The following is a 144,179-nucleotide window of genomic DNA, read 5'->3' on the forward strand; positions in this document are numbered from 1 at the left end:
CCTTCTTCCATTGAAGTGGCACTATGGCAGCACTATAACTCCCAGGAGGCATCGAACCGGCCATCAGTGCATGATGACATCAGTGCTTGTCGAACGTGTGATTCTGACTTTTAAAAGGTTGTGTGGGTGATGAATCCCTTGGATTCACTATAGAAACACCTTGTGTGGTTATTTCATTATGTCTATTATGAATCCAGTGGCCACAATTGGTGACCCTGACGAGCCCAATAATGTAATTTTGGACAAACACGGACTCTGCAGCTGTTGCTGTGAAGCTACCACCTTTCTGGATGCCTGAGCCTAAACTGTGGTTCCAACAGGCCGAAGCACATTTCACCTTAGCAAAGACGAAATGGATACCACTCATTATTACCATCTTGTCAATGTTCTGGACCAGGCCATCACTAAGAGAGTCGACAACTTCCTACGGGATCCACTAAATACCACCAAATATGATGCTTTAAAAGCAATTTATTACATGTATATGGCATGTCCCATAGGGTAAGGGCAGCCAAACTATTACATTTCGATGGGTTGGGAGACTGCACCCCTTCAGAACTAATGGATGAAATGCTGTTCCTGGCAGTTGGAGAAAAGCCCAATATGTTATTCAAGCAGCTCTTAGAGTGAATGCCAGATGATATTAGGCTCTTGTTATCCAAGTGTTCATTTGAAGACACAAGGGCGGAGGCAGACATTCTATGGCTGGCTAAAAAGCACAGCAAGGAAAGACAAGTCTGCACAACCAACCCCTTCAATATTGACCATGTGTTACACTCTAGTGCTCTTCTCACATCACTCCCTAAAGGACAAGCAAGCAGCCCGTGGCATTGGGGAGTAAATGCCCCTAAGTGCCTTCCACCCTGCCTGTTTGCTGGAAATGGCCAGGTCAACAGCAAATGCTGCGGCAGTCAGCAAGAAACCTGCAAACCTACTGTATAGGACCAATTGTCGCATCAAAAATTTCTGGTCGACATGGGTTCAGAAGTTAGTGTATTTCCACCCACCAGTTTTGACACCTGCCATCCTATCGCAGACCTGCAACTATGAGCAGTTAGCTGTTCCAACATTCTGACCTTTGGCACCAGGAAGATGAATGTCAAGTTCAAGAATTCTCTCTATTCTTGGCCATTTATCATAGCAGCAGTATCCTGAACTTTGCTTGGTCCAGATTTTCTTCAGGTGCATTCATTCCTTCTCAACTTAAAAGAACATTGGCTAATAGATGGAACCACTTTTCAGACTATTCCTCTGGTAGACGCCTATACTCCTGCTCTGCACCTTCAAACATTAATGAAACCAGTAGACAAATTCTCCAAACTGATGGAAGATTTCCCTGAGATTACTACTCTACAATTTTCTGCCTCCATTGCAAATCACATTGTTACTCACCGCATTTATACTTTCCATGCTAAAGCATGCCGCTTGCCTCGAGAGAAGCTGCGTTTAACTAAGGATGAGTTTGCCAAGATGGAGGAACTAGGTATAATTGGTAGGTCTGACAGTCCCTGGGCATCTCCATTATATATGGTCTTGAAACACAATGGAGCTTGGCGATCTTGTGGAGATTACAGGCAGTTTAACGACACCACCATTGCGGATCAATATCCAATACCTCATATTCAGGAGTTCTCAGCTAATATGCACGGAGCGAAGATCTTTTCCAAAATAGACGATGTGTGGCCACCACCAAGTTCCAGTAGAGACAGAAGACATCCCAAAAACAGCAATAATTACCCCTTTTTGATTGTTTGAATTTTTATAAATGCCATTCAGATTAAAGAAGACCACCCAATCTTTTCGACGGGTGATGTATGCTTTATGACGTGGTATAACCAATGTCTTAATTTACCTCAATGATATTTTAGTGGCCAGTGGGACAAAGGAAGAACATTTGGACCATCTTGGTACACTTTTTATTAGTCTTCAAAAGTTTGGACTGACCAGCAATTTGGATAAATGCATTTTTGGACAAGAAATTATTGATTTCTTGGGGCATAGGAATACTCAGGAAGGCGCGACTCCACTGCCATCCACTGTTGAGGCCATTACCAAGTACTCCAGACCCGCTACAGTTAAAAGCCTGCAGGAATTCTTGGGAATGGTAAAATTTTTCTGCTGGTTACTTCCGGGACCAGATCATATCATGAAGCCACTTTATGATTTACTGTCCGAAAACACCAGCACCATCCAATGGACCAAAGATGGAAACAAATACCTTCTTGAAGATGAAAGATCTGCTGACTCATGCCACTTTGCTCAGATACCCAGTTTTAAATGCAACCACTGCCCTTTCTACAGGCACACCCAGTCTGGACGTTGGAGGTGCACTTCATCAATATGTCAACCGGCAATGGAAACAGTTAAGCAGAGAGAAAAAATTCAGTGCTTTTGATAAGGAACTTTTGGCCATTTACTCGTCTATTTGACATATCAGTTATTTTTTTTGGAGGGCAGAGATTTTACAATGTCCACTGACCACAAGTCCTTAACATTTGCATTTTCCAAGGTTGTAGAGCTATGGTCAGCGTGACAACAATGGCAATTAATAATTCAGTTCACAACTTTTCACAAAAATGCTATATATTTCTGGAAAAGACAATGTAGTAGCTGATGCACTTTCTCGGTCTGCTCCACTCAAATTTTCATCTGTAAATCAAGGTATTGACTACACAGCTTTGGCCGCAGCCCAAGATCAGTGCAGTTGGCTGTTCTAGGAAGGTCATGTGGTTTTGCAAGCAGAGAGAGTCAAACAGGCTCATCTCTGAGAGAGAGAGAAAGAGAGAGAATTCAGTTCTACATTCCCAGCAGCAGCTGGGACTGGAACATGACAAGCTGGCAAGCTTGGGGACGAACCCCATTTTGAAGACAGGTTGTGAGTTATTAGTTCAGCCTGGTTAAAACCCTTGTGGTCCATACAAGAGGAGATGGCTGGCTGTATAATATTTAACTTGAAGTAAGGGAAACAGAAAAGGAACTCTGATGACCGAACGAACGAGGTTATCATCTGGAAAACCCTGATGGGGCAAGTTTCTTCGGCAAGACACTGAAGTGGCTAATTGAAAGGAATCAGTTTGTGTCCAACGAGAATCAAATCTCTCTCTGAAATCTGACAAGAAGCTTCCTGAGTGGTAACCATTTACCTTTCAAGCACCAAAGCCTGGTAAAGATACATCAATGTTAAATTCTGTGAATGTATAAGAATTGTCTGCAACCAGTGAACTCGGAGGAATGAGAAGTGAAATTGGACTGTGAATCAAAAAACTTTTCTGAAGTTATACACTCATTACATACACGTGCACTTAGAATTAGAATGGGTGTTAAGTTAGGTTAGTTCAGTCAATAGTGATAAGTTAAAGTTTGATCCTGTTTTCATGTTTACAGATAATTAAAAGCAACTGTTTAAGCAACTGCTAGGTTTTGGGTTTCCTCTGGGCCCATAAGACTGGGCATTAGAACAACTCCAAAGGAGGACCTCCAAGCTTCATCTATGGAGCTCATCTATGCCGCACAGTTATTGGTTCCAGGGGAGTTCATCCCCTACCATTCCAACTCCAACATTGATTGTAAGGAATTAATGATCAGACTAAGGGAGTCCATAGGTAAACTGTCAAATGGAAAACACTTTTTTAGTGCCTGAAGACCTCAAAAACTACAAATGTGTCTTTGTCTAAAGGGGAACACTTGGTCAACCTTTACTGATGCCGTACAAAGGACGTTATAGGATATATAGACAAACTAGATTGACCTGTATTTGGACATTGGAGAGAAGCCACAGTCTTTCACTATTGTCAGGCTTAAACCAGCTCACGTAGACAAGTCTTTGCCACTGCAGCAGCCAACAGTACATCACAGAGGTCGACCACCTAAAAGACAGACAAACCTTTTTGCCAGTTCTGTCTGGGGGTGGGGGGTGGGGGGAAGGGCAGATGTAGCAGTGCTATGGCAGCACTACAACTCCCAGGCACCATCGAACAGGCCATGTGACATCAGCGCATGTCAAGCACATGATTCCAGGTTTTAAATAGTTGCACAGGTGATGAAGAGTAAATCCGTATGATTCACTCTAGAAACACCTTGTATGGGTATTTCATTGAGCCTACAGTGATTCAAGTGACCACAACATCTATGTGAGATGCTACCTCGAGAAGGCAGCAAACATCAAGAATCCAATATTAACATAGTCAGAATCTTGTCTTGCCGCTACCTGCAAGCCCAGCAATTCTAGGTTTTTCAACCTCTCAATGCTACCCCAATCCTAACCTTAAATGTCCAGGACTGCCAAATTACCTGTCTACACTATTGAAACTTTTGTTTTTAAACATGAACCACAACTGTGAATACTTATTTATCTATTCTTTTATATTATCTCTCGTTTTGTCTTGGCATATTGAGGTAATTTAATTTAAACTATTGTAGTTAATGCATATTATATACCCTTATGAGAGAATACGAATCAGAATTTATTGTCATGAACGTGTCAGGAAAATTGGTGTTTGCAGCAGCTTCAGGAGTGGATGAAAAGTAAGGCAGTGTCTTCAGTTTGTTGATTATTCAGGAATCTGATGGCAGCGGGGAAGAAGCTATCCTTGTGCCGTTGAGTGCTCATCTTTAGACCCCTGTACATTTTTTCCTGTTGGTAGCAGAGTGAAGAGGGCATGGCCTGGGTGGTGGGGACCTTTGACGATAGAGGCTGCTATTTTTAACTCACAGCCTCATGTCGATGTCCTCTTTGGAGTGAAGTCTGGTGCCTGTAAAGTTGCAGACTAAGTTACCAACCCTCTGGTGTGTATTCTTGTCATCAGACTTGGCACCTGCATACCAGGCAGTGATGCAACCAGCCAGAATGCTCTCCACAGTATACCTGTAGAGATTTAACAGAGTCTTTGGTGACATGCCGAATCTCCATAGACACCTCACAAAGTATAGCCACTGGTGAGCCTTCTTTGTGATTGCATCAGTGAGAAGGCTCCAAGACAGATCCTCGGAGATGTTGACATCAAGTAATTTGAAGTTCTTGACCCTCTCTACTACTGAGTCCTCAATAAGGACTGGGTCATATTTCCCTAACTTCCTCCTGATGTCCACGATCATCTCCTTGGTTTTGCTGATGTTGAACGGAAGGTTGTTGTCATTACAATATTCAATGAGCTGATCTGTCTTCCTCCTGTACGCTTCCTCATTGCTGTTTGAGATTCTGCCGACAACTGTGGTATCATTAGAAAACTTGTACATAGCATTGAAATTGTGCCTGTGTATAATGAGTAGAGCAGTGGGCTAAGCAAGCATCCTTGGGGTCTGTCTGTGTTGATAAATCATGAGGAGGAGAATGTTTCCAATTTGTTCTGACTGCCATCTTCCATTGATAGAGTCAAGGATCCAGTGGCAGATGGGTGGTACAGAGGCCTAGAGCTTGCAGCTTCTTGACCACCACTGAGGGAATAATGGTTTTGAAGGCCGAGCTGTAGTCTATGAAGAGCAGCCCTATGTATGAATTGTTGTTTTCAAGGTGATCCAGAGCTGAGTTGAGAACCAACAATATTGCATCTGCCGTGGAGTGATTGCGACGATAGGTGAATTGCAGTGGGTCCAGATCTTTAGTATCCTGCACTGGGCAGGACATGTTGCGAGAACGCCTGACAGGAGACTGCCCAAGGACATCTTGTATGGCCAACTGTGCTATTTCTGGCCCTGACCAGCCTCTCAAAGCATTTCATCACAGTTGAAGTTAGTGCTATTGGGCAGCAGTCAGTGAGGCAGCAAGTCTCAATGTGAATGCAGCAAGTAAAGATTTTGCTGCATCGATACATTTTATTTACAGGGAAGTAAAAACAAAATCTCATCGTCTCATCATTGTGGAAAGATCTTTTACATTTTAGTATTGTTCATTCTATTCATTCAGTGTCACTGGTTCTGTACATAGTACAACACATCAGACCTGAAGTTAGTGGGTCTACCTCCAAACGAGGGCTGATGGCGGGCTCCTCAACCTCAAGACTGAGAGCAAAAACAAAAGTCTGGGACATTGTGGCGCACGAGCTATAATTTGCTGATGACTGTGCACTGGTTGCCCACTCTCTCAAAGATTTACAGGAGTTCGCCAGTCACTTTTGGACAATTAGCCTGAAAAAAAAAAATGGAGGTTTTGTACCAATAGCCCCTGGCTCAAGCAACTGTCCTCACTGATGACACTCGTCTCAATGCTGTCCACAAGTTTTGCTCCCTGAGTAGCACAATAACATCCTGAGCTTCTCTAGATGTAGAGATTGGGCCAAGTACCTGAAAGACCTGCTTTGCCTTTGGCCAGCTGAAAGATTGAGTTTGGTCACAGAGCATCAGGTTGGCCGCCAAGTGTAAGGTGTACAGGGCCATTGCCATATCAGCCTTGCTATATGGATGGGAGACGTGGTGCCCATATCAGAGCCACTTACATCAGCTCGACTATCCACACCTACATTCTCTAATAAAGATCACCTGGCGAGACAAAGATTCCAATACTGAGGCCCTTTCTTGATCCTGAATGCTAGCAGCTTCAACCTTGGTGATGTCAGTCCAACTGCACTGGGCAGGACATGTTGCGAGAACGCCTGACAGGAGACTGCCCAAGGACATCTTGTATGGCCAACTGTCCAGTGGTGCTGGAAAACGAGGAGGCCAGCGGCTACAGAACAAGGGTGTTCTTCACAGGAGCCTCAAGAGAGCTGACATTGGCCTATGGGGTGGGGGGGGGGGTGGAATCTGGCACAAGATGGCTCACAGTGGAGGGGTGTCATCAGAAAATGTGTGGATGCTGCTGAGAACAAGCTCAAAAAGGTAATAGAGGAAAGGCACAGGAAGCACCACAACAGAACTTCTGCCCTTATTGCCCCTCCAGGCTTCACCTGCCAAGAATGTGACAAGCAGTGACTTTCAAGGATCGGCCTGTACTGCCATTCCTGGGTGCACATATCAAACCCCACAAACTGACTGAAAGAAATGAGTATCATCATATGGGATACATAGGCAGAATACATTCAGCGTATGGTTCTATACCTAGTAGTTTTAGCCCATCTATTTTTTGTACATAGTACCATTGTCACTCATGTGACCCCTGGGGTGTTACTACCTTCCATTATTTGAAGAGCTTCCTACTCAGCCCCTCAAAGTTTAATGACAGAGGGAATTTTTAATTTGAGCCTTCCCCACAGAGCCTTGCTGGAATTTGAAGAATTATGTGCAGTTTTGGTCACTTAACGACAGGAAAGATATCAAAAAAGATTGAAAGGGTGCAGAGAAGATTTGCAAGGATGTTGCCCCGATTTCAGGATCTGATTTACAGGGAAATGTTAAATGGAACAAGACTTTATCTCCTGGACCATCGAAGAATGAGGAGAGATTGATTGAGGTATTTAAAATTATGAGGGGTACAGACAAAGTAGGTAGGATTTTTCCACTGAGGTTATGTAAAATACAATCGAGAGGACATGGTTTAGGGTGAAAGGAAAAAGTTTAGGGCGAACACGAGATGGAAATTCTTCACAGAGTGGTCAGATTGTGGAATGAGCTGCCAGCTCAAGTGGTGAATGCAGGCTCAATTTTAATATTTAAGAAGAACTTGGACTGAGACATAGATGGGAGAGGAATGGAGGGCTATGGACTGAGTGCAGCCCAGTGGAACTAGATATAAAAATAGATTGGCACAGACTAGAAGGGCCAAAGGACCTGTTTCTCTGCTGTAATATTCTATGGTTCTAAATTCAGTCACATTAAAGAATATGTTTTGATAATGATCCTCCAGCAGAACTAGATGTCCAAAACAGCCCAAAATTAGAGAGCCTCTGTTATGAGAGTTAATGAGACAGTAAGCTCAGGATCACACAGACTCTATGGGAGTGTTCTGAAAATTGGTCTGTACTTGGTTCCTAAATGCAAAGAAAACCACATTGTGAGTGCTGAATACAACATCCCAAGTTGAAAGGTGTACTGTAAGCAAAATTTGCTTCAGATAGGAAAAAGCTCAGCATCTTGACCAATGTAAAAGGTGGAGAAGAAAGGGCATACCAAGGTGCATTAGGAAGGAGAGTGGATATTGCTGAAGATGAAATCATGTACCCCAAGTATTCAATAGAGTTGAAATGGGAAAAGTGGACATCATTTGTCACTCAGTAAGACCAACATTCATAACCAGCTGAAATACAGTCCAGAATTTCCTTACATCTGAATGGTTAAACCTTGTGGATCATTTACGAAGTGCTGTCTAAAGTAATTCATTCTAATTAAGTTAAAAATAATAATTGAAGGAAGTAATGCAGCAACTAAGTTACAGGATTTGTCACCCAGAAAATTGAACTAACAATCTTGAGACCCAAGTTCATATTTTACAATGGCAGCAGTGGAATTTAAATTCAGGCAATTATCTGGAATTTAAAAAAAACATATTGTATTGAAATTGCTGTAAAATTACTTCATTGCCTTTTAATTTACAAATTTCTAAGTGAAAACAGCTGCCTTCCTTTGCCCAGTCTGGCCTCTATGTAGCTCCATTCCAATGTGGTTATCAAATAATTATTTCTAAAATTGTCCAACAAGCCATTCATTTATTCTGTGTTGAAGCACAAAAAGAACAAAACTCACTACAACTCTTGCAGCTTTTATTACATCTGCATGGTCTTGCAACATCTTTCTTATAAGAGGGAGATCTGACTTGATTGGATCTGTCCCACAGACCAGTGTGCCCTGACGTACGTCACTCAGATTAAAATAAAATACTGTAGACAATCTGCCTGACACCTCTATAACAATTCCTGGGAAAGCCTCATCTATCCCAGAGGTAATTAGGTACCTTGTTAACATTGGTGTGGCACCGTTCTTCACTTTTTTGATATTTGAAAATACTTACATTTAGTGAATGCAATTAGATGAATTGGATTTGTCTTGCTTTTTGTGAATACAATACACTTGCACATGGTGCTAACTAGATGCCAGTGTTGTACTGAAATGTTCTCCATGTCCTGGAGTATAGCATTCTGCACTGCATCTGGGTTGTTGATTGATCCCAGAGCCTCTTCTCGATCCAGTGCTCTCAGATATTTCTAGCTATCGCATGCCTTGAATCAAATTTGCTGAGAATTGCATTGAACGTTCAGAGAGCAATGCCAGTGCCTCTTCTTAGAGCTGATGGCTTAACGCAATCAGCATAGAGGTTAGTGCAATACTAGTTACAGTGCAAGATAACGTAGTGCAGTTAGTGTAGCAGTTGCGCAATGCTGTTACAGCACCAGTGACCCGACTCCGAATCCTGTGCTGTATGCAAGGAGTTCACACTTTCTCCCTGTGTCTGCATGGGTTTCTTCCAGGTGCTCCATTTTCCTTCCACTATTCAAAGCGTACTGGGGTGTAAGCCTATTGGGTGTAATTAGGTGGCATGGGCTCACCTTAACAAATTCTTTGTCCTTTCTCTTTCTGCAATGCTGGTTTGCAGTTGATGCATTTTGACTCCCAAGGAAATCAGTTTACAATTGTCCAGCTCTCATAATTTAGGTTCCAGATAACACGTATTCTTTTGCTTTCGCAGATATTTAAAAATTGAATATTTAAAGGAGTTCCACAATTAAATATGATTTGATATTTTGTGTCAAAACTGCACACAATACTCCAAATTTGGCCTCACCAATGTTTTATAGAATTTTACAATAACATCCCAACTCCTATACTCCAAACTTTAATTTATGAAAGCCAATGTGCCCAAAGCTCTCTTTACATCCCTATCCACCTGTGATGCCACTTTCAGGAAATTATGTACCTGTATTCCCAGGTCCTCTGTTCTTCTGCACTCCTCAGTGCCCTACCATTTACTATAATGTCCTTTCTTGATTTGTCCTTCCAAAATACAACACCTCACACTTGTCTGCATTAAATTCCATCTGCCACTTTTCAGCTCATTTTTCTAGCAGGTTCATATTCCTCCGCAAGCTTTGAATACATTCTTCACTGTCCACAATGCCTCCAATCTTGGTGTAAACTGCAAACTCGCTGATCCAATTTACCACATTATCATCCAGATCATTGATAGAGATAACAGAAAACAATGGTCCCCAAGGCCCACAACTAGTCACAGGCTTTCAATCTGAGAAGCAATCTTCCACCACTACTCTCCGGCTTCTCCCATCCAGCCATTGTCGAATCCAGTTCACTACTTCAGCATGAATACTTAGCGTCTGAACCTTCATAACTAACTTCCCTTGTGGGACCTTGTCAAAAGCCTTACTAAAATCCATGTAGACAACTTTCCCAGCTACCTCCTCAGAAATCTCTACAAGATTGGTTAAACATGGCCTAACGTGCATAAAGCCATATTGGGGACTATCCCTAATTATACCATGGCTATCAAAATAACTGTATATCAAATCTCTTAGAACATCTTCCAATAACTCACCAACATATAATTTCCAAGGTTTCATTTGAAGCCTTTTAAAAAAACAAAATAAAGTTAGATACACTCTAATCCTGTGGCACCACGTCAGTGGCTAAGGAGATTTTAAATATTTCTTTCAAAGCCCCTGCAATTTCTACACTAGCCTCCCTCAAGGTCTAAGGGAATATCTGGTCAGGACCTGGGGATTTATCCACTCTTATATGCTTTAGGACAGCAAGCACCTCCTCTTCTTTAATCTGTATTGGTTCCATGACCTCTCTGCCTGTTTTCCTTACTTTCCATGACTCTGTGGCTGTTTCCTGAGTGAATACTGATGAAAACAAAAAACATTTAAAATTTTCCCCATCTCTTTTGGCTCCACAGAAAGCCAACCACTCTAATCTTCAAAGGGACCAATTTTGTCCCATCCTATCCTTTTGCTGTTAGTATAACTGTCCCGCATCAGACTTGTCAGCCACAAACGAGCCTGCAGCTGACGTGGACATTTACCCCCTCCATAAATCTTCGTCTGCGAAGCCAAGCCAAAGAAAGAACTGTTAGCACCCTTATGAATTTCCTTCACATTGTCTGCTAAAGCAAATTCATGTCTTTTTTATTGCCTTTCTGATTTCTTTCTTGAGGAGTTTCTTGCATTTTTTTGGTACAATTCAAATGCCTCATTTGCTCCATGTTGCTTATACCTGCTATACACCTCTCTCTTCTTCTGAACCAGATCCCCAATATCCTTCGAAAAACAATGTTCCCTATTGCCTGCTAACCTTCACTTTAATCCTGACTGGAAAGCACAAACTCTGTACTCTCAAAATTTCACCTTTGAAGGTCTTCCACATACCTCGCACGTCCTTTCTGGAAAACAACCAATCTATGCATTCTAGATCCTTCCTCATTTCCTCAAAAATCAGTCTTTATCCAATAATGGAATCTTAACCAGAGGCCAAAACCTATCATTCTCAATAATTAACTTGAAACCAATGACATTATGATTACTGGACCCAAAATGTTTCCTACACATGCTTCTGTCACCTGTCCTGTCTTGTTCCCCAAAAGGAGATCCAGTATTGCACTCTCACTAGTTGGTAGCTCTATATATCGATTAGGAAACTGTCCTGAACACATTAACAAACTCCAAGCCATCCAGCCCTTATACAGTACCAGGTCCCAGTCAATATGTGAAAAATTAAAATCCCCAACTATCTATCACAATCTTACGTTTCCTGCAGCTGTCTGCTATTGTTCCACAGATTTGCTTCTCCAATTCTCGTTGACTATTGGGAGGTCTATAATATAACCCCATGAGCATGGACATGTCTTTCCCCTTCCTCAGCTCCACCCATATAGACTTAGTAGACAAGACCTGACGAGCAACGTCTCTCCTCCCCCTTTCATCATTCCCCATTCTATCATGTTTAGACATTTAAACAATGGAAGCCCGGAACACTGAGCTACCAGACCTACCACTCCTGCAACCAAGTTTCACTAATGGTCACATTGTTACAAATTGATGTCCCAATCCACACTCTAAGCTCATCTTCATTTCCTCAATACTTCTTGCATTGAAATAGATACATCTTAAAAAAAAAATTACACCATGTATAACCCATCGACTTCTAAGTGTGCATGCAATTTCCAAATAATCTTTTCCCTCCTCCACTTCTCTAGCAGTCTTGTTCAGAACCACCTGAAAATCTAGTCTGAACTCACCACAGCAGCACTAGAAAACCTTTTAGCAAGTATATTAGACCCCCCCCCCCCACCCCAAGCGCAGATGCAAATGCAAACCATCCCGTCGGAACAGGTCCCACCTTCCCTGGAAGAAAGCCCAATGGTCCAGCAACCTGAGGCCCTCCCTCCATTATGTCTTTAGCCATGTGTTAAGCTGCATTATCCTCCTATTGCTAACAACACTAGCATGTGGCATGGGTAGCAATCCTGCATCCCGGGAGGTTCTCTACTTCAACCTAGCACCTAACTCCCTGAATTCGGTTTGTAAGACCTCATCACTTTTCTACCCACATCATTGTTCCCTATATGAACCATGACATTTGGCTGCTCACCCTCCCTCCTCAGAATGCTGTGAACTCTATCTAAGGTATCTCAAACTCTGGCTCTAGGGAAGCACATACCATCCGGGATACTCGATCGCTTCCATAGAACCTCTTATTTGTCCCCCTAACTATGGAATCCCCTATCACTACAGGTCACCTCTTTTCCTCCTTTTGCTTCTTAGCGACAGGACCAGACTCCATGTCAGAGACCTGATCGCTGTGGCTTGCCCCTGGTAGGTAATCTCCCCAACAGTATCCAAAATGGTATTGAAGTGGACGGCCACAGGAGTGCCCTGCACTGCCTGCCTATTCCCTTTCCCTCTCATGACTGTCACCCATCAACCCTCCTCCTGTGATAATGTTTTTGTAACTCCTGCTTCTCACTCCCCTCTGACTCCCGAATGATCCACAGTTCATCCAATGCCAGCTCCAATTTCTCAACTTGGCTTGTCAGGAGCTGCAGCTGGATGCACTTCTCGCAGATGAATTTGGCGGGGATACTGCTGGCTTCCCTGATGACCCACATTCTGCAAGAGGAGCATTCGCCAGCCTTATGTGCCATGCCCACAATTTATGACTAGAGGAACAAAATATATGATCGATAAAACCTGCCTTTACCTGTGCCTACCAGCTGTATCCTTATTGTTCTGTGGAAAGGGTAGCCCTTTCTTACTTCAACTCCTACTATTCTCGCCTCTTACCTATTCTTACTGAACCCTGTTGAGCCAAAGCCTTACCATTCCGAATCAGCTATCTCTGATGAAGAGCACTCCCTCAATGAACGCTCTGCTGCACGCTCCCTCACTTTTAGTGATACTCAGCTTCTTCCTTTTGATGTTCATCTTCAAACAATTCCTTTGGAACTGTAACTTCCAAATGAAAGGATATGTCGAATTTTGGTTTAAATCTCACTTGAAAGATGGGGCCTCTTGGGAATAATATGAAGGAAAATCAGATGGAATTATACCCTCAGGTTTTGTGAGTAGGGTCTGAATGTACAATGTTCTGACTCAGAGGTGAGAATGTCAAGTCACGTTTATTGTCACCCGATTGCTCTGGTCCTCGGTGCAAAACCTGCAGACACACAACCAGACATTACACACATAGAAACAATACATATCGAGCAGTTCCTTTCGTCGTTCAGCATTTTCACTGCCCGTGGGAAGGTGGTGTTTCTCAGCCTGGTGGTGCTGGCCCTGAGACTCCTGTATCTCTTTACCGACGTGATCGGCTGCAAGATGCTGTTCACAGGGTGGAAGGGGTCCTCAGTTATTTTGCATGCCCAACATAAGAATGTAATCTAAGGGCAAGATTATAAATCAAACTATAGAAATATCTACAGGATTTCTCCCCAAAATTACCAAGCTCCAATTCTAATCAGGTTGCTTTATTTTAGACTTGTCCAGAAAGAGAAATATATTACTTATATCTGTTAAGTTGAATCATTGTACTATTTTAAATGTCGATGTTTGTTCAATTTCTCTCATTTTACTTCTGCACCAACATTTGTTTTATGATAAAAGAGGAATGGAAATGTTCGAAACCTTGACTGGCTAATGTGGTTTCCAGAAGAGTGTTGTCAAAGAATCTGCTTAACAACTATGATTAAAAAAGTCAGATCCTCTGATTACACACTACTGCAATGTTTATTTTTAACTGGTATGCTATAGAAAGATTCCTCTAGTAAGATGTTAATGTGCCAATAAAATAGACAGATAATTAGCGGCCTGAAGAAAAAAAATCATCCAACTAGATCATAAAACAATCTACAACGCCGTACAGGCCCTTTGGCCCACCGTGCTGTGCCGACCTAATAACCTACTCTAACAACGGCCTAGAATTTCCCTACTGTATAACCCTCCATCCTTCTCATGTCTAATAATCTCTTAAAAGGTTCATTGTATCCGCCTTCACCACCACTGCCAGTGCACCCATCACTCTCTGAAAAACTTACGTCCCTCCTTTACTTATTCCCAAGCACCTTAAAGCTGTGCCTTTTTGTGTTAGCCATTTCAGCCTGAGAGAACTCCTTTAGCCAACTACACAACCAATGCCTCTTGTCATCTTGCACACCTCTATCTGGTTACCCCCTCACCCTCCTTCTGTCCATGGGGCAGAGACCAAATTCACTCAACTTATTATCATAATGCATGTTCTCCAATCCATGCAACATCCTTCTAAGTCCCTCCCCCACCTCCCCCCTCCCCTGCACCCTCTCTTTCCTGTAATAATGTGACTAGTACTGAACACAATATTCCAAGTGGATTCTAGGCAAGCTCATGAACTCAATCCCATGGTTAATGAAGGCTAACACATCTTAACATCACAATCAACCTGTGTAGCAGTCTTGCATGTCCTATGAACATGGGTCCGAGGATCTCTCAGTTTGTTCTTACTGCTCAGAGTACTCCGATGAACATTGTTTTCCTCCTCAAATTTCACTAACAAAAGTGAACCACCTCACACTTTTCTAGGTTCAATCCCATCTGGCACTTCTCTGTCCAGCTCTACAACCACATTTACAATGTCCCTTTGCAAACTTTATCAATCCTCCAGACTACCCACCCCACCACCACCCACTTTTGTGTCTTCCACAAACCCACCCTTCCACTTCCTCATCCAGGATATTTTATACAAAATCACAAAGAGGAGGAGTCCCAAAACAGATCCCTGCGGAACATCACAGGTCATCTATCTACAACCGCCCTCTCTCCGCAAGTCAAATCTGTACCCACAAAGCAAGGCCTTCTTGAATGCCATGCCGCCTTACTTTCTGAATGAACAACACACATGCTGTAAATCTCTTCAGAGTGACCATCATTATCTCATCAAAACCTCACAGCTCAATTTATTGGAGATGTAAATTTGGGCCCCATGGATGTTACAGGTAGGTGGGCATTTCTAATGTAATAATGTAATGCGCTCCTTCTCTTTAGACAAGACTTTCACAAGCTCTCATTTCATAAGTTTCTCAAGCTCCTTCCCCAATTTGGGCAGCCAAGAACCATGATTCTCAGGAGTCACTGATGTTGGATTTTTTTTTCCCGTGGAGAGTTATAGGCAGATTAATGAATCTTTTCCTCTGTCAACCCAATGACCTCTTCCCAGAGCTCAGAAACGATTGTCTTCGAAGAGTTGCATTCAGAATAGGTTTGACGGGTCAAAGAGAATGAAGACTGGACACGTGTTAGTATTCAACAGCAGTCTTTATTTACACACAGGTGAATTCACAAAAGGGCGCACATACATACATACACAGCAATAATACACAAAGAGCTACACATCAAGTGCAAGTAAATAATTGCTAAATAATCACAACTCATAATTGTGAAACCAACCTACAGTGCCCACCACCTACAGAGTACACAAATAAATGAGGGTTAAACTTAGTGCCTACCACCCTCAGGCATGGTATATTAAATAACTAAATAAGTTCATACACATGAACCTAATCTCCAGTGTCGCCGCAGTTCGGGATCTGGGAAGGCCATTCACAGTCAGCCTTCTGGAGCTGCCCATGATCTGCAGATTGGAGCTCAACAATGATCACAACTACTGAGTACCTGGTCTCCGTGTCGTTGCGGCTCAGAATCCAGGATGGGCATATCACAGTTGGCCCTCTGGAACTGCCTGTGGCCCACAGCTAGAGTTCAACAATGGTCTCAATGAAGCAGCAAAGAGAAAGAGCGACTCCACATGCTGGGCTTTTTCAATGCAAAGCCTGTCCTCGAGACCTGCAAGGATCAATCATTTATCAGCCTCAAGGGCAAATCACACATCACCCTCACAGGTGGGCAGATCTAACCCCAACACTGGAGGTCACTTTGATTTCTTGCCTGCTGGAGAGGGTTCTCGTTTGCTGAACATAACTGAATGTGTGAGATTAGGACCTAAATGTTCAGAATGTTGGCTTGCGAAAGCACACCGACATTGGTTCACTTATCCTTCAGGGGAATTTGGACAGACATCATTGATGGTATTTTTTCAGTGCCTTGAGGAAGGACCCTGTCATACATAGTCCAAATCAAAGAAACATGGAGGAGGGCTCTGCTGCCCAGTGGATAATGTCATTGTGCTGGGTGTGAAGTTTTAAAAGTCAAATATAAGGAAAATGTTTCAAAAGGGATTTGAGAAACAAGTTTTTTTTTAAAAAAAGATACTGACTAGATGAACTCCCTGCCAGAGATGATGGTGGAGTCAGAAACAATAATCTCTAAAACTAGATAGTAGACAAGAAAATATGCAGATACCTTAAACAGGCTGGTGATAAAAGGAAACTGATCTAAAGCAGGCAAATGGGATTAGCAATATAGAAAGGCATACAGGTCAGTATGTGGGGTGCACTGTTAGCCAGAATCAGACACACACAAGGTAACGACTGTACAACAGGCTTTAATCCACAAAGACTTCCACAGAGCCAGGCTGGCTGTGGCTGCAGCAACTCTGAGTGAAGCCTCAGGAGGCCGGCCGGCGCAGGCTTATATCCCGGAGGGTGATCGACACCCGACCGGGTGGGGATCGATCACTTCAGGCCGACTGATCGCCAGCCAGCCAGCCAGGTGATGTCCTGTCCCCTCACACTCCCGCAGGCACAGAGGTGGCCCCCTGCAGTAGGCCGGACCACAGTAGGGAGCAGGTTTCTGTGTTGGACTTTGGTTCCAAAAAAAAACATTGAGCATGTCCAGATTGAAGATGAGGGGTATTTTAAGATCTAGGAAGGTGAGGATTGTTACACCTTCACATTTAGTGCAAGAAGGCTGGCTTCAAAATCTTTGGGAGGCAGGCACTTGATTTAAATAGCTCTCCTCTCGATTGTACCAATGCAATCTCTTTGGCTTTAAAAAAAACATAACATTTAAACCACACCCGCAGCAAAGACCACAACCTCCAACGCACTTTGCCTACACCTGAGCAGCAGACTCTCCACACCAACCCTGGTGTTTAAAGGGGAGTTTAAAACATTCATGGCCATCGGGAAGGACAATTGGGAGGGCCTTTTGGGAATTCCTCCCCTCTCTCTTGAAGACGGAGCATTTTCCGGAGGACGAGTTCTACCCTCTGTCCTGCTTTCCCAAAAGTGGAGACATAAACCGACAGCAAACAAGCCTATCTGTCAAGAACATTGGTTTACATTTATCCGCCCCCAGAAGTTATAGACAGCGAGAACAACTCTCTGGGTGACCTGGGGAATGACTGGGGACAGGGTCTCCAAGTCTCCTTGTTGACCAACCTGGGACGACAGACGAGGATTGAGAGCAAGACGGGGAACAGTCTCTTAACTAAAGTTCACGCCCTGAAGCAAACAGGTCGCCGAGAAAGGAGAACTTTTAAGTTGTCCTCAATTCTAAAACAGTAGGGGGTTGCAAACTGGGACGGCTCGGAGCCCCTTACACACTGGGATCTACATTGTGCTCCCGACTGGAAACTGGACGCTGAAGGGGAGACCAATATTACACCGAAAGTCAAAACACTTACTTTAAAAGACACGGTGCTCGAGAATGATTTAAATTCATGGGCAAACACATAAACCTGCTGCAATAAACGTCACGTAAAGTCATCCTTCAATTTGGCTTTCGACCACGTGAAGGAAATCTCATTAAAGGAACATCCTTGAACACAAAGGATTAAAGAATTGCAGATTCTTACCTGGAGCCAAGTTCGTCTTGAAAAGTCCCAACATCAAGGGTTAACGATCATGCGACAAAATGTATCATTTATAAACTGAGCAAAAGGCAACAAAGGAAACACCCCACACCGTTCAGTTCTGTTAAAGTGACACTTCTCCCATCACGATCCAAGCTTATCCTGAGTCACACGTTTGACTGAATTGCCAATTCATAAACAGAGGTACACACATAAAAGGCAGGGATCTGTGGAAAATAAATGTAGCTTTTTCACCCTGTCCCTTCCTTCCCTCAATAAATCTCTTGATCATTTTCAGTCCCACTACATTGGGGCAGTGCCACTGTATTGAGTTTCAGCTCCAGTGCATAGATTAACCAGACTGTCAGGCCATCCAATTATAGCAAACTTTAGGGTATTTTGGTCCTTGTATATTTTAAACCATCCCATGCCTAATCCATTCAACAGAGAGCACAATTAGTCTCATTTGTTGGTTGATGAGGTTTGCTTCATTACATTGACTGCACCTTTCGATGTTTAATGGTAATATAATGGTCAATCTTGTAAACTGTTATTTTCTTTCATAATTGACAATTTCTGTCAGTGAAAATTCATCTTTCAGTCGATTGGAGCAATGCGCCACCTCGTGTTCCTACTTTAAATGGCAATGACTTGAGAAGACCACGAGTGTCTGTCCCAGTGCAGACTTGTTAGAAGGACAAAACACGAGGCTTGACGAATTTGTTGCAATTAATAAATTACCTTACAAAATGAAATATTTATATTTAACCAACTGTCAAATCTGGACCAGTGGTTTTGTGTTAATATCACATTTAAATTTGAAATGATTAGATTTCTCACGTTAGTTCAGAAGATGCGGCAGAAATATGCAAGAAAGGCTTTATGTTGCCACAAAATTCCGCATTCTTGGGCTGGATCACGACCTCTGACTTGTGTGATAAGAAGTTAGAAATATCAGGCATTGCAAGAGAATATTCGGCTGCTCTGGCTTTCAGATTATTGAGCTTGTGAAAATGACCAGAATTGGGAAGTCATTAAATATATATTCATGATTAATAATCTTAATTTGAGACAGAAATTATAACGAGAGAGCAAAACCAGCTCTGTTTAAGTTTACTGCTTGGATCTTACTTTTTTAATATTTAGACATATGGCATAGTACAGGCTTCGCTGAATTGACCTACAACCAGGGCACGTTTTGAACGGTGGTAGGAAACCCGAGAAAACTCTTGCTGACAAGGGGAGAAGGTACAAATTCCTTACAGGCAGCGTTGGATTCAAACCCTGTATCAGTGTCATGCTAATTGCTGACTTGCCACCCTTTTATATTCAATTAAGTCAAGTTGCCTGATTTGCAAATACTTGCTGCAAGCACTAGATAGAAAATGTTGAAAAAAAAGCCATTAAGACCCATTAAGAAAAAAATGGAATAAAAAAGTAATTATTAATAATTTAGAATTTCAGTTGATTTGGATGATATTTATCCTTGCTGCATCTACCTTGTAAAGGTGAATTTAATATGGTCATAATATCTAGAATTCAGGAGATCTTCACATTAACAGTTGTCACGGCAATTCTTGATACATCTCTGGTAATGTCATATTGTTAGACATAATCATTCTAATCTCTTGATGACATTGGTCTTGGCAATATTTGATAATCTTGGTTCAGAAATCCAACAGAAATTAAGGCAAACTCAAATTCAAGAAATTTAAGGGATGGTGTGGTTGGGATTTACATTTTGATCTCTCTTCTTGTAGGTAACCCCACCAATGCTCATTTCTTGCCCGTTCATAATTACGCTTGAATTGAAATCCATGTAAAATCATTTTAGGAGGCCCGAATTGGAACACTGGATTTTGTCTCAATACTTTCCCACAAAGAATGGAAACACTCCCAGGAGACTCCAGTAGAATTTAGATATTAATAGTCCAAGAGGAAATAAAATGGGAGCAGGCTCATGTGGAATATAATTATCAGTATTGTACTGTTAGATTCAATGGTTTGTCATACCATGGGGCAAACTGAGCTCTTGCCCTAGCGTCTCTGCTCACTTGCACTTGAAGGTTGACTAGTCTGATCCTTGGGAGTTTGTGGAGGTTTGGTATTACATCGAAACACTTGGCAAATTACTCTAATAGACATTTTTTTAAATATTTGCAAGTTAGGAATTTTGTTCAGCCTAAATTGGACACGTTTCCTCAAATTTCAAATTCAAACATTCTGGATTTACTTTTTGATTTACAATTTGTTCATAGTGGATTGATATCACATATTTATATTGACTATTGGATTTAAGATTAACCTCATGGCTAAGATTAAAAATGATTGGGAGAGCAATCTTAATCTAACTTTTTTCAGATGCGGATTGGTATTCCGCTCTTAGTTTGCTCGATGAATCTTCATTTTGTGCAAGGCAATTAAAGGTGATGCACAGAATACATAAGCCTAAACTTAAATGATCCTTTTTCTATTTGGGTATTGATCCATTTTGTGAAGAGTAAATCATTCCAAGTTGAATTGGGCATTAATTAAGTGGAAGGTTGGCATTACTTTTTCATAAGCTTGTTCCATAGCGTAAAAAAAATCAAGTTGAGCAGGTTGATGATGTCATAACATGTGCAAAGTAAAATAGGAAATTGACAATGAAGTGGAGGTGAATCAGGAAGTAGTTGGTCATCCTGACGGATGCAAGCTCACCTCGAAATATATCAAAAGAGTAAACAGACATTCAAAAAATCTAATTTATTTAAATTATATCAAGCTTCAATGTTTTGTTTCAATCCAAACTCTATGCTTTACCAACATTTGCGCACACCTCCAATTTCCCTTGAACTGAGTCTTGCCAGCCTTTTCAGAAATTAGTAAATAGGGGGTGGTTTTACAGTCATAGCTCAACCAGACCAGCAAAGGTGGCAGATTTACTTCAAGCACAAAATGAAATATTTGCCTGCCACCAGAATAATATGCATAAAAGGGTCACCTTTTGGATTGGACTCACATTTTCATCTTGGCACCTATGAAATAAATTCAGGGTCAACAAGAAGTTGGCAGATGCTGGTGATCTAGCACAGTCCACAGAAAATGCTGGGGGACCTCAGCAAGTCATGCAGCGTCCATGGAAGGCAATAGGCAGTTAATGTTTCGGGCCTGAATATTTGGGCATATGCCTGATTTTCATCATACCTGAAGAAGGGTGCAGGCCCAAAACATCGACTGCCTATTCCATTCCATAGATGATGCATAACCTGTGTGTTCCTCCCAGCACCATTGTGCACTGAAATAAATTCTCTCTTTTATTTGATGACAGTAGATTTTCTGACAAAGATTTTTCACTCAATTGTGCATAACTTGGTGCCACATCACAACAGTTCAGTTGTTTGGAAGAAAAGTCATTAATAATAGTATGCTTTGGGATACATTGGGGAATGACATATATCTGATACTTAGGGCTAATAGCTTCTGCAGTCACTTTGACAGGCAGCTGTGTAGCCAGTATCGTATAATTTTCAGCTTAAAGGAGTCTGAAATGGCTTGCAGCTGTCTAACCCTTCAGAGATTAATTCACCATATTGTGAGTGACAGTGTTCAAGGATCAAGTGTTGTTGACCGGTAATACAAAAGAAGTACCTTTATTCTTATATTTCAATGGGATTAGTTAAAAATATGAAGATTTTAAACATCATTTGTGCTCAGGTGAATGCTTGCATTTTGTTTTATAGCTAAAATCTCTTTCCAACCAATTTCAGTTTGCCACCGATCAATATTTTAAGTGCTGTACATGGTAACTGGAAGTGTTTTTACAATTTTGATGTACCACATTCTTTTCCCTCATGTGCCAGAGAGTGAGAAAATAGGCCCCATGGGTAAGTGGACATATCATTTCCTCAAGTAAAAACTAATGGCTCCTTGGATTTTAGAACCACCAAATGAGCAGCAAAGGTTGTTAATTACTTTGCCTTGCTGTGGGACAAAACACATGATTATGGTGACCAGCTGCCATCAAGAACGATTCCAATGATGCCATTTGTCAAGCATTTATTACGAGTTTAAGTTCAAATTTATTTGTCATCCAAATGTACCAGCACCACCTGACAAAACTGCTTTCTCTGGTCCACGGTGCGGAACACATGCACAGACATAGCACAAATACAGACAAATGATACATATACCCAATTAAAATAAATATTCTTAATAAGTAGTAGAGTACCAGAGAGTTGTTTAGAAGTAATTCAGCATCCTCACTCCTTGTGGGAAGAAGCTGTTTACGATGGTTCTGATACTTTTGTTTCTTTTACCAATGGGAGTAGCTGGAAGATGCTGTGAGGGGGGGCAGTAGAGGTGGTGTTAGTCACCAACAATAATACTATTACTATCTATTTTAATTAACAAATGGATATAAATCAATCAACCAATGGATATAAATCCAGTAATCATAGTCCTGTTACAATTCCATTACAAAACCCAATGATACCAGAAATATCCAGTCATGGTCACAGCAAGAAAACAGGATAGATATCCTGTCATATCCATGAGACACCCATTTGGACAAACACTACTTTCCCATCAACTCTAACCCTCCCCTCCAGTGTCTCCGATGTAGAGAAAGGCTTCAATGGGAGCACTGGATACAACACTTGAGCCCACACCTCCTTCCTCACCACCATTCAGGACTCCAAACAGTCCTTCCAAGTGAAGCAACTTGTGAATCTGGTGCTCCCATTGTGACCTTCTCTACACTGGAGAGGCTAGACTGGGAGAATGCTCCACGGAGCACCGTCACTCTGTCCGCATTAATGATGGGGATCTCCCAGTGACCAAATGTTTCAATTCTGCGCCCCACTCCTGTGCCAACATGTCTGTCCATGGCCTCAAGCACTGCTAAACCAGGGCAACCTGTAAATTGGAGGAGCAACACCTAATATTTTGTCTGGGCCCTCTCCAGCCAGATGGCATTAACATCGACTTGTAGAGTTTCTGAGAGACCACTCCCTATTCTCTCTCTCTGACCTATCCCTCTCTCTCTCTTATCTTCCTGCTCTCCACCCCCATTCCTCTCCATTCACAGAGGGAAACCCTGTTTACTCGTGTGACCTCTCTCTCTTATCCACCTCCTGTCTAGGAGATTGTGCTCCTCCCCCACCACTTTGTTTGGGCACCTGCCTACATTTAGCTCAAACCTTGATGAAGGGCTCAAGCCTGAAATGTTGGCTGTGTATCTTTATGATTTCTATATAAAGTGGACTGTGTGACCTGCTGAGGTCATTAAGTTTTTACTTCAATCATGGTGTCTGCAGAGTTTTGTGTTTTACTCCATTTAATTTTAATAATCCGGGGAAATTCACATTGGCCATTTCACTTGCTGACTCAACTAAACTTGGCATCTTTGGTACATGGGAGAAAACCAGAGGACCCAGAGGAAGCCCAAGCCATAACAGGGAGACTGTTCAAACTCCTCAGAGTGCCCCCAAGGTCTTGATCAAAACGGAGTCTTGGAAATACATGTTAGCAACTCCACTTGTGGTGTGGCTGAGCTGCTTATCATTATCTTTGAGCTGAGTTTGCTCAAATTAAAGCACAAATATAAAACATAAAAATTCTTTTAATGTAGATATAATGCACTTAGCTTCAAAACTATTATTGACTTCAAGGATACACACTGTCATTTAGCCTTTATTCTTCTCTTCTTGTGAGCTGTAATGGAGTGTGGTGGCAAGTATGGTAGAGGAATAGATTGCTATCCCATAGGTGAGAGACCCTTAACTTCTTCATCAGCACCAAAACGAAGGAGTTGATTGTTGACTTCAGGAAAGAAAAGCCAGCGGGATTCAATCCAGTGATTATTAGGAGATCAGAGGTGGAGAGGGTGAGCAAATTTAGCTTCTTAGGAGTCACTATCTTGGAGGATCTTTCCTGGACCCTATACACAAATGGCATCTTGAAGAAAACACGTCAGTGCCTCTACTTCCTCAGGAGTTTGTGGAGTTTTGGTATGAAACCCTTGTAAATTTCTACAGAAGTGTGGTCGAAGGTGTGCTGACCGGCTGGAACACCAATATCCAGAGCATAAAGCCCTCCAAAATGTAGTGGACATAGCCCAGGACATTACAGGCAAGACCCTCCCCACCATTGAGTACATCTACTGGGAAAACTGCATTCGGAGGACAGCAGCAAACCTCAAAGACCCACACCACCCAGCACAAGCTCTGTTCTCACTGCTACCATCGTGAAAGAGGTATAGGAGCCACAAGATTCACACCACCAGGTTCAGGTACAGCTTCTACCCCTCTACCATCAGAATTCTCAACCACTAAGTCAATCAGAGACTCTTGTGCACTTCATTGATTTTCTTTGCTCTCTCTGTATTGCCCAGTCACTTTGTTTACATTCATTGTCTGTTTACAGTTCTTTTATTTGCTTATATGTTTACGCTGTATACAGTTTATTTTTTGCACTACCAAATTAGTAGTAATTTTGTTGCGCCCAGAGGAATAATGAATTTCAGGGTTGTAAGTGATGTCTAGTATGTACCCTGACAATAAATCTGAAATCTGATCAAAGTTCATGATTCAAATCCAGGGGGTTAGGAATTCTGACAATCCCCCTCCCCCCCCCCCCTCACCTCCCTGAAAAACTGCGTTTATCCATGGAAGCCTAAGTGAAAGTACAGATGATTGTTTTAACATGACATGATACTGGGGAGCAGCCAATGTAATGGAATCCAACAAAGGTCATAGAAACAAGGAATGCTGCAAATATTCATCAGGTTGGGGCAGCATTCTGGGGAGAGAAAGAGAGTTTCTATTTCATGCTAAAACCATTGCAGTGAACTGGGATTCACTGTATTATGTGGTACTGATAGCTAGCCCCCCCTCCCAGTTCCGCCTCCCATTTGCTCACTTATAACCCTGGTTTCCCGCCTAAACCCAGAACCCTTCTGAAGACTACTGTGAGACCCTATCCTTGGTTCCTCTTTGGCTTGGCTTCGCGGACGAAGATTTATGGAGGGGTATGTCCACGTCTGCTGCAGGCTCGTTGGTGACTGACAAGTCCGATGCGGGACAGGCAGGCACGGTTGCAGCATTTGCAAGGGAAAATTGGTTGGTTGGGGTTGGGCGTTGGGTTTTTCTTTGTCTTTTGTCAGTGAGGTGGGCTCTACGGTCTTCTTCAAAGGAGGTTGCTGCCCGCCGAACTGTGAGGCACCAAGATGCACGGTTGGAGGCGATATCAGCCCACTGGCGGTGGTCAATGTGGCAGGCACCAAGAGATTTCTTTAAGCAGTCCTTGAACCTCTTTGGTGCACCTCTGTCTCGGTGGCCAGTGGAGAGCTTGCCATAGAACACGATCTTGGGAAGGCGATGGTCCTCCATTCTGGAGATGTGACCCACCCAGCGCAGTTGGGTCTTCAGCAGCATGGATTCGATGCTTGCGGACTCTGCCAGCTCGAGTACTTCGATGTTGGTGATGAAGTCATTCCAATGAATGTTGAGGATGGAGCGGAGACAGCGCTGATGGAAGCGTTCTATCCTTGGTTGTATGCTAATAAAAGCACTTGTTCTCCCTCCAGTCATGAGAGCTTTTATTCATGCTACAACCATCTGACAAAGTTAGAGATCCCATTGATTAGAAGCAAGTGCAAAGGCTGAGAAATGGGAAGGCATTGAGAGAACACACTTTTCTGGCTCTGGCAGTACAAAGACATACAAATTGTAACGTTATGGTTTTTTTTCATTTTGACTGAGAGTTAATTTTGCTTCAGTGCTTATTGTGGCAAAGTTACAGATCTTTACAACTGATAAAGATTTTTTATGTTAAGAACAATGAGCTCATAATATTTCAAAATAAACAGGTAGTGAGTGTGGTATTGCTATAAGGAAATGTATTTGGGAATATATCCTGTGGACTCACCTCTGTTGTCCATCTCTGAATTCTTAGCTCTACCTCTGTGGGACAAGTTTAATAGTTTGAATCAATAGGCAGAGAAATAATCCAGTCATGAATTCTTTCTGTTCCAAATTGTGAGTGAAGAATTCTTAAATGTAAAATTCAATCTGATATCTCGTTGGGAAAAAAATGATTATTTTTCAATATATTGAACATCATCGACTGATAAATGAAAATCCTTCAGATAAGGGCAGTAAGGAAACAGAATCGTTACAGGGCTGGTTGCAGCAGCCACTCTGGCTCCAATCAAAGGTGCAATCTCTCATTCTGTTAATCTTGTCCATGATCGGAAAACACTGTTAAATGAAATGAACACTAAAACCTGTAGGTCGACCAAGCCAGAGGACCAGATTATCAGGTACTGTGTAAATCTGACTTAATGAAGGCAGCAAGCCCCAACCAAGCTGATGCCTACATCTGAGACTCAGGGAAGAGGCCGTTGGAAATGGCGGGCAAGGAAGCAGAAGTGCGTCAAGCATGACAGCAGTGATGGAAGATTCAAAGTGGATCCATACAGGCTGGTGTTCCTGATGATGTTACTTGCAAGTGTAAGATCTCTGGAAAATAAACTGGAATACTGGATGAGGTAAACCACTGCTATGCTGTGATTGGCTGCTGAGGGCTGGACTCACCTCCTGAGACTGAGCCTATTTGCATGCTCTCCATTTCACTCTGCCTTGATCAGTCAATGAGGTTGACGGCTATTCCAGACTATCGTTAATAAAAGCCAATTAGTATCACAAATTTAGTCGTTTGTGATTATTGATGGTGCATCACTGGGTTACCTGCAACTGCATCCGAACAAGAGTGAAATGAAGGACTGCTGCAGTCTGGTACTTAAGGAAATGCGACTTCAGGACTCCACTCCAGACTTAGCCATCAGCTGGCAATATGTTTGTTTTGATCACTTAAATGATTGATGAGTACTAATATTGTGTGTTTTTGCGTGTGCACAAGGTCCGGAGAGATGCTGTTTCATCCAGTTGTACGTGTACAGTGAGATGATAATAACCGTTAAAATAAATTATTGGATTGAATGCAATTGAATCATTTTCTGGTTTTTTTTTAATTCAAAAAATATTTAGACATACAGCATGGTAATAGACCCTATCTGCCTGTGTTGCTCAATTACTCCCAATGAATCTAAAATCCTGATTCATTTTTGAACAATGGGAGGAAATCGGAGTGCCCAGAGGAAACCCATGCAGACATGGGGAGAGCATACAAACTCATGACAGACAACGCCAGATTTGAACCCTGGTTTCTGGTTGCGCTGTAGTAATCACTACGTTAAATCCGTCAGATATTTATGATTGAAGCAAAAATAAAAATCTTACCATGTAATTTTGCAATTATGTTTGAAAATTTCATTACCTGTGATCTGCTTTTTGAAGTGTTCATGTGTAATATGAAATGATTTAATGCTGCGTGGGTGGATGTTCACATTGTGGGCAGATTTAATGCAAATATTTAGGATGTTCAATTATTAAGTTCGTCATGATGAATGAGGGATTGTTTTTTGAAAGTAAATGCATGCCTGTGAAATCCAACTGATGACTAAGCTCCATTAGAATAACATTTCTTGATCTGAATTCTCTTCAGCAAACTCATGTGTGTTGTCTGTGCTCTTCCTAGTCTTCTCAGTATTTGAAAAAAAAAACAAATCGTCATTGTTGAGCTAATGGAGGAATGTGCTCCTATGACTCAATGAGAGTTCATTTGTCCTCTAATGGATCTCTCCAAACCCTCTTCTCCCTTTCCCAGGGCCTTCAAGGCCACTATGAGGCAGATGGCTTGCAATACATCTTCAAGCACGCAAGTTATCTCTGCATATTCAGCCAGCTCCATCGGCTTGCTGATGGCATCCGAGGACGAAGCTGTTAACTAATTTTTGAACCTAAGCTTAAACATGTTTTAAATATAACCAGCCAAGGACCACTATCAAAACAACGTCCTGCAGTAGATCCATTCAGAGTCAAGTAGAGAACAAAAAGTTTTGAGTGGTTGTCAAAAAGGGAGAAAGTACCCACACTTAACAGTAACATAATAGATAAAGGAGGAGAAGGAATATAAAGGAAAACATTTCAACTCATAGATTTTATGGATTGTCATGCATTGTCAAAAATGTTTGTGAAATCAAATTCAGCAATAACTTTAAAAATCAAACTGGATGTCCAATAAATTCTATAAGACTTAAGAGGAAATGGGACAAATCACAGTAAAATTCTTGGTTCCAGGAATTCAAGCAACTGGCAGGCTCAAGCAAGCAACAAAAAAAAAGTTAAAAATTTAAAATTTAGCAGTGCTTTATAGTCATGCTTTGGTCATTGCAGTTATTTGAATAAAGTTGTGCGATACAACAAGAGCGTCGCGCAGGACGAAGGGGTGGTTGATGCTGTTCACCAACGCTGCTCGCCCGTGGTGAGGTATCTCCTTATCTCTGCTTAGTAAGAGTTGCTCTGATCAGAGGCTTTATCGGATAGTGTTCATCATTTGGCCGGCTCTGTGGAAGAAGAATGTAGTAGCGGTTAAATGTTTTCGAAGAATCAACTGAAAATAAATTAAAATGCTTTCAGGTTTATATGTTCCTGCAAGTGAAGTTCGTTGATTTTTTGTTTTTTTAAACAGTCTTTTAAACCGTTTATTCTTAATGCAGGTGTATTAGTTAAGGCATTGTAAAAGTAAGTCTCAAACAATCAGAAAGTACGTAAATTCGACATTTACCAATCCCCATAGGTGCTGGATACCAAAGGTATTACTGCAGTAGGATTTCAATTCCGTTAATTAAAAAAAAAAAAATTAGAGGCCATCTGGCCCACGAACCTCTGCCACTCAAATACACCAATTAACCTACAAACCCTGTATATTATTTTTGGAGTTATTTAAAACAACTTGAATAATTAAATTCAATTATACTTCAGGGTCCAATTTTGATTTGCTTATAAAGTCGTACATAACAGAAGGAGTCCCTTTGGCCTATTTGTATCTGCCAACGTGAGCCCCACGGTTAGTGCAACACTATTAAAGCACCGAATCCGGCGCTGTCTGTCAGGAGTTTGTAATGAGCGACACAGTTGGCATAATGATTAGTGCAATGCTGTAACACAGCATCAGTGACCCACGATCGAATCCTGCACTGTTTGTAAGGAGTTTGTTCGTTCTCTCCTTTGACTGTGAGTTTGCTCCAAGTTAGGGAAGAAACTGGAGCACCTGGAGCAAACTCACAGTCAAAGGAGAGAACGAACAAACTCATTTCATTATTCAGTTCCAGTGATACCTCCACATTTATAAGTAATGTCAGTTGTAATTCAAGGAAAAATAAAATTGAATAAGTGAACTGAGGAACCAATCTCTTGTGAGCCTGACATTCCTTTCTTTGAGTCCAACTGTGTCCTTTTTTTTTGTGCCACATTTGCCAGTTAGCTTCTCAGTAATTTGGCATTTAGCTGTCACATAGTTCTTTGAAGGTACCGGGGGAATAGGGTGGTGTCAACATTTTTCAAAGCATTGATACATGCTAACTTGAAGTATATAACATCAAAACAGTTTGCTGGAAATTTTCTGAGTAAACTAATCAGATCTACCTTCTGACAGTGCAACATCCACTCATTTATTTTGTACATTTTCTCCTGATTCCATTATTAAGAGGCTTAGTTGCCTTACTGACTTCTTTTCCTACGTGCTGGCTTGCAGTATGAAAATCCTCATTAATGTTCGAATTACTACAAAGTTAATCGCAATGGTTTTAAGGGCTTAGACCTACCACCTGTTTCATCTTCACAGACTTTTCTTTGTTTCCTCTGTAATCTCTCTCTCACAGCCTGATGTGTTGGTTCACGATTCCCATCAGAAATATCGTTTTGTACTTTTGGAACCATTTCAGATTTAGCACTGACACTTGAAAGGGGAATCAAGAGTTTATTTGGAAGAGTTTTTTCTCCAAAGTTTTGGTTGACGGAAGGAAATAATGCTTGCTGCTGGACATATTTTGAAGGTATCTTGTTTTCTAGTGATGCACTTTCAGCCTGTTTTATTTTCTCCAAGTTCTCTAGCTGCTTGTGGTTCCTCAGCTTTCTCGATTGGCATCCCACACAGATCACCCCACTGCTGGCCAGTATTTCACCAGCCATCTTTGCTTCAGTTGGAATATCTCTGAGCTTTTCAAGTTGGGATCTCTTGACATCTGCAGAGAGCACTAATGGAGGCAGCTTATGTGGTCTTTTAGCAGCGAGTGCTTTCCATTTATCATCATTTCCTTGATATGATGTTGATGCTCCTGCCTTGCATTGCCCCTCACAGCGGTGGTCGATGCTATGCGTCGCTGAGTGATTAGAACGAAGTGAGGCCTTTGTGTCTGTAGTTTTGCTGAGGTCGAGGAGGTGTAGCATTCTGAAGGAATTTTTGTGCTTGGATTCTGACAGTCCCTTCGTTGTGTCCCTTAAAAACATTCAATTCTCTGTGGTTATCATTTTAAAACAATGCAACTTATGCAAACACATTCCCATTTTTTGTCTTTGACCACATGAAAAAAAGGGGGATAAAATAATGCTTTGATTAATGTAAACCCACAATTTTTGAACAAATGTTCTTTGAATTTTACATCTGAAATGCTGTCGTTACTTCATCTTGAAATATATCGTCCACATTATATTTTTACCATGGGATATGGATGATTTTTTTATACCTCCCAAATTCTTAAGTCATGAATAACATACAAACAAATTAAATTAAGAAAAAGCAATCCCACTACAACTTTACTTATTTATGTCGAACATACAATTTGTATTGATTCAGCAGAAATTATTCGACAGCCTGCTCCAAGCCTGCTTACAGGAACTCAGCACAAGATCACCATAGACTTGCTTTCATTCCTAAATCTCTCCAGCATCTTCTTCCTCTTGTTTCAGACAAATAATGCTTGGTTGGTTGATTCGATTCATAATCTTTATTTTTAACCAACTGATAAGTTCACTCGAAAGGAGAATGTCTTGAAAGATTTTCTTTATAAATCTTGGAATTAGCAGAAAATGTGCTTATTAACTTCATATTAGATGTGCTTTTATGTAATCCGGTGGAAGAATGTAAAATAAAGGCAGGTCATCCAAATTATATTTCTTAAAAAAGCTAGCCACTGTAAATTGTCCCTCTGGCAGGGTTTGGCAGAAGGTGGGCTGAATAAGTGACTGCTAAAATCAATAGAAAAATAGATTGCTTCAAGAGCCAGGTTCGGACTTGAATGGCTGAAATTGTCTCCTCCTTTGTTGCGTGAAAATTAAGTAATTTCGCAAATACTGGAAATTTGAAATGGAGAAAAAACCCAGAAAATGCTGGAAATACTTTGGACATCAAGCAGCAACTGTGGAAAGAAAAACATTTTACTGAAATGCAGTTCTGCATGACTTCCTGGACTTCTGTTTCAATTGGAAGGACAAAGTAAGAAAGTGGATAAATTAGGCTGCTCTGTGAAAAGGGGGAGTGTTTTTTCCCATTGTATAACTCAAATATAGACTCGCCAGAATGTGAGAAGTGACAATAATTATTATTTGTAAATGGGCTCAGTGAGAGCAAATGTGGTATCAGAAATATTAGAATGGAGAATGGGTCAAGGTAGAATTAAAAAAAAACAGCCTTGCAGAAGGTTGTGTTGTGATTTACTTTCTCCAATTGTCTTTGTTGAGAGTTTAAAAGCACCAAATGCTTTTGAAATACTTATATCATCTGTCAATCATTTCTGCACAGTCTGAAAACAATTTTATCCTCCAAGTTCAGTGTGGTGCCTTTTATGTTCTGATAAAATCGGAAGATTCACTTCACTTCTTCAGACAAAACATTCTGTTAGTGACAGGCTGGTATATATTATTTATTAATCTATGCCATTTCTACCACAGCTACCTGAGCTGTTGTGTTGAATGTATCCATTTATCCTTCATAAACTAAATCTTACTGTTCAAAGTAGAAAAAGAGCATTTCAGATGAGATCAAGAGCCTCTTATCCAATCATTTGGCCAAAGAGAAGTTTTGTTTCAATGGTAGAAAAAAACTAAAACAAAGCCTATTCACCTACCACCGACTCGACCAGATACCTCCTGCAAGAGTGGCCAGATTTGGCTCCTTTGGCACCAAAAGACAGAAATTTGGCACTTTCTTGAATCGGTTGGCAACAGAATGTGCCAATTGATGGGTTTTTGGTGGTTTTAGAAGATTTTAGGCTCTTTTTGGTTGTGTTGGTGCTTTTTACAACTTAAAAAAAAATTATATAAAGCTGGAGCAAAGTCTGGCAACCTTGCCTCCTGCCCAATCAGTAGATTCTTCTGCAGTGATCACGTTGACTGCATCAGCCACTTCAGAACTCGCAGTGGAAACTTTGATTCACAGGAGCTTTGTCTTAGAAAAAGTTTAATGAAGAGTACAAAAGAGGAAAAGGGTAATCATTTGGAAGAGAAATGGAGATAGCTAAATTACAGATATACCTCACTTTACGAAAGTAACTGCGAAACCTTTAGTCAGCAGAAATGGCATAAAACAGAGACCCATTCACTACTATTGAAGGACATTTTTGGAAAAGCAAAAATTCCTTATAATTTCTTTCAAATAGCGAAGACAAGTTTCTATGAAAAAGCAAATTTTTGTCAAGTGAGAATTGGTAAAGTGGGGTACATCTGCATATCACCTTGAAATATAGTTCATCATGAAAGGACAGAATTGGATATTGGAGGCCAAAGGACTTTTATAGATGTGTATGTTTTAAAATTAAGCTCTATGTTATTAGCCCAGAATTGACCACGACAGGTGAATAAACAGTCTTGCCTGTGATTTTAAAAGTCATTTGATAATTTAATTTTAGATGACTTTGTCCTCAATTGAAATAGTAGACACAAAGTAATTTCACAACAGACATTAAGTATACCCTCTTTAATAACTTACAGAGTCATTTCAAAGGAAGGGAGGAAAAGGAATTCCATGTAATTTTGGACCTGCTTCAGTCAAGTTCAGGGTCCCTTGATGTTGATTAATTGAGCATAACCTCTAATTAGTTGACAGGTTAATTGGCTTCTTTTTACTTTAGAAAGGAAGATTTGCACAATCTCCCTCATAAAGCAATTAAAACTCAATGGTTCTTTCACCATTCTGATGGGAGTAGAGGTGACAGCGTATTAACAAATCTTGAAACAGTTAAAATGAACAACAATGAATAAAAGGCAATAAAATGTGTAACCATAATTTCTACTGGCAATGATCATGGTTAAAAAAAAATCATTTTCATTCAAACTAATTATCTGGCATCAACACATAATTTTAAATATCACTTTGATTTTCCTTTCTCTTTTATTTCCATTTCAAATGAATTACATAAAAATATCTGCGAAGAAAGTGTTCATATATTGTGAACTGGGGAACAAAATTGATTGTGATTCATTGGATTGATTCAACGGAATGAGAAATCTAATACTTTTCTGAATTTGTAATAGTCCAATAGAGAATGAGAAATATCAGAATACCATAACTGAAACTCACCAAAATTCTCTGAAATCCTTAAACCAGCATAGAAATTAATCAAAGGCATGAAATTTGGCCAAATATTCGGATAAAGCGATAAACCGAGTTTGATACAAATAATTAGAGAGGGCAACTTCTTAAAATAATGCAAATTACTGACTTACTAGCCTTCCCAATGGTTCCAGCCTTGGTCTTTGTTTGAGCAACTCTCAACAGGTTTTAACTGTGCATTGTGTAGCTGGAAGCCTGCAGAGAGCTCTCAGCATGACTTTACTATGGATAAGGGATCTATAAATGCCATCATAGGATAATTACATGAAGATTAGGGTCACTGCTTTTAAACAGGACCTTGCAGACAAATGATGTCAACTGAAAGCTCTAGCAGAACTGCCTGAAATCCACAAAGGAGCACAGAATTTCATATTCATTGTTTAAAATGAGGCTCATTTTGGAGGCTTAAACCCAAAGGCATGACTTCATCAAAATATCACGTCAATATTTTTTGCCCTGATCTGCACATTTGAGCACTGAGTTTTTGTTAAAGATGAATGTGGGAAAGACTGGAGGTCAAATAAAATTATGAAGGAAGACGGGCATTACACACATTGATTTTCATAACCTGGACCATCGATATCACCATTGTGAAGAACTTCAATAAAAATTAAAATTAGAAAAAAAGTGATAGACAACTGATCTGATATCACTGTTCTATTCAGATCTTGCCTGTAATTCCCAATAATTTTGCTTTAATACTATGGGAATGAGTGTTAAGTGGGGAGACCAGTTGATAATGTCAATTTAATATTAATTAAGTAAAAATTGTTATCAATTCATGTGAATGAAAATTAAGTTCAAGAACATGCTTCCAAAATGTCTCAAATTTAAGCACGTAACGTGGGTCAAACAAGCTCCAACTATTTATCCTTCACTTGTTGATAATCTGAGTGGAGGGAGATGTGGAAGATAACCAGAGTCTTCTGGAGTGTTCCCTTGCCAAAAGGTGAACCATTGAAGGATTTGATTTTAAAAACTCAATGATGAAGAAACTCAACAGGTGTAGAATTAATTTGACTGTTTAGCATATTTAATGCAATGAGGTGAAATTCTAGGCAGTACATAAAAATGCTGGAGAAGCATAGCAGGCCATGCAGCATGCATAAAAGACAGTCAAAGGCAGGCAATGTTTTGAGCCCGAAACATTGACTGCCTTTTAATTCCTATGGATGTTGTGTGACCTACTTATCCAGCATTTATGTGCATCTGCAGATTTCCTTGTTTCCCTCCAAGAAATCCTCGGCTTTTGTTATTCCAGAGGCCGAAGCCATGCCTATTACATTTCCAACTCCTCTACTGTCTCCTTATCCTGTACTACCAGGATCAGTGCGAGGTCCAGCTCACCAACTTTATTTGTATTTAAATTTAGACATACAGCATGGTAACAAGCCCTTTGGTTCCTTGAACCCATGCTGCCCAATTATACCCAATTAACCTATAACCCCCATATGTTTTGAAGGGTGGGCGGAAACCGGCGTACCCAGAGGAAACCCACGCAGACACGAGGAGGCCGTACGATTAGTGCTGATTCGAACTTCAATCACTGGCGCTGGAACAGCATTATGCTAACCGTGCTGACCTACTACACTAACCATGCTTCCCTTGAATTTATATATTCATATTTCTAAGTGAAGCAAAGACTTGCCTGGACTTTTTTTTTTCAATTTAATGCAATGTATTGGTTGTTCACAAAGTGGTCTTAAGATATAAGATCAGATATAAAACCATAAGGCATAAGACATAACCATAACCATATAACCATATAACCATTTAAGGAGCGGAAACAGGCCATGTTGGCCTTTCGAGTCTGCACCGGTTCACTGATTTTGTGTGTCCTCTTCAGGCAATGGTCCCGGTAGATCACTTCGATGGGGGAGGGGGCGAAGGGAGACTCCATTGATCCTCTCTGCCACTCTTTTTGCAAACAAGGTCTGTCCGAGCATGTCTGGAATATTGCTTGGTAATCAAATGGTTGCAGGATTTTAAAATTAAATACTGTCAACTTCTTTAACAGGCTGTTTAAAGCCTGTACAGAGCACAAACCCTTCTTCCCTCCATCATCTCATCTATACCTCCCAATAAAAACAGCTAAAGGTCTCCTTCCACCCACAGGTCAAACAGTTATGTAACTGATATGAAACACCAACTCTACAAACAACTTCCTGCTTCATGACCTATTACTGATTCAACTACTGAGAATAAGCAGAGGGCTCAAGCCCAAAACATTGGTTATGTATCTCTATCTTCTTTTAAAATTACAACACAAGAGATCATTCAGCCCATCTGCTCCATGTCAGCTTCCAAAAGAACACTAAGATAGGCTATTCAGCCCATTGATTCTGCCTCACCATTTAACCATGAGCTGATTCTTATTCCAACTCAGCCATCCTGCTAAGCCTTCTCCTCATAACCTTCGATGCCCTGGCTCATCAAGAACCTATCCATCTCTGTCTTATAGTAGCAGACGGAGTGACTGCACGGTTAGGTGGGCAGAATTGCCGCCCCAGTTGTCTGACACAAGATGGTGTGGGCCCTCCTTCCCTTCAGAGGAGAAGCCCGTGGCTGGCGACAGGCATTGCCCAGGGGACAGCTCTGCTTCTGTGTTGCATGCTGCTGGACGGGGGATGATGCCGCAAAGCACTGACGTCACTTTCTAATGCCAGTGCAACCCTCACAGGAAGTGGGCAGTCTTCTCGAGGAGTGCAAAAATACAAAATAATGTTCAGCTACTGGTTCACCCTCATGCTGTGTGGACGTCTCTCATTTCGGTAGCGCGGCCGTTAGCAGATGCTACAGTGGTGACCCTGACGGCTCCAATGTCTTTGGAACCCACCTTGAGCGCTACAAAATGCAGGATGATACTAGTGCTACAGTCACAACGGCTGTGACCAACACTGTGGGCATGTACTTGCCGCCCTTCTGGGCAAATCAGCTCAGGAATTGGTTACAATTGGCTGAGTCACAGTTCCAGATCAGAGGCATTATCTCCGAGGATACCAAGTTCTGGAACATCGTCAGCACCTTGGACGCTGCTACCACAGCAAAAGTAGCTTTTTATTGGAAAATCCTCCTATGGTGCTATGGTATGAACAATTCTGCTGTTTCCTCCTCGATTCCCTGGAACTCAGCTGACACGAGCGCACTGACCGCATGCTGCATATGCAAGGCTCGGGCAATAGGAACTCCTCTGAGCTCCTGAATGAAATGGTGGCCTTAGCGGATGGACACATGAACGATTTCTTGTTTGAGGCCCTGTTCCTCTCCAAGCACGTTTCCTCAGCAATATCTGACATGGATTTCAGCGCCCCAAACCTGGTAGCCAAAGAAGCAGACAGATATTTCTGCACTCCTCAACAGACTTCCATACATGTGCAACCGATTTATGCAGTTGGTGCCGCCAGTTCAGCCCCCCGCCCCCCCACCAGGCCCCTCAGCTGTAGCTGTAGCCCAGCCGCAACATAATAAGTGTTCAGACAAACAGAGCGATTACTGATTCTACAACTGCAGATGGGGCTGTAACACCCAGCAGTGCATCCTTCCATGCTCGTACCCCAGCGCCAAGTCAAGTATGGTGGTGGGAAACGGACAGGCCAGCTGCTGATAGTGGCCTCATTGGGTGGCACACATAAAGGCCTAATCTACTTCAGGGACCAGCAAACAAAGATGGATTTCCTAGTCAACACGGGAACAGAGATAAGCGTTATTCAACTGATGTATTTCAAACTCAAACACAATCCCCTCCATTCCGAGTTTTGGCACTCACATGGTCACAGTCCATGGTTTTCCACTGGAAGTATACGATTGTGTTTGTGGGACAAACCCTACTCTGAGCATATTTCCTCTGGGCACACATGCTCCTAGTGGACAGCAACAGATGCTATTTGATCAATGCTACCACATTCCTCACTCTAAGGGAACATTCCTTTCTTCTGTTAGGAATCCATGCTCTGGACCATAACAAATATACCCTCCTATTGGCCAAGTACCTGTCACTGTTAGCACCCATCTTCCATGATGCTAAACAAGCACATGCAATAGAGCACCACATCGAGACCACTGGGCCCCCAGTGTACACATGAGCACAGTGCCTCCTGCAGGATAAAATCCTTCAAGCCAAGACTGAGTTCACTGCCATGGAGGTGTTTGGTATCATCCCCTGCTCAAACAGTGTTTTGGTATCCCCGGTGTACATGGTCCAGAAGAACTCCGGTAGTTGGTATTTGTGTGGCAACTACAGGTGACTCAATGATGCCACCATTCCAAATAGATACCCCATCCCACACCTCAAGGATTTCCAAGGTGGACCTCATCAAAGGGTACTATCAGATTCCAGTGCATCTTAACAATGTCCCGAAAATGGCCATTATTACACTTTTCAGCTTTTTTGAGTTCCTGTAGATGCTAAAGAATGCAGCCAAGACATTTCACCGTCTCATGGACATGGTTGGCAGGGTCCTCCATTTCATCTTTGTCTACCTGGATGACATTCTTGGTGCCAGTAAACACAGGACATAGAAACATAGAAACATAGAAGATAGGAGCAGGAGTAGGTCATTCGGCCCTTCGAGCCTGCTCCGGCATTCAGTGAGATCATGGCTGATCTTAAAGTTCAGTACCCCATCCCCACCTTCTCTCCGTAACCCCTAATTCCCTTATACTGAAGAAATATATCTAATTCCCTCTTAAATATATTCTATGAACCTGCCTCTACTGCTCTCTGTGGCAATGAATTCCACAGATTCACCACCCTCTGGGAAAAGAAATTCCTCCTCATCTCAGTTCTAAATGGTTTGCCTATTATCCTTGAACCATGGCCCTGGGTTCTGAACTCCCCCACCATTGGAAACATCCCTTCCGCATCCATTCTGTCCAGTCCTGCCAGAATTTTATATGTCTCTATGAGATCCCCTCTCAATCTTCTAAACTCCAGCAAGTACAATCCCAAATTGCGCAATCTTTCCTCATAAGTTATTCCTGCCATTCCAGGTATCAGCCTGGTGAATCGCCTTTGCACTCCCTCCATTGCAAGAACATCCTTCCTCAGAGAAGGCGACCAAAACTGCACACAATACTCCAGGTGTGGTCTCACCAAGGCTCTGTACAGCTGCAGTAAGGTATCCTTATTCCTATACTCAAACCCTCTTGATATGAAGGCCAACATATCATTTGCCTTTTTAACTGCCTGCTGTACCTGCATGCTCACCTTCAGTGACTGGTCCACAAGAACCCCTAGGTCTCTCTGCACTTCTCCATCTCCCAATCTATTTGCCTTTTCAACAGGTTGCAGAAGTTTGGACTCATGGGGAACATGGATAATGCCAGTTCAGCCTGGAAATTATTGATTTCCTGGGACAATGTATCACCTGAGAGGGGGCCACACTGCTATCAGATAAGGTGGAAGCCATCCAATGTTTTCCCAGGCCGAGCAAAATCAAAAGCCTACAGTAATTCCTAGGGATGGTGAACTTCTATCATTGTTTCCTCCCGAGAGCGACTACCCTCATGAAACCCCTATTCGACCTCATCAAACTTGGTGCAAGGCACTCCAGTGGACACGCGAAACCATTGAAGCATTCCATGCGACCAAAGTGACACTGGTGGAGGCCACATCTTTGGTCCATCCAGATTCTTCCTCCCCCTGACCCTTACAACAGACATGTCAGACAGAGCGGTCAGGGTGGTGCTAGAGCAGTGGGTCAATGAACAGTGGCACCCCCTGCTTTTTTTTAGCAAACTTCTCTGGACCCCAGGATTCAACTACAATACGTTAGACCGTGAACTGCTGACCCTGTACCTGGCAATATGACATTTTTGGTACATGTTAGAAGGACGGGTTTTCTTCACCTACACAGACCACTAATGACTCACCCATGCACTCAGCAAGGTTTCTGACCCATGGTCGGCGAGGCAACAATGACACCTCTCCTTCATTTCCAAATATACAATGGACATTTGCTATGTTACAGGCAAATCCAACGTGGATATGCTATCCAGACCAGCCATCGGCGCTACCTCAGGAGGGCTCGATGTTGCTCAGCTAGTCAAAGACCAAGCAGAGGATGTGGACGTCCAGGCATACCGGACTGCCATCACCAGCTTGAATGTTAACGATTTCTGTCCTTCACTGGGGAGCCCAAGTTTACAGTGTGACATGTCTATAGGCTTCCCCAGACCCATCCTATCTGCAACCTGGTGACAGCAGGTGTTTGACTAAATATATGGTCTGTCACATCCTTCCATAAGGTCCATGGTCCGCCTGCTGTGTGACAAGTTTGCGTGGTGCCCCCTTTGCCCTGATGTAACACTTGTGGTCTAAGCACCAAAGTGCACAGACACCAAGGCCACTCTCCAGAGCTTCGACCCAGCGCAGCGCTGTTTTGACCATGTGCATGTGGAGATTATTAGCCCGCTTCTTGTTAGACTAGGTAAGTGGCATTTATTCACAGTAATCGATTGTTTTACCCGTTGGCTGGAAGAGATGCCTCTGCCCACATGTGACACAAAGACTTGCGCCAGAGTTTTCTTGTCCATTTTGGGTCACTCACTTTGACGACCTGACCCATATTACGTCAGACAAAGGCATCCAGTTCACATCCTCACTTTGGGCCAACGTAGCCAAGTTCTGCAGCATCCAGTTACACCACACCACGGCCTACCGCCACCTGAAAGCAGCCTTGAAAGCTCGTCTTCAAGGCCCTAATTAGATGGATGAACTCCCATGGGTGCTGTTAGGAATTTGCACAGCGCCAAAAGAAGACCTACCAGTGTCATCAGCCGAAATGGTGTAAGGCTCCCTGCTTACCATCCCAGGGGATATTCACATCAACCCTCCCAGGCCACAACCCAGTGCTCTAGACATCCTCTAGCAATTGAGGGAATAAACAGGTAGACAGAAACTTTTGCCACCTTCCTGACATTGCTCTTCACCCTGCCACATTCCGGTGAGCTTGCAGTCCACTGAATTCGTTTTCATGAAGAGCATGGGACACCCCTACAATGTTAGATGAGCCGAATCGCCTTCCCAGTCATCCGACACAAGATGGCATAGGCCACCTTTCCCTTCTGAGGAGAAATCTGTGATTGGTGACACACATTGCCCGGGGGGACAATGCCGCTTCTGTGTTGTGTGCCACTGGATGGGGAGTGACACCGCGATGCGCTGACATCACTTCCTAAGGCCAGCGCTTCCCTCACAGGAAGTGGACAGTTCCCTCGAGCAGCATGTGGAATTCAATATAAAGTTCAGATACTGGTTCACCTCATGCTGTGTGGACTTCTCTCATTTTGGTAGCACTGCCGTTCGCAGAAGCTACAACCTGGCCACAATTGCTTATGGCAAAAAATTCCACAGGATTACCACTTTCTGTCTAAATAATCTCTTTGCATCTCTATTCTAAGTGGACATAATTCAATTCTGAACTTCTGCCCTCTTATTCTAGACTCACCCACCATGGAAAATAACCTTTCTACATCTACTCTGTCCGAGCCTTTCAACATTTGAAATCTTTCAATGAGATCCTCCCTCATTCTCTAAATTCCAGTGAGTACAAGCCAAGAGCTGCCAAACACTCCTCATGTGATAACCCCTTCATTCCCGGAATCATCCCAGTGAACCACTTCTGAACCCTCTCCAATGTCAGCACATCCTTTCTTAAATGAAGGGCCCAAAAGTACTCAGGATACTTCAAATGAGATCTCACCAGTGCCTTATACATCTGTACATCAAATGCAAATTGGCTGATGGCTCTAATGAACATCCCTATCCAACCTTCAATCATTATTAGTCATCTTATGGCAGCTGTTACTTTAATTCCTCATTTTATGCCATCCTGTAATCTCTATCCTTGGCCTCATTTATTGTTTCAGTGAAGGTCAGCTTCAGATCAAAGATTAGAACCTCATTTTTTGATGAATCAACAATGATTCACCAAATTTCTGATGATGAACATTTTGTTTTTTTTAATCACACTTTACTCCATTTTGTAATGAATCCTGTTTCCTTCTGTCATTCCTTACCTCCTTCCTTTACACCTTAACACTTATTATTTCAGAGTTTTCCACAGTAAAGATGAAAACCATTTTTACTTCTCATATTTTGGATCCTTTATAGTTATTCATTGGTTTTGTTGGGGACTTTATGCTTTAGCATTGGAACTTTATATTTATCACAATAAAAATCCATCTTGAGTAGTGTGTAGATGGCTGATCCACTGATTTGTGACAAAGGAGTGATTTAATATTAATTTCTGAACAAGAAAGCAACTCACCAACTAAACTTGTTTAATTACTTAAATGTCATTGTACAGGACTGAGTTAAATCAGATGACAGAACTCACAACAGACATGCGGTAATTCCATTAGTTTTGTGAGTTCTCTATAAATGTGTTTCAAAGATAACGACACAATTCAGAGAAGGGGAATTGATGTTAATACCTCCAAATGATCAAAGGGACTAAATATGCAAATAAAACATTAACAGAAGGATAATATCCAATCCTGTATGTCATTATATCTCTGTCCATGCAAAGCTGATTAAGAGGGATGAAATGTACATACTTGAATTATTAAATCCATTTCTTCTGCAAACGATGTGCACCAGGTATACCTTTGAAACCATAAATTTAACTCTGAAGAAAGAAGCTTCACTGTGTTCTACTTATGAATGACATCAACAAAAATAGTACAAATCATTTCCACATATAAAATGTCTTCCGTGAAATACATTTCCCCAAGGCAGGTAACAAAACTAGTTAAAATAGATAGCTATTCAGTAGCATCATAAAGTTAAAAAGATGTAGAGGTGTAGCAATGGCATTGTAGATCTTAGAGTCTTGGTAGATTAACTGAGAAAATAACCCAAGGAATGGTAGATGAAATGCAAAGTGATGCATTTTAGGAAGGTAAACATAGTGAATCTCAAGAGAATGTTGTAAAAAACAGACCTAAGGGACAGCTATGCAGTTCTCTCAAAATGGGGACACAGGTCAAAGGGTGGTGAATAGGTGGTGAATACTCTTGCCCTGATTGGACGTGGCACTGAGTACAAGAGTCAGGATGTTGGGGAGGCCACATCTAGAATAGTGTGTGCAGTTCTGGTCACCATACTTTTGGAAGGATGCGATTATGCTTGAGAGGGTGCATAAAAGATTCACAAGTATGTTTGCCAGGCCTCTGAGGGTTTGAGTTACAAGGAGAGGTAAATGCTGAAGGAATATGGAATGAGCTTAGATGAACCATTTAATAAGCATGGATGAAATGGGCTGAAGGGCTGGTCTCCAGGCTGTATGATTTGGTGAGATGAAGTGATGGTCACCAATGGGAAGCAGTTACATTTGGTTTGTACAAAAAGCCAGAATGAGGCGATTACGGATATCTCAAATAATTAGGGTTGCATGGTTAGATAGAGTCTACATTGTAAGATGCAAACTGTGGCAAAGGACATATGCTTCGGATCTTGGGCAGTTCATTTATGCCTCCACATTTTGCACTTGTCATCATTCTGATATAGGCTAATCTTGGTCTCGTATGTCCCTGAGGAGTTTTTCCAGAATTCTGAAAGCTCTTTTAAATTCTTCTTGGCAAACTGCAATCAGGCCATCCTTTCCGTGGTTTACTAGTTTGCATCTTGCAGTGTAGCCTCTGTTTTTTCTGTTCATGAAGTCTTCTGTGGTCAGTAGTTATTGATACATCCTCACTTGCCTCTTGAAGAGTGTTTCTGATCTGTTGGACATATATTTGGGGATTTTTCTTCATTATAATGAGAATTCTCTGGTGATCATTAGTGGAGGTCTTCCTTGGAATCCCTTTGAGATTACTGAGCCTACAAGTATGCTCTTTCTTCTTAATAATGTTCCTTACAGTTGACTTTGATAATTCAAAGGTTTGGGCGATGACTCTTACTGTTTTATTCTTGTTTTTCAGCCTCATGATGGCTTCTTTTGACTTTCATGAGCACAAATCTGGTCCTCGTTTTGAAAAATGGCAACGACAGACTCCAAAGATGATCAAAAGCTGAGAAGCAAGGCCTAACTCTCTTAAACCTGCACCAATAATGCAATTTAACATACCTGAGTACTCACAAAACACCTGTGAAGTCAAATGTCCCAAACATTATGGTGCCCTGAAATGAGGGGACTACGTTAAAGAAAAGTGCTGTAATTTCTACATGGTCAAACCAAAATGTATACAAATAACCTTGAATAAAATCTGGAACATGTGAACTGTCTGATTACAAATTTTAAACTGTGGAGCACATGAGCAAATATAGGGGAGGAAAAGTGTTTTTGTCCCAAACATTATGAAGGACACTGTATGGGTATGTGCCAACATTAGTAAAAATGTTGGTTTGGTCATCGGCCTCCACAACTGTAACAGTTACCCCTTTTGATTCTCAAAGATTGGATCAAGCCACCACAGAGGATCTGTTTCCAAATCTATTATCCAATTGTTTCCACCATACTCTCTGCATCCTGTATCTACATTTTATAGTCAGTATTCTCAGCAGCTTGGAAAGCAAAGATGACCTTTAATTCCTTCTGAAAGCCAGAAATGACCACAGCTTTCTATATTATGAATTGCTTCCCATCATTCCTAACCTTGCAGATTCTACCTGAACGCTTGCTGGGAACGGGGTGGGCCAACCTTCTTTACTCTTCAGGGACTGATGGATTGACCTGGGGTCATGTTTGATGTGGGTGATCAGCATTTGAAGTGAGTGAACCTGGTTTGCCACAGTCCAGGAATTGGTTCCTCTAAACACCAGTGGTGAGGCCATGCTCAAGTGTCAAACTCAAATCCTTCCTTAATGTAAACAGGTGAATGTATCATCAGCCAAAGTGAATTAGCTGCTCAAAGGCATTGCAATTTCTGTCACCATTGTGGTCAAGCAATGCTTATCAGTCTTACAAGCCCCACCATGAAATCAGAACACATTTCTCCAGCTCACTTTCTGTTACTGTGGAATACTTCAGCACTGTCTTTTGTGAAATTGATATCATCTAAAATTATTAGTCGGCACACATAAAAGTTTTTACACAAAGCCCCTGAGGAATACAAGGAAAAGAAGAAAGGTAATTACAGCTAACTGCTGGAATATAGGTGGATTGGAGAGCCAGATTAAGTTTGATAAAAAAAACTTATTGTTGTACTCTCATGCTTTCAAGTTGGATGATCATTGAAATTGCTTTTGAATGTGAGAGCAGAATTCATCATTAAATGGGGTTGATGAGATTAAATTCATTGTAATTGTTGAGCCCATTACCTAAACCTATATCTGTGTTAATGATCTGAAAATGTATATGGAATGTAAGACATTTAAAACCTTATGTTATGCAGGACACAACAGGCAATAACCTCAGGCACAAAAGCAGTACTAATAACCAGTCGTTTGGCCAAGCACCTTCTGAGACGTCCAAAAGCATTCTCCACAACCATTTATGTGAACCTCAGTTTGTGGTTGAATTTGCATTTATGGTGATTGAGCACATGGTTTTGCGTTAACCCCTTTCCTCAGTGGGTAGGCGGTGTCCCCAATCAAATGTGCAGGGATCTCCACTCCATTAGCAAACTTGCATACCCATGGGCAAAGCCAATGCTTCCATTCCTCCTGTGGCAGTCATACAATGCAAGGGTTGGACCTGACCCCCAGTCATCTCATCTTTATGCCTGTACCTATATATATAGATATATATATATATATATATCTATATATATATATATCTATATATATATATAGATATATATATATACATTAATACATATAAGCTTACACACATAGCTCTCTCTCTATACACACACACACACACACACACACACACACACACACACACACACACACACACACATCTTCATACATATATAAACCACTTAAGGCTTTCTTGTACACTAGAGATCTTTTAGTGTACAAATTGCAAGTATCACTGTAGTATGGCATATTCACTTACTTCACGGTGGAATAGATGACTGCCTACATCCTCAACCTTTCTGTAAATGGGCAAGTTGACACAAACTTAGCTCTTCAGATTTGTGTTTTAGGTGTGGTAAAGAAACAGGTACTTTTTTCACTCAACTTGGACTTGCCCTAAGGTTAAAAGTTTTGGCAACAAATTAAATTGTTTTTAGAACATGTATTAAAAGTGAATTTACATTTTGATACGTTATTATTTTTTATTAAGAAATATTAAGTCAATTGCTTTAGGATTGAGATTGACTATGTATCAAATTGAATTTTTACATTTTGGCTTTGGCTGTTTCTAAAAAATTATTTAGCTATTACATGGAAATCTGGTTTGGTTTTAATATGAAAAGACGGCATAATGAAATGGAAACCTATATTCCTTTAGAAACGATAACATACAATTTGAGAGATAAATATTTTTTCTTTATCAAAGTTTGGAGCCCATATTTGAAAATTATTGGTGTTAAAATTTGGTCTCTCGGTCTGCTTTGGTGGGTACTACCACCTCCGGGGAGTTTGGGATTTTTAAAATATAATTAATCACATTATGTTTATATCAAGATATTGTAATTAATGTTGTTATGTGATTTAAAAATTTTAAATAAAATATTTAAAAAAGAACTCGAGCATCATGGGTGCAGCCAGGCCAACATACATACACATCTGGAAGCTGGAAACACAAAAGTACAATGCATTGATTAACATATGGAAAACAGTAATAGGTGAGGACAAATAATTGTAACTCAGGCTATGATCCTTACTCGAAGTTATGGTCAACAACAACTTGAAGAACAATGGAGTGTCACCCTTTTTGATTGTGTCATCATGTGGGGCAATGATGGGAATATGCGTGCCATCAATGGCACCAGCACACATTGGATAGCTACGCCTTTCTGTAAATGCACTGATTGTCTCCTAAAGACGATCTCCACTTGGCAGGTCAATGAAACATTTCTTGAGGATCTCTCTCAATTCACTTGGCGCACCACCGTGCACACAGTGGAGATACCCACACCAAATAGATCACTGATGAATCAATACTCACAAGGGGTTGCATACCACCACAAAGTTATTGCAAGTCTGAGCCGAGGCTCCACTGGTTTTCGGCAGTTGGTGCTTTTTTGCCTCAGTTCTGGCTCGAGGAGCCCCACAATAAATTCAAAAGCCCTCTAAGACATTCTAAGATTCTCACATCACTGTTCCTCCTCTCATTTATCAAGGACATTAGCCCAGAACGTGGACCATTGTGGTCCCTCCCTCCTCCACTTCTTTTGTTATTATATAGCTGTTCAAAATGCCACAAGATAGCCAGGTATTTTCTCTGACAGCTATTCATCTCAGCCTTACTCAAATTCCTCTGTGATTGTCTGCAATATTTTAATTAAATTATTCTACCGAAGAGCATGTAGACAGTCTTGATTAGACTTCATTATTGTTTGTTTGACCTTGCTGATAATGATATTGATAATTCCTGTCTGTGTAGTGATAGAAGCACACATTTTCAGGACAATGATGTCCGCCATTGTAGAGAAGGATAAGATGCCATTTGTGCCCCTCTCGCCTGGTGATCTCTTGCCTGGTGATGAGTGTGAAAGGATGCAGAGAACCGGTTAACAGTGGTCAAGTGTGAATGACAAAAATATATTTAACCAGTTCATTGAATGGCCAATTTACTGGTTAGCCAGTGTGAAAAGGTAGGGTGATATTATAGCATGAGCATTTCATTAAAATTCTCCATAATATTTGTCCTACTATGTCCCTAATGAGAATAACTAGGATCCCTGGGACCTTATGGCTGTTAGGTGTTCAAACGAGTCCAGTTCAAAATTTCATTGATGATCAACTCTGAACGCCCTGCTGCAGTTATTTGTGATTCTCCATTTTCATTTCTAAATTTGCTACTCTCCCATGTGAAAAAAAAGATAGAGGGAAAGAAGTTAAACCCATATTTTCTTTCCTTGTTTAGATGGGGGTTTGCTGAGAGGTGAAAAAATGATAGTCTAGCATATGGTTCAAGTCAATGAATCAAAAGGCTGCATTAGAGTTGTGATAGTACAGATCTATCACCAATGTATATAGTGTATATAGTTACAGTATCTAGACTGTGCTTACAGCGATTGGCTGAGAGCTAAGCCATGCCTACTGTCTGGGCCTTAAAGGGTTGTGTCCCTAGCCAGGTCGGATCTTTCTGGACTGGTCGGCCACCTGTGAAGAGCTCCTGTCTTTTTCTAATTAAAGCCTTGGTTTGGATCAACAAGTCTTTGATTCTTTCGACGAGCTCTACAAGTGTACAAGTCGATCATGACAAGTTTTCAGGCGGCTCCACTGTGAACCAGCACACAGAGTACGTACATGACATCACATACAATCTCGAGATTCTTTTTCCTGTGGGTGAGGCAGAATTACCATTTATTGGTAGTACCAAAAAAAATACCTGTAAACAAATAAAGAAATGTAAACAAACTAACTGAGCAATATAGAGAGGGGAAAAAATCAATAAAGTGCAAAGGTAAGAGTTCTTAAAATGAATTACTAGCCCCTCCCAGTAAATTGGCATTTGGACCGTTTCCACTGATTCACCCCTTACTGGGACACTAATTGCTTTTCTACTGAACACAACTCGTCCTCGGGGATCAGAGTGTTCTACCTTCAACCAGAAACATCACGTGTGATGTCACACGCAATAGCAGAAAGTGACATCGTCATTCATCAGAACAATGGCTAACCTCAGGCAGCTCGTCCTGGTCATCATGGAATTGTGTGGATCTGTCGCTGGACAGTCAGGTCTTATAGGTCTCCTTATATGCAAGTTTATGCAAGCAATGGGGGAGGCTAATGGAGACTGTGCATCTGCTTCCCATAATATTTTATAAATGTCCTAGATAAATATTTCAAGGGATGGGTCAGTAAGGTTTCAGTTGATTTGAAGACTGATAATGTTGAAGGTTGTTATAGGTTACATACATAACAGTGTGGAGCAGCAGAGGGAACTTTGGAGTCCAAATCTATATACCCTCCTCTGATGTGATTGTCCTAATGAGGTGAGGCTGCTGAACAGCAAAAACAACTCAATGTGCCTCTATTATTTATTAATCTTAATTTTAATATATGCATATAAGACGTGTATATAAGACGTGTATCATTTGTATGTATGTGTTATGTCCGTTATGTGTATTTGCATTGTTTTTATATCATGGACCAAAGACTACTTTGTCATCAGGTTGCACTGTTACAAATGGATGGCAAATTAGCTTGAACTTAAATGTGAACCTCTGGCTGAAGAAATTTCTCCTTATCTGTGTTCTAAAGGAATCTGTAGTCTCCATAGGAGGTAAGGATATGCAACCAATATTTTGGGTTGAGCCAATCATCAAGGCTTGAGTTAAATGCAGGCAAGTGGCTAGATAAAAAGTGTGGGAGTGGGAAAGGGAAGAAAGGGCAGGGGGAGGAGTACAGACCAGCAGACAAAAGGTAATAATTGGACATGGATGGGAGGTCAGGTGAAAATTGATCAAGGGAAGGTGCGGCTCTGTGAAGGCAGAGCTTGAGACAGAGGGAAAGGGAAAGAGAGAGTAACAGATCTAGAGGAAATGAGAAAAAAGGAATCATGGAAGGGAAGAGATGGGGAAGGTGGAGGCTAATGGAAACTGAAGAGGTTGATGTTAATGGTTAGATGGTGCTGTGACAGAAGATGAGGTGTTTTTTTCACCAATTTGCAGGTGATCCCAGTCTGGCAGCGCATGAGACCATTGACAGATGTGTCGGCATAGGAATGGGGCCAGGAATTGAAATGTGTGGCCCGCTGTTAGGCAGTCTAAGCAAAGAGGCTTAACAAAGCAATCTCCCATCTGTGTTCAGTCTCTCCAATGTAGAGGAGACCACTTCTTCTGGATGCAGGAGATGACCCCCGCAGATTCACAAGTAATGAACATAAAACAGTTCGTGAAAGTTATTATTGCATAAAACTGCAGTTATTCCTAAAAACTATGGGACTTAAAAAAAGTAAACTATTAGATGCTCTGAACTGGTTCTGTAATTTATACTCGACATTTGCAGGCTCCCAAGAGACTTGAGTCTCAGCAAAATGTCAAATACACCTGCTTCATTTTGAATGCTTACAAGTCAGTTTGACAACAATCAGTGAAAATGTTGTGGGTTTTCAATGAAGGTTAGAGGACAACCTCAAATTATTTTGAGTTTTGAGGCTGTATTTCTAGAACAAGAACACACTTATTATAAAATAACATTAACTAAATATTGACTAGATTTTCTTTGTAACATCAAGATCTTTTAAAGAAACTTTAAAAACACTTATGTAGATGCACGTGGTAGAGGAATCTGTTTATCTGGACTCTTCAAATCCACGTGACCTGGAAGTCCACAGACTTACAAGTTGGAAAAAAAGTAATGACTAGTCTGGGTTCATCTCCAAAGCAATTGGAAATGTTAAGGCTTAATGGGTTGCTCTATTTTTAAAAAAAAAACCCACACATCCCCTTTAAATTCCCACACCCCTCACTTTAAATGAATGTTCACTGGTATGTAATGTTTTCACATTAGGAAAAAGATTCTTATTATCTACCATCTCTACGCTTCTCATAATCTTATTATAAAATTCCATGAGGTCTTATCTCAGCCTCTGATGTTCCTGAGAAAATAACACAAGTTGGTCTGAATTGGCCTACCCATTGTTCGTATCCTCTTATCCAGGCATCATACTGGAAAATTTAAGTGTACCCTAATGGGGGTAAAAAAAAATTGTACACAATATTCCACAATGCTACAACCTTTTGTAAATCTGTGGGCTCATGCTCGACTTCTGTCTAAATTTTGGATGCTGAGTACAATGTGCCATCACTGTTTTGTAGTGCAGTGAACAGTGTCAGCTGGTATAATTTCATAGGTAATCATTTCTTAACTTTGCTATAAAGAGTATACATTTTTTTCTCATATGGTCTTTTTAATGTACTTCCTACTTTTGTGCTAATGCTACCTGAGTAACTTTCTACACTTAGGTATACCATCATGAAATACGAAATTCTGCTGGCACTGTGATTGCAGTAAAAACATACCAACATGCGGAAGAAACTCAGCCGGTCTTGCAGCGTCCACGAAAAAGCAAAGATATATTGCTGAAGTTCCGGGTGCTTATTTCATGAAGAAGCACTCAGGCTCGAAACGGCAGCAGTATATCTTTATCTCCTATGGACACTGGAAGACTGACTGAGATTCTCCAGCATTTTAGTGTGGTTATTTTATAACATCAATCCTTGTTTAATACACCAAATGCTTATTTTAGATTTGAAATTTATACACCATAATTAGAACACTATTTAACAAAAGCAAGATCAGGTACTCTTAGAAAGAAAAACTTAGCTTAACATATTTATCTAGAACCATATTGTACAATATTTGGCATATTCAATTTCTGAGTCAATATCTAATTAGACTTTCTCAGAAAGAAAAACTTAGCTTAACATATTTATCTAGAACCCTATTGTACAATATTTGGTATATTCAATTTCTGAGTCAATATCTAATTAGACTTTCTCTTAGAAAGAAAAACTTTGCTTAACATATTTATCTAGAACCATATTGTACAATATTTGGCATATTCAATTTCTGAGTCAATATCTAATTAGACTTTCTCTTAGAAAGAAAAACTTTGCTTAACATATTTATCTAGAACCATATTGTACAATATTTGGCATATTCAATTTCTGAGTCAATATCTAATTGGACTTTCATGCTACTGTGACTAAAACTAAGCTCAAATGGAATTATAAACTTTTGATCCAATCTTCATAAACCAGAAACTGTGGTTGTTTAATAGGGCTTAATTTATTTAACAGACAGAACTTAAATCATTGAGATAAAACGGAAAGCTGTAATTGTTCTTTGAAGCAATGGACATTACTGTTCCCTATTTCTAGATTATTTTATCCTAAAGGAAGATCAAAATCTCTGAATCATTATTTCTTGAAGTTATATTTTTGATTATCTGTGTCATTATTTTTTTTCTGTGAAATATATCACTGCGAGCTTTTAAAAGAATATTCAAGCAGCATAATTCACCTTGCAATTCACTGACCTCAATTTGTTGAACATGTTGACCGGAAATTGCATGGCATAGGCGGTATCAAGTTTGAATGTTGTCTTCATTGCTCTCCACTCATAGTACGAAAATAATGATTAAAACTCTGGAGATGTTAGAAATCTGAAATAAAAGTATTGAACAGGCCAGGAAGAGAAACAGACAAACATTTTTGGTTTGGTACGTTTTTTAGAACAGTTTGGATGAAGGGTTTTGGACCAGAAGCATAAACTTGTTTTTTTTTCCCCCCACCCACTCCACAGATTCTGCCTGACCTGACAAATTTCCCAATTTCACTTCAGGCATGCCTATTTTCTATTACTATGCCAGATGTGTGAATCCTAATCTGTTTCCTTTTCTAACTGAAAATATCTCACCCCTAGTTCAGGGATGTCATTTTTTAAATTCACTTATGAGGCTTGCACATTGCTGTCTAGTCTAATACATTGTCAATCCTTAACTTCCTTTGTGAAGCTAATAATTGCATAAAATGCTGCTGGAAGAATTCAGCAGGTCATGTAGCATTCATGGAAAGCAATAGGCAAAGCTTTCATGAATGCTGCAAGACTTGCTGAGTTCTTTCAACATTTCGTTATATTGTATATTGTTATCATTCACCAGCACCTTCAGACTTCTTGTTTAACTGATGCAAAACTATTGGATATGCTGGTATTTCAGACAGTCCTTGAACGTATAAAAGGTCACCCCAAAACCAGGGGTCACCTTATAAGCAAGTATAAACTCTGAACCTTAACAGTGAAGTCTTAGGTGCTGCCCTGTGCCAAGTTTAAAATCCGAACCTTAACAATGAAGTCCCCCCACTGGGTCCATCTGCCTGCTGTGACTAGGTCTATATAGGATCAGAATAACCTGTTAAAGGACGCAAAAGTCGTTGATTTGAAAATATGAGTATAAAATTTAAACCATTACTGGGCAATTTGTTTTTAAAATAGTGGTTCTCAACCTTTTACTTTCCACTCACATACCACTTTAAGTATTCCCTATGCCATCGGTGCTCTGTGATTAGTAAGGGATTGCTCCAGTTTAAGTATTCCCTATGCCATCGGTGCTCTGTGATTAGTAAGGGATTGCTTAAGGTGGTATGTGGGTGGAAATAAAAAATTTGAAACCACTCTCTTAATTGTACCTAATTTTATGTGGACAGTTTCATAACTCCAAAGGAAATGGGCCAATGACAATTTTTCTCAAGCAAAATATTTCAGTAACAATTGGGTCCAAAGCAGTGATTCTTAACCTTCCCTTCCTACTCACATACCACCTTAAGCAACCCCTTACAAATCACAGAGCACCAATGGCATAGGGATTACTTAAAGTAGTATGTGAGTGGAAAGAAAAAGGTTGAGAACCACTGCTTTAAAATATTGTGAATTAATATATTAAATGTGCCTAGCAGCATTAATCCACTGGACAGCAGTAAGTGCCAGACTTGGGGTAGTCTTCTACAGCGAGTATAGCTGAAAATCTACATTTTAGGTGGAAATTCAGGGGTCATCTTTTACCCAAGTTGTCTTATACAGCGGCATATAGGGTAATGTTCTGATTTGCTGGAGGGTGTGCAGCAAGGGATTGTATGTACATCTCAACAATGATTTCCATGGTCATGAGCAGCCATTGTGAAGGGGATGGAAGGATATTCTCAATTCGCGGTAGCATGGGGCTTGGGAAACTCATGTCTTTCTAAGTTACGGTGGGTGTGTGTTAGGGAGAAAACCAATGCAAGCTGAATTAGAGCAGAGCAAATGAATCAAACATAAGACTTAATGCTTCACATGACACTAGATGTATAATTGGGAGGGAAAATTGGAGGAGTAAGTGCTGAGAAAGAAACGCAAGAGGGTAATTTCACTTTCTAATGTTTCGGAGTAAGTGGCAAGTAAACAAACTGCAGGAGGAACTCAACAAATTGAGCAACATCTGTGGGAGGAAAGGAATCGTTCACATTTCAGATCCAGATTTTAATATCTTGCATCACCATTTTATTACTCCTCTGTGAAGTCCCTTAAAAGCATGCCAACTCTTTAGAAGTTTCACATTAGATATGATTGATATACCTCTCTGTCATTCTTGATTGACTCATGAGGTGTGCATTCTTCCATTTCCAGTTTTGGCTCCTGAACTAGCTGTCTTGGGATGTGATTGAAGCTGTTATCCTTTTTATTTTTCCTTTTGTTGAAGGTGTGATTAATCTGCTCCTGTGGGGAAGGTAGTTCAGTCAAAGGTGGTGCATGTACTTTTGTGGTGCTACGACCACCATCCTACAGCAGGGGGTGATCTCTGTACCTGCGGGAAGACCACCTTAAGGGGCTGACTACACCTGGCCAGCTGTTAATCAGCCGACCTGAATATAAACCTGAGCCGGCCCCTCCTGAGCCAGTCACGCAGGGAGCCACCAAGGCTTGAACTAGTGTTCAGACTTTTTTTCTGGAATAAAGCCTGTTCCACAGTCTTTTCAGTTTTGTGCCTGTTTGCTGCTACCTCAGTGCACCACAACTTTGAAGAAGTTAGTGGAAGAGGAGAGAAGGTGAGGGTTGAGGTGGAAGTGACAGAATGAAAATTCACCACAGGCTGAAACCATCCTGAAGCAAGGATTTTTTTTTTGTTTTCTGAACTCATTCAGTCCTTGCCCATGAGTTCTTGAGTGTGGAGGCTGGGGATAGGGATGATATTCTCGGTGGAGGTAAAAACATTGGCACAGGATGCAAATGGGGCATTAGTGGATGATGATTATGGATGGCATGGCTAGTGTAGCTGTTAGCACAATGTTATTACAGCACCAATGACTTGGGTTCAAATCCAGCGCTGTCTGTCTCCCCATGAAATGTGTGGATTTTCTTCAGATGCTCCAGTTTTCAGCCACCCTCTTAATGTATGGGGTCGACACATTAATTGGACTTTTTTGGGCATCACAGAAAGGCTTTCGGCATTGCTGTATTGTTAACAAAATCCAATGAGCCAAGGAGCATTATGGTTCCACCCCACACAATGAACAATAGATGGAAATATTTTGCAGGTGGCCTCCAAGTTTTGATGACTGAATATCATTAATGAAACAGTGAGAATCTCAGCAGTGGAGGGACCCACATGGGCTGTGGGCGACATGGTCGGGGGGACCCACACTGGAGACTGGTTCATGGGAACCAGGTATTGGAGCCTGGATTTGATCAGGTGCTGAGGGCAAGAAGAAATCCTGAAGGGCCGTGGATGCTGAAGGCTTCCTGATTGTGATGGAGGTTTGGATCTGAAGCTCAGGTAGCCATTGAATTGATTTTAAGTCGGTGCAGTTACAGAGGCTGTGGGATTTGCACTGGAAGCAAATCCACGGAACTCAGTGACGCTGAAGAGACTCCTTTGCTTTGCTTTCTCCCACGGTAAGATGACACTTTTTTTCTGCTTTACAGCAGGCAAAAAGAAATGTTGTGCAATATGATGTACTGTCCTATCACAGGACACTAAAGGAATCTCGAGTCTTGACCAAAGTGGAAAAAAATAAATGACTTTTTAGAAAGGCCTTTACATTTCATCTCACTTTCTACTTCTACATGCCTATAAACTAGCAAAGCAAGCCAATATTACACTCTCCAGAACTGTAATTTAACAGAATGCCATACGTTACACATCTATACCACCACAAGCAATACTTTAAAAATATCAGCTCTATTGTTTAATTGCGAGTCAATAGTTTAAAAGCAAAATTCACAAGTCCCCAACTGCAGGACATACATAAGTGAAACAAATGTGAATTTAAAGATGAAACTATCAAGTGTCAAATGTTAAAATCTGTCCGATCCCTACATATCATATGCCTTGGTATTGTCATTGAGAAGTTCAGACCGACATTTCATTTGAAAACATTACAGTATCAGTGATAGAAGATCAGGTTCATGAAACATAAATTTTCACCACTTTTAGGGAATTAAACAGTATATTTTTGCAGGAAAAACACTATTTGGTCAGGACCTTCTTTTGCATGTATTAAGTAAAATGTGTGAAAATATACATTAGAGCGTCTGCCAATTCATATTTCATGTAAGCAAAATGTTGCTTTTTCCAGTCTGAAAACATGATTGAGTTCTTTTTTATTTTCTTAGTGACACAAGATTTTGTAAAAAAAAAGGAAATAATTCATAATTTCTAAAGTTACATTTAATAGTGTAAATCTGTTAGCATTGATAAAATGTTGAAGGCTAGTCGTTTCATATGAGTTTATTGCACTGATATGGAGAAACTCTCTCCAGAAATAGACTTGGCATCAAAGGATATTGTTTTAAACTCATTAGCAGAAAAAGAAAATTAGAGCTGCTAAGAAGAGAACACATTTTTTAAAAGAAGGTTGTGATGGCTTGGAATGCATACATTAAAATAATGAATTAGAGCCCAAATATATATACATAAGAATACATATCTGCAGAGAGAAAACATATGTATTGGAATAATTGGAAAGCTTTTACCATGTGCAAACATGGGGCATATGGTTCTCCATCTGCACGATGTAATTGTATGATTCCATGGTTTATTAAATAAGCCTCTATATCAAAACATCTTAGTGATATTCCTGTTCCCATGTAGACATGTCTGGTCTAGCTTGAAGTTTTAGAGACCACAAAGTTCACAGACTGAGTTGATGTACTTAATACCACTCAAGGCAGTAGTTGGTGAATTTTGACTTCCTTCCCTTATTCATTTATTATTTTTCATGTTAGATCATAAGACTCTAAGACATAGGAACAGACATAGGCTATTCAGCCCATCAAGTCACCCTATCAATTTAATCCCGAGCTAATCAATTTTCCCACTGCCTGACCTTTTCCCCATAATCTTTGATGCTCTGGATAATCAAGAACCCATCAATCTCTCCCTTAAATACACCCAATGACCTGGCCTCCACCACAGCCTCTGGAAATATATCCCGCAGATTTACCACTCTCTGGCAAAAGAAGTTCCTCCACATCTGTTCTACGGGATGCCATTCAATCCTGAAGTTGCGCTCTCTTGTCCTAGATGCTCCCATCATGGGAAACAACCTTTGTACATCTACTCTCCTTGTTTTTCAACATTTAAAATGTTTCAATGTGATCCTTACTCATTTCCTAAATTCCAACGAGTACAGGCAAAGGGGTGTCAAACACTCCTCATATGATAATCTTCTCATTCCTGCATTCATCCTTGTGAGCCTCTTCTGAACCCTCTCCAACTTCAGCACATTCTAAATTTTTAGTAAATTTATACACACAGCACGGTAACAGGCCCTTTTGTCCCATGAACCTGTGTTGCCAATTACACCCAGTTGACCTACAACCCCCAGTACATTTTGAAGGGTGGGAGAAAACCAAAGCCGCTGGGGAAAACCAATGCAGACATGGAGAGAACTCACAAAATGTCTAATTTGTAAATATCTAAAAAAGTGTATATTAGAAAGATTAAATTTTGCATGAAGCAAGTAAAGGGTTGGGGGGGGTTAACTACAGATTATCGTCATATCACAGAACAACATGATCACAACAGAGAAGTATAAAATATCTTATATAAGAGAATTTTACGTGCATTATTTGTATAATTTTTGTATTCAATATTATTTTTGGACATAGAATGAGTTATGATTTAATTTTTTAAATTATTATAATTGTAGAATTCAATACCCTGAATGAGATGTTATGTAATAATTGTGGTCATGCTTCTAATTGATACGTGATATGTATAGCAGATAGCAGATGCTTTAAGAATTATTTTCCAGAACTCGATAGACTCAGGATCAGTACCCCATTATTTAAAAAGGGGGGTAGAGAAAAAGCGGGGAATTATAGGCCGGTGAGCCTTACATCAGTAGTGGGCAAAATGATGGAATCCATTATTAAGGATGTAATAGCGGAGCATATGACTAGCAGAGAAGGGATCGGACAGAGTCAACATGGATTTACAAAAGGTAAATCGTGCTTGACAAATCTATTGGAATTCTTTGAGATGGTGACAGGTAAAATAGATGGGGGAGAGCCAGTGGATGTGGTGTACCTGGATTTCCAAAAGGCCTTCAATAAGGTCCCACATACATGTCTACATGCAAAATCAAGGCTCATGGGATTGGGGGCAAGGTATTGATGTGGATTGAGAACTGGCTGGCAGATAGAAGACATAGAGTTGGGATAAATGGCTCATTTTCTGAGTGGCAGGTGGTGACCAGTGGGGTGCCACAGGAATCTGTACTGGGACCCCAGCTGTTCACAATTTACATTAATGATCTAGACGAGGGGATTGGATGTAATATCTCCAAATTTGCAGATGACACTAAGCTAGGAGGGGTTGTGTGCACGGAAGAGGGGGTCAGGAAGCTCCATTGTGATTTGGTTAAATTGATGGTCTGGGCAGATACATGGCAAATGCACTACAATGTGGATAAATGTGAGGTTATCCACTTTGGTAATGCAAACCGGAGGGCAGATTACTATTTGAATGGCAATAGATTAAGAGATGGGGAAGTGCAGACAGACCTAGGGGTACTTGTACACCAGTCTCTGAAGGAGAGCATGCAGGTACAGCAGGCGGTTAAAAAGGCAAATGGTATGTTGGCCTTCATATCAAGAGGGTTTGAGTATAGGAACAAGGATACCTTACTGCAGCTGTACAGGGCCTTAGTGAGACCACACCTGGAGTATTGTGTGCAGTTTTGGTCACCTTATCTAAGGAAGGGTGTTCTTGCAATGGAGGGAGTGCAAAGGCGATTCACCAGGCTGATACCATGAATGGCAGGAATGACTTATGAGGAAAGATTGCACAATTTGGGATTGTACTCGCTGGAGTTTAGAAGATTGAGAGGGAATCTCATAGAGACATATTAAATTCTGCCAGGACTGGACAGAATGGATGCGGAAGGGATGTTTCCAATGGTGGGGGAGTTCAGAACCTGGGGCCATGGTTCAAGGATAATAGGCAAACCATTTAGGACCGAGATGAGGAGGAATTTCTTTACCCAGAGGGTGGTGAATCTGTGGAATTCATTGCCACAGAGGGCAGTAGAGGCAGGTTCATTAAATCTATTTAAGAGGGAATTAGATCTATTTCTTCAGTATAAGGGTATTAAAGGTTATGGAGAGAAGGCGGGGACGGGGTACTGAACTTTAAGATCAGCCATGATGTCGTTGAATGGCGGAGCAGGCTCGAAGGGTCGAATGACCTACTCCTGCTCCTATCTTCTATGTTTCTATGTTTCTATATGATATTATTTGATTTATGTTATCGTTAGTATTCATAGTGTAAAAGGTTTTTGTTAAACTAAAAAAAAATAAAAAAGGAAAGGAAATGAATTCATAGTGGAATGAATTTTTCCCCTTTCTGATCCAGGAACAATGATTTGCAATGAATTACTGCATTGTTAAAGGAGTGGTATTTAATATTAATTCTGAGTCCCAGTGGGAGATTAATACAAGTCCTGAGTTTTATACTGAGAATTTAATGAGCAATTTTAAAATGCAAAAAAAAATTCTTAAAACTTGTCAGGCAAAGGACTAGAAGCCATTTAAGTGATATACTTGGGGAACTTCTGGAGATTAGTAATTTATGGTATACCTCTTCATTTCCTCAATTTACTTGCCGATGTGTGCATTGGTCATGGCATATGCTGTAAATACTGTTAGTTTTGTTTTGATACAATGTTGCCAAACCTTTTTATTGGGAAGTTCTCATCCACGAGGGAAATATATGATTAATAGATTTGATCTGGAGATTATTTTGCTTATCAAAGCACATTTGTAATGAGACTTGTGTAGGAGATCTTTACTAACATTGACTTAGTACATAGAGGACTGATTGAAACATGAAAATTTGCAGACACTGTAATTGTAGTAAAAAGACACCAAAATGGTGGAAGAAATCAACAGGACAGATATTCGAAAAGAATGCTGCATATTATGTATATCAGAGAACTCTCCAATAAATCCATGATGGTCATTTGAGAGGTTTTGAGAGGTTAATTAGGGAGCAAATTCAAGCAGAAATTAGGCCCACTTCAATTCACCCATTGTCACAGCAGGTCAACAGTACCAGTAGATGTTTTTTTGCTGGCCTTCCACTCTGTGCTAGATCACCACAAGAGTACCTACATCAGGCTGTTCATTGTTCATTGACTGCAGCTCGACATTCAACAACATCATACCAGCAAAACTTATAATCAAACTCACAAAGGTGGGACTCTGTTCATCCCTTTGCAACTGGATCCTGAATTTGTTTATCGGCAGACCCCAATCAGTGAGGATCAGCAAGATCACCTCTTCCTCCCTGACCAACAACACAGGTGTACACCAAGGCTAGATGCTTCTTTGCATCCTATGTTCATAATTGCATAATGAAATTCAGTTCCTTTGTGGTCTATAAATTTGCTGATGGCTGACATGACAAGTCAGAATACAGGATGGAGATCACTAATCTGGTTGTTCGGTATCAGAGCAGCAATCTTGGTCTCAATGTCAGCAGGAGCTTATTGTGGATTTTGCAAAGTTGAAGTCAAGGCACCATGCACCTGTGTTCATTGATGGGACTATGATGGAGAAGGTGAGATCCTTTAAGTTTGTGGGAGTCCATATATCAGAGACATTTCCTGGAGTCAGTACATCAAACCAACTATGAAGAAAGAGCATCAGTGCCTCATTTATCTGAGAAGATTTAATATGTAGCCAGATTTCTATCAAAATTGTGGAAAGTATATTGACTGGTTGCATGACAGTTTTACCTTGAATGCTCAGGAATGCAGAAGGCCACAGAAAGTGTAAACTTGGCTAAGTCCATCACAGGCACTGACCTCCCATCCAATGAAGTTGCCTCAAGAAGATAGCCAATATCATAAAGGAGTCCCATCACCTTGGTCACATCCTCTTTAGGCTGAAGGTGCAGATATCTAAAGGTTTTCAGGGTCTTGAACCCTAACCATCAAAAGATCTGTCTTCATGTTTTATCTTATACTAACTGTAAATGTATATATTTATCTATGTATTGTTATTTTTAGTTTTCTCTATTGGTGTATTTAATGTACACTCTCATAGATTGTGTATCTTTTGTATTTGTTTGGCTGCAGAAAGTAAGAATTTGCATCTGTACATCGTACCTATGTACAGCAGAATCCCCATTATCTGGCACGGGGATCGCGGATGCCGTTTATGCAAATTTTCCAGTTGACTGGGACACAATGGGATACAATGACTAAGTAATGCACCTGAATTAAGAATACACAGTTTAACAGACAAAAGACAGTGTAAAATGTAAAGTAATTTGAAAAAAAAAACACGTCGGTATTGTTGTATTTACTTTAATCAAGTAATTCCTGTAGATTACAAATTTCAATTTGAATCCTGGTTGCTGGTCCTTTGTAACAGTATTGCGCTAGCTAGCCGCTACACTAACCATGCTGCCATCATAATTAACCCATCCTCTCCTGTTTACCTTATTTATATTAATAAAGTTAAAGATTCTTATAAGATAAGGATAGGGAGACACTTTTGGAGAGTCGCCCCAACAGCGAGTGGCATCGGCTGGCTCTTCACCCTGAACAATGCCATTTTGATTCGTAAACGGCAATGAAGAAGCATACCGGAGGGAAATAGATCAGCTCATTGAATGGTGTATCGACAACAATCTTGTGCTCAACATCTCCCACAAGGAGATGATTGTGGGCTTCAGGAGGAAGTCATGGGAACATGACCCAGTCCTCACTGAGGGCTCATTAGTGGAGAGGTCAAAAATTTCAAATTCCTGGATGTCATCATCTCCAAGGATCTGTCCTGGAGCCTCCACATTGATGCAATCACAAAGAAGGCTCACCAGCGGTTATACTTTGTGAGGAGTCTGATGAGATTCGGTATGTCACTGAAGATTCTTGTAAACCTACAGTGGAGAGCATTCTGGCTGGTTGCAAAACTGCCTACTATGGAGGCACCAACTCTCAGAACAAGAATAAATGCCAGAGGGTTATTAACTCATCCTGCAACAACACAGGCACCAGACTTCTTTCCTTAAAGACACCCACCACCCAGGCTATGCCCCCTTCACTCGGCTACCATCAGGAAAAAGGTACAGGAGCCTAAAGATGAGCACTCAATGGCACAAGGATGGCTTCTTCCCCACTGCCATCAGATTCCTGAATAATCAATGAACCAAAGACTCTGCCTTTCTTTTCATTCCTTATTATTTTTATTTTTTAAAGTAATGTTGTAAAATGTTTATGATACGAATGTTTCCACTCCTGACGCTGCCGCAAAACAACAAATTTCATGACATGTTCGTGACAATAAATTCTGATTCTACTGTGTTGCCGGGTTTGACTGGAGCACTTCACTGGTTGAATGTTTGCTCCATCTTCACCAAGGGGTGGTAAATTGCTGCAGAGAACACTTACTTTGACAACTTTATACTTTATAACTTTCATTTAAAATTATATTTATTTATTTAAGTATTTATTTCCTTGATTTTATTTTTTCCAATTGTTTGGATTTCTGTTGACTGAATTCCATATAATGGGGATTCTACTGTATATGACAATAAGCTCTCATTACACATTAAAGAACAATGACTTATTTCACAGATCAATGTTATCAAACTTAAGACGTAGTATAATTTTTCCTTACATACTTCTTCAAAAATAAATTAGAAAGAGAAAAGAAAGAAGGAATTAAATCATAAATGCATTTTGTGATACACCAATAAGATCTGAGCAGCTGATTAAAAGTCACTTCACCATAAGTCAAAACAAAAACTTCACACCATATTTCTTCTTCTCTTTGGCTTGGCTTCGCAGATGAAGATTTATGGAGGGGGTAAATGTCCACGACAGCTGCAGGCTTGTTTGTGGCTGACAAGTCCGATGCGATGATGAAAGCCTGAATATATTTTATGGCAGGTCAGTGGTGTTTTCTCATTGAAGGGAATACCCTTCTACCATCAGAATCCTCAATGACAAAGTCAATCAGAGACTCATTTAAGGACCTTTACTTGTGCACTTTATTGATATTCTTTGTTCTCTCTGTATTATGCAGTCATTTTGTTTACATTCTTTATCTGTTTACATGTTGATGCCGTGTACAGTTTATTTTTGCACAAGTGGTAATTCCGCCCTCAGGAAAAAAGGAATCCCAGGCTTGTATGTGAGGTCATGTACGTATTCAGACAATAAATCTGAAATCTGAATTGCAAGAAGTAGCAAAGGGCTGTGAACATTGGTCAGGCCATCACACATAGCTTGTCATCTCCATCAGCTCCATTTGTTACTCCCATTGGCTTGGAACAGCAACAAACACATTAAAAGAGTCATCCCAACCCAGCCACACTCTCTTCAACCCCTGCCTCCAAGAAAAAGATTCAAAAGAATGAGATATTTCACCACCAGATTCGAGGACACTTTCTTTTCCACCATTATCACACTCCTGCACGAACTTCAAAATGGTGAAGTTATGCTGCCTTTGCGACATACTGATGATCTCTCACTGTAACACTGTACTTTAGTACTGTGTCTTACCTATTGCAGCATATATGTCTAACTGATCTGTTTGGAAAGCAACCATTGCAGCTTTGTATGTGTGACGGTGAACTTGAATGTGATTACTTTAATATCTTTGTGTGTTTGAAAGAGAAAAGAGTTGAGAGTCAAATCTCAAAATATTGAAGGGACAACTATCTTAGACTGAGAAAGTAGAGACAGTGATCACAGCATAACCTGTATCTGAACAGAGAAGTAGAAATTCATCCATCTTTCATGTTAAGTGGATGCTATTGAATAAAAGGAGTTTTCTCTCAATGAAATTCTGACCCATTTAAGCCTTAAAGTCTAGATTGTATTTAAGAGCATTTACCCTTCTTCAATGCAGATTCACCGGGCAAATATCTATCCGGCCTTCCTGCCCTTTTTACAAACTACTATATACACATTGGCATAAACACCAAATAAATATCTATGGATTCCTCTGGCATCACTAAGGGGGTGTGAAGGGTGTGGACTGCACTGGGTGACACAATCGGTGTGGTGGGGGGGCAGTGACACCAAAATGACAGTCTATAAAACTTTTGTGCAGTATTTCAGCATAAATTTATTTTTTAAATAAAAGTATCCCTGTAGTTAGTTATAAGAACAAAGAAACATTTTTTTGTAAGCCCAGCTTGCATGTAACAATATACCTACAAGGCTAAAATTCAATGCTAATTTACTTTTTGAACCTTCTAATGTCCTCCGGTCAGAGCTGTCATTATTACCCAATTACGATGACACTTCAAATCACCTGGTTTCATCTACACACGCAACAAGCATGCGCTGTTGTTTTCGTGGATGCTGGTGTTTTTATATTTGTTGCATTTGTCAAATTTTCTGGTGTTTTAGCTACAATATTGTGGTAATTAATATTTATGAACCCATATCAATAACCTTTTTGAGAATGTAGTAATTAAAGAAAAGGAGAAAAATCAAAAAAAGGCTTCCACTCAGTTCCTAATAATGTAATTCGATGTAGAAAGATTTTACAAAAAAAATTGTTGTTAGTGTTCCATATAATCTAAGAGATATTACATTTGAGCAATTTACAACTATATTTATCACACATTATTCTATAATTTTACAACTATATATTGCATATACATTTAGGCATATTAAAGATATAATTTTAATTTTGCTAGATATTTATCTCACTAATATTGCCATTACATTCAGTGATATACAGCAATTATGATTTACTAGTAACATTAGTATAAAAAAACATTTCTAAGGATTCTGTAAGGTCTGGTATGGGAGGAGGTCCATGGAGGAGAGGGAAGGGGGTGGGAGGACACCATTGGGTGACACCAACCCTAGTGATGCCACTGGTGGATCTTGGTATTGACTCAGCTGGTGCATACCCGTGGAGTCCACGGAGCAGAGATAGAGCACTCCCTGTGGGGTCAAACCTCACAGTCTGACTCTGTACAGGCTTTAAATTACTTATTAAAAGAGTCAAGGTTGGCTTATTTTAAAATCCCGTGACTGCGGAGTCTGGGCCTAAGATGGTGGCAGCTCTGTTTGGCAGTGGCCCAGTGTGGTTATAGACGCCTGGAAACAGAGGACTGACTCAGGGCTGCAGAAATGGGGATACCACTCCACCTCCCCGTGAAACAGGGGAGATGACACCATGGGACAGTTACCATGGTGGTGGAGCAGCGAGGGGCCCAGCAGCTGAAGAACACAGATGGTGGCTGTAGGTGACTTGAGGTAAGGAACCCATGTAGGCTGCAGGATGCTGGTGACTGGCTCGAGACTGGCTGGAATGGTACCAGATATCGTAAATGGGATGCGAGTGGGTGCTGAAGGGTTCCTAATCATGTCAGAGGTTTGGATCTGGAGCTGAGGTTGTTGAAAGATCTGGACTGCAGGTTGTGTGGCGGCACAGGCTGTGGGAGCACTGAAGGTAAATCCATGGACACTTGGTGATTCTTGGGGTGGGGGGGGGGGAAATCCCTTTTGCTTCTCTTTGTCTGTAAGGAGTGCCAGGCAATTTGTGCTGATGGTGTATCTTTGTCTGCCTTACAGTAGACTAAAACAAGTGCAATTATTACATCTTTTTTATTACATGACAATAAATAGATCTTTCTTTTGAATATTTTATTTAAATCAACATGTATAAGATAATAACAAACAATAATAAATCACAATATTACAGTGTTAAAAGATATATTCTGAGAATATATAAAAGGAAGAGAAAAAACTAAAAAAGAACAAAACTAAAAAAACCCTAAAATCCTCCCCCTTAATCCAATAATTAATTATAAAATCCATAACATAGCTGCATAATAAATTGGATTGCATCAGATGACACTCAAGGATCCCGAAAATATCATAGTTATTACTCATTCAGCGTAAACTTCACTGGTCAGGAGGATTAAAATATAAATTATAATTTCAATCTCATAATTCTAGCATACAGTCTCCAAATTTGGAGAATTAAGTAAAATTTACCCCTTAAATTATAAGTAATTCTTTCTAAAGGAATACATCTTTGAATCTCTGGTTGGCATCTTTCTAATGTTAATGTAATATCAGATTTCCATGTTACAGCAATACATTTTCTTGCTATTACTAAGGCCAACCTAATGAATTTTAATTGAGAATTTGACAAAAGTAATTTAGGAATAATACTTCAACATTTCCTAACAACAATAATTGAGGATTTAATGGAAAAGTCACACCAGTAGTTAATTGTAAAAACTTACTAATAGAAACCCAAAAAGAATTAACCTTTAAACAAGACATTGTAGAGTGAAAAAGGTTCCAATTTATTTTCTACATCTAAAACATTGATTTGATAAATTCGATCTCCATCTACTCAATTTCTGAGGTGTGATATACAATTGATTTAAAAATTATAATGAAGTCATCTATATCTTACATTAATAGTGTTAGCCATCAGCCTGAAGAAAACTGAGGTCCTCCATCAGCCAGCTCCCCACCATGACTACCAGCCCACCACATCTCCATCGGGCACACAAAACTCAAAACGGTCAACCAGTTTACCTATCTCAGCTGCACCATTTCATCAGATGCAAGGATCGACAATGAGATAGACAACAGACTCGCCAAGGCAAATAGCGCCTTTGGAAGACTACACAAAAGAGTCTGGAAAAACAACCAACTGAAAAACCTCACAAAGTTAAGCGTATACAGAGCCGTTGTCATACCCACACTCCTGTTCGGCTCCGAATCATGGGTCCTCTACCGGCATCACCTACGGCTCCTAGAACGCTTCCACCAGCGTTGTCTCTGCTCCATCCTCAACATCCATTGGAGCGCTTTCATCCCTAACGTCGAAGTACTCGAGATGGCAGAGGTCGACAGCATCGAGTCCACGCTGCTGAAGATCCAGCTGCGCTGGGTGGGTCACGTCTCCAGAATGGAGGACCATCGCCTTCCCAAGATCGTGTTATATGGTGAGCTCTCCACTGGCCACCGTGACAGAGGTGCACCAAAGAAAAGGTACAAGGACTGCCTAAAGAAATCTCTTGGTGCCTGCCACATTGACCACCGCCAGTGGGCTGATATCGCCTCAAACCGTGCATCTTGGCGCCTCACAGTTTGGCGGGCAGCAACCTCCTTTGAAGAAGACCGCAGAGCCCACCTCACTGACAAAAGGCAAAGGAGGAAAAACCCAACACCCAACCCCAACCCACCAATTTTCCCCTGCAGCCGCTGCAACCGTGTCTGCCTGTCCCGCATCGGACTTGTCAGCCACAAACGAGCCTGCAGCTGACGTGGACTTTTACCCCCTCCATAAATCTTCGTCCGCGAAGCCAAGCCAAAGAAAAGAGATTTTGCCAGACTTGTTGATTTATTATTGTGTCTAGATCTTGTTCCCATCTTTCTTTTGAATTAAACAAACCTAATTTAGGTGTTTGTTCTTGTAACAAAATATATGCTCTTGAAATAAATTTTTTTGTCAATCCATCAATTATAATTTTCTCCAAATTTAAAAGATTTTTAAAAACCATATCAGATCCTAATTTCTCTCTTAAATAGGCTCTTAATTGAAAATAACAATATAGCATGTTACGAGGAATATCATATTTGATTTTTACTTGATCAAAATACATCAATCTATTATTACCATAACAATCTCCCAATTTTGAAATTCCTTTATTGTTTCAAATCTTTAAAAAAGATTATCTTTTGAAAAAATTAATAAAGGATTAATTAATGGTGTTTTTAATGAAAGATCATTTCCATCAATTTCCTAACTTAGCTTTATTCCAGATATTAAGCAAATGTTTTAATATTGGACCATCTTCATCTATTGTTATTTTGGCACCCATTTATAAATAAACTCCTCTGGTATAATTTATCTTATTTTGTTTAATTCAATTTCCACCCAGGATGGTTTAAATTTTACAAACAGGGAGACTAAACATCTTAATTGTGCTGCCTCATAGTAATTCTTAAAGTTAAGAAGTTGGAGTCGCCATTGTTCATATTTCCATGTTATCTCTTTTTATGACTTTCTTACCATTTTTTCCTTTCCAAATAAATTTCCTAACTTGTTTATTTAAATGTTGAAAAATTTTTTGAGGTATAGAAATAGGTAAAGTTTGAAATGAATATTGAATTTTTGGAAAAATATTCATTTTATTGCAATTTACTCTTCCAAATTTAGGCAAATTTACCCATTTCATTAAGTATTCATCTATTTTCTTAAATATTGGGTTATAATTTAATTTATATAAATTTTTCAAATTATTATCAATATGTATACATAAATATTTAATCTTATCCGTCCATTTAAATTGAACTTCTTTTTGATATTGTGAATAATCTCTTTGTACCAATTCCATACTTCACTTTTATATCAATTTATTTTATACCCTGAGATTTTCCTATATTCTAACAACTGACTATTAAGTCTTGGTAATGTTAATTGTGGTCAAGTTTAATACACCATCAGCAAATAAACTAATTTTATGTTCAGTCTGATTTATTTCAAACCCTTTCCACTGTCAGTCATCTTGAATTTTTTGTGCAAGTGGCTCTATAGCTAAAACAAACAAAGCTGGTGATAAAGGGTATCCCTGCCTATTGGATCTGGCTAAATTAAAAGATTGAGATATCTGTACATTTGTTATTACTTTAGCTTTAAGATTTCTATATAGTGCCTTAATCCAATTTATAAAGTTTACACCAAAGCCAAATTTACTCAAAACCTTAAATTAAAGAGTCCCATTCTAACCTATTGTAGAGCTCATCGAAAGAATCAAAGACTTGTTGATCAAAACCAAGGCTTTTATTAGCAAAAGACAGGAACTCTTCACAGGTAGCCGACCAGTCCGGAATGATCCGACCTGCCTAGGGACACAACCCTTTAAGGCCCAGACAGTAGGCATTGCTTAGCTCTCAGCCAATCGCTGTAAGCACAGTCTAGATACTCTAACTATATACACTATATACATTGGTGATAGATCTGTACTATCACACCTATCAAAACCCTTTTCTGTATCTAAAGCTACTATAACACTCAATTTTTTTTTCTTTTGCATTAAATGGATTACACTTAATAACCTTACTATATTTTCTGAAGTTTGTCTATTTTTAACAAACCACGCCTGGTCCATATTTATCAATTCAGGAAATATCCATTAATCATATTAACTAATATTTTTGCTATAATTTTATAATCAACGTTCAATAAAGATATAGGTTTATATGAAGCTGGTTTTAATGGATCGCTATCTTTTTTAGGCATATTTAATTATTGTGGTGGAAAATGTTTCTCGAAGATAATGCTGTTCAAAAGTTTGTTCTATTACTTTAATAAATAATTGAATCAATAAATCTTTAAATTCTTAATAAAATTCAACTTATTTTGTAAACTATTAAGTGCATCATAAACCTCTTTTTAAGTAACCATCTTTATCTTCAGTTCAATTTAGTAATATGAATTGTGACAAATATTCATCTATAGCCTCCTCATCATATATATAACATTTAATAAAATTCCTTAAATACATCATTTTTTTGTGGTTTATATGTTATTCTGTTGTATTGCATTAATTGTTCAAGAAGATTATTATGCTTTTAATTGCCAAGATTTGTGATCGTTCCTTTAATTCATTATATTTCTGCTTAGACCGTAGTATAATTTTCTCTGTTCTCTATATTAACATTGTATTATATTGTAATTTTTTATTAACTAAACTTCTATATTTATTCTCAGATGATGATGTTTGAATTTCCTTTCCATTGATGTTATTTCCTTTTTCAATAAATCTATGTCCTTTTGAAGTTTTGAAGAATACCATGATTTTTCCTGTTAAATAAGCTTTCAACGCATCCCAAATTATAAGCATATCTTCTATTGAATGCAATCTGGTATCACAGAACAATTGTATTTGTTGTCTTACTAAAATAAAAATTGGCCTTTTCATTAATAAAGAATTTAATCTCCACCTATAGACGAAGGGTTGCTTTTAATCATCTTTGGAGTCTGTTGTTGCCATTTTTAAACATGAGGACCAGAGTTGAGCCAAGGAAAGTCAAAGAAGCTATTTTTTTTTTTCTTTGGCTTGGCTTCGCGGACGAAGATTTATGGAGGGGGTAAAAAGTCCACGTCAGCTGCAGGCTCGTTTGTGGCTGACCAGTCCGATGCGGGACAGGCAGACACGATTGCAGCGGTTGCAAGGGAAAATTGGTTGGTTGGGGTTGGGTGTTGGGTTTTTCCTCCTTTGCCTTTTGTCAGTGAGGTGGGCTCTGCGGTCTTCTTCAAAGGAGGCTGCTGCCCGCCAAACTGTGAGGCGCCAAGATGCACGGTTTGAGGCGTTATCAGCCCACTGGCGGTGGTCAATGTGGCAGGCACCAAGAGATTTCTTTAGGCAGTCCTTGTACCTTTTCTTTGGTGCACCTCTGTCACGGTGGCCAGTGGAGAGCTCGCCATATAATACGATCTTGGGAAGGCGATGGTCCTCCATTCTGGAGACGTGACCCATCCAGCGCAGCTGGATCTTCAGCAGCGTGGACTCGATGCTGTCGACCTCTGCCATCTCGAGTACCTCGACGTTAGGGGTGTGAGCGCTCCAATGGATGTTGAGGATGGAGCGGAGACAACGCTGGTGGAAGCGTTCTAGGAGCCGTAGGTGGTGCCGGTAGAGGACCCATGATTCGGAAAGAAGCTATAATCAGGCTGAAAAGCCATAATAAAACAGTAAGAGACATTAGCTAAACCTCAAATGTTTGGAGGATAATTAAGAAGGAAGATCATTCTGTGAGCTCGGTAATCGCAAAGGGACTGGGATTCCAATGAAGATCTCCACTGCTGCTGACAAGTGAATTCCCATCATCATGAAGAAAAATCCCCAAACGCCTGTTGACAGATTAGAAACACTCTTCAGGAGCCAAACTTTATGAACAGAAATACAGAGGCTACAGAGCAAGATGCAAATCATGACAAATGTGGCATGCCTTGGATCTTGGGCTGCTCCTTTATGCCTCCACACTTTGCTCTTGCCGTCTCTTTGTTAAAGGTTAGTCTTGATGCCTTCTGTCTACAAGATCTTTTTTCCAAAATTTGACAGACTCTTTTAAATACTTCTTTGCCAACTGTAGCCTGTTTCTATGGCTAACTAGTGATTTGTATCTTGCAGTGTAGCCACTGCATTCTGTTCATGAAATCTTCTGCAGACAGTTGTCATTGACTTATCTAAACTTGCTCCTGAAGAGTGCCTCTTTCAGCCAACCCATTTAGCTGTGGGTACTCTGGACTGCTAGTGCTGTGGTTTAAATCCCACGTTGTTGCAAAGTGTCTGAATTTCTCACTGGTGAACTGAATGCCATTGTCCGACAGTATGGGGGATCCCATGCATTGAAAAGTGTCTTTTTAACTTGATAATGACTGGCAATGAGGTGACGTTGGGTAAAAGGTCTATCTCAAACCATCCAGAGTATGAATCGACAAGAACCAAAGACTGTTGACCATGCCATTTGAAGATGTCTGTCGCCATGGTTGACCAGGGGAAGCCCAGCACCATGTGAAGCTGCAGCGGCTCTTTCAGTTGGTGCGGTCTGGTGCTATTGCACACCAAGCAAGCTTGTACCCCCTGTCTATGTTCTCACTCATCCCTGGTCAAAATACTATGTCTCTAGCCCTGTGTTTAGTTGCCTCTGCCCCTGGGTGCCCTCTGTGCAGGATGTTGGGATAAATGTTTTGCAGTGAACTCGGAACTACTGCCCTCAGTCCTTTCATTGTGATTCCATCATGGATGTGTAATTAGTCCCGGAATGGGAAGTAGGGTTGCATTTCAGGTGGAAGGCTGCATTGCTTGTCGGGCCACCTGCCCTTGATAAAAGTGCTCAGGAGCCTCAAAGTTGTATCTTCAGCCATGTGCTGTCTCCATTCATCCAACTAGGAGGAGGAGATGTGATTTACTGTCATTATATCAAGCATGTCCTCTTCCTCTTCCTCAGCTTGCTGGATTGTGCATTTTCTGGGAGCACGAGATCGCGCATCGGCACTGTGCCTTTCTTTTCAGCACTTGTAAACTAAAGTCACACTGTATTTCTGAAGCCTGAGCATCATTCTCTGAAATCGTGCAGGGGCCACATGGATTGGCTTTTTCAGAATTGTGACCAGAGGTAAGTGGTCTGTTTCTATGGTCACTGGTCTACCATAAATGTAGTTGTTAAATTACGAGCAGGCGAAAACTACTTCCAACAGCTCCTTCTCTATTTGAGCATATCTGGTCCCCGTGGTGGTGAGCGACCTGGATGCGTAGGCCACTGGTTTCCCATCCTGCACCCAGATTATACTGTGATGCATCACAGGTTAGCATGACTGGTCTGTATATATCGTAGTGTGATAGAACAGGTGGGCACAATGTATGCCTTTTTAATGCGTGGAATGCGTTTTATTGTTGCTCCTGCCAGGGCCAAACCACATCTTTATGCATCAACTGCCTTAGTGGGACGGTAAGATCACTAATGTTCGGCATGAACTTGCTCAGGTAGTTGACCATGCCCAAGGAACATTGTAGCATTGTCATGTCTGTTGGTATCGGCATTTCACTCATTGCTTTAGTCTTTGAAGGATCCGCCTTCAGGCCTTCTCCTGTGAAAACATGGCCCATGTTAATGACCTGGTTCAGCTGAAACCTGCACTTATGGGGATTGAGCTTAAGATCAACCTTCCGGGGTTTGTCAAGTATCTTTTTTAAAATTTGCATCGTGTTCTTCCAAGTTTTTGCCACCTACGAGTATGTCATCAGCAATGATGGCACAGGGATACCCCACAAAGATTTGCTCTATTGATCTTTGAAATACTTTGCTGGCTGAATTGATTCCAAATGGCATTCGCAGGAATCTGTGTCAGCTGAAACTCGCGCTGAAATTGGACAGCAGTGATGACTTGTAATCGTTTGATTTGCCAGAAGGAATTCTTTGCACTTAAAACTGAAAAAACGGTTGCGTTGGCCATCTGCATGGAACTTCCTCCACGGTACGCATTGGATGGTGTTGTCGTTTTAAAGCTGTATTGAGGTCTCTTGGGTTGATGCAGATACGGCATGCCAGATGAACCATGGACCTCACTTCTGAGTTGAGCCGCATAGAGTATGTCACTGGCAGTTTTCACATTTCTTTTGTAAAAAGGTCACTGTACTCAGAAAAGATTCTGTGTGTCAGATCATCTTCAGCCGGACTTATCTGGTACACCTCTCTGCTGAACAAAACAAGACTATTGTCCTTGCTTGAGCTCAGGCCCAGCAGAGGCAGGAGATGAAAAAAGTTAGTATGCATTGTGCCGTCGGTTCTACTTTTGCTGCCCCTGTATGCTACTAGACTTGTGGATTTGGAGTATGTAATGACCTGTTCTGATTTCGTCAGTAGGTTGAATGTTCTTCGTGACATGACGTTGCACTTGGGTCCAGTGTCAATTTTCATGTCTATTGCTTTACCATTGATCTTCATTGTTAGAAATGATTTGTTTTCCTCTGATTCTTGCTGGGTCTCCTGCCATCTGCAGAATCAATCCATCAATGTAATACTCGACATCCGAGTTGGTTTGTCTCTACTCAGGTTCCAACTGGTTAATCATCTTTCTGTATCTGGGTCTCAGGGTTAGTTGCTACCAGGCTCTACAGCATCTGCTGAAATGGTTCAATTTCCGGCATGCTCTGCATTGCTGGCCAAACGCTGGGCACATCACTCGTCTTGCCACATGGTCACCGCCACAGTTACCACATTCCATCCTGGGTGAGAGCGCAGCAAGGCTTGGTTGCCTTCATCTTCTTCTGGCTTCCAGCTACTGTCTGTTCGTAGGTCCTACCTGGAGTGCATCTATGCTCATGCCTTGTTGCTGTGGAAGGGCTAACTTTCTGCTGTTCTCTTCCATGGTTTCGTAAGCCAGACATGTGGAGATGGATTTTGTGAACGGTAGTTCTTTAACACGCAGCAGTGCCTTTCTCATGCTTTTGTTGTAGATGCTGCAGACCATCCTGTCTTTAATTAACTCATCACAGAGCATTCCGAAGTCATAGGAATTTGGCATGATTTTTTAGGTCGCTGACATACAATTGAATTGACTCACCAGGCCTCTAGTTTCTCTAGTTTCCTTTCCATCATTAAGTTCTTTTGTGGATTGCACATTTCTCAAAACTTTCTTTTTAAACACTCGGGGTCCTCTCTCGACTCAGCCGGGCTGATAACAATACCGCCTTCAAGTACCTAATTTGCATATACAAATGACCTTTCCCATTTGATGTCCTCAGAGCCCGCTAAATTTAGTAAAATGTATGCTTTGACTCGGGCAGACTTATCACTATGCGCTGGCGCAATTAAAATGTATTCTTGTTCAAATATGTGCTAATTCTCAGCCACATTGCCTTCTGAATCTGTCTGCCATTATGGTGCAGTCATAAATGTGTTCCAAACGTGGTGGTGGTTACTCACCTTTCACTTGAGGCTTCAGGTTCAGACTTTTGACACCATGTTTGTTGATGCATTGAATAACTAGACAACACAAAACGGCAACCTCTGACAAATGCTTTACTGCTCAATTCAACAATACAATACAATGTATACAGGAGCCCCTGGAAATGGCATCTGCCACCAACCAAGCTCTGTCTCCTTTTTCAACTAGCGTGCTTCGGGGGGGACTCACATTTGCACAATAGCATCTTTGCGAGTACGGGGTGCGGATAGTCAATAGAAGTGCTGTCTACAGGCCTCAACCTCTTTGAGCCAGATCCCCATAACCTTCAATTGTCACATTAGACAGAAGTAGGAAGGGGTTGATATCAGTTGCGTACAGCTCAAAGAGGAGCTTGTGTCATGGTACAACCTCCAAAAGGACTGGCAGCCTTTTAAAACATTAATGATTGTTCACAACTAATACTGCAATACCACATACAGTATGTAATCACTTACTATATTCAACTCTCATTGAAGAGACAGGTGAATAAGTTCAAGGAATGATGGGTTTGAGTTTGATATTTTAAAAAGTTACTTTCTATCCAAAGTATTCATGGTTGTAAAAAAAAAATTCAATGTTTCACATCAAAACTGACATCTCTATTGGAACCATACAGTGTGCTGAGAGGTAGAAATTCCAGGCCAGGGCAATTGCCAAATTAAGACCAAAGACTGATAGAATTTTGTTAACCAGAGTCATTCAAGGATATACATGAAGACAATTAAATGAAGTTGGGTCACAGATCCAACTCAATCTCATTCAATGGTGGAAGTAATTTGTCAAGTCAAGTGAAGTTTATTGTCATCTGATTGAACAAGTACAACCTGATGAAACAGCATTCTCAGTTCCTCAGTGAAAAATATGCAGACATACAACCAGACATAACACACAGGCAGATAAACAATACAGATACTCCCTGACTTACAACTGTAATTGGGACCAAAGTATTGGTCATATCTCGAAATAGATGTGTTAGAAATTTGCCCATGCGTGTTGAGTACTGAATTCTTAAAGCAAACTTTTTAATCAAATGTTGTATTTGACAAACTATTAAAGGGATACAGGGCATGTAAGAGCCAAAATGTGAATACTTTGTTAGTTGACATCCTGAGATCCATAGGCTGGGTGTGGCTATCTTGATTGCTGTGTGCACGCACGAGTCTTGGTTGGCATATTGGAGATTGGTTGGCACATGCACGAGAGTTAAGCATCCTGATGATATTGAATTCGTGCTCTTAACTCTCACGTGTGCTGCAACCAAACTCCAATATGCCAACCAAGACTCGCGCGTGCACACAGCAATTAAGATGGCCGAGCCCAGCCTATGGACCACAGGATGCCTGAGCCCAGCCTATGGACCACAGGATGCCGACTAACAAAGTAAGTATGCACACTTGGCTTTTGCATGCCCTGTATCCCTGTTATAATTTGTCAAATACAACATAAACTGTTAATTTTATATTTTTTCTTATATTAAAAAAAATTAATGGTACCTACAGATGGATGCAAGTCTCAAATCAGGGAGTACCTGTACCTATGCAGGACTCGTATTCATTTATACTAATAAATAAATAAATATTGTTTCATAAATATGAGTGTCTCAGTTGGTTAGGGTGAGCAGTTCCTTTGGTCGTTCAGTGTCCTCACTGTCCGTGGGAAGAAGCTGCTCCTCAGCCTGGTGGTGCTGGCCTCGGATATTCCTGTATCTCTTTGCCAGTGGAAGCAGCTGAAAAAAGTTGTGTGCAGGTCGGAAGGGATCTTCAATGATTTTGCGCGCCCTCTTCAGACAATGATTCAGGTAGATCACATCGATGGGGGGTTGGGAATGGGGGGGGGGGTGGAGGAAGAGTTCAGTGATTCTGTTATGAGGTTAAAATAGACAACTCTTCTGTTGATGCTTTCTAGTTCTGTTGAAAGGTTAATGGTTTTATTCTCTGGTACATCCATGCTTGCTGAGCAGTTCCAACACTCTCTGTTTATATTTATCCATGAACCATAACTTGCCTGACCTTTTTTCCCAAAAGCGACATTGAAAGATTAATTTAGTTCTTGCTTCCAGCATAATGTCCCATAGGTGGCACCCAAGCTCCATTGCTCGAATTTGAGTTGGCTTAATACTGCAGGAAAATTGCTGGATTAAAGCAATACACAGTTCATTTTTTTAAAAAAGCATACCCCCAAGGCAATCAACATAAATGGGCTATTTACACACAAAGCCTTTATTTCTTCTCATAAAAGGTTACTGGAGTCTCACCAACAGACAGGCAGAAAATCCCGCAGAATTGCCACAGTTATTAAATAAATGTCTTGCAACCCATTGAAGCTGAGGTTCATTTTGGTTCCATGCTCATCCTTTGGTTGTAATACTTGTTATGCTATAACGTACACTTCTGGAGAAATGGCAAATGTGACATGATCCTTGTCTTTCGTATGCTGAAGTCCAAAGCATTATATAACATGAAGAGAATTAAAATTAATAAAAAGAAAACACAGGCTGGGAATCTGAAATAAAAATAGAAAATGCTGGAAAAATTCAGTAGGTCAGCTAGAATTTGTGGAAAGAGAAATGCTGCAAGACCATCACACTGAGCACGACCTTCCCACCCCCCTACCCTACCCTCCCCCCAGGTCTGCGCATTTAGCTACTGCTGTTCCCCCTGTTGACCCATGACTGTCCAGCTAAACACAACTCGAACCACATCATCAAGTTTGCAGATGACACAACCATGGTGATCCTGATCAGTAAGAATGATGAGTCAGCGTACAGAGATGAGGTGCAGTCACTAACAGACTGGGGCAGAGGCAACAATCTGTAACTGAACGTTAAAAAAAAACAAAAGGAATGGTTGTCGACTTCAGGATGGCCCAGGGGGACCACGCTGCACTGATCATTGATGGCTCAACCGTTGAGACCGTCAAGAGTCTTGACCGTCAAGTGCACTTGGCGGAGGATCTCACCTGGTCCATAAACACCAGCTCAATAGGCAAGAAAGCCAGCAGTGCCTCTGCTTCCTGCAAAGGCTGAGGAAAGTTCATCTCCCACCCTCTATCCTCACTACATTCTGTTGAGGATGTATCGAGAGCATCCTGTGCACTGGATCACCACCTGTTTTGGAAGATGTACCTCCTCAGACCGCAAGACCCTGCAGAAGATAAAGATGTCAGCGGTAAAGATCATTGGGGGCCCCCTTCCTACCATGAAGGATATCTGCAGCACATGATGCAGTTGAAAGGCCATAAACATTGCTCCACACGTCCCTTATGCAAAATGTTCTCCCTTCTGCCATCTGTTAGGAGGTACTGCAGCACTTGGGCCCTAACATCCAGATTGGGCAACAGCTTTTTTCCCCCAAGCCATCAGACTCCTGAACCCCCAGAACATTTGTGAATATGGTACTGAGGATGGTTACTGTATACGCCTTAATATTTTAAATTTTTAATGTGTTTAACTTCTATTCCAACTTATTTATGTAAATACGCTTCACGATCCTGGAGAAATGCTATCTCACCTTTATCATGCGAGTATGGTATGAACAATAAAGGTGACTTGACTTGTTTCAATTGGAGACTTCATCAGAAGTGATAAAAGTGAGTCCAGAACAAATGAGTCCAGAACAGGTGGAGAGGTCCAATGGGTGGATAAACAGGGAATGTCCATGATACCAAGTAGGACTGAATGATGATGGTGTTGGCTGAAAGAGGAGGGAAATGCTCATTAGTTGCATCTGTTCTGTCTGAAGGAGGTGTAAACAGGAAGTGATGACTGATTACAGTTGCCATGACACTGGTAAATATAATCATCAACTTGAGTTGTTGTGTGGTAAAACAATTGAAATTCTGAATTCACACCCAACATTCTTCAGATTTATTCACTTGTGCTTTAATGGACTTAGAATCAAGGGCAAATGGTAAAATATGTGGATGCACGGTGCTGGTTTTGTACAATGATCTGAGCTGCCTGTTGTCTTTGAATGTCATTCTCCATCACACCCCTGATTAGGTTTTCCCCTTTGTTGTCTTACACTGTTATCTCATTGTTGTCTCCTTTCAGATGAATGTCTTTCTAGATTGTGTCAGGAATAGCTGGGTTCTCATGAAAATCAAAATGCTGGAGACATTGGTGACTTGCAGATGCTGGAATCTGAACCTAAACGCAATCTGCCAGAGGAACTCAGCAGGTCAAACAGCATCGTGATTGGGGGGGTTGGGGGGGGTGATGATACTCATAGAACTATAGAACACTACAGCCCAGAAAAGATGCCATTTGGCCCTTGTACTCTGTGCCGAAACATCATTCCGCTAGTTCTACACCTGCACTCTTTCTAAAACCCTCTAGACCTCTCCCATCCATGTCTCTATCTAATTTATTCTTAAAACTTGAGAGCGATCTCACACTTACCAAGTCCGATGGCAGCTCATTCCACACTCCCATCACATTCTCAGTGAAGAAGATCCCCCTCATGTCCTCCCTAAACCTCTCCCCTTTCACCCTTAATTCATGTCCTGTGGTTTGTTTCTCACCTCAATGGAAAAAGCCTACTTACATTTGCTTTATCAAATTTCTCTCGTTCTTCTTTGCTCCAGTGAATAAAGTCCTAACCTGTTTAACTTTTCCCTGTAACTCAACTCCTGAAGACCTGGCCACATCCTAGTAAATATTCTCTGCACTATTTCAATCTTACTGATATCTTTCCAGCAGTTGTGGGCAAGACATTTGGCCTCACCAATGTCTTGTACAACATCACCGTAGCATCCCAACTTCTGTACTCAATACTTTGATTTATGAAGGCCAAGATGCCAAAAGCTTTCTTCATAATCTGTCCATCCATGATATTTTGAGCTAGGGCCCTTTATCGAGATGCTGTTTGATCCATTGAATTCCTCCAGAGCATTGTTTTTACTTTAAAATCATGAAGCTGTAATACCAAGTTTCCTCCTTAAGCAGATACAAGGTTAGATTTCCATCATTTACTTTGTTCAAATTATTGTAGCTCCAGCATTTAAATTTTCTCTCCCCTCTGTTCTTATTAATCTCCGTTAGATGATCACTTGTAATTAAAAAGGTGTCACCACCTTCAACATCGTTCAGTATCAGTTGGTCTGTACCCTCCTTGGAGATTCTCAGTTTTTTTTCCCAACTCCCCCTTCCTTCTCTCAAAATTAAACATCCTTCTTTTCTAACTTCTCTTACTGGAGCAGATATACTCATGGAAAAGTTCACTCGATTTCTCTTTCCACTAATGCTGTCTGCTTGTTGAATATTTCACACAATTTCTATTTTCATTCTAATCTTGAACTTGATTTTTTTTAAAAATAGCTTGATAATCTTCACTGTTTTAATCAACATTGGTTTTTGCCAGTTCATGTTTACTTAGTCTTCCCACATTTGTTAAATCAAGAGGTTATTAATTGTTTCTTCCAGTACTGTAATTAAAGAAAGAAAGAACATGGAAAACAGCAATTAATATTGTTCATTATCAGGACCAGTTGTAATTCTGCAAATTGTATCAAATACCATAAAATTGAGGATTTTTGCTGCATTAACAATTCTCTGAAATCCATTTTACTCAAAATGCATTCCACTTGGATGCATCTACATTTGTATTGTCAGTTCTTGAAGGAATTTTGATCTGGATCGACACTCCTTGGCTTGCTTGAAAAAGTATCAAGAAAAGCATCTGAACTCTAAAAATATTGACTTGAGGTTTCATCTCAAGAATAGCATGTGCAGAATTAGTTTTGATCATTTCAGTAAGTTGATCAATAGGAAATTGGCTGCCAATTTTATATCCCAACCAACTTCCTATTTCAATATTTAATTAGATCCAAGTACAAATGAACCTCAGAGGTAGGTCTATACGGTAAAAGATGCCAGTGGAAACTGTAGAAGTGGGTACAATTACAACATTCAAAAGTAAATTAGCAACAACAAGGGCAGCATTACAACACTGTTCTGGGGTTCATTCAGGAATGTGATGGCTGCAGGGAAGAAACTAACTATAAGCCTTTTGGTTTGTGCTTTCACACCCTTAGAGCCATAGAATATTAAAGCACAGAAACAGGCATTTTGGCTCTTCTAGTCTGTGCTGAACCATTATTCTGTTCAGTCCCACAGACCTTCCCTCCATATCTCTCCCATCCATGTACCTGTCCAAATTTTTCTTAAATATTAAAATTGAACCCGCATTCACCAACTCAGCTAGCAGCTCATTCCACACTCCCACTACTCTTTATGTGAAAAAGTTCCCTTTAATGTTCAGCCTAACCTTTACCCCTTTCATCCTTAACCCATGTCCTCTGGTTTGTATCTCACCTATGCTCAGTGGAAAAAAAAAGCCAAACTACATTTAACTCTGTCTATACTCATTAAATCTCCCCTCATTCTTCTATGCTCCAGGGATAGTCCTAACTCACTTAACCTTTCCCTGTATCTCAGTTCCTGAAGTCTGGGCAACATCCTAGTAAATCTCTGCACTCTTTCTATCTTATTGAAATATTTCCTGTAGTTTGGAGACCAAAACTGCATACAGTATGCTAAATTTGTCCTCACCAATGTCTTATACAGCTTTGCCATAACATCCTAACTCCTATACTCAGTACTTTGATTTATGAAGACCAATATTCCAAAATCTCTCTTTACAACCATATCCACCATGAGAGGAGGGAGAAGAGAGTGTGCCTCGTGTGTTGTTGATGTTTCAGTATATTGGCTGCCTTTCCTAGGCATCCAGATATGTACATTGTATCTATAACTTGTTATATGATAAGCTACATTCACCACCTTCTGTAGCTTCTTCTGATCTTGAGTGGAGCAGCTTCCATATCATACTGTGATGCAACCAGCAAGAATCCTTTCTATAGTGGACCTGCACATGATGCTTAGGGAAGAGGGAGATATACCGAAGTTCCTTCGCTTTAGCAAGTTGAGGTGATAGTATCGCATCAGTGTGTTCATACCAAGTTAGGTCATTGAAAATATTTCTTCCAAAGAAGTTGAACATCTCTACTCTTTCATCTTCAGCACCATTAGTAAGGACAGGGGTGTGGAAGTCAATGCTCATTCTGTCACCCATTGCCCTTCTACTTTCTAGTGACCCAGCCTATCCAAACTCTCCAAATCAGTGAGGACCCTTACCGCCCCACAGCATCTTCCAGTTACTCCTGTCGGGAAAGAGATATAGGCGTATCAGAGCCAGAACCACCAGGCTGAGGAACAGCTTCTTCCCATGGGCAGAGAGGCCGCTGAATGACTGATGAACTGTTCATTCAAACCCCCCATGACTCAACTATTTATTTAACAAATTATATTCAATTTAATATTTGTATATACAGTAAAACCCTTGGTATCTGCACCTCTGAGGGCTGGTAGATGAGGAATAAGTGTATTTTCCGGTTGCATGAGATTTACTCTTACAATGCCTAACTAATATATCTGCATTAAGAATAAACTGTTTAAAAGTCAAAACATCAGTGAACAAATATTGCATGAATATATAAACCTTAAAGCATTTTACTTTATTTTCAGTCACATACTTTGAAGCATTTAACCATTCCTCCATCTACAGCAGTGGTTCTCAACCTTTTTCTTTCCACTCACATACCACTTTAAATAATCCCTATGCCATCGGCGCACGGTGATTAGTAAGGGATGGCTTAAGGTGGTATGTGAGTGGGAAGGGAAGGTTGAGAACCACTGCTCTAGACCCAATTTTTACTGAAATACTTTTGCTTGAGAAAAATTGTCATTGACCCATTTCCTTTGGAGTTATGAAACCGTGCACATAACGAGCTAATTAGGTATGAATAAAATAGTGGTTTTCAAACTTTTTCTTTCCACCCACATCCCATTTTGAGCAATCCCTTACTAATCACTAAGCACTGATGGCATAAAGAATACTCAGTGGTAGGTGAATGGAAAAAAAGATTGAGACCACTGACCTACAGGTTCCTCCACAGAGCTGCCCAAAAGACAATCAACAACATTATAGATAATTAACACCTCCCCCCACCCCCGCTCCCTACCACCACAGCAGGGCCTGCCAGACTATTTTGCACCCTAGGCTGGGCTGAGTGTGAGGGGCAGTGCTGACCAGGCTGAGCAATGACATTTGACACTTCCTCCCTCCGCCTTACCAGACTAGCGCACACACTTATAGCGTGTTAGTCAGAACCATGTCATTCAGTTTCCGTAACTGTTGGAATCTCTCTTGAACAGCACCCCTCTGATGTTTGCACCCTATAGTTGGCCTAATTGTTGCACCGGCCCTGCCCCCTTGGCCAAGTTTACCGATGAAGCCTTTAAACGGGTGACACTTACTAAGAAGGGATAAGGAAACACTTTAAGAGAGTCACATCACCAGTGAGCGGCATGAACCAGCTCTTCATCTTGAGTGACTCTATCGCTGTTTCACGCAACTTTACTCAAACATCTGCTATGGGTGAAGAACAGCTAAGGCACACCGCTGAATGGATATTTGCTCTCATCTTCACCGAAAGTTTATGTGTTACTTCAGAGAACATTTACCTTTACAATTTTAAACTTTTTTTTAACCTATTATTTTATTCTTATTTATTTATTTTTTTTTATAAATTGATTTTACTCGATTTTTTAAAAAGTAAATTGAGGCTGCTTGAATTCTGGATACCAGCGGTTTCACTCTTTATCTATATCATTTGTCTGTATGTTGTCTGTATAAATGTTTGCAGTGTGTTGCACTGAGGACTGGAGAATGCTGTTTTGTCAGGATGCAAAAGTACAGTCGAATGATAAATAAATTTGAACTTGAATCCTTCCAATCCAGACATCATTCTGGTGAATCTCCTCTGCATCCCTTCCAAATTATTGTTGGCTTTCCTACAGCTGGGTGACCAGACAGCATATTGATCTCTCAGTGATCAGGACCAGTTGTAATGCTGCAAATTGTATCAAATAGTATCAAATAGTGCAGCTAAATCATGAGATTCCGACATTTGTACTCAGTACCCTACCCAATCAAGGTAAGCACTGCAAATGCCTTCTTCAATAACTTGTCTACCTGAATCCCCTCTTTCAGAGATCTACACACCTGTACCCCAGGTCTCTCTGTCTGCCACACTCTCCTGTGCCTTACAATTCACTGTACAAATCCCACTTTGATTTAACTTACACTCACACATGTCAAAGTTAAATTCCATTTGCACCCCTATCCTACCTTTCCAATTGAACAGGAATAGCAAATTACTTTTATTGAAATATAATCTTGAATTCATATTATGTTTTACAAACTTCAGAACATTTCAAAATATGTCACAACAAATGAAGTATTTTTGAAGGTTAATGATCTTTTGCAATGTAGGAAACATGGTGTACAATTTGTCCACAATAGTTATGGCAAATAAAAGTGAGATAATGATCATATTATTTATTTTAGAAATATTGATTGAGGAGAAAATTATTGTCCAGGACAGCTTGAAGTAACACACTAGAGCCAGAAAATTGCTACCTTTTTCTTGTAGTAGGACAGATTAATCTGCCATTGCTAACAATTTTTATGGGTCCAATAGATATCACAAAACTCTCAATACAAGGCTTCCTGGACTATATTGTTATTTCTCTGGTGTCACTTTCAGCATGTGCTGAAGATATAATCTATTTTTAAGATTTCCTGTCATATTTTCAGCATGTGAGATCAATTCTCACATTGATCTATTGTGAGAATACGTGTTTGCAAGTACGATGCCCAAAAGTGCTGTAGAAACTCACAGGTCATGCAGCATCTATAGGAAGTAAAGGGTAACCAACATTTGTGATCTGAACCTTTTGTCAAGGTATGAGAAACATTTACACTTTACTTCCTATTGATGCTATACGACCTGCTGGGTTTTTCTTCACTTTTGTGTATTGCATTCAACCCAGCATTGGTCGACTTTCTTGTTTAACTTCACATTCCTGTTACTTATCTTTCAGGTATGACTTTGCGAGGATGTCCTGAAAGTCTTGCCAGACTACTGCTTCAAGATGAGATACAAGACTGATAGGATAAGAGAAAAGAGTTCTTCCTGCATAAGATGGTGGAGGACATTATCTCAAGGAGATATGTTCTCAGGCTGCAATCAATCAGTCCTGGCAGGAGATTTCAGTGCAAATACTACATATTTAGAGTCAAGGAAAGGCTGCATTTTCGAGAGCCTGCAATGAAGAAAATATAAATGTGCTGCTCTGCCTGTTCCTGGGGGTTGTGATGTCTTTAATACCTTGACCTTCTCTATTGGATGTGTTACGTACTGTGGAAGTCCCCATTGGAGGTCAGCGTTGGATGTAGAAAAGGCATTGAAGATGGTTGAAAAGCACAGTCCTCTGTCTGAGTAACACATGGTATATGAGTGGGACACCAGAGTGTTATTGTCAGCGTTAGAAATTATGCTGTTGGTGAGTTAGCCCATGTGAATGGCATTGTTTCCGGGTTGGTAGAAATAGGTTGCTCTCTGAGTGAACAGGAATTATCAATGATCAGATCACTGAGGCTGAACACCATGTTGCAGAGGAATACTGAGCATTGAGCTTCTGTTGATGCTACCTGGGGCAACTTCATGGGCGAATTTCGAGTGCTGATAAATACACAGGATAATGAAGATTTTACATCCTGAATGCTTTTGGGTGCATTTTACGGATTTTGGGGTGCTGTTCACAGAAATAACATTAAAATGTTCCTATTACGCACCACATTTTAAAAAAAAGATATAATCTATTTTTAAGATTTCCTATCATATTTTTAGTCTACAAGTATATTGGCAACAAAGCAAACTGTTTTAGTTAGTCCAAGTGTGCCTGGGCACACACTCAGAATCAGAATTTACTATCTTGAACCAGTCACAAAATTTGTTGTTTGTGGCAGCGTCTCAGTGAAAATATTTATGTAAACCTCCTTACAAAAACTTTTTTTTAAAGTGCACGGAAAAGTCAAAGAAAGGCAGTGTCTTTGGTTCATTGATCAGTCAGAAATCTGCCGGCAGCAGGAATTAAGCTGTCCTTGTGCCGCTGAGTTCTCATCTTCAAGCTCCTGTACCTTTTTCCTGATGGTAGCAGAGTGAAGAGGGTATGGCCTAGGTGGTGGGGGTCTTTGATGATAGAAGCTGCTTTCTTAAGACACTACCTCTGGAAGGTGTCCTCAGTGGCGTAAAGACTGGTGCCAGTGATGTCGCAGGCCAAGTTAACAGCCCTCTGGATATTTTCGTGCCCTGAGCTTAGGCAACTCCAGAAGGCTCTCTGTGGTACAGCTGTAGACATTTTCAAGAGTCTTTGGTGACATACTGAATCTAATCAACTACCTCACAAAGTATAGCTGTTGGTGAGCCTTTTTCATTATTGCTGTGACATGGGGGCTTCAGGACAGATCCTCAGTGTAGGTACTATGCAAATGTTGTCTTAGGCCTGGGATTGATGCTGACAGGCTATAAAAGCAGCTCACATATGGGATATAAAGTATATCATTGTTTGCATTTTCTCCAGGAATTTACGTTGCCTCCAAAAATGGGCATCATTCTGTTCTAATCTCAGTTAAACATATTTTAACTGCAAAGTTCCATCATTTTCAATGTTTAGAGGTATTTCTGAATGGTGGTTTTTACATCATTCAAGAGAGCTAACAGTAATTAGTATAATGATGCATTTGAAAAGCCACATCTCTTTGATGTGCATTCCCTTAGCACTGTCCTCAATCATCAGTTTAAGTCTTGCATCATTGAAGTGGAACTGGAAGTGAGGAAAAGTTGACAGAAAAGAATGCAACCAATTTAGGTGATTGACATGATGTAGAGGAAGGTGCAGCATCTTGGGTATTGAGGAAGAGGACAGTGTGATGAACTCTGGACAACTTTATCTTCAGACCAGGGACAGGACTGAAATGCAGCGGGAGAGAGAGAGGAGTGTGTGCTGTAGGAAATGCTGAAGCAGCCTGCTGAGAAATTGAACAGCTGCTTGGAGTGCGAGAGCCACGCGCTGGGAGAATTGACAGCTGTCAGGAGTGTGAGAGCCCGCGCTGAAGCCGGTGGACTCATGGAGAGTGTGCCGGCTGTGGTCAACCTCTCTCTGCTGAAGTGAGGTGTGCACTGGGGCAGTTGACGAGCCCCCAGCACGCTGAGTTTGCACTGTCGTCAGAAAGACGGCAGTTAGTTGGATGGTGGCTAGTCAGAGGGTCAGTGTGTGTGTGTGGGTCCTTGGCAGCTTCAGCAGGCAAGAGACTGAGTTGCTTTGTTCATGGATGCCAACACTGCCATGAGGAACTGTCTGTCAGTGTGGAAGAAGGGAGACTAAGTTCATTTTTCCGTGGGTGCCAGCACTGTTGTCCTGACAGCAGTTTGTGACACTCTGACTCCCTGTGTGTGTGTGTGTCTGTGTGTGTGTGTGTGTGTGTGTGTGTGTGTGTGTGTGTGTGTGTGTGTGTGTGTGTGTGCGTGTGTGTGTGTGTGTGCGTGTGTGTGTGTGTGTGTGTGTGTGTGTGTGTGTGTGTGTGTCCACTTTCCTTTCAAGAGGAGGACTTGGCGTGGCAGAAGTCAGTTGACAACCCAAGACAGGGTTTTAGAGGAGAAGACTCGTGTGAAAGAAGATCACTTGACAAGCCTAAAAAGAGATTCTGAGGTTCAGACCTAGTGTTAGTCACTGTGTGAAAATTCCCTTTGTGAAAAAATTAAAGGTGGTCATTACCACATTAGAAAATTCAGGAAAGACTCTCAAATTCCTCTGCCGAGGACGTAAGTAATGGTCATCTCTCTCCATGTCTAACCAAAAGACCTGTGTGCAACTAAACTCACACCTGGAGACCAGATTCTGTGGACTGTTGACTGATTGACTTTATGGACATGACTTGAGGTTTTTTTGGGGGGACTTTTCTTTTGGGGCATTTTGGGTTTGAACTATGATGGTCTGGGTTTTTTTTCCCACCTACACGTTATAAATATCTGTGGTTAGTATATAGTTGCCATAAAGGCTTATGTTTGGGTGTTGCGTTTATTGAGTTTATTCTATTATTGACAATTGTTAATAAATTTTGAATTAAACTTAACTCATCTGTTTAATGCTTCTCTGCTGATGAGGTTGCATCAACAGGAATGGTTGGATTACAGAGACAAACAATTGGGGGGTGGTGGGTGGGGGGGAGGCGATTGATAGAATTGCTCAGAGAAGGATAAGGTTGGTGGACTGATATTCCTCCTACTATTTTTGTAAGAAAATATGAGAAATTTGACTTTATACTGACTTTAGTACTCCAGAACAAAATGTACAACCATAATTGTGGTTTAAAAAGAGCATGTGAGTTGGTGGGAAGAAAGAGCCAATAATAATACTGAACCAATTCCTTCACTAAGATCAACTATTGCAGCACACATCCGCAAAGTTAATTCAAATGACTCAGTTCCACCGTGTATGGTATACTTAACAGATCAGCGGCTTGGGAATCTGATTGGCAGCTCTTCTTCACAGCTTGTAACTCAAACAGATTTTATTGAACAAGTTTTTAATTATCCTAAGGAAATGTTTATGCATGAATCTGGTAGCCTGCAGAAATTCTGCCAATCCCCATCCTCAAACTATTATCATGTTTTACATTCAATGCCAGCATGAATAAACTCTGACATTTTCCCACGAGGAGCCTTCAGTCACCTCGAGCAAAATCAGTAGCAGGTTAATTCGGAATGATCGGCAAACATTCAATCTGAGGAGCCAATCTGGCTGCTATTAGATGGTGAGCCATCACGTGATGCTCAACGTACCCAGCTGAACAGTCTAGAGGCAGGTCTGTGATCAAGGCAGATCCTGTTGTTTGGTTGAAGGTCACATGAGAAATGACTACGATGCAGGAAGCAGATGTGAGGTTAGGAAGCTTTTATCCTTTCTCTTTTTTTCTGCTGTCATTTTCCATTGACAAGTAGAAAAGTTGCACTTTTTCTCTTTTTCTGAAATACCTAAACCCATTTCTTCAAGGTGACATAATGTTTTCAACAGTTGATCTGAATAATTGATTTTGATAATGGCAGAGGATCCCCTGAAGTTATTGAATCCTGGCTTATATTTCTGCAAGACACTGGCAAGTAGCATATATTTTCATTAATGTGGCATCAGCTGTTTATATATTCTTTATCATCTCATTTCCATAAACTTTCCCCTCTCCTCTGGAGAAAGAAGATTAAATATACTTTAGATTGGATCTCTATTTTAATTCCCAATTCAATTTTGACTTCCTTTGTCTACGGTTATCTAGGTTAGTCTCAAAATGGAGCCAAGAGCATTCTAAACCTCTAACACCAAGGATGCAGCTTGCTCCAGAGTGAAAAGGGACAACTGTCAAGAGCCCAAATCACAGTAAATACTTGGCTGTCCTCTGCCTCTGTCCATTATATTTTTGCCTCTGTACAGTTCTCCGATCCTGTGTGGTGACCCCGTCTCACCCCTCCCACCCTGTTCTCTTTATGCTGGCTTCCGTACTAATTTTACTCAGTCTCGCTGAAGGGCTTTTAACTCAAAACGCTGACCATCTGAGTTTCTCCAGCACACAGTGTTTGATTTCAGATTCCAGCATCTGTGGTCTCCTTTATGTGTTCAGTGGGCCCTGGAGAGTGTTGTGTGGGTAGCATTGCTCTTTGAATATCGAAACGGAGGATCAGTGAATGTCAAACTCAGAGGTTACGGAAATGAATTTTCCAGGCATTAACGAATTCCTTACAAAAAAAATCAGATGTTTAAAATCTGAAACATAGGCAGAAAATGCTGAAAACACTCAGCAAGCCAGGTAGCATCTGTGGAAACAGAAATAGTTCATATCTGACTTCAACTCGAAACATTAACTATTTTTTTTCTCCCCGTTAAGTAGTTACAGCAATTTTTTGCTTTTGTTATTAATTTATTTCCATTTGCTGTATTGCTCACTTTAAAAAAAATATATTTAAATCTGTGGTTCAGTGGAATAAGTGGAATGTGTTTTAAACTCCCAGGGCTGTAAAGAATGCAAAACATAATATCTATTGTGGGTGTGAGGCAGGGGCTAGTGTTATTCAAATCATTGAGCTAGACAGCAAGTAAACAAGCCCGTTGACCCAAGTCATCCATGGCAACCAGATTGTCCATCTGAACTCATGCCATTTTTTTTTGTGCTTGACCTATATCACTCCAAACCTTTCCTAATAAAGTACCTGCCTGAATGTGCTTTAAAAATCTCAATTCTACCCACCTCTGCAGCTTCCTCAAGCAGTTTGTTCCATATAATCATGGTAGATGAACTGGATATGGAACATGAAAATGTTGCCCCTCAAGCCCCTTTAAAATCTTTAAATGTTTGCTTCTCCAACATTATTAGAGCTAGATAATGTCCAACATATCACATACCACCGCGTTGGATGACAGTACAGCTCCAGTTATAATTTAGTCCAATTGCTTGGACAACCTAAGCTATAATTGGCACTGAGGAAGATGGGATGCAGAAGTGTTTTTTTTTTCAGATCCGTTCTGATCCATTTACATTTACAGACAGTGCTCAATTTCATCTCTGGGTATTTACAAGAGCACATTCACTTTTTTCAATCACCATTGGTGACCATACTTTTGACTGTCCGTTACCCAGTGTCAATCTTTGTCAGATTACACTCCTTTCAAACCAGCTGTGACATTTGATTATATTAAAGCCACAATATTCCCTATTCCAATTTTACTGGCTGTCAAGAAGATTAACTGTTTATGAGTATCATGGACAATTATAAATTAGATTTTTAAAAAAAAATCAAAGATATTTTAAAATTAAAATTGTTTAAAATATCCAGAAAACAAATCAACCAATTTAAATCAAATTAATTAAATAAGGGTACAAAATTACCTTGTGCATACCATTCTGGCAGCAAAACTTTGGATGTGTGCTGATCTTCTCGCTTGAATTCTGGGAAATCTCTGGAGGTTCATGCGCCCCCAGTAGTCTCACAATGGGGATAATGGGAGAATGTCAACACGCTGTGAGGTGCTGATCAACTGTCAGAAGTTCAGGACTTCAGCCTTTACTCAAGAGTCTGCAAATTCTGCATTAAAATCAATAATTTCAAACAAAAATGATGGATTTTTGGAGAAGGTTCCAAAATGCAGATGTTGACATAATTGTGCAGGATTTCTGTCAGAAAAGCATTAGCCAACAACGAATTACGCTGGACAATTAAGATTTTTACTTCCTGAACATGTTTGGGTTTATTTTATGGATTTTGGATTGCTGATCATAAAAACCACCTTAAGACTTTTCCTATCACATCCCAATTTTTAGATAACCTATTTTAATAATTTGCTGTCCTATTTTAAGTTGACTTCAAGCATGAAGTACAATGTGTAATTGAAAATTCATTTTCTGCATTTTCTTCTCTGCTAATCTTGGTGCAGACAATGATGAACATGATGGAAGGTTTCACCAGAACATTGTGACGATGGAAAAGCAGTATCAGGACAACTGGAATCCATCAATGCTGGCCAATATTTTTTGACACTGACATAAAAGGCATCAGATGCTGAGTATGATCCAAAATTATGGAAAAGCAGTATCAGGACAACTGGAATCCATCAATGCTGGCCAATATTTTTTAGCACTGACATAAAAGACATCAGATGCTGAGTACGAACCAAAATTAGCGGAAGACATTTTTAGATCAGTTGAACTAATACAATGTGCCAGCATTATTATGATGCAATTAAATGAGCTAAATTTAATAAATGTTAATTAGGTTTCTCCAGTTTCCTACATGATGAAGCAAATCTGAAATTATTTTTCTGTTTGTCTTGAAGTTGTTTATCATAATCTCTTTTTTTGAGAAAGCAAACCTTTGAAAAAAAAAGTTGTCTAGTGTTATTAACATATTGTCTTTTTACATTATGAATTTGCTTATCAGAGATGCAGTTTTGTAAAATTAGACCTTGAATTAATAGATCCAGCTGCAGGACAGGGGTAGGATAATTATGAAATTATCTGCTACTTCATGCCAATCACAGTTCCTCTGTAACTGTTTTTACATTTCTATGGGGAACAAAGCTTTCCTCACCTGGTTAAGTGCTGGTCTTGCCATTGTGCTCTTGTAATTGGTAGTACATATACAATCAAACATACTGTCTCGGTTGCTTTTTATTTCATTTTGGCGGAGAATGAACTCCCATAGATCAGTGAGAACCTATTGAATTATTTTGTTGCTGAACTAAAGCTAAAAATCTAATCACATGTTCTATTTATGAGAACACTATTTAGACATACCAGAAAGGTTCTGACATTGGAAACACCGAGATAACAATTGAAGTTTAGTTTAGCATGAACCTTGTAACGCCGAGACAACTGCAAAGTACAAAATCAAGAGTTATTTGAGAAGGGATATGTTGGTTTCAAGAACTAGCAAATAAGGTTGATAGATCCTGATGGAATGCACCTCAGATAACTGAATGCAATGGCAGAAGTTAAAGCAGATGCATTTATGATGATTTACCAAAATTTTCTTGTCCCTGGGCAAACCCCAGAAGATTGAAAGACAGCAAATGTCATAATTATTTAATAAAAAGGAAGTAGGGTAAAGGCAACTAATATAAACCAGAAAATGTTTGAAGCTATCATTATGGAAGAAAGTCATCATTTGGAAATGACATGACAGTAATCGGCCTCATCAGCAACATAGATGTGTCACACTACAGAAGTGGTGGAAAATCTTGAGATTATCGTGTGAGAATAATAACATGAGCCTCTACATGGACAAGAAAAAAGAGATGATTGTGGACCACGGATGAACATCCTCCATGACATGTTAATAACTCAGTAGTGAAGTGTGCCAAGTTCCTTGGAGTCCACTTAAGAAGTCCTGGTCACAAAATATCTCACTTGTCAGGAAGGCACAACAGTGACTGGACTTCCTCAGAAGACTGAGGTGAACAAGGTTGCCAGCCACCATCCTGTCAACTTGGTACAGGAGCCCTGTGAGAGTGATCTAGCCGACTGAGACACAGTGTGGTATGGTCGCTGTTGAACATTGGATCGAAGGTCAATCCACAGGACTGTAAGAGCAGCAGAGAGGATCACTGAGTTCTCCCTCCTCCCCCCACCCAACCACCCTGCCATTGACATGATCTACCGGGATTGTTGTTTGAAGCGGGCTCGCAAAATCGTTGTGGACCCCAACCACCCCTCACACAGAATCTACTCCCATTGGGAAATAGATATAGGAGTATCAGAGCCAGAACCACCAAGCTAAGAATACTTCTTCGCAGAGGCAGAGAGAGACCCGCTGAATGACTGAAATGAACTGTTCATTCAAGCCCTCTGAGATTCTACAATTTATTTAAAATGTTTTAAAACGGAGGACCTGAGAATGCTGCTTCATCAGGTTACACTGAAATAGTGAGACACCCTGTCAGTAACTGTTTCATCAGGCAGACACAGTGTGGCTTCTGGAATGGCAGGTCCAGTTTGTCAAACTTACTGAAGTTTTTGAGGATTTAACAAAGGCAGAAAGAGGGGAGTAGGTGGATACTGCTGAATGAATGTCCAGAAGATGATTGATGCGGTTTCTGCTTCAGATAAAGATCCATGGGGTTGGGAGTAAATAATTGGCATGGAGAGAGGATTGGTTAACCAGTAGAAGACAGAGTTGGGATAAATGTGTGTTTCTCTGGCTGACAACAGTGGTGAGCAGCATGCTACTGGGTCTGAAATTGTTCAACAATTTGGACCAGAGATCTTAGCGTATCAAAGTTTGTTGGTGGCACTAAATTAAGTGGAATAAAACAAATTGTACAGAGGATATGGAGAGTCTGCAGAGAGATATAGATAGGTTTACTGAGTGAGTAAGCATCTGGCACGTGGAGTGCAATGTTAACAAATGTGAGGTCATCCACTTTGGACGTTGAAATAAAATATTATGTAAATGGTGAATGATTGCAGAATGCTGTTGTGAATAGGGGTGCATGAATTGCAAAATGTTGGTTTGCAAGTGCAACAATTAATCAAGAAAGCAAATGGAATGCTGGCCTTTATTGCTAGAGGGATTGAATTCAAGAGCAGGGATGTTCTGGTGTAACTGTAGTAGCAAACGCAGTTCTGGTCTCCTTACATGAGAAATATTGTATATACAGGTATACTGTATAGGGTTTTGGAGGCAGTGCAGAGGAGGTTCACCAGGATGATTCAATAGACGAAGGGTTAGCCTATGAGGAGAGATCGTCTCCTGGGATTATACTTGTTGGAATTCAGAAAAATTAAAGGGGATCTGACAAACATGTTAAATTACAAAAGGGATGGTTAAGATAGCAGCAGGAAAGTTGTCTCCTCTGGGAGGAGAGAATTGGGAGTCATGACATCAAAATTCGAGGGAGTAGACTTAGGATGGAGAACTGTTTTTTTTTCAGAAAATAATCAAACTGTGGAATTGATTGTCTATTGAAGCAGTAGAGGGTACATGATTAAATGTATTTAAGACAGTTAAATAGATTTTTGCATATCCGATGAATTAAGAGTTATGGGGAAAAGGCCCATAGGTGGAGTTGAGTCCAGACCAGATTAACCATGGCCAGATGGCCAACTCCTGCTCCTATTTCCCATTTCACATGTCAGAACAATGAGAATTGCAGTTTCTTAAATAATTAGTGATAATAATATTTTTTTATTTTCATATATACATTGTGCAATGTACATTTGCACTGAAATTCCTACTTGCTGAAGCTGAACAGATACTGTATTAAACTAATTAATGAATTAACTTGTTGCCATTGCCAGAGATTAATAAAAGTTGACAGACGTTCTGAAAATGGCAGGAGATCCTGAAGTCAGAAAAACTAGAGACCGAACCTCAGTCGCTTGAGGCATCCACCAACTTTGAGCTCTGGCTGCACTGTTTTGAAGCATTCCTGCAGGCTTCCACTACCATTGGGCTATCAGCGTGCAAGTGCTGCAGTCCTGGGACAGTACCCTGGTGTACTCCATGTTCAAGGATGCCCCATGATACCAAGAAGCCATGGACATTCTGAATGGATTCTTAATGGATGAATCAATGTCAATTACGGCAGATATCTGCTAGTGATCTGCAAACAGCGACCTGGTGTGTCGAATACCGAATATCTTCAGGCCCTGCGAGCCTTCAGCAGGGCCTGTGAATGCAAGGCTGAGTCCGCTATGGAGTATACAAACGACCTAATCTGGAATTCCTACGTCGCGGGGATCAGGTCAAACTACATATAACAGAGACAATTGGAGCAAGGGGAACTCAGTCTGCAGAGAGCAGTTAAGCTGGCAGGTACACTGGAGGTGGCTGTCCAGAATATGGATGCCTACTCGACTGACAACATGGTCGCCTTGTGGTTTCCCCAGGCACTGCCAGGTTAAATGCGCCACCACCCACCACCCTCCCCCCCCCCGCCCCACCGTGCTCTGCTATTGACTAGACCACAGCAGTGCTCCACGACAACCTCTCATCACTCTCAGTTGGTTCAGGTTTACGATCCGACCATAGCCATGGTGCTTGAGGAGCACCTGAAGTGTTACTTCTGCAGCCTGGGCAAGCATCAGAGGAAACACTGCCCAGCAAAGGATTCAACTTGCTCCAGCAATGGGAAGAAGGGCCACTATGCCAAAGTGTGCAAATCAAAACCTCTTCCTAGCAGCACCACGTGTGGATCATGGGAGCTGCTGTCCTAGACACCGCCATCAACTAGGGCCAGCAGCACCATGTGTGATCCTTGTGGGCCGCCATCTTCGAGTACAGCAAAACCGCGTGCAGGTCATGGAGGCCACCGTCTTCAGGATTCAGCAGCTATGCGTGCTGGCCCTAGGGGCCACCAACTTGGAAACCATTGTTTTCCACCACAGCAATATGCAGCCACCCAACACTGGCCTCCAACACATTCAACCAAGACAGGCCGCATCAACTCGCCAGGTTGATGATGGATATCCAGGTAAACATCACGTGTTGAGCTGCTTATTTAATGGCAAGAGCACGGAGAGTCTTATACATCAGGATACAGTGTGGCACCTCTGTCATTCAGTGCTGCCAATGAACCAGAAGGTCTCCTTGGCGTCCAAGTCGCATATATGGTTTCTGCATAGTGACTCTAGGGGAGCTAGGTACTGAATATAAGGACTTTAGATTGATGGTAATGTGGCAGCTCTGCACTGCTGTGCTCTTGAGACTTGATAATCAGTGTCACCTTAGAAGCTGGAGTTAGAATGGTCCCATTCACCCCTCAGCATATGTAACCAGAAATTTTACAACCAACCACTTCATGCCATCCAGCCTTATCAATCCCCCGTCGTACATGGCCACGCACCACTCACCATGCACAATCTGCGGTCTCTCCGCACTTAAATTCACTTCCCCCGTCATTATTCACCAACCCCACTCCCGAATGTAAATCTGCTTCCACTTAAAGTAGACAGTATAGTGCTGGGGACAGGGGCTGCATTCGGGCAGAAGGACAGTGCTTACTCAAGAAGGGGATTATTGAAGCCAGCACCAGCCCTTGGAGAGCACAAGTAGTGGTAGTGCAGACTGGGTAGCAGAATAGGATGATCATTGACCATCAACAGATACACATATATGCATCGTCGACATGGTCAACCAAATTGCGCATTTTGACCATTGACTTGAAGCTGGCAAACCACCAGCTCCCTATCCATCCGGAGGACCACCAGTATACAGTGTTCGAGGCAGATGGCTGCCTCTACCACTTCCTATGGATTCCCTTTGGTGTCATGAACAGCGTCTCGGTCTTTTAGCAGGAGATGGACCGTATGGTGGACCAGTATAAGTTGAAGGCCATTTTCCCATATCTCCATAATGTCAGCATCTGTGGCCATGACCTCCAGGACCATGATGCCAATCTCTATAAAATTTCTCAAAACAGCCAAGCTCCTTAACCTGACATATAATAAGGCCAAGTGCATGTTCTGTGCAAGCCATCTGGCCATCTTTTGCTGTGTTGTGGAGAATGGCATCATTGGTCCAGACCCAGACTGTATGAGACCACCCTTGGGCTTCCCCTTCCACACAGCCTTAAGGCCCTCAAGAGGTGTCTTTGGTTTTTTTTTCTACTATGCACAATGGGTCCCCAATTATGTGGACAAGGCCCGGCCCCTCATCAAATCCACATCCTTCCCCCTGGCGGCAGACACTCATGCAGCCTTCAATCGTATTAAGGCAGACATCACCAAGGCACATTGAATGCTGTGGATGAATCCACCCCTTTTCAGGTGAAAAGTAAGACTTCTCCTTGACAGCCACCCTTAACCAGGCAGTCAGGCTAGTCATAATTTTTTTCCCGTACCCTACAGGGCCCCGAAATTAGACACTCCTCGGTCAAGAAAGAGGCCCAAGATATTGTCGAGGCAGTACGGCACAGGCACCATTACCTGGCTAGTAAGAGATTCACCCTGCTGACTGATCAACGCGCTTTTGCATTCATCTTTAACAATCAGCAGTGGAACAAAATCAAAAATGACAAAATACTGAGATGGAGAATTGTCCACCTACAATTACGATATTCTGTACCGGCTGGGGAAACTTATTAAGCCACCAGTTGCCTTGTCCCCAGGGGCCTGTGCCAGTGCACAGGTCAGCTGGCTGCAAAACCTCTACAATGACCTTTTGGTTACCAGGATTTTTTCATTTTGTCAAAGAACGCAACGTGCCTTACTCCATCGACGAGATCAGGACTATGACAAAGAAATGTCAGGTATGCACCAAGTGCAAGCCGCATTTCTACCGGACAGACAAGGTACAAATAATTAAAGTCAACCACCCCCACCTTGAGATTTTAAAGGACCCCTTCCCTCCACTCACAACAATGTATATTTTCTTAACATCATTGATGAATGCTCCTGTTTTCTATTTGCCATCTCCTGCTCAGACATGACCACTGCCACAGTCGTTAAGGCCCTATGTAGTCTCTTCACCCTGTTTGGCTTCCCCAGTTATATCCACAGTGACTGGGGCCTTCCTTCATGAGTAACGAGCTATGCTAGTACCAGCTGGCCAGGGGCATTGCCATGAGCAGGACCACTAGTTACAACCTCTGGGGCAATGGGCAAGTGGAGAGGGAGAATACGACGGTTTTGAAGGCAGTCCTCTTAGCCTTGCTGTCTAATGCCTCCCAATCTCCCACTGGAAAGAGGTCCTCCCGGAGGATCTCAAATTGATGAGGTCCCTGCTATGTATGGCCACCAATGCCACACCACATAAACATATGTTTTCCTTTCCCAGGAAATTTGCGATTGGGACCACACTATTGACATGGCTGATATCCCCAGGGCCTGTCCTACTCCCAAAGGATGTGAAGAGTCATAAATCTGACCCGCTGGTCGAAAGGGTCCACATCCTCCATCTCAACTCCCAATATACCTCCATGGCATACCGTGACAGATACAAAAACAGAGTCTCTCTCAGGGACTTGGCTCTCTCAATGACCCTGGAGACTACTGCCAATCACCCCCTCATCGCTGAACACACATGATACACCTGATCCTTGCTACCCTGACTCTACCCTGAGGGAGGATGCACCAGGCACATGAGCACCTACCCTCCAGCACATTGATGAGTACGTACAGGGGTCTGAGACTATCCAGGACCCTTCTGCTGCACCACAGCCTCAACCAGTACTATGACAGCCCCAGTGAACGATGAGACCACCTGAAAGACTGAATTTGTGACTTTTAAATTTGTAACTTTGTAAGTTTCTCTTCACCCCACTGGTCTCTTTTTAAAAACAAGGGGTGAATGTGGTAAACCACTATTGCATGTAATTGTCTGGTCAGGCACATCTATTGGCTGATTGTACCCTTGGCCCCTCCCCATAGGCTCCTGCATAAGGGTGACTGTTCCACAACCCCCTCCTCAGTGCAGGACAGTTGATGGATATGCCTTTGTTCTTAAGTGAATAAAAACCTATTGGTTTCTCAACAACAGTCTTTCGTTGGTACAGGGGAACCATCAGGGGACTATGTGGGGTAGGGAGAGATGTAGGGAGGTGGTGACTTTTGTATAGAATGCGGACCAGCTTGTTAGCCAAGGGCAGTGGAATTAGGGAGAGCTTGACATCATGGAGAGAAGGCTCCAGGCAGGACCCATGGCAATCACTGAACTATAACTGCAGTAAGAGCCATTTTGGATTTTATTTGAAAACACATTATTTTTCTATGAACTCTGAGGATCCAAATTGGTGGCAGAGCATGGAGACATTAGCGAGCTGCCTGTGTGGAACATGGAACTATGTTTTTCACTGTAGTTTTGTGCACATAGCAATAAATAATTGGATTCAATTTAAAAACAAAACTTATTGATGAACCAGCAACTTATCCAATGAGATTTTAAGCCAAGAAGGGCTTATTTACAAATATTTCTTCTGGAGATGGATTATTTCACATTTAACAAGTATGTCAGTGAGAATCAGTGAACTTGATAAGACATTTAAACCTTTTTGCTGTATGGAGTCAACTGGTCAATTACCATCAGTTGAAGCAATTGGAAAGTTTTTATAATTGACCTTTGCAAAGGTTATTTTGAGGATAAGAAAATAGGCTCCAGATTCAAGGATAATTTCTTCCTGTTGTTATCAGACACTTTAATGGACTGCCCATTGGTAAATAATAATGGTATTGCACTATTTTAAGTGTATTTTTCTCTTAATTTTTCACCTTGTTTGTTTTACATTATACCATGCACTCCTTTACTTTAACATGACACTGTGCACTTTTGTTTTATTATTGCACATTTATTAACTGCTCCAGATACCTATGGGTTGACTTGTCAGGAGAGCATGCAAAACAAAGCTCCTCACTATATCTCAGGAGACATGACAAAAACAATTCCACTTAATTCATCTTGAATGTTGTCATATTTTGTAGTGCAATCTTGTGGAATATAGCATTTGAAGATTTTATGAACTAACTAGAGGCCTGTGAAATGAGAGCACATATGAACCAGATATCCTTCTAGGAATTTGTAATTTAAAGTGTGAGTAAAGCTGAAGGAAATAGGATCCAGAAACTTAACTTGTTCAATAGCTTTGGCTAAGAAATGTAATTTGGGGCTAAATTGAAGACAATAATTGATATGGAACAATCATATAAAAGTACTGAATATTAGAATCAAAGGGGTAGCCAGGGAAGGAGTAGGTCACAATCAGATCCAAACAAATATGTGTGGATACAGGGGCTATAAGCAATATCCCAAATGAATACTGCTCATTTGTTCGAGTTTATTATATCCAGATGTACAACCTGATGAAACAGTGTTCTCCAGTCCTTGGTACAAAAACATGCAAACTCACAGACCTTCATAGACATATATTATACATAAGCAGTACAAACTGGTATATATATATATATATATATACTGTTTAATAAACAGTTGAGTCTCGGATGCTTAATTTGAGCATATGGACTCTCAAAAGAGACGGACGTGGAAGATACTGAGTTCAGAGATGGGTATGTTGATAACTAGAACATGCAGTATGTGAGTGGAAAGAAAAATGTTGAAAAGCACAAGTTTGAAGAGATTGAAAGGGGAAAAGCTTTGACATCTGGAACACAAAAACTACCAGAGGAGGTGGAGCAGTTGGGTACATTTCTGCCATGTTTAAGAGGCATTTAGACGGGCACGGCAATATGCAAGGATATGGATTAACTCAATCATAAAAAGATTAGCAACAGTCTGTTCCATTAAAGCCTGGACAGAACAAATTACTGGAGAGGATTCTTATGGACAGGATTGACGACCATTTGGGGGAAGTATAGTCTTTTCTTGGATAATCAATATGGCTTTGTGAGCTATGCCTCAAGAGGCTAATTAAATTTTTTTTAAAGGAAATAGCAAAATAAATAGATGAAGATGGGGCAGTATATGTGGTCTCTTTGGATTTTTGATCCCTCATGGTAAACACATTCAGAAAATCATGAGGCATTGGAGGCTTGGAACTTTGACTGTGTAGATTCAGAAATGGCTTGCCTACAGAAAGCAGAGAATATTATTGTAGTAGATGGAATGTATTTTGCCTTGAGGTCAGCGACCACCGGAGTTAAGCAGGGATCTGTTCTGGGGCCCCTGTTCTTTGTAATTTTTTTTAAAGTGACCTGGATGAAGTAGAGTGGTGTTTGCAGATGACACAAGGGTTGGACATGTTGTAGATAGTGTAAAATGTTGTTGTAGGTTAAAACAGGATATAGACAGGATGCAGAGTTGGGCAGGGAAGTGGCAGATGCAGTTCAATCTGTGTAGAGATCCATTTTGGAAGGTGAAACGAAGGCAAATTACAGTTATTTGCAGGATTCTTAACTATGTTGCAGAACAGAGGGATCTTGGGATCCAAATCATAGCTCTCTAAGGGTTGCCATGCAGGTTGATACAAGAGTCGTGAGGTAATGTTGCATCTCAATGAAATACTAGACCACACTTGAAATATTGTGTTCAGTTCTTGTCACCTCATAACAGGAACAATATGGAACTATGGAGAGGGTACAGAGATTTATTAGAATGTTGCCTAGATTGGAGAATGCATCTTATGAGGCAAAGCTAACAGAGCTAAGCTTTTCTCTTTGGAGTGAAGAATGATGAGAGGTAACTTAATTGAGGTATACAACATTAGGAGCGGCATAGACAGAGTGGGCAGCCAGCATCTTTTTCCCAGGGCAGGAGAGGACATTGGTACAAGGTGAGGGGAGTATAGCTTAGTGAAGACATCTGGGATATGTTTTAATTTACACTGAGTGCAGTTAGTACCTGGAATGCACAGTGGTCGTGGATGCTGGTACAATAGTGGCATTTAAAAGACTCTTGTACAGGCACATGGATGCTAGAAAAATAGAGAGTTATGGGTGTAAGGAAGGGAAAGTTTAGTTTGTTGAGTAGGTTTATATAAGTTGGCACAACATCATGGACCAAAGGGCCTGTACTGTGCTGTAATTGTTGAATTGTTGAATCTTTGGTTTCTTCCACTAATTTTTAGCAATATTTTCAGGTTTTGAAAATCAAAGAAATGTAGATATTGAAATATTAACACAAACTTCTGGAAAATCTCAGCTGGTCATTCAGCATCTGATTTTACATCTTTAATGAATCCTGTTCTGAGGACTAATTACCCGATACCACCAGTTAACACTTGTTCTCATGATCTGTGCTTAAATTTTAAATTGGGACCCTACAAATCGCATAGAAAACCAAGTTGACTGATGAAATAACAAGTTTACAAACACCTCTCTTTAATTTCACACAAGAACATAACCCAACACAATGAATGGATCCAAAATTTGATGGATGCAATTTTTGTGCAATCAAGAAAACCTTTTTAGCAAAAATAATTGTAGTGCATTCTTTCAAATATCAATCAAGATCATATTTGGTTGGCTTTGACTTCATGAATGGAAATAATTTAATTTAAACACTGTAAATGTTTTATATATATCTCTCTCGTAAGCATTTTATAATCTCTCACTGCAAAACAAATTATTTATCCTTTGTGGGAACTACCGTATATTTCAGCATATAAGTTGAAACCCTAAAAAAAATTCTCAAAAGGGGGTGGTCAACTTGTAAGCCAGATATACTTTTGAGATCTTAAATTCACCGAAAAAACCAGATTGATGTCGATGTTGGAAGCCATTGCTCCCCGACACCTTCCTACCACTGGGTGCTGCTGTAACCAGACATTGACAATGCTGTCACCACTCCTGCCTGGTAGGGTGAGGTTCCTGCTCCTGCCCGGAGCACGATGCCACTGTTCCAGCTCCATGGGCTGTTACTGCTCCTGCCTGGTTGGCCGAGGTTATTTTTTACTTACTTTATTTACGGCTTTGCTACTTGTGATTGCAGTATTTTTTTTTTAAATTTGGGTCGTTCCTGGGAGGCCTGGACTTGTACACCAGATATAACATGAAACCATTAAAATGAGGCCAAAAAAGGAGGATCGAACTATCTGTTGTTCGACTTACATGCTGAAATATATGGTTTTTCATCTTGTCTGTTGTTGAAAATTGAAAGGTTTTGATTGATGAATTTGTTTGTTTAATATCTTTTAAATTGTTCTCATCTTTCAGAACTGCAATGAATGATTCAATTTCTCATCAATTTGAAAACAATGAATTCTGAGATAAATATAATTGTTTGCCTTGCTATGAAAATATTTGATTTAACTCATGATCCATTTAATTAACTGACATTACGAATCGGAAGCTGCAATGTGGAAATGCTGTGCCTTCCCAATTCTTTTTAAAATGCTTTTATTGATTTTAATAAATAACGTACAAACAAAAAGGGTACAATTCAATAAGATGATATTGTCAGTTACATAAACTAAATAAGATATTTCATGTATCATGAACATGCATAAATTGTAACTCATATCCATAATTCATATTTTAAATAGTATATACCTTGTTTTTGAAAATAACTCCTAATAATATGAAAAAAAAGGAAAGGTACAAATAGTTGAGGTGAAAAACTCAAACCCCTTGCCTAACCGCATTGCCAGATGCTATATATAACTGGTATTAGAAGAAAAAAGCAAAGGTGAATATAAGGAACATGGAAAAGATACAAGTCAAACAATTTAATTACATTGGAGTAAAATTATAAAGTAAGATAATGAATCATAAATGACCCCGATTACTTCTTGAATCTTACATCTGAATTATTAATTGAATAACAAATCTTTTCCACATTCAACCAGGACATGACATCATGTAACCACTGATCATGAGTAGGTGGGCCAGCATCTTTCCATTTTAGTAAAATCGCACACCTCACCAAAAGAGAGGCAAAAGAAATAGCACAACTCTGAACCAAATATAAAGAAAAATCATTCCCTCCTGTTCTACCGACGAGGGACACCAAAGGATTTGGTGTTAAATCTACATTGAAAATCTCTGATAGAGTTTGGAAAACCTTTCTCCAGTATTTTTCGAGTCCAGGACAAGTCCAGAACAAATTCATTAATGATGCTTTTCCGCTCTTAGACCTGTCACATCAGGGAGTAATTTCGGAATAAAAATGAGACAATTTTGTCTTAGACAAATGCACTCCATGTACCACTTTGCATTGTAATAGACAACATTGAGGACATAGTGAAGAGAGCTATTAACTAACTGAGGAATTGTGTCCCAATCCACATCTGATATAGTCAAATTTAAATCTTGTTCCCAAGCATTTGGCTTCCCAATTTTGATTAATTCAAGTATTATGATGCATGATTGTGAAATTGAATTCAGTGGAAGATTTGAGAGATTGTATGCCTAATTTTTGTTCCTGCTTTTTAACAAAGTGGAAACATGATGAGGATTTCCCGATAGATTCATTAATATTTTTCATGAATGGGAATCCCCATCCACCATAATTTCACAGTTTGCAATTTCCTGCCCCATGTTATGGTATTGTTTCTTCACACCTTTTAATATAACTGAACATATTCCTAAATCAAATCCTATATGGTAAAATAAACATGGTCAGTATTGCCCTTTTCTCAGGTTAAATAATGGTAGCCAATAAATTAAAACTTTCTGATGATAAATTTGTATAAATATTCTGGAATAGTCTTCTCAATTTCATTAATAAGAGCCTGCAGGAAGGAACTATTGCCCAGCCTGGTTGTCCAAATTTGTTGCCTCTGTATCTCCTTCCTGATGGTACTAGATCAAAGAGACAGTGTGATGGATGGCAGGGATCCTCAGTAATTTATTGATCCCTATTTAAGCAATGTTCCAGGTGAATGTCTGTATGGTTTTACAGTAAAGTAATGGTTTTCCTGATCCACTACTAGATTGCATATCCTAAAATAATTGAGATAAGATATGGGAAAAGAAGAGACAGAATGACACTTTATGTAAAGTCTTGTAAGTTTGTAACATGACAAACCAGTTCCTATATTCAATGGTAAAACACAAAAGTCTGCCTAAACCATGGATGAAGTAAAAACACAATGCTGGAGAAACTCAGCAGGTCAAACATTGTATTTTGTATAGCAAAGAAAAAGATATGCTTGAGCCACCATATGATTAAAGAAGAGGTTTCACCATACCTTGATGAAGGACTCATGGTCAAAACATTGATTATGTATCTTTATATTTGCTATATAAAGTACTGTGGCAACGCACATAGTGGTGAACTGGCCCCGCTTATCATGCGCTGTCAGCAGGGCAGACGTGGCAAAGATGGCACCGTTGAACCTTCTCTTCTGGTCCAGACCAGAAGAGTGCATATCGGCTTACATCAGCGCAACACAAGTTCCGGAATGTGAGGGGTGGGCCGGGGACAGCCTTAAAGGTTGTAGTGTGAACTTCAAAGTAAATCAGTTGTGCTAAATGAGCTCACAACCTGTTGTCTCAGTCTTTTCACTGCGCTCGTGTGCAACAGACTACAGTACATTACTTGGCCTGCTGAGTTTCTCCGGCATTGTGTTTTCACTCCTTTACTCAGCGCCCTGCCTGATAAAGGCAAGCAGGCCAAATTGCTTTCTTAACCACCCTGTCTAACTGGGTCACCATATTCAAGGAACTTTGCACTCATACCTTTCGGTCTCTACCACACACCCCAAATTCCTGTCATTCACTTTGTATGTCCTGCGTTGCTACTTTCTTGTGTTAAGGTTAGGGTATCCCAAGACTCTTTGTTCTTTATTGTGAACAAATACTCACTCTAAGAATAACAGATTGACTTCATACACCTTTCATGTTTCCCAAGCATTATTCTGAATACTCTACCTGTAATAAGAACTCTCAAGGGTATAGATATGTCACAGGTAAGGAGGAATCTTTGGTAAAGAATCAAACCTGTGTGAAATAGCAAAGTCAGCGAAGGTTTTGAGCTGCACATACTAGTGGATGCAGGGATAAGTCACAGCGGCTCTTTTGTGGAATCTTTGTGAAGCTTTCAAAATGTAAAGCAAAATGGCAATGCTGATGCATCCGGACTACATGAATAGTATCAAGTTTAAACTGAAGTTGTTCTATCTTGTATAGCTGAAGCAAGTAGCATTTTGCTCCGTCTGTACATGATACTTAGGTGTAGAACTATAAGCTCTCACCTCATCATTTCATCCATGCTAATCTTCTTTCTTCTTTGGCTTGGCTTCGCGGACAAAGATTTATGGAGGGGGTAAATGTCCACGTCAGCTGCAGGCTCATTTGTGGCTGACAAGTCCGATGCGGGACAGGCAGACACGGTTACAGCGGTTGCAGGGGAAAATTGGTTGGTTGGGGTTGGGTGTTGGGTTTTTCCTCCTTTGCCTTTTGTCAGTGAGCCCATCCATGCTAATATGTCACCTCTAACTCCATGAATCGTTATGTTATGTAGCTGTCTTTTGTACTGCTCCTTATTGAATGCCTTCTGAAAATCCAAGTCAGCAGCTCTCACCCTTTCCCCTCAATCCTCTGCAATCATTATATCTTCAAAGAACTTCAGTAATTTAGTTAACCGTGGCCTTCTCATCTTGAATGCATTCTGCGACTTGCCTGAGGGAATAATTTCTAAGCTTGCTATTTCTTCCGTAATTATAACTTTAGTCATTTTTTTTCCTGACTATATATGATAAACTAAATGGCCTATAACTGGCTTTTGTCTACCTCATTTTATAAACAGTGATGTTACATTTGCTTTCTTCCAATTCACCAGAACTTTCCTAGGGCCAGAGAATTTTTGTAAATTCCCACAAATACAAAACTTCTGCCATTTTTTTTGTTTCCTGAGATGCATTCAATCAGCATTTAGGGGGCTTAGCTATCTTATCTATTAGTTTGCCAACACTGCTTCCTTAGTGATAGTGATTTCACAAAGGTCCTCACTCCCATGGCCTCCTTAACATTAATCTTTGGCATTCACCTCCATGTTGCATTGTAAAGACAGACATAGATCTCTTGTTCAAGGTCTCAGCCATTTCTGCATTACCCAGTATTGATTACCCTTTCTCATCTTCTGTGCTTACTTTAACTACTCTTTTCCAATCTATATATTTATGAAAATCTTTTACTATCTGCATTATGCTTTGCAAGGCAAATAATTGCATTGAACTTGAAAGTGAAGACAAAATGGTGCCTGCTCAGTTAAGGCCACATGAGTTCGTAAGAAAGGAATCATTAAGGTTGGCTCAGGTGTATGGGTCACTTTAACAGGCTTCCACGTACCATGCAAGACAGAATATCTTTGGTTTCATAAGATGCTAAAGAAATTAAAGAATTGAGCTGTCAATTGTAGATCATTAAAAGTTATAAATGCAAGATCAGGAACAAAAATTCAGGCAAGACCATTTATGATTGCATGATGCTATTAAAAATAAAATTGTTGCAATATTATAGTTTTGATCCTTCTCCCAAACTAGTATTGGCAGACATGTTATTGTGTGGTTTAATAGATGAGAAATACAATCCAGGTTATTAAATATACAAAACTTATTGTTTCAGCATATATGTAAAATAACCCGATGAAGCTGACTTACGTGTTTCAGGTGGCATGGTTAGCACAATGCTATTACAGCGCCAGCGATGTGGGTTTGAATCTGCTACTGGCTGTAAGGTGTTTGTACATTCTTCCCATGTCTGCGTGGGGTTCCTTCAGATGTTCCGGTTTCCTCCCACTCTTCAAACACCTATGGGGACAGTAGGTTAATTGCTGCATTCGCTGGACATGGCCTCATGGGCTGGAAAGGCCTGTTAGCATGCTGTATCTCTAAAGTAAAAAAAAAACAGTTTTGGCTGCTTCATAATGTCAGTGCAAATGTCGTGAATAGAGTAGCACAGCAACAAAGAAGGGGCTTTGACATTAACCACGGGAATTTGAAGTGAATAATTAGATTGGTAGAAATGGAGATCAACGATCATAGATGGTTAGTTTAGAGCAGTAACATGTTTTAACTGTAATACCTATGTAAGGCTGGACCCAGGGCTGCAAGCCAGACTATTGTCAGCCAAGGAGATTCTTCTTGTAGGAGGAATATTGATCACGGAAAGGCAAGCAGATGAGGCTGAGGTTTGTATGACATTTTCGCTGGTGACTAGTTTGAAAAATGCCATTTAAAAATGCCACTCAAGGGAAAAATAGAAAATGTTGAAATCTTCAAATTAAATGAAAGTTACTGATCATTATATATTGATATAAGGATAATCACTTTGCTGATGAGTCGATTACAAACAGAGATGAGTTCGTCAAGAGGTTCAGCAAAACGTCATTAGTTAAAGCAAGCTGAATCTAAGGAGAGAGAAAATGAGCACTGCATGTCAAATGTGATGTGTAACTTTTCAGAATGGTCAAAAAGAAGTTAGAAGTCATAGCAGCTGACTGCACATATATTCCAACTCCGATTGACTGAGTTTGTCAGAAAGATTTTAAGGTGCTTTCAAAGAATGGGAATCACCATGCAATCACACATAGGTAAGCTACTAAAGCAAAAGACAGATTTCCTAAACAATCTACAGGTATTCTAATTGTGGGCTTTACTGCATTGGTCAAAATTGCACAATTAAGACTTGGAGACGTGATGCTTTCTCATCCTTTACTTCTATTAGACTAACATGGCTACTGTCACTCAGGGTTATATATATGGAAGGGTGATATCATGACGTGGGTGTCATGATGTCCAGTAGAGGGCGGGCTTATACCCAACACAAAGTATTTGGGCAATGCCTTTGTCTTGTTTAGTTGGTTCTGTAAGATAACTTTGAAATGAGTCTTGAACAATAAACATCAAAGAGAATGTGAGTTTAAATATACCCCTGCTGTGAGTTTTGTAAATGTTGGAAATACTAACACAAAATGTTAAAATAATAACTACATGAAATGATACTTTCAATGAGATCAAAAATATAAACAGCATCTGCTGACTCCAAATACGTGCAAAGCAACATCACGAAAGTTACCAAGATCAAAGTGAAATTGAAACCTATAAAATCAGTTCAAGTTTCCTTTATTGTCATATAATAGTACAGAACATATATTACATAAAATTTGCTTCTGCCTGCCTTAAGGCTGTCAAAGAGTCACCATTAATGTTGCCTGGAGCCCCTTACAGAAAGAGAAGCAAAAGACTCCCTTCAGAGTCACAGAGTGCCCATGGATTCACCTCCAGCACTCCAGCAACCTCTATAGCTGCACAAATTCCTGTTCCATCCATTGGCAACCTGAGCTCCAGATCCAAACCTCTGATACGATCAGGAAGACTTCAGAACCCAAGGCTGTTTGGGAACTCTTCTTGCCATCAGTACGCTCTCAAAACCTGGCTCCGATAGCTGGAGCCTCAGCTGCTGGAGTCCCTTGCTGGCCCGCTGCCAGGGCCACCGTCCTGTAGGGTCATCCCCTCTGCTCCTCATTCTCAATGGGGGGAGGGGGGATGTTCTCCCCTTTTCTGGTGGCCTGTGCCAGTCCATTGCTCCCTGGAGACTGCAACTCTGGCAGCAAAGTTATTTTTATTTAATTTTTAATTTGTAAGCTTTTAGTTGACCTAAAATTGATCAACATTGGTTTATATAATTATATAGGTTGCCTCATATCTGCTTTTTGAATGTTTGTGTTTATACAATTTGCATGTCATGTCTGGAAATCAAGCACATATTGAGCTTGATGTCAAAGTAGTAAATCAATCTTTATTCAAATGAAGACAAAATGTAAAATGAAAGGATGACAACCTAAATGCAAATTGTAATCTTCTTGAAACAGAAGCAATTACATGCCAGTTACATGACCTTGCACAGACAAATAGTGTGAAGTAATCTCGTAATGCTACTAACTGAATTGCCTGCTAAGGTGTAATTTTATACACCAAATGATATGCCTTCAAGATTATAAATTTTGCAATTTTGCCATTAATTTATTGTTATAACGTTAGAATATAACTCTTTAACATTATCTATTCAAACTGTTAAAATAGATTTAAATACCATAAATACTATGCTGATTAGCTTTAAGCAAGAGAAATGCTGACACATCTATTTTGTGTTCCTTGATTGCATTGATTCCTGCACCTGCAACCCTTCAATTATCATCCCTCTATTGTTCTCGCAGGCCTTTATCTATTCTCGCCTCTGTAAACTCCCACAGCCCTACAAATGTGGAGAAAATAATGAAATACAACATGAGAAAATGTTTTATTACACCATGGGGCATGGAATGGGGTGGGGTGTGGTGGTGTGGGGGGCGGGGGGGTGTGGTGGGTCGCAATGTTGCATGGCGGTTATAATTTGCCATGCCCAGCCTGAAATTTTGGTGGAAACAGGTTCAATAGGAATTTCCAAAAGAAAGCTATTTACATGCGTGATTGGTAAAAGTCACAGGAGTGTGGATATGACATGTTCCATGGAATGACAAAGAATTAGCACAAGCCTAATGACCCAAATACTTCTATTTTACAATATATTGTTCTAAAACATTTTGGACCAGAAGTCGGTATCAGAATTAATTGTTATGAACATGTATCGCAAAATGTGTTGTTTTGCAGCAGTGCAAAAATAGCTATAAATTGCATTTTTTTTTAAAGTGCAGAAGAGAAAATAGTGAGGTCTATAAATTGCATTTTTTTTTAAAGTGCAGAAGAGAAAATAGTGAGGTCTATAAATTGCATTTTTTTTTAAAAAGTGCAGAAGAGAAAATAGTGAGGTCGTGTCTGGTTCATTGTCTATTCAGAAATCTGATGGCGGAGGGGAAGGAGTTGCTTTTGTGCCATTGGGTGTTCATCTTCAGGTTCCCTTCCTGATGATTGCAGTGAGACGAGAACATGTCCCTAGGTGGTGAGGGTACTTGAAGATCGAGGCTGCTTTCTTCATATACTGCCTCTGGTAGTTGTCCCTAAAGTCACTGATTAACATTGATGGTTCCAAACAGAGGCAATGGTTTAAACAGCTGGAAACTCTGGACTTCTGTATGTGCATTGTCAAAAGTGGAAGATCCCGATTTATTGACAACTAAGACCAGATTAATTAAATGTGTTCCTCTGCAGGAATCCCTGAAATCCCTGCTGATTTTCCATCACATTGGGAAATTGAATTGTTGACTTCTTGTTTATTGTCACATGTATTGAGAAGCAGTGAAAAAATTGGTTTGATGTGCTATTCAGGCAAGTCAACTGATATATTGTACAACAGGTAATGCAAGAATTTAAAAAAATAAAGATAATTTTATAATACAAACAAAATGTATAGATTCACATAAGGCAAAAGCAAAAGGTAAAATATTAAAGAGAAAAAATATAATATTTTACAAATGAAAGGTCTGTTTTCTAGGCCTGCTCTGAGATGCTGAAGATCTATAATCCAACTGCTTGTACCAGAGATCCAAGTGCAAAAGAGAAGATTTATTTCATTTTATGATTTACTTGTTTAGTGCTTTTACTTAGTTACATGTGTTTTAATGAGGGCAGGACAGTGGTAATGGTCTACATGAACTTTACCAAGGACCGTGAAGGTCCTGCATGATTGGTTCATCTGGAAGTTCAGATCACATGGGATCCAGGGTGAGCAGGCGAATTGGATAAATAATTAGTTTGATGGTAGGGTTGTTATTCAGAATCGAGGACCGTAACCAGAAGAGTGGCTCAGGGATTGTCATTGAGTCCATTGTTGTTAGTCATCCACATTAATGATTAGGGTGAACAAGTAGATGGAATGGTTAGTAAGTTTGTGGATGACACCAAAGTTGGAAGAACAGTGGACAGTAAAGAAGGTTATTTAAGATTACGACTGAGTCAGACAGGAATAAAATGAATGCTTACGTTCTTTCTCTCAGGTTAGATAATTCGAGGACAGGAGAGCATAGGTTTGAATAGGAGAAAGGAAAGATTTAAACATTTTCACTCAGCGTATGGTCTGCATCTGGAACGAACTGCCAGGGGGAGATGTATGATCATGATGTTCATCATGTATGGAGATGAGTTTAGAAGCTTTTTGATCACATGCAGGATCATGTTCATTTCCTTCCTCTTCATGGACTCCATCTATGTCTCCTATAGAGCTACAATGAAAAATGTCAATCAGTACTAGACAGGCAGTATTAAATCATTGTTTTGGGGTTAATTCAAAACAATGGAAAGACAACCACATGCACTCTGGGCAGGCTGTCTTCTCCCTCCTCCTATTGGGAGAAGAATCAACAATCTTAAAGGTTGTTTCTTCACTGCAGCCATCAGGCTCCTGAATGAATCCCAAAACAATGATTTTAATACTGCCTTTGTCTCGTACTGATTGATATTTTTCGTTGTAGCTCTATACTTTGAAATTGTAGTTTTGTTCTTCCACTTTATATGACTGCATGAATGTTAGAGTTGACCAATCAGACTGCTCAGTGAAGAACCCTTCTCTCTGTACCAGTATGATGTGACAAATGAACAAATGGAACTAGCGTAGAATATTTACTTGGTCAGCATGGAAAAGTTGAGCCAAAGGGCTTGTTCCATTCTTTTTGGCCTTCTGACTATCTTTGATTTCTGACACTCCAACCACAGCATAACATCAACATTGTAAATCCCCCCTCAGGACTTTATGTTTCAATAAGATAATTGAAAAGAATAAGACTCTGTAGTCTCTCTTGATCAGATAATTCTCTCAGAAATTAATCTGGTGACTCTCCTTGGGATGCCTCCAGTGCATGCATATCCTTTCTCATGTACAGGGATAAAATCTGTGTGCTCTCATTCAAATGTGGCCTTATCAACGCCCAAGAATGTGAAAAAAAATTCCAATTCTAAACTCTAACTAACCCCGTTGTAAGAGAGGCTAATATTCCACTTGCTGGTTTCTTGAAAAGGGATATCTGATCTTTTGGTATTGTAAATAATATTGCAATAGTAACAGGCCCATCTGCCTCCTGAGCCCATTCTGTCCAAATATCCCAATTAACACAACCCCTGTAGTCTTTAAAGGGTGGGAAGAAACAAGAACACCTGGAGGAAACCCATGGAGTCATGGGGAGAATATAGAAACTCCTTACAGAAAGGGCTGAATTTGAATCTGGGCCACTGGTGCTCTAATGGTGTTGTGCTAACTGCTAAGCTAACCATGATGCCACATTTACATAGTTTGAAGAACATGCATGAACCTTCAATGGAAAAAAAGCTAAAAAAAACTCTGAGAAAAATGTTAAGTATATAGAACATTTTAAAACTATTTCAAACACAATAAAATCTAAATTAACTTGCTATTAAGGCCGCTAACTGCTTTGGAAGAATTCTAAAATTCTTATAAAAATTAAACAGATGTTTTTTTTAAATTAAATTTTAAATTGAAATTTAGACATTGTGGGGCACTACCAGTAACCACAGAGGCAAGCTAAGGAAACAATAGGCTTTAATACACAGAAGAACTTTGCTGGCCCGAATCCCAGGATAGGAATGGCGGCAAGGGAAAGGTGGCTCGACCTTTATACTCCAGGACCACGGGGGAGGAGTCGTAGGGTATGAGTCATCGGTGGGCAGGCCAGCTCCATATATACAACCGACAATGACAACTATATACAATGGAGGAAACATATCACCACAGACATACAGCATGGTACGGCCCATGAGTCCACACTGCCCAATTAACATACACCCCCAGTACATCTTGAGTGGTGGGAGGAAACCTGAACCTCCGGGGAAATCCCATGCAGACACAAGAATAACATACCAACTTCTTACAGACAGGGTGGGATTCCAACCTGGGTCCCAATCGCTGGTGCTGTAACAGCATTGAGCTAACCATTACACTAACTGTGCCACCCCAAATTAATTATTAAGCTATGATTTGAATCTCCTGAGTTTCATAAATGGAGCAATGATTAACACCCTCTAAGGCCTGAAGCAGGAATTTTGTGATAGCTTCCACTGAAAACGACAGGCAATTATCCCATAATTCACATATTAAACAATATCGTTCTACCTGTAGACTTATGCTGATCTTCGGATGACGGCTTTGAAGAAATCCCAGAGTTGTCAGTTTCACAAAGTAAGTACTATGAAGGCCACATCCATATTGTAGATATGTCTAGTGATGCTCTGTGGCAGATAAACTCTGTGATCGTGGTGAATAGAATAAAGGCGATGCTCCCCTCGTGACAAATAAATTGGATGGAATAAATGTCATAATTAAACAGACATTCTGTGTGTTACTGAAGTTGAGGAAAAGAACTCCCACACTTCTTCATTGCTCTCTGCATGCGTTTCTTTGCAGGTCTCGCAGTAAATAATTCCTGTGTAGTTTTCCACGATGGTATTCATTTTCTGTTAGTTGACATATGGCAAGACCTGAAGAAGAATGTTAACTATATGCAGAGCTAACGGCACCATCAGGATAAAGTGCACAATTTTCTGAAGTTACCTGGACAAGATGACTTCATGTAAACTGGATCGTTTAATATAAAATAGATTCAACAATTACTCAGTGCCCTGTGCCAGAGAGGGTGAAAACAAATAGTTTGTATTCCGGCTCTTAACCTGAGGAAGAATAAATCAATGATCCTTATAATGATGTAGATCTGATTTTACATGGAAAAAAAAGGCTTGTAGCTCTGCAGCCTATGAGCATGTAGGGTGAGACAGAGCAGTTGGAAGGAAACTGGAGTGAAATGCAGAAGGACAACAGAAACAATGTAGTGCAATTTCTATCCTCTCTTTCCTATTAAGAATGTTCAGGTGTATGCTGTTCGTTGGTCAAGCCTGTTTTGCCATTTATCCAAGATCAAGGCTCATCTTCCTCAACACCATTTACTTCCACTATTCTCATGCCCAATATGGTTAGTGAGCACCAGCAACTCGAGTTCGAATCCAGCGCTGTCCGTAAGGAGTTTGAACATTCTCCCCACGTCTTCTTGGTTTCCTCCAGGTGCTCCATTTCCAACCCCCCCCCCACCCACCCTTCGAAAATGCACCAAGGTGGAGGTTAATTGGGGTATTTGGGTGGCATGGGCTCATGGGCCAGAAGGGTCTTTCACTATGCTATGTCTAAATTAAAATTAAGTTTCCAGAAATGCATCTGCTTTAATTGGACTCAGTGAAGAGCTTCCACTGCTCTTCCTGTTGGAGAATTCCAAACATTTTTCACCTTCTGGGTGAAGGAAATTCTCTTCTCAGCCACAAACTGTGAAGCCAGGGAAACATCTTCCCGGCATCATCTTGTTAAGGTTCATGAGAATGTCTGTTTCAATAGGATTTCCCCTCACTCTTCTAACATATACACAATGATTCTCATATTCCTTTATCATAATAAAGTCCATTCAGCACTCAGAGTAATAATGTTGTCTCCCCAATTGTTTTCCTATTGGCTATTTTTTTAATTATTTGCCTTTTAATTGCAGATCAGAGAAGCCTGCTGGAGCTGTGAAGCTGCAACACCCCTCCCACTATAGAAAGTAATTCAGCTCATCAGTTCCATGTTGGCTCTAGACCAATCCTATCAGTTGCTCCTTGCACTACCCGCCCCCCCCGCACGCACAGGCACGCGCGCGCACACACACACACACACACACACACACACACACACACACACACACACACACACACACACACACACACACACACACACACACACACACACACACACACACACACACACACACACCTGAAAACCAGCATGTCTAAGTTCAAGAAATGCTTCTTTCCATTGGTTATCAGGCTCTTGAACACACATGTCAAACTCAGGCCCACGGGCCAAATTTGGCCCGTGATATAATTATATTTGGCCCGCAAGATCATATCAAATATGTATTAGAGCTGGCCAGCTGGCCGCCGTGCCGGTATAGTGCATGCACAGTGAATACTACAAATCCCAGAATGCTTTGCAAATGCGTTGGCGCCAGCCCATCAGCCCGCTAATCACCCCTACCTCCTCTCTTTACTTTCATTAACTTCTGCGACCTGTCGCCGAACTCACATGTAATAAACCCCTTACAAAAAATGGCCAAATGAAAGACAGAAAACAGGACCTTTCAAGACAGGTTGGAGGCAAACTCTGACCCTAGAGTTTGATGAACTTGCATCTAAGAGATGCCAAGTATCTGGTTTAGACCCAGGTGCATCAGAGTAAATCACAGTGGAGCAAGCTAAGCTTGGATTAATATTTTCTTTGGTTCACTTTGGACTGTTTATAGTTGAAAGATTGGATTTTCATTGAAGCAAGTTGTTATTTTTTGACTTGTTGGCTTGTGAAAAAAAGTACATTTAAAAGGCTATAGAGAAATATTATTTATTGAATATTTTATTTCTCATTTGTTAATGCTTCTTCTGGAAAGAGTTTAACCAAAACTATTATGAAACATTTATTTTAAGAAGAAAAAGTTGAACATTACATATGTTGAAAGAAGAGAAAACAAGCAGATGTTGTTGAAAATTTTCAATAAATATTTAGTTTGGCCCACGACTTAGTCCAAGTTTTTAATTTTGGCCCTCTGTGAATTTGAGTTTGACACCCCTGCTCTTGAATCTCCCTTGCAACACCAATCTTGTACAGCTCTGACACCAAAAAAGGACTGCCTGCCACCTTTTTTCTTCTTGCACTGTGAATATTTATGAACTAAATATCTTTGTATTTACCTACTGATTTATTGTGGTTTTTATTTCATGATGTATCTATTTAACTGGGCCAGCTAAGAATTCTGGTGCATATGTCACTGTCCCTTGCACATTGTATAGGCCAAGAGACTCATTATTATCATTGCTCACTTGTTTTTGAGTATCTATTACATATTGTCTCCTTTGAATGTGTATGTCACTTTTTCACTCGACTGAGTGAAGCTCATAAAACAAAGGAACAAACAGAAAATATATCAACGGATCCTTAAAAATCCAGCATCATGAGCATCGATTATGTTCTAGCTAACCAAGTGACATTTGGCATCTTTTGATCTCTCTCCCCACCCATGCATCCTTTTAAATACTGTGTGAAATACCCCTAGACTGTGTAACAATGCTTTGGATAATACAGAATACACCACACAATATACAGGATCTAACTTTGTTTTTAACCATCATGTTCTTTGTTAATCTAACCTCATATCAGGAACCATGGTGAAAGGATTGGGGATCAGGCTCATTTAAGTCAAAGAACATCATTAATGAAGAGCTTATATCAGACAATCGGTGAATGTGGCAAAAAAAAACCCATTTTCTATTTGTAATTATGGCCATTTTCATGGTGCCAATTTCAGATTGTAAAAGGTTTTGGGTTTTTTTCCAGACAGAAACAGGTGTTCATTCATTCACATCTTGCTAAGTTATAATTCCCCTCTACACATCATCACCTTTATCTGCTGTAGTGTTACAGATTGCACACCTTTGCAACGCGAGCTGTTACAAACATATTCAACACATAAATAACATCACAATAGTCTCCAGTAGCTTTGTGGATGTAATCTGCAGTATACTGTACAGTGTAATAGCTTCAGTACGACTTGCTGGTTTATTGAACAGGTGTAGCACTTCACTTTAAAACATGTTAACCGTACTGAGGTAAAATTATGCAAGCACTCATCAAGCCCACAAGAGGCAAGGAGTCTGGTGGTAAATTGAATGTTATACAGTTGAATAAATTAAAGTAATGAGTAGAATCTCAATCAATTGAAATGAGCTCCTTGAATACAGTAACCTATTTTAATTATTCCCATCATTGTTGAGATTTAAAACAGCCATGATCTGATTAAAGGGCATAATGCCATCTGGGTGGAGAGTGCCCAAACACAATATTAGGTGTTGTTCTGTCAATTTGCAGGTAACTTCAGTTTGGCGGTGGGGGGGAATGGCAAGAGGCAAAATTCGGGTATATTATAGGCCATGAAGAGACATGTTATGTGCCCCACCCTCTCTCACTATCACTTCTCAGCTTTTCTACTCTCTCACCTGTATCCACCAATGACCTCTTTCCTGTTGGTCCCTACTTTTCCTCATTCCCCTTCCTCCATTCTCTTCTCTCCTCCCCCCTTCCCCACCCACCTTTTTATTCAAGTTCCTGCCTGCTTTTAGCCCATACTTTGATAAATTACTCAAGCCTGCAATGTTGGTTGCCCTTTAGTTCATATAAATGATGCATTTCTCCAGCACTCTTGTATATTATACTTAAATATACCTGGATTACACCTCTTTCCATCTGGTCCCTTTAAACGAAGCCATCCCTTTCTCACAGCTTCTCCACATCCTCTGCATCTGTTTCCAGGATGACACTTTCCACTTCAGGTCATCCAGAACATTTGGCTTTTGTAATAAATGTGAATTCCCTCGTACATTCATTGAGAAACCCACACCTGCATTCTGCCAACTTCAGCGCAATACTACTGCCAGCCACATCATCCCCCTCTCCAGCTGTCTCCACTTTTCACAGGGATCAGTCGCTCCGAGACTTCCTTGTCCGCTCCTTTCTCCTCACCCATGCATCCACCACCTTCGCCACTTTCTGCTGTAGCCGCAGAAAGTGCAAAACTCACTCACCTCCATTCAGGGCCATAAGCAGACCTCCCCTGTGAGGCAGAGTTTTGCATGCACACTGTTCAACCTATGTGGTGTATTCAATGTGGCCTCCTCTACATCAGTGTGATTAAATGCAGATTGGTCTTGATAAAGGGTTCAGACCAAAAACGTTGACCACTTCTACCCATGCATGACTTCTGACCTATTAATTTCCTCCGGCAATTCTTTGCCTGTGTAAATATAATCACTGGACTACTCACCTTACTGGCTATCATAAATTTATGTCCTTTGTTTGGACACTTCTGTGACTCAAGATTATTTTTTTCTTATTTTTCTCTCTGTTAAAACCACTGCATATGCTACTACTTCCATCTTTTCTTTAACTACTCCTGTATTTAATTATTTCCTCCCTCCATCTAACCTCTCTTCACCCTCCAGGTGGTCTCTTCCTCTATCAGTCTCTCCACTTCTCACCTTCTGTCCTATCAGCTCTGGACCTTTCCCCTAGCTTATTTCCCTCTTTATCTTTTTTTCTTAGTATATTTTTATTGTTTAACATAATAAATTATGATCACAATTAATTAATGAATACATATTGAAGGGAAAGAAAACAAAGTGTAAGTAATAAAATGTAGATATTTACATTAATAGTTACTTGTAATAACTTAATCTAGTAATAAACTTAATGAATGCAACCATGTCAGACCCATTATTGGACTATCTTTAAAATAAAAAAAAGGAAAGGACTAAAACTAAATAAATCCTTTCCCTCTAATTAAGGTTACCTTTTTTGAGAAAGAAATCAATAATCATGTTTAATCACTGGCGAACCCTGGAGAACAGACAAAGAATGACCAGAACGTATAGTACTTATTGACTCATCCAATTATTAAAAAAAACATTTCTAAGAATGAGCCCCATAACTTCACAAATTGAAACTTTCTATATTTAATATTATATCAGATTTTCTCTAAACTTAAATAGGACATTACATTATATAACCACTGCATATGAGTAGGGGAAGCATCTCCTTTCCATTTCAATAAAATAGCTTGTCTGGCTATCAATGTGGGAAAAGCTAAGACTTTTTTTTGAGATGCTGATAGAGGTTCATCTGAGTTGCGAGAAAAAAATCAGAGCAATGAACTGACAGGGTTCCAAATTAATTTTGAAAATTGTTGATAGAGTTTGAAAAATCTCGTTCTAGAATCTCTCTAAATTTGGACATTCCCAGAACATATGAATCAGAGAGGCTTCAAAAATTTTACAGTACTCAAAAAAAAAGAATCAATGTCTGCATAAAAATGGGATAACTTAAGTTTGAACATATGAATTCTGTGTACCACCTTAAATGGTAATAAGCCAATATCTTACACAAAATGAGGAATCATTATACATGTAATATAACCCTCACTGCCACCCCCCATCCCCACCACCATCTAGTCTTGATAAAGGGTTCAGACCAAAAACGTTGACCACTTCTACCCATGCATGACGTCTGACCTATTAATTTCCTCCGGCAATTCTTTGCCTGTGTAAATATAATCACTGGACTACTCACCTTACTGGCTATCATAAATTTATGTCCTTTGTTTGGACACTTCTGTGACTCAAGATTATTTTTTTCTTATTTTTCTCTCTGTTAAAACCCATCATGATCTTGACCCTCTCCACTTAATTATTCCTTGGGCTTTTCTGTTTTCTGTTAGAACAAACCCAATTTGTCAAGTTCTTTCTATGTTTGATTCATTCACCATGCCTTACATCCTCGATTATATTTTAATAGAATTTTATAATTTTAATAACTCAGTTTAATTAATGTTCTAAGGCAATGACAACCTTGTTAAGGGTATAATGTTCTGAAAATAGAGAATCCCAAACAATGAAACCATTATTTTTATTGAAAAGCAACTTCAGGCCATTCTTTTAAGTTAGGTGAGATAAAAATGAGAGGACATGGATAGGGTGAAAGGGGGAAACCTTTATGTGGACAATTGGGTTGAGTGCCTGGAAGGCATTACCAGAAGTGATTATGGAGGCAGGAACAAGAGAGACATTTTTAGGACTTTTGGATAGGTAGATAGATGTAAGAAAATAGAGAGTTTTGGGTGTGAGACAGGCCAAATTAGAATGTTAACATAGGTTGGCACATCATTGTGGGCTGAAGGGTCTGAACTGTGGTTTAATATTCTATTCTCTATGTCTCGGTTAGTATTCTCCCAGGCTCCCTCATGTTAATCAATTGTAATTCCTTCCTCTTCTTTTCTACCCTACTAGATGTTTTAGGTTCAGATGAACCAATAAAAGTTGCCTAATTGACAACACTTTTGGCAATTGCATTCAGTTGCTCAGATAAGATCTCTTTGGCACAGTGAAATGCAACATATTCTACCATCAATATATTTAACTATGATAACATCTGATGTTTTTCTCTCTCTGATACCTAGCCAGCGAATAAATATTTTGCCATGTTCCAATGCAGAAGGTTACTCTTTAACGGTTGAACTTGTTCAACAGTAGATCAACAATATAATTTTACATTTACAAATCAGAACATCTACAAGGTTAAATATGAAAAAAACACAATCAAAATGTCTTGTTTTTTTCTAAATATAGTTCCAATTCTCATGCAATTCTCAGTTTCTGGGATCTTTTTATCAATTATTTTCCTAATTTATAAGATAACATACCTTGCTTTTGAGTTTGTGGTTTTTTTTATGGTAGTGAAATTATATGCACTTACCAGATAACTTCAGAAGGGAAGGGTTTAGAATTTGTTGCAAAGTATAATAGTTACTTTTTAAAATCTTTTTCAATTAGTCACATGTTGTTTAAGTGCTTTCCACTTTTTTTAAAATATGACTGTTATATTGAGTTTATATATGCCTTATTTTTCTTATATAACTTTTTTTTTCTCTCTGTCTATTCCTTTTTATATATTACATTTGATTAATGGCTTTTACTTGTGTACTAGTTCTGTAAAATCCAATAAAAATATTGAAATCAAAAGGACTAGAAGAATAGCGTGCATTTGTATAATGCTTTTTCACCTTTGGGATTCTCAGAGTACATTGGTGGCAATGAAGTGTTCTTAGAGGCCTAGTCATCATTTCCATATGAGAAGTGGGGCAACCTTTTGTGTTCAGCTATCTCTCAATATCAACAAAATGATAAGCAACCTAATAAATAATAATTCATCGTGGATTAAATATTGGAAAATACATTGATGTTCTCTGGGATGTCTCAGCTGTCCTGGATTTCAATTGTTTTTTTAAAACCTCTTGAAATGCATAATAGCCTACTTGATAATTGGAATATAGTGCCATTAAATCAGATCGTCACGGAGCACTGATGAGTTTATTTAGCCCTCCCGTGATCTTGCAACATTATTTAAATAAATTAGACAGTAGAGCAGCAGCTCTAGGGACCCATTTTAATCCTGACCTGTGGTATTGCATGTATGGAGTTTTCATGTTCTCTCTCTGAACATATGCATCTCCCCCGGGTGGTCCAATTTGTTCCCCCCCACCCCCAGATACAAAATGACATGCTGATTAGTAAATACATTGACTACCAGTATGACATTAGGGTATGGGGAAGTGGAAAGCTGGACCATGGGGAGGGACCAGCGATATGTTACACGACAATAAACGGGGTAGTGAAACTATTGGGAATGTTCTGACAGCCACAATAGACTCAGTGAGTTGAATGGCCTCCTTCTTTATCATAATAAAATATGAAAATGTCAATAACTGCAACATAAACAGGAAGACAATGCAGGAAAAATTAAATCTTAGAACCAGGACTATTCTCAAAGCAAATTATAGTAAATTGCAGCAAGAGACAGCACAAACAAAACAAGCCTTAAATTATATTTTCTTGTCTTTGGGTTTTGTGCCTTAGAAATACTCATCAAAAGCCCTTAGATTTTCACTGAGTTTTTCCGCTGCACAGAGCTTTAATCCACACAGCAATGGTCAAATCACTATTGCCTCAACTTCAATGTTCCACCTGCTGTATTGTGATCATAGAAAATGTCACTGACTGGCAGAGTTTTACTTGTCAATGTCAGTATCATCATAAAACATCTCCAATCTACTTGAGCAAGCATCTGTCAGCCCAAACCTGCATCAATATCAATACCATTTAAAACAACTCAAAGCAACAGGATCACTCTCCACAGCAAGTCTGACATAATTTGAATTATCTACACCTGCAGGTAGTCTTGCCTTTCAATCATCCCTTTTGAAATTCACCTTCATTTTCTTCTGGTAGAGAATGTTCCAATTTTAAAATTGTCATCTTTTTTTACATGTCATCCTTCGTGTCATCATCCAGCCCATAAATGTTGGGAATACTTATCCTTTAAGCAATATCGCCAAACCTTTGTTGCAGCTCAGTAGAATTTATGGAACTTCCTCCCAAAGAATGCCATGGAAACTCCTTCACTGTAAAGGTACAGTGATTTGAGAAGGTAATTTATTACCACTTTTTAAATGGCTGCCAAGGGTATTAAATATTGTCATTGCAGTGAAACCCATCTCTCATAATTGAATAAAAAAGTAATTGGTCAGAAAATTATCCCCGACTTTGTATCCATAAAATTCATGTTTACAAGCCAGGGTACAGGACAGGAAGCCAAATAGACCATTAAATTAAGTGTGTTTTTTTTTCCATGCACAGCAATAATAAACATGAGTAGTCTACAATATGTGCATGTTAAGATTTATCCACCTACAATAAAATAATGAAAATTCTTTCACTCAATTTCTCAGTGTGTCATTACTATAAATAAGAAAGCCAATTGACCTTGAAATTCCCCTGAAGTAATTTTTATGTTGAGTGTGCTTGGAAGGAAAACAGTTGCTTTACGACTTTCATACAAAGCTGTTATATTAGTACTTAGAGGTTGTTATGGGTTCATCACAAGGTGTCATTGAAAAGCTATACAGTCTTTATTTGTCACAAATGCAGCGCTTTTGCACATGCAAGGTTTTGCATGAAGCGTAAGGCTGTGATACTACAAATGTGACATTAATTTAACTCATTTCCACAAAGCCAAAAATGCCCAGTTCAAACCTGCTAAGAATCTAATCAATGTCTGTTTCCATTCTTGGCATTTCACCAAAATTTGCTTTGTGATTACATTGCTTAATCTTAGAGTGGTCAAAAAATGTGCTGCTTTTTAAAGGTCAAAAATCTTCTCTCCAAAGAAAATAAAACTCTTTACTGTAAACACACTAACTCAGGTACGGTACGGGTGGCATGATTGGCAGTGCCTTTATGGTGCCAGTGATCGGGACTCGGGTTTGAATCCCGCGCAGTCTGTATGGAATTTGTGCTCTGTCTGTAAGGAATTTGTGCTTTCTCACCATTGTCTGTGTGGGTTTTCCCCAGAGGCTCCTGCTTCCTCCCATTGTTGGAAATGCACTGGAGTTAATTGGGTGTAAATTGGGTGGCACAGACTCGAGGGCTGATATCACCTGTTATAATGCTGTATGTCTAAATATAAAAAAATTCTGCTGAAGTATCCTTATGCAGTGCGGAATGCATCCCAAGATAGTGAAAGAAAAGGTGGTTGTTATAGTCAAGGCATTTGTTATAATTTACCAAGATTTTCTGGTCTTTGGGCAGTTCCTGGCAGATTATAAGACAGTAATTGTCATGCCAGTATGTTAAAAGGGATGCCAGCAAAAGGCAGGTAATGGTAGACCAGATAGCTTAATGTCTGTAGTCAGGAATATGCTTGAAGCCTTCATTAAGGAAGATATAGCGAGACATCCGTACTGTAAGATGTTGTGATTCTATGGCACTCCATGACAATTATCAAGTAGACTTTGGATTATATCATTCCAGAGTAGATCTTGAAAACAACTGAAATCCAGAAGGAATGTATGGCTAAGCAATGCATGGTTATCCATTAAATGTGCATATTTCCTTTGCAAGGTAAAGCCTGTGTGAGCTAATTACAAAGGTACAAAAATGTAGGAAGCTTTGTTTGAGAGTATGGAAACAGATTCAAGTAACAAAACATCAAAATAAATAGTGTCGAAGTCAGGAAGAAATTAAAGCATGTCCAATAAAGGGAAGGACATTTCAATGAAGTTGTATTGATGAGAAAGAGGCATAAAAACATAACATGAAAGCTGAGGGTGAAAGAGAAGTATCCCCATGACTGCTTTTACATCCAATGCAGATCAAGAACATTGGTGTTATTTCTATCCAGAAGAGGGCGCTCAAGCTGCACAACAGACCAGGAATCAACCTATTACATTTATACCATCTCTGAGAATGGGGGGAAAAAAAACTAAATTATGATAAGGCCATCTGTAACTCTTTTAAATGCTGCAAGGTAGTTCATTAAATTGAGCAATTAGAGTTCCGCTTTTATTCAAAAGTAATAGTAAAGTGAAAGGGATCCACAGACATTAATAGCAGCAAGATCTCTGCATCTTTTTGCTCTGTTCTCTAAATTGAGAGAAAAATTGAGAAGAATTTTTCAATAAATGACTCGTTTGAAATTTAAAGTGTGAAATGTTATTTCTCCATGTACTTTCTCTGGTAATTGCATTAACAACTTCTGGTGTCCTTGTAGCTGAGCCATCAAACAGAAAAAAATGGTCTTTTTCAGAATGAGTGAAGCATTGGCCTTGGAAGGTGCTATCTCTTGAGAAGTTTTGATTTGTCGAATCCATGTCATCAAGAATGTCCCTAATACTATTTGATAAGGAGTAAAAAGGTGTTTATACAGGCATCATGAAGAAGGGTGTATGTCAAAGCAATATAGTTTGCTGGTTGAGGGGGATAATCTACATGTGGTTTTTGCTGTTGTCATGGTGGAAGTTGTGCATCTGGGACAATGCAAGAAAAGTATGCAAGCTACTCTATCAGTAGATAATGCAGGAGAGTTTTGTTTAAGATAATGCACAGATCAAGTGTACTGTTTTGTACTGGATAAACTTTTCTATGTTGTGGGTCTGCATATGTTCAGGTAGTAGTGAATATTGAACTCCATTACTGACATGTTCTGTGGGCAAGACCCATTGAATTCTGCAGCACAGAAATTGGACTTCTAGCCAATCTGGTCTGTACCACACTATTTATTCTGCCTTGTCCCATCAACCTGTACTTGAACCATAACCTTCAATACTTCTCCCTCCATGTAATTATTCAACCTTCTCTTAAGTGTCAAAATTGAACCTGCATTCATCACTTCTGCTGGCTGTTTGTTCCACACTCACACTTCCCTCTAAGTGAAGTCCCCCTTAAATATTTCACCTTCCACCCTGAACCCATGTCTTCTAGTTCTTGAGGACCTGACCTCAGTGGAAAAATCATGCTTGCATTTAACCTATTTATACCCCTGATAAGTTTTTATACCTCCATTAAATCTCCCCTCATTCTAAAAGGAATAAAGTCCTAACCAATTCAACCTTTCCTTATAACTCAGCTGTTCAAGTACTAGCAACATCCTTGTAAATTTTCTCTGCCATATTTTGATTTTATTGGTATCTTTCCTGCAGTTAGGTGACCAAAACTGCACACAATACTCCAAATGTGGCCTCTCCAATGTCTTATAAACTTTCAACATAATATCCAAATTCCTATACTCATTACTTTGATTTAAGACCAATATGCCAAAAGCCTTCTTTATGATCCAATCTATCTGTGATGCTACTTTTAACAAAATATCTGTATTTCCAGCTCCCTCTGTTCTACCACACTCTGTAGTTCCCTACTGCTTACTGTTCTACCCTAGTTCTTCCTCCCAAACTGCCACACCTCACACTTGTCTGCATTATATTCCATCTTCCATTTTGCATCTCATTCCATCTGCCAGCTGCTCCAGATCCCACTGTTCATTGCACTCTTTATCTTTATGCTATCTGCACATTTGCTGATCCAATTTACTACATTGTCATCCAGGTCGTTGATATAGATGACAAACAACAATAAACTTACACTGATTCTTTGAGACACACCAATAGTTACAGGCCTTCAGTCAGAGAAGCAATCATCGACCACCACTCTCTGGCTTCTTCCACAAAGCCCATGTCTAATCCAGTGGTTCTCAACCTTTTTCTTTCAACTCACATATCACTTTAAGTATTCCCTATGCCACAGATGCTCTGTGGTTAGTAAGGGATTGCTTAACATGGTATGTGGGTGGTAATAAAAAGTGTGAAAATCACTGTTTTATTCATATCTAATTGACTCATTATGTGCATGGTTTCTTAACTCCAAAGGAAATGGACCAATGACAATTTTTCTCAAGCAAAATATTTTAGTAACAATTGGGTCTAGAGCAGTAGTTCTCAACCTTCCCTTCATACACACATAACACCTTAAGCAATCCCTTGCTAATCACAAAGAACTTAAGGCATAGGGATTACTTAAAGTGATATGTGAGTGGAACAAAAAAGGTTGAGAACCACTGCACTAACCCTTCCAGCCCATTTACAGTATGGAGTCCCGGTCAATATATAGAATGTTTAGTCACTTACTATCATAAACTTATGTTTCTTGCAACTTGATGCTATCTCTCTACAGATTTGCTCCTCTACTTTCCACTGACTATACGGTAGTAGAGTGTGTTTTGGTAGGATAGCAATTGAGCCATTCGAACTCCCAACCTGTGATTTGCCGAAGTGGCAACAGTCTGCTTAGCACTTCTTTAATTCAACTTCTGTTGAAATCAGTGATCCCCATAATATTGATGAAAAAAAATTGCAGATGCTGGAACTGTATCTATCCCCATGTTACTAATTGTGGATCACGAAGAGCAGGGTACCATCAGTCTGTTGGATATTTCTAATGCTGGGAGATGGGATGCAGCAGACAGGAGGGGAGGAGGAGAGAAGAGTTCAATCCATTCATGGGAGAAGAGAGGATACTTTGATGGCAGGAAAAGAGAGATCTGTCCAATAGAGGGAAAGGAAAGATATAACATAGAATATCTAATAGTGCAGAGGAAAAGGCCACATGTCTGTGCAAAACATGATGTCCAAATCAAATTAAAATTTGCTAATTACATCTGATCAATATCCCTCCATTCATTTCTTATTCATGTGTCTATCCAGAAGTATCTTAAATGATATTGTATCTAAATCTGATAGTAGAAGAAGAGAAGCTAATTAAACTCCCAGAGATACAAGGCCAATCTCATTTTGAGAGGGAAAATTCAATCTGAAGGTGGATATAGGAAGTCAGTTCAACAACTAAACAGACAGGATGTGAGCCAAACTAGTACAACAGTAAATTTTCTAATTCTGGGAGGTCTTCAGACTAAGGTCACATGTTAGGTCAAATTCATTTTTTTCTTGATATTCAAATTTCATAGCAGTATAAAAGTTGTAATATTGTGTTTCTCCTTTGAAAGAAAGAATTCAAGAAAATCAACCAAAAGATGTCAAAATCGTGGATCTGCCTTCATGCTAAAAGAAACAATGAAGCAACACCTCTTGGACAAACTGTCCAAATGACCTAACAGTTCTGGCTCTGTTGTTTCTCACAGAACTATCCTTTATTCCACCACAGGGTGCTCCACAGCTGAGATGCCAGTGGCTTAACATTTACATTGTCTAGACAAGTCATTTGGGCAAAAGAGGAAATATGAGATATATTCAAGGAGATCTGCTTTTCCTAACAAAATCCTTGTTCATAAAGACTTGCAGGATATCATTTGGAAATAAAATAGTGTGATTCTGAGCTGAGATCAAGGTGCCTGTTCTATTTCCCAGGTGTAAAATGGGAATGGCAACCGTTCAAAGATCAGAATGTTGTTTGGCTTCTCTCCGAACAGCCTCTCTTCTTCTCCCATCTGCCAAAAGATGCAGAACAAATGTGTGGATCTGGCAAAGGAGACAGCTCTAGCTCAAGCAGGTTGGCTTGCAGCCAAGACTAAATCCAGAGAGAGAATGGGATAATGGAAGAAAGACATCAGAAAATGACAGAAAGAGTCTGGTTAATGCAGATTGTTCATTATTGTGTGCTTAATAACGAGTCGTGTCGGTGGTAAGGTAAACCAAATAACAGACTTCACTGAAAACAACCAAACATGATGAAAAATGTAGGGAGAAAGTTCTCAATTCAACCAATACGCCCTCGTGGTGTTCTCACATACACGGTGTGCAGCTGCGTGTATGGTGGCTGCAATGTGATTGTTTTGGGTGCAGCGTACTACATCCCCTTTATTGAGCTACATCCCACATGATACAGTGAACATATATAACTTTAATTAGAACAGCAATATATACATTCAATCCAGTTCAATCCTCGTATTTTGAGTTTGGCTTTCAGAGACACCCAGCATGCATTTTTTAATAGCCCTCTGCTGATATGGGGCACCTTGTCCTGATTGTCTCTACTGTCCATTGTCTCAAGGGCATTGTCCATCTCTTCTCCTGTGGTTACCGGGGGGCTCACGTTGATCCTGGGCTAACGTTCCAAATCCAAAAATGCCAATTTGTCTGTGTTGGTTTCATATGGGGTGGCTCTCTTACTGGGAGGATGTGTTATCCGTTCCTCCTATACATTTTCTCCCCTTGAACAAACCAGGTATGACCTGGGTTCCAGGCAGCTTATTTTCACTATATCCATATAGATGACACTTTCCCTAATCTAATATATTCTAATTTTATTATGAGCTACGATATTATGAAATTCGATCTTTTTAATCCAATAAATCCCACTCTGTGGCTACTGCTTTATGTAGTTTTAATTCATTGATAAAACAGATAAACATTTTGAATAGCTTCTCGTTAAGACTTTCATAATGATGAATAACAAAGTATATAAAGAAGCTCAAGCTTTAAAGAGATACAAAGGTATTTAAAGAAATACACAGGACACATTCAAATAAATATATCTCATGCTCACACTTATTCACATGTTGCCGAATAATGAGCAAGTCGTTAGTCTGGGCGGACATTACAACATAATACCTCATAGTCACTATTGGTAACACTATAAACAATAGATCTCTGAAGAAACAGGCACAAAATTAACTAAGAGTAAAAAAACCCACAAAGTTTTAATCTTTACATTCTGGCCCCTAATTATTATAATTGATGTCTAAAGCACTAAGTATTAATTAGATATTTGAAAAGTATTTTCATTAGTGCTTTAGATTTCAGGATCCTCCATTGAAATTTCTTTGAACTCTTCTGTATTTTGAGGCCAGCCTTCTTGAGATCACGAAAGAAATTGAGGAATGAACATCCATGTGTTTGCTCTTTTCAGAAAAGATTGAACTTTGGTTCCTCGTGAAGTCCTATCAGTTGGATTACTCACTGTTTTAACGTATTTCCATTGATTAGTATGTGAAACCTCAATTTTATTAACTCTCTTACTCACAACGGTATGAAACCTTGCTGTTTTGTTATTAATGTATTTAAGCCCTGATGTACTATAAGTCCAAGACATAGAGTTTACTAACTCCATCTGTAATTCTCTTCTTAACGTAGTGTCCATATTGCTCGCCATAGTAGCAGCAGTAAATTTCATTCAAGGTATGGTGACTGGCTTTAATGGAGCCACTCTGGCTTTTCCCATTACAAATCCACAATGTACTGGCTCTTGGTTATTTCGCGGTACTAAATAACTGACGGTATCAAAACCACCTTCACTTCCAACAGCAAAATGGTGTAGCTGAGCAAATGTGGCAATTCCAAAGTCTAATGGTTTAAAACATCTGTTGACTTCAAAACTTTCTAACATTTTAAGACTCTCAATACAATTTATCCAATATTGTGTGAAGGAATCTGGCATAGATTCATCCCATCCAAATTTTCTTTTGTACAATTCTTGCATAATTTTCTTGGCTATTAATACTACCAGTGCTAATATTCCCAAAGGATCGTATATTGAGCTTACAATTTAAAGAAGTCCTCGTCTTGTCAAAGGTCATTCTTTCAAAACAATTTTGAATTTTAAAAAATCAGATTGAACACATCATTTCAGCCCTAGAATTCTTTCGACAGGTAGAACATCACAATCCAAATCAAGATGTTTTATCTCCTTTGTTCTTTCTACCTCAGAAATAATAGCCAACACATCTTGACTGTTGCTCATCCATTTCATAAAGAAGGATCCTCCTTTTATTCTTGATAAAGATCTATTGCTTCTTTTTCTGAAACTACTCAAGTAAGACAATCATCAACATAGAAATTATTTCTGGTGATCCTTAGAGTTTGAGAACTAAATTGGTCTTCATTTTCTTCAGCACATTTTCTGAGAGCAAAATTTGTACAACTCAGTGATGAAGTTGCTCCAAATAGATGAATTGCTATTTTGTATTCAATCATGTCTTTACTCTAATCTCCATTAGGTCACCATAACAATCGTAAAAAATCACAATCTTCTGATGGTACTTTTCCTTCATGAAACAACGCTTCAATATCTGCAGCAATTACAATAGGCTCTTTGCAAAATCTTATCAGAAAACCTATTAATGTATGGTTAAATATGGACCTTGTAGAAGTTGAGATTTCAATTAAACTCCTTGAAATGATGCTCCACAATCAAATATTATGCGTAATTTCTTCCTTTGTGTATGTGTAACTCCATGTTGAGGTAAATACCATTTTTTTACCATCTTTACGTGCCAAGATATCTTCGGATACCTTTTCTATGTCACCCTTGGCTATCATGTCCAACATGACGTTTGTATATTTCAAATGAAAGGAAGAATTTCTCTTAAATTTTCTCTTCAAACTCAACATACGCTGATCTGCAGACATTTTATTATCTGGCATACAAATGTCTATGTTCTTCAAAGGTAATGCTCTATAGTAATGAACATCAACATGTTTAATAGAATTTGAAACTAAATCCAGAAACTGCTTATCCTCTTCGGAAGGTTCTTGAATATCTTTAGACATTCATGGAAATCAACAACTGAAATTCTGTTGACATTCATGTTCAACGTCTCCTGATCATTATTAATTTTTCCTCTTAATGGTCCAATAATAGTCCATCTAAGTAATGTTCTCATAGCATATGGTCCATCATTTTGACTCGTTGCTTCTAGAGGTTCGAGAGATTTTGGTACATCTAATCCGATTAACATCTCGATTAACATCTTTTAGATATTTATCATCCTGATATGGATTATTCTCCTTATTCACAGGCCTAGTCTTCTGAATATACACAACTTTGCTGAACAATTTGATCTTCCTTCTCCTTTGTTTCCTTGTTCTTTCCTGTGCTTGAATGTGACACAGCAGTAACAGAGGCACTTCCCTTTGGTTTCTGTTGAGACAATGAGTTAGACTTCTTTACAACTTTAGGACCTATTGAAATATCCTTAATATTTCCAAATGTTGGTAGAGTGTTTACATGTACATGCCATTCCAAAAATAGTGCAACATCCTCTGGGAAGAATCTTAAGCTCTGCAACTTTGGTTCTCCATAAATCCTTCAGCTGAAATGGAAATAGCTTTATAATAATTGACAAATTATCAAGTAAATTCAACTCTTGCAAATGTACACTACTTCCCATTGCATTACAAAATCCTCTCAGAAACATATGATTGTAAAGCCTTTGCGTCCCCTGATTTTATTGCTGACCAAGAATCTTGTCTATGTACGCTCTTGCAATAATGATAATGCAATAATTCTTTCACCTTTTTAAAACCTTGTTCTGGATCCATATATTGGCAACCTTTGACTAACTCCTTCACCTATTGTAATGGAGGATTTAGACCAACTTATGCATCAGAAGACATAATCTAAATTCCACCATCAGGCCCGGGGATGCAGTTGAATAGGAAGACATAATCTAATTTACACCCAAGATGCAGTTGTCTTTTGTTGGTCACAGACTGTCAGGAGACCTTGAAGATAATTAAATCATTTATTCAAAGAGATAAGCTATGAGTAAACAATTTTTTGGGTAATATAGGCCATGGTCCCACTGCTGAAGTGGAGACTCTCTGAGGGGTGGAAACATCTCTCAGCAAGAAGAAGAACTTCTAGAGTTCAGCTAACGTCCCGGTCGGGGGAGGTGGAGAAGCTGCTACCGGTGCCCCGACAACCTACTACAAGTGTGCGGTCATTGCCTCGCTTCAGCAGTTGGGACCAGTCCAGGCATTGATAAGTATAATTGGGAAGGGCTTGCACATTGTAGTTTGAAATCAGCTTTTGAATTTGTAATAAACATTTGTATCAACTGAAGTGCTCTCGGTGTGGATGACTATTTTCTTTTGGTAGCTCGAACACTGTGACCAATCTAACATGAACAAGTTTACCTGGGACACCTGTCCTCCAGTATACTTTTCCAGGTAATACAGATAATCTTTGGCATTTTTAGCATTACTTTCAATATGATGTTTAAAAGATTTCATAAACATCAGACATTGTAATTGATCTCCATTAAACCATATGAAATTTGTTGCTGTGATTACATAGCAGAGATTTCATTTTGTTTTGCTATGAGTAAAATTATATTGTCTTATCCACCATGGCTTGCAAGTGATTATCTTCAGGCGAATGGAGAAAACAGATCTTGAACTGTTGCCATTGGTGTAGGACTTTGACTTGTAAGTAATGGCATTGGTGGAAATCCTTGACTTGTAACTGGTTCTCCAGTTATATGAAGAGACATCAATGGTTGAGCGTGATTAACTCGCATGGTTGAACATTTTTGAAATACTCTCCTCTCAGGAAGATCCTTATGTCGTGCGCTCTGGAGAGATTGAACATCGCTAGCTCTTTCCATGGCATTGGTCATTGCCACTTGAGCACTAGCAGCGCCACTTGTGGCCCCTTGCTTGAGTATATTTGTTTCTTGTGGCTGTGTTACCCATGGCTCTGCTGGAAGGTTAGGGGCTAGCACCTCGGTTATGTCACTTTGCTTGACAAATCTTGCAAAAGCATGAGCTAATGCTTTCATTTTGGCCATATTCAGAGCACATTGTTCCTCAAGCTCTAGAATTTTCTTTTCTCTATTCACTAATCTATTTTGTTCTTCACTGATCATTTGTAACCTTTCAAGTTGCTTTTCATGCTCTAGTTGTTGATTCCTGATTTCAGCTTCTTACCTCAGTTTCTGATTCTTGATTTGAACTTCCCTATCCTCTAAAGCATATCTTTTCTCCAACCACTGTTGTTACTGTTCCACACAGAGCAGGACTGTACCTCTTCATCTATGTCCTCTGTCATACTGGCCAGGACAATGTCCCTCACTCTGCATTTTGTCACTTCTGCGGCAGGGTTCCCTCAGTGCAGAACCTCCACGTACGTATTCTGCAGTGTGCTAGGGATGACTGTTCTTAGGCCCTTCATGATTACCCCTTTATCAATAAGCTGTTCATTGTGCCTTCATTGTATCGTTCATCTTATTGACATTGAGCAAGAGGTTGTTATCTTGGCACCAAATCACTCAACTTTCAACCTCTTCCCTGTATTGCTCTTCACCATTATTTGATACCCAGCCCACTATTGTTGTATCATTGCCAAATTTGCAGATGGAATTGGAATGTTCTTTAGCAGTACAGAACATTTGTGTGTTGCTGTGGATCAGATGTACATGAGACCTATCAATGGAAGTAATACATTGGAATTATCAGTGCTTGGAGTGGATAATTCAGTGGCACCAAGTGCATCTTGAAGTGAAGAGTTGAGTGGATGAAAAAACTTAAGAAATTGGATGTAAAATATTCACCGTTCGTTGAATTTGAATGTGTATTGCTATAAACAGTTAATTGATTTTGTGTTTTATGAATGAGAGTAACTGATTGCTATATGGATTTTTTGGTCTTTCTTGAAAGCAGAGCACTGTTGTGTACACCGTTGACCCGATCGTTCATACGTTCTTGTATCAGTCATTGATGTTAAGTTGACATTAGGCCAATTTATGACAGACCTCCGCCTGGTGACCAGCTACAAGAGTGGATCGAAAACTTAAAATTTACCTTTCAAACACCAGCCCAAAAAGTTTGCTCCAGGATCCCATCCATATCAAGAGTCACCTCGTAGTGCCCTCCGGATCAGATGGAGGTGGGGTGATTAGCGCCGTAGTCAGCAGAGTAATGGCCATCTTCCCTACCCATAATCCCCCATGCAGCTGAAACAATTCTGTGGTTCCCAGAACAGTTCCAGCTGTGTGGGCGATTATGGGTAAGGAAGACACTCATTGCTCTGCCGCATTTTGAGCTACAGAGAGCTGCTCCAAAGGCAGAAGTGGCCAGGGAGGCTGTCACAGCCCGCACCATCTGCCTCCTGACGGCTCCCACTGGCTCCAAGGCTCCGGTTGTCCAAACGACCTCCGCTGTCTCGATGGCCCCCACTGCCCAACAGCTTCCACTGCCCCATCGACCCTTGCTGCCCCTCCAACTCCCACTGCCTCAATGGCTCCCACTGATCCGCCATCTGTGCTGCCATGACGGCTCCAGCCTTTTGCCCCTGCCTTGAGGGGATCATGGAGGGAGAGGGGTAAGTGGGGAGATGGGTCACAGGCTGACGGCATCATCAGCCCATCCCTAACCAGCCACTTGCTGGAGAAAACTTGGAATCGATGGCTTGGAGCTGGCCACGCCACATTCAGAAAGGTACGTCTTTAGCCGTAAGGGCAAAGAACCTCCGCCTTTACAGACGGGTGTTTCCCTGCTTGAAAGTGCCTTTTGGGAGAGGATGTTGAGAGCTCCAGCTCCTTGTTTTGTTAAGCAAGTAGCAACACACAACAAAATACAGATGCTCCCTGTGAGTGTTCCCTACTGAAGGGAATTCCTCCGCAAAATATCCATTAATTATAAACTGATATGTAATAGTATTAATTTAATCATTCAAATAGCAGGAAGAAAATCAGCCTTCTTTTAGTCAGTTAAAAATTTTGCCAATTAATTGAATGATGTACATTCTGCAACCTATTGGAAGGCATGCATAAATGATGTACACAAAAAGCAATTAGCTAGCTAAAAAAGTAATATCATTGCAGCTGCTTTTATTTTGACCTTTCCCAAGTTTTGAACATTGAATGGTACAACCATGCACTGGGAAGTAGCCTTGTTTCACAACAGAACAAACTTTGGCAATAAACGTGTTACTCTTGATCAGCTAGAGCCCAGACGAGTAAAGGTCATTTTAATATAATTGATCTATCCATTTGTGAATCTTTATAAATGTCACAAAAGGTTAGTTGATGCCTCCTGTAGCTACAACATGCAGCTCAAATTGATTGAGATGGGTTGTTTATGAGTTATTTCAAGATTTCAGACTCTTGTCTTTATTGTTTTTGTTTTGTAATCATTCCCTCATATCACCTGCACTCAGGCACCAGACGTATCACCAGGTCCCTTCCCACAAAGGACATGGAATTACTCTCTGCTGCATTGGTCATGTTCCCATGCCTAACACTGCTATAAAGATGAAAGTAAAGCTGTGTTCCTGCTGAAGAGGCAGCAAAATATTTTAGGAGGGAAATTTGAAAATTATGAAATATTCAGTAGAGAAATTTTCTGAATGTATGTTATGCTCATCTCGGGGTTAAATGTTTAATAACTTTTGCTAAAATGAATGCTCATAAAAATCTGTGGATATTTCTCAAACATGCTTGTGTTTAAATGCAAACAATTTACTTATATATAGTCTCCATCCTCAACCGATGGTCAGAACACTTCCAATCGCTTTTCAGTGCCAACCGCTCAGTCCAAGATTCCGCCCTGCTCCAGCTCCCTCAACAGCCACTAAGGCTAGAGCTGGATGAGGCCCTCACCCGGGATGAGACATATAAGGCAATCGAACAACTGAAAAGTGGCAAAGCAGCAGGTATGGATGGAATCCCCCCAGAGGTCTGGAATGCTGGTGGCAAAACTCTGCATGTCAAACTGTATGAGTTTTTCAAGCTTTGTTGGGACCAAGGAAAACTGCCTCAGGTCCTTCGTGATGCCACCATCATCACCCTGTACAAAAACAAAGGCGAGAAATCAGACTGCTCAAACTACAGGGGAATCACGCTGCTCTCCATTGCAGGCAAAATCTTCGCTAGGATTCTCCTAAATAGAATAATACCCAGTGTCGCCGAGAATATTCTCCCAGAATCAGTGCGGCTTTCGCGCAAACAGAGGAACTACTGACATGGTCTTTGCCCTCAGACAGCTCCAAGAAAAGTGCAGAGAACAAAACAAAGGACTCTACATCACCTTTGTTTACCTCACCAAAGCCTTCGACACCGTGAGCAGGAAAGGGCTTTGGCAAATACTAGAGCGCATCGGATGCCCCCCAAAGTTCCTCAACATGGTTATCCAACTGCACGAAAACCAACAAGGTCGGGTCAGATACAGCAATGAGCTCTCTGAACCCTTCTCCATTAACAATGGCGTGAAGCAAGGCTGTGTTCTCGCACCAACCCTCTTTTCAATCTTCGTCAGCATGATGCTGAACCAAGCCATGAAAGACCTCAACAATGAAGACGCTGTTTACATCCGGTACCGCACGGATGGCAGTCTCTTCAATCTGAGGCGCCTGCAAGCTAACACCAAGACACAAGAGAAACTTGTCCGTGAACTACTCTTTGCAGATGATGCCGCTTTAGTTGCCCATTCAGAGCCAGCTCTTCAGCGCTTGACGTCCTGTTTTGCGGAAATTGCCAAAATGTTTGGCCTGGAAGTCAGCCTGAAGAAAACTGAGGTCCTCCATCAGCCAGCTCCCCACCATGACTACCAGCACCCCCACATCTCCATCGGGCACACAAAACTCAAAGCGGTCAACCAGTTTACCTATCTTGGCTGCACCATTTCATCAGATGCAAGGATCGACAACAAGATAAACAACATACTCGCCAAGGCAAATAGCGCCTTTGGAAGACTACACAAAAGAGTCTGGAAAAACAACCATAACATAAAACATAACATAACAATTACAGCACGGAAACAGGCCATTAGGCCCTTCTAGTCCGCACCGAACCAAACACCCCTTTCTAGTCCCACCTCCCTGCACAATGCCCATAACCCTCCATCTTCTTCTCATCCATATACCTGTACAATTAACTTATTCTTATTCTTAAATAATACAACTGAAAAACCTCACAAAGATAAGCGTATACAGAGCCGTTGTCATACCCACACTCCTGTTCGGCTCCGAATCATGGGTCCTCTACCGGCATCACCTACGGCTCCTAGAACGCTTCCACCAGCGTTGTCTCCGCTCCATCCTCAACATTCATTGGAGCGCTTTCATCCCTAACGTCGAAGTACTCGAGATGGCAGAGGTCGACAGCATCGAGTCCACGCTGCTGAAGATCCAGCTGCGCTGGGTGGGTCACGTCTCCAGAATGGAGGACCATCGCCTTCCCAAGATCGTGTTATATTGCGAGCTCTCCACTGGCCACCGTGACAGAGGTGCACCAAAGAAGAGGTACAAGGACTGCCGAAAGAAATCTCTTGGTGCCTGCCACATTGACCACTGCCAGTGGGCTGATATCGCCTCAAACCGTGCATCTTGTCGCCTCACAGTTTGGCGGGCAGCAACCTCCTTTGAAGAAGACCGCAGAGCCCACCTCACTGACAAAAGGCAAAGGAGGAAAAACCCAACACCCAACCCCAACCAACCAATTTTCCCCTGCAACCGCTGCAACCGTGTCCGCCTGTCCCGCATCGGACTTGTCAGCCACAAACGTGCCTGCAGCTGACGTGGACATTTACCCCCTCCATAAATCTTCGTCCGCCAAGCCAAGACAATGAATGTCATAGTATCAGAATTTATTGTCATGAACATGTCACAAAATTCATTGTTTGTGGCAGCGTTACAGGGCAAATATTTCTATAACCCACATTTCAAAATAAATAAAAATAGTGCAAGAAAAAGAAAAAAAAGGGCAAAGTAAGGTAGTGTCTGGGCTCATTTTTCATTCAGAAATCTGATGGCAGTGGGGAAGAAGCTGCCTTTCTGACGCTGAGGGATCGTCTTCCGGCTCCTGTACCTTTCCCCCAATGGTAGCAGAGGGAAGAAGGCATGGCCTGGGTGCTTGGGGAGTGTGGGGGGTGGGGGGGGGGAGAGGTCCTTGAGGATAGACTCTGCTTTCTTAAGACACCACCTCTTGTAGATGACCTCAGTGGAGTGAAGTCTGATGCCTGTGATGTTGCAGGCCGAGTTAACGGCTCCCTGGAGATTTTCTTCCTGTCCTGAGCATTTGCATCTCCATGCCAGTGATACAACCAGAATCAGCATTAGAATCAAGATTTATTGTCATGAACAAGTCATGAAATTCGATGTTTTGTGGCAGGATCAGAGTGCAAAGATTTGCACTATAACCATCTTACAATATTACTATAAAATTAAAATCAAATTATAATAGCAGTAGTTCTTTGATTATTCAGGAATCTGATGGCAGTGGGGAGTAGCCATCTTTGTGCCCTTGACTGCTCGTCTTTAGGCTCCTGTACTTTTTCCCCAATGGTAGCAGAGTGAAGAGTGCATGGCCTGGGTACTGGAGTCTTTGAGGATAGAGGCTACTTTTTTTAAAGACACCGCCTCATGTAGTTATCCTTGATGGAGTGAAGTCTGGTGCCTGTGATGTCGCAGGTCGTGTTACCAACCCTCTGGAGTTTATACTTGTCTTGAGAGTTGGCGCCTCCACACCAGCAGTGATGCAGCCAGCCAGAAAGCTCTCCACCAAACAGAGTATGAAAGGTTATTCGCAAGATAAAAGCAGTTAATGGAACTTTGGTATTGACTTCATAAAATCCCTCACTGTTAACTTCGGATCGAAACTGCACTCATTAACCTGCCAAGAGGTTTAAACCCCAAAATAGGGGTTGCAGCGCAAACTATGCATCTTTCAGCAGGCATTGTAAAAATAAACTTTCCCATTGTGCTTTTACATAATTCCTGCTCATTAATTGATTTTTACCAGAAGAATATTGTGTTTATTTAAAAGGAAATTCTACTGACATTGGAAGACCATTCGAGGGAGTTTCAGAACTGACTGCAAGATGCTGAAATATCATAGAGTGTACTGCCACTAATGACGTGTTATTTACCTGTAACTACTGAGATATTCATCCCATGAGTGTCTCAGTGGTGATACCAGTAGCAGGATTTTATTATTAATGTCTTCAGGATAAGTTTGTGCATTGAATGGAAAATTCACTCAATACCATTCTCAGATCAAGCAGAAACACGTTTATTGATCAATCCTTCGCTTGCAGGGGGAAAAAGATCATTTCACTTTTTAACCACCATCCACACACTCTCTCCAATGGAAAATAACATTGTATTTCTATCCATTCAAAGACATAAGGAACTACAGCTTGCTAATGCATAGCAGCGTAAGTGGAAGAGTGATTCTGAGATTAATACTTCTCATGGCATTTCACACAAATTAATCAAGGCATGCCTGGAAGATTGAGCAAAAATGAACCACTGGAGGAACAGAGTGGATCAAGCAGAATCGACTAGTAGAAATAGTCAACAATTCAGGTCATGACTCTTTATACAGTCACTGATGTTGCCTGACTTGCTCAGTTCCTACTGCAGTTCATTGTTTTGTTCTTAATTCCAGCAGCTGTAGTTTTTGTCTGTTTCTCTCATGTATTGAACTCTTTATAAAATCTCTAATAAAGGTCAATTGGAATATACCCCTGGTTATATCCCCTCAAAGGTGAATTTTTGCATGTACAGAATTTGTATGTTCCTGTCAGGATTAAAAGCAAGGTTAGCAGGCATAGGGAACCTTGGATTTTGAGGGATATTGGGTATCTGGTTTGTAAGAAGAGAAAGGTAAAAGCAGCATGGAGCAAAGCAGGTACTCGAGGAGTATAAAAAATGCAAGAAAAACTTCAATAAAGGAATTAGGCAGGCTAAAAAAAAGACATGAGATTGCTTTAGCAGACAATGTGAAGGAAACTCCTGGGGGTTTCTACAGATATATTAAGAGCAAAAGGATATTAAGGGACAAAATTCTAATGTGTTGCATTTTGGGAGGTCATATATTATGGGAATGTATACAGTTCATGGCAAGGCTCTTAAAAGCATTGATATGCAGAAGTATGTGGGAGATGCAGATCCACAGCTATATAATTGGATTGAGTGGGATGTAAAGTATATGATATGCTTGGCTTCACTGGGGAGAGCATTGAGAATAAAAGTTGCAGCTAGGTAAAATGTTAGTTGGGCCACATTTGGAACACTGTGTTCAATTCTGGTTCAGAAAATCACAAGATAAAGGAACAGAAGTAGGCCATTTGGCCTATTAAATCAGCTCTGAAAATCCACCCTGAGCTAAACTGTTCTAGTTTCAATTTCTTGTCTTTTCCCCATGTCCCTTGATACCTGGACTAATTAGATACCCATCAATCTCCCCTTTAAACTCCCCCAATGATTGGACTTCCACAGAAGTATGTGACAACGAATTCCACAAATCTATGACCCTTTGGCAAAAGAAATTTCTCCTCATCTCAGATTTCAATGAATATTCTAAGAACCTTGTCCTCTTGGCTTGGACGCAGCCACCAAGGGAAACACTATATTCACATCCACTCTGTCCAATCCTTTCAGCATTTGATATGTTTCTATTAGATTTCTCATCCTTCTATATACCAATGAATATAGTCCAAGAGCCTCTAAACATTCCTCCTATGTTTTCCCTGCATTTCAGAACCATCTTGGTAAATCTTCTCCTTACTCTCTCCAACATTATTACATCCCTTCTAAGTTAAGGGGCCCAAAATTGCACACAGTACTCCAAATGAGGTCTTACCAGTGCCCCATAGAGCTTCATCAATACACTCTACTCTTCTACACTATTCCTCTTGAAACAAATGCCAACATAGCATTCACTTTTTTTTTATTGCTGATCCAACCTGGAAATTAACTTTTAGGCTATGCTGCATGAGGACCCCCAAGTCCCTTTGCAATTCCGATTTTGTATTTTCTCCCCATTACAGCAAGCGTATGGAGGCTTTGGAATGGGTACACGTTGCTGGCTTAGAGGGTGTAAGTTATGGGGAGAGATTGAATAAACTTGGGTGATTTTCTTTGGAATGTAGGAGGCTGTTGGAGACCTGACAGAGATATTTTTACAGGAGGAGTATATAGCAGGCATATCTCTGGCATCAAATTTGATCCTGAAGCCAGGAGAGGAAGGAGGAAATGGGAGAGTAAAGGAGAGTGAAAGTGATCGGGAACTCAATAGACTGAGGGGCTGACAGGAGATTCCATCACTAAGATTGAGACTCCCAGGTGGTATATTGTGTACCAGGTACCTGGGTCAGGAACATCTCAGAAGACCATAGCATTTTTAGATGGGTGAGTGAGTAGACTGAAGTTGTGGTAGAGGTTAGTACCAATCATGTTGGTAGGGAATCGCATGAGGTCCTGCAAAAAGAATAGAGGGAGTTAGAATGTAGGGTAAAAAAATAGGACCTCCAAGGTAGTAATTTCTGAATTACTAGCCATGCCATATGCTAATGAGTGCGTGACAGATTATGTTGTGTTTGTATTGTATATAGATATGCTTTTGGGAGATAAATTGTGGCATGTTTTTTAGCATAGGTCACATACAAACACTTCACAACAGATGTCATTTAAAATACTGGAGCTCTGCTCCAGCCAGACAGAATGGCTCCTGGAGGCCTTTGCAAAAATTTTGGGGAGTGCCCAAGAGATTTTGGTAATGGATTGTTGTTTTGAAAAGCAATAGGTGAAAGGGATCAGAGGAGTAGTTCGGAGCTGCAGGCTGTCTGGAGTGCAGCTTGCTGTTCTAAGAGGGTCATGTGGTTTTGCAAGCAGAGAGCGTCAAACAGGCTTTTCTCTCACACAGAGAGAGGGGGGGATTCAGTTCTGCAGTTTTACAGTCAGCAGCAGCAGCTGGGACTGGAATGGGACAAGCTGGCAAGCTTGTGGGAAACCCCATTTTGAAGATGGGTTGTGAGTGCTTAGTTCAGCCTGGTCAAAGCCCTTGTGTTTCATACAAGCGGAGAGGACTGGCTGCCTAATGCTTCACTTGAAATAATCCAAATAAAAAGGAATTCTGTGGTGACCTGAAAGAAAGAGGCTATCATCCGATGAGGCAAGTTTCTTCAGCAAGACACTGATGTGGCTGATTAAAAGGAATCAGTTGTGGGTGTCCAGTGATCAATAAATCTCCCTCTGAAAACCAAACAAGGACCTTCCTGAGTGGTAACCATTTACCTTTCAAGCACCAAAGCCTGGTGAACTTCATAAATGTTAAATTCTATGTACCAGTGAATTTAGAGGAATGAAAAGTGAGATTGGACTGTGAAGTAAAGAACGTTTCTAAACATTACATGCATGGACACTTAGAATTAGAAGGGGGTAAGTTAGGTTAGTAAGCTAATAGTAATAAGTTAAAGTGTGATTCTGTTTTCATGTTTAAAGATAATTAAAGGCAACTTTTGTTTAAGTAACCATTTGTCTTGGAGAATTTCTATTGCTGTTGGGTTTTGGGGTCCTCTGGGCTCGTGACAAGAGTAGAAATTGGAGAATAGAGTGCATGAACACATGGCTGACAATTTGGTATATGAGGAAGGTTTCAGATTTGTAAACAATTGGAATCTCTTCTGAAGCCAAGGCAACCAGTGCAAGAGAGATTACACCTGAACTGGAGGTGGACCAATATTCTAGCAGCGTGATTTGTTGGATTCAAAGAGGAGTCTTTGAGACAGTCTGGCAGGGGGTGACAATTCAAGATGGAAAGAGAGGGATAGAAAATGTTGAGGGTCATGAGGAAGGCAAAGGAAGCACATTAAAGCAGAATAGAAAGGTAAAGGACAAGCATTGATCATATTAAGGTGGATACATCTTCAATTCCAGATCAGTTCCAGTCCAGAATATTGTGGGAAGACAGGAACAAAATTTTAACTCATTGCCAAAGTCACAAATTCCAGAGTCCTGGAGGATTGCAAATGTAGTGCTGTTAGTTAAAAAAAGGGGTACAACGATAATTTGGCCAACTACAAACCTTTTTTTTCTGAGGGATATAATCTATCTCAGGGGAAAATTATGGAGAGCCAGCGTAGGGGAATTAAGTCTCACAAACAATGGAAGTTTTTTGAAGAGGTGACCAAGTGGGTAGGCGAGGTCAGGATAGTTGATCTTAAGACCCTAAGATACATAGGAGCAGAAATAGTCTATTCAGCCCATAAAGTACCCCCTGGTCCATTCCCTCAATCAGCTCCACTGCTCAGATTTCTCCCCATAACCTTTAATGCCCTGGCTAATCAAAAATCTATCAATTTCTGAAATGAGTATACCCAATGACCTAGCCTCCACAACCACCTGTGGCAACAAATTCCACAGATTTACCTCCCTCTGGCTAAATTAATTCCTCCTCATCTCTGTTCTAAGCAGACACGCAGAAGGTGTGTCCAGTTGTTCTAGATCCTCCCACCATGGGAAAAACTTTTCTACATTTAGTCTGTCATTGTCCTTCAACATTTGAATAATTTCAATGAGCTCCCTTCTCTTTCTCCTAATTTCCAATGAGTAGAGGCCAACAGCTGTCAAATGCATCTCATATGATAGCCCTTTCTTTCCCCAAATCATCCCTGTGAACCTCCTCTGAACCCTCTCCAATGTCAACACAAGCTTTCTTACATAAGGAGCCTAAAGCTGCTCACAACATTCCAGCTAATGTCTCACCAGAGTATCAGCATCACATCCCTGCTCTTGTATTCTATTCCTCTTTAAATGAACGCCAGCATTGCATTTGTTTTCTTCACCACTGACTCAACATGCAAGTTTACCTTCAGGCTATCCTACACGAGGACTCCAAGGTCCCTTTGCATTTAGGTATTTTCATTTTCTCCCAATTTAGGAGATATTCTGCCTGTTTATTTTTTCTGCCAAAGCGCATGACTCTATATTTTCCGACATTTGCCACTTCTCTGTCCATTCTCCTAATCCCTCTATTTCCCAGCTATCCCACCTACTTTCATATCATCTGTAAACTTGGCCACAATGCCATTCATTTCATAATCTAAATCATTCATATACAACATACAAAGAAGCTGCCCAGGCCCTGAGCAGGACATGAGCGACTGGCAGCTTACTGGAATATAATTCTAGTGAAACACAAAAGTATCCAGACACTGCGATTTTTATAGTAAAAACACATAGAAATGCTGGAGGAACTCAGCATCCATAAAAAGCAAAGATATTTGGCGGACATTTCAGGCCTGAGCCTTTCTTCAAGGAATAAGCAGAATGGAAAGGAAATCTCCGAAATTCTCAGAATTGAGACAATTCTAGCTGGGGGAGGAATCCAGAACAATTAAGTATGTTAATTGGATATGATAAGGGGAGAGTGAGAATCTGGCAGGTCTGTGTGAAAGGAGGCAGGGAAGGAATTGACAGAGCTGCGGAAAGGTGTTGGGGTAGAAGTGGGGCGGGGGGAACATAGGAAGTAGGAACAGGAGTAGGCCAAAAATGGCCCATCGAGCCTGCTCCGCCATTCAATAAGATAATAGCCGATCTAATTTATGACCTAACACCACCTACCTGCCTTCTCCCCATATCCCCTAATTCCTCTATCATGTAAAAATTTATCTAACGGAATTTTAAATATGTTTAATGAAACAGCCTCAACCACTTCCCTGGATAGAGAATTCCAAACATTCACAACTCTCTGGGAAAAACTATTTTTCCTCATCTCTGTCCTAAGTCTACTCCCCCGAATCTTGAGACTGTGTCCTCTCATTTTAGTTTCCCCGGCCAGCTCAAAAAACCTTCCTACGTCTATCCTATCCATACCCTTCATAATCCTAT

At 40.3% G+C, this 144,179-nt stretch overlaps 1 protein-coding gene and 1 long non-coding RNA gene across 3 annotated transcripts; one reads left to right on the forward strand and one right to left on the reverse strand.

Annotated features, from left to right (window-relative positions):
- Positions 1–28,334: 28,334 nt before the first annotated feature.
- On the reverse strand, positions 28,335–77,840 carry LOC138752811 (uncharacterized). Of its 2 annotated transcripts, XM_069915449.1 has the most exons (5): positions 77,611–77,840; positions 53,720–53,860; positions 51,645–51,770; positions 29,810–30,483; positions 28,335–28,549 (listed from the first exon to the last, which is right to left on the reverse strand). In XM_069915449.1, exons 3-5 carry the CDS (start codon positions 51,713–51,715, stop codon positions 28,536–28,538), a joined length of 759 nt encoding a protein of 252 aa, XP_069771550.1. In that variant the 5' UTR covers positions 51,716–51,770; positions 53,720–53,860; positions 77,611–77,840; the 3' UTR covers positions 28,335–28,535. The 2 variants fall into 2 exon arrangements, 1 of the variants encoding a protein (XP_069771550.1); XR_011350962.1 differs by lacking the exon at positions 29,810–30,483.
- Positions 77,841–77,923: 83 nt separating this feature from the next.
- LOC138752812 (uncharacterized) lies at positions 77,924–84,306 on the forward strand. Its single transcript, XR_011350963.1, has 2 exons — positions 77,924–78,009; positions 84,048–84,306. It is a non-coding gene; the product is annotated as an uncharacterized lncRNA (long non-coding RNA).
- The last annotated feature ends 59,873 nt before the right edge of the window (positions 84,307–144,179 follow it).

Source organism: Narcine bancroftii, chromosome 2 (genome assembly GCF_036971445.1).
Source record: "Narcine bancroftii isolate sNarBan1 chromosome 2, sNarBan1.hap1, whole genome shotgun sequence".
Lineage (NCBI taxonomy): Eukaryota > Metazoa > Chordata > Chondrichthyes > Torpediniformes > Narcinidae > Narcine > Narcine bancroftii.

Bases quoted from the DNA above. Each gene is read 5' to 3' on its own strand.
- LOC138752811 (XM_069915449.1), bottom strand. From the start codon at position 51,715: ATGAAGACAACATTCAAACTTGATACCGCCTATGCCATGCAATTTCCG. The intron at 30,484-51,644 runs GTCAGTGAATTG...AATGTTTTTAAG, and splicing joins AACATGTTCAACAAATTGAG to GGACACAACGAAGGGACTGT.